Source organism: Mus musculus, chromosome 2, assembly GCF_000001635.26.
Source record: "Mus musculus strain C57BL/6J chromosome 2, GRCm38.p6 C57BL/6J".
Lineage (NCBI taxonomy): Eukaryota > Metazoa > Chordata > Mammalia > Rodentia > Muridae > Mus > Mus musculus.
In genome coordinates this window covers 61,285,421-61,429,599 of record NC_000068.7, presented here as the reverse complement: position 1 = coordinate 61,429,599, position 144,179 = coordinate 61,285,421, and the positions used below count along the sequence as shown (strand labels likewise).

The following is a 144,179-nucleotide window of genomic DNA, read 5'->3' as shown; positions in this document are numbered from 1 at the left end:
GCATTTGGTGTTTTGCTTATTATGTGATGGGAAGAATTTCTTTTCTGGTTCAATCTATTTGAGGTCCTGTAGGCTTCTTGTATGTTTATGGGCACTTCTTTTTTTAGCTTAGGGAAGTTTTCTTCTATAATTTTGTTGAAGATATTTACTGGCCCCTTGAGTTGGGAATCTTTGCTCTCTTCTATACCTATTATCCTTAGGTTTGGTCTTTTCATTGTGTTCTGGATTTCCTGGATGTTTTAGGTTAGGACCTTTTTGCATTTTGCATTTTGTTTGTCTGTTGTGTCGATGTTTTCTATGGTATCTCCTACACCTGAGATTCTCTCTTCTAACTTTTGTTTTCTGTTGGTGATGTATCTATGACTCCTTATCTCTTTCTTTGGTTTTCTATCTCCAGGGTTTTCTCCCTTTGTGATTTTTTTTATTGTTTTTATTTCCATTTTTAGATCCTGGGTGGTTTTGTTCAATTCTTTCTCCTATTTGGTTGTTTTCCAGTATTTCCTTAAGAGATTTATGTGTTTCCTCTTTAAGGGCTTCTACCCATTTACCTGTGTTCTTCTGTATTTCTTTAAGGGAATTATTTATGTCCTTCTTAAATTCCTCTATCATCATCATGAGATATGATTTTAAATCAGTATCTTGATTTTCCAGAGTGTTGTGCTATCCAGTGCTTGCTGTGGTGAGAGAACTAGGTTCTGATGGTGCCAAGTAGTCTTGGTTTCTGTTGCTTATGTTCTTGCACTTGCCTCTTGCCATTTGGTTATCTCTGCTGTTAGCTGGTTTTGCTGTCTCTGACTGTATCTTGTCCCTCCTGTGTGCCCTTGAACCTGTGATCTTAGGTGTGTCAGCATTCTTTTGAGACCAGCTTTCTTGGGTAAGATTGGGTTGTGGAGAGCTGTGGCACAGGTTTAGCTCTAGGGTACAGACAGTAATGAGAAGGATTCTGTCCCAGGCTGCTCCACAGTGCCTGTGTCCTGTGGGCTCTGGGCGGGTCCCACTTGGGCCATGTATTGGATCTGTAGTGGTGGTCTTTCCTTTGATCTTATGTGTGTCAGCACTTCTGGGAGACCAGTTCTCTCTGGGCAGGATTAGGTTACACAGAGCTGTGGCACAGGGTTAGCTCCAGTGCAAAGATGGAAACTGGAAGAATAAGATGGAAATTGGAAGTCTACATTTTTCTAATAAAGTAGATGTTAATCTAAAAGCAGTCACAAGAAGTAAAGTAAGTTACTACGATTTAATAAAGATAATAATCAAGAGCAAGGTATGACTCTTGGTAGGCTGACCATATTCCAAGGGATGGCTCCACACCTAAGAGCATTTGAACAGCCCAAATTGGACTTGATGGGATTTAAAAATGGAGGAGGAATAAACTTGGGTGGATACGGAGGTGGATGTGAATCTGGGAGGAACTGGGGGAGGTGTGAATTTGATCAAAATGCAGTGTATAAAATTCTCAAGGAAGACTAAAAATATTTTTTAGAGAACATGAAATAATTGCAAACATATGTACCAAAAGTTGCACTTAATTTCATAAAACAATCACTATTGGATATAATGGAACAGATGGTCCCATGAATAAATATAACAATAGTGGTTGACTTCAAAATCTTATTCTCATCAGTAAATAAATCATCTAACTCTGTACCAATCAACAAATAAACTTTAGAGTTAAAGTTTACCACAGAGCAAATGAAAACATCTACAGAATGATCTTAATACTTGCTTTATACACACTGTTCTCAGAGTCTCATGGAACTCTCTTTAAAATAAGTTACATTAGAGGCCAGAAAGCAAGATTTGACAAAGAGGAGGAGGAAATGGAAGAGGAGGAGGAGGACAGGGAGGAGGAGAAAGAGGAGGAAGAGGAAGAGGAAGAGGAGGAAGAGGAAGAGGAAGAGGAGGAAGAGGAAGAAGGAGAAATATTTTCTCATATTCTACTTGATCAGAGTGGAATAAACTAACAATAAATAGAAAGAAAAAACTAGACAAAACACCTTCAAACAATAAATGGGTTACTAGAAAATCAGAGAAAATTAAAAACTTCCTCAAAACAAATGAAAACAAAAGAATAAATTATCTTGGAGACACAGAAAAGATAGTTCTAAAGAGAAAGTTTATATCTGTGAATGTTTGCATTAGAAAAGTAGTCGTATTTCAAATAAAGTTTAAGATCTTAGGCAACTAAGAACAAGACAAAAATAAAACACAAAAGATAAAAAGAATAAAGATCATGATAGAAATTAATGAGATGGAGACTAAAAGAATAATATGAGCAATTAGTCAAATGTATCATTGGTTCTTTTGAAAAGAAAAATAGACAAATACTTAGCCAAATTAACCAAAGAATAACCTAACCAAAGAAATGACCTAGTTAGTAAAAGTGGAGATGGGGACAGGGAATAGTGCAACCAAGATCAGCAGAATTCAGAGAATCATCAGGGGAAACTTTGAAAATCTGTATCCCCACAAAAAACAAAAACAAAAACAAAACAAAACAAAACAAAAAAACCCAAAACTGTAGAAGATCAGTAATTCCTAGACAAGTATGACCTACCAAAAGTAAATCAAGAAGATATAAACAACTCTCATAATGAATAATGATATTGAAGGAATGATAGTTTTTCAAAAAGGAAATTTCTGGCCAGAGGGATCTACTCTCAATTCCATTATATCTTTAAAAAAGAAATAACATCTCTTCTCCCCAAATTGTTTCATAAAACAGAAAAGGAAGGAGACCAATGAAACTGATTCTATAAAAGCAGTACTACCTCCAGAAAAAAGCAAGCAGGAGAAAACGGAAACTGCAGAGAGCAGCCTGGTCTACAATTAGTTCCAGGACAGCCAGGGCTACATAGAAAAACCCTGTCTTGAAAGAACCCAAAAACAAACAAACAAACAAACAAAAAATCCCAACCAAACAACAAAACATTACACATGGAAAGATCAAACATCAAATCCAAGTTGGCTTTTGTGTTAGACAGGGTTTCTCTTCCTGCACAAACACCATGACCAAGAAGCAAGTTGGGGAGGAAAGGGTTTATTCAGCTTACACTTCCAAATTGATGTTCATCACCAAGGAAGTCAGGACTGGAACTCAAGCAGGTTAGAAAGCAGTAGCTGATGCAGAAGCCATGGAGGGATGTTTCTTACTGGCTAGCTTCCCCTGGCTTGCTCAGCCTGCTCTCTTATAGAACCCAAGACTACCAGCCCAGGGATGGTCCCACTCACAAAGGGCCTTTTCCCCTTGATCACTAATTGAGAAAATGCCTTACAGTTGGATCTCATGGAGGCATTTCCTCAACTGAAGCTCCTTTCCCTGTGATAACTCCAGCTATGTCAAGTTGACACAAAACTACCCAATACAGCTTTATTGCAAGAATGCTAAGATGGCTAATATACACAAATCAATGAATGTCAGACGTGGGTATAAAAGTCCCATGGTCACTTCAACATTTGCAGAAAAGGCCTTTGCCAACATTCATCATCATTTCCTGGTAGAGACCCTGAAGAAAATAGAAATAAAGGGAGCAAGCTCCATCATAATAAAGGCTATATTCAACAAACTAAATGGGGGAAACCTGAAATTATTTCTTTTAAAATAAGGGATAAGAAAGGAGTGTCACACATTTCTTTCTTCTTCAGTATAGTTTTTGTAGTCTCGGAGCCAAAAATTAAGAGAAGAAAATTAAAGAGATATAAATAGAAAAGGCAGAGATCAAACTGTCCCTTTTCATAGATGAGATGATTGTCTGATTGAAAGAACCTAAGGAATTTATCAGAAAAACTCTTAGATCTGAGAGATGCTTTCAGCTAAATAGCAGGCTATAAAATCAACATAAAAAATTAATAGCTCGCCGGGCAGTGGTGGCGCACGCCTTTAATCCCAGCACTCGGGAGGCAGAGGCAGGCGGATTTCTGAGTTCAAGGCCAGCCTGGTCTACAAAGTGAGTTCCAGGACAGCCAGGACTGCACAGAGAAACCCTGTCTCGAAAAACCAAAAAAAAAAAAAAATAATAATAATAATAATAATAGCTTTATTATATAGAACTAACAAATCCTCTGAGAAAGAAATCAAGATAACAAATACAGTTAGAATACCATAAATAAAAAATAAAATGCCAACGAGTAAACAGAAATAATGAAAGACCTCTACAATGAGAACTTTAAAGAACCTGAAGACACTGAAGGACAGCAAGGTCTCCTATGCTAATGGATTGGCAAGGTCAATACTGTAGAAATGGCCATCCTACCGAAATTAACCTATTGATGAGATACAATTTCCACTAGTAATCCAGTGAAAATTTACAAAGTGATAGAAAAGCAATCCTAAAATTTATAAGGCTTGGCTAAGGTCATTCTGAGCGTAGCAACGTTGGAGGTAGCACAATGCTTGACTGCAAATCGCACCAGAGACCCATAGTGCAAAACTTGAGCTTCCTCAAAACAGAAACAGACACATACACCAACAGAATGGAGCAGAGGACCAAGGAATAAACCTCATAGCTGCAGCCACTTGGTTTCATTTTTACAAAGGTTCACATACCATACATTTCAGAAAATACAGCCTCTTCAGGTCATGTCGCTGGAGTAATGGCGGTCCGCGTGCAGAAGAATATAACTGGATCCTCATCTCTTTCTCCATACAAAGATCGACTCGGCATAGTAACGCAAAGGACCAACAGAGTGACCAACAGTCGCAACCTAGGAACAAACTTTGTCGGACTGTAAATCTGATTTGGATAAATTCTTAGAATCTACATATTTTAAAAACCTGAAAAAATTAAATACCTTGACAACAAATGAATTGAACAGTTTTTCGAAAGAACATTAAAAAATGATGAACTTCCTTAGTCATGAAGGAAAAGCATATTAAAACTACACAGGGATCCCGTCTCACCCCAGTCAGAAGGTTGTCATCAGTGAAACAAATGACTGTGAGAGTTGGGTGTAAGCAGGAAACACGCACTTCTCAGGGAAGGTACCCAGCACAGCCTCCATGGAGACCAGCATGCCGCCTTTTGAACAGACCCAAATTGTCTATCATATGGTCTTATTGTATATACCCCAAAGGATCTGAGCTAGAACATTACAGAGAGAAGAGTATTAGGGGGAAAGAAAGGCAAATATTGTTTCCCCCATGTGAGCAGGAAGGTAGTTATGAGGAGGCTGGGTATGTGTAAAGTACAACGTATGTACCAAGAAGCCATAGTAACCTCATTATTTTATAAGTTAACAAAAACATTATTAATAAAATGAAACTCCGTAAAAAAATTGACATCTTATAAAATGAACCACCTAAGATGTACATATAATACAGTGCTATTTTGTATATTCACAATGTGCAAACATCACTTTGGTTCAGTTCTGAACTGTTTCACCATATGAAGAGAAAACAGTTAATGGTCTCTGCTCACTCTCCTTTTAGCTGCTAGTAGCTGCTAACCCATCTTCTCACTCCAGGATATGTCAGATAACAGGAATACAACATGTGACTGTACATATCTGTTGTAGTATGTTTCAGTGTTTTATTGCTACTTGTGGCTGGGTAATAGTCTATTGTGTGGATATACAGCATTTGTGTACTCAGTAGTTTGTGGACATTTGGGTTGTTTCTACCATTTGGCTATCATGAGTAGTGTTGTTATGAGGACTTATGTACATGATTTTGATTGAATATCTGCTTTCAGTTCTTTAGATAGATAAGCAGGGGGAGAATTACTGGATTATATGGTAATTCTGTGTTTAGCTTTTTCTTTTTTCTCTTTTCCTTTTCTTTCTTCTTCCTATTTATTTATTTATTTATTTATTTATTTATTTTTGTCATTTTGTCTTGTTTTGTTTTTCGAGACAGGGTTTCTCTTTGTAGCCCTGGCTGTCCTAGAACTTACTCTGTAGTTCTGTCCTAGAACTCTGTAGTTCTGCAGTCCAGGCTGGCCTTCAACTCATCGAAATACACCTGCCTCTGCCTCTCCAGTGCCAGGATTAAAGGCAAATGCTAAATGTCTAACTTTTAAAGGAGATGTCTTCCTATTTTCTAAAAATGGTAGGATTAGTTTGCATTTATATCAGCATTATTTGTTGCAATTGATCTTCAATCTTGCTGACGTTTACTCTCTACTTCAAAAAAAAAACCATAAATAACAGTCATTCTGAGGGGCTATGAAACTTTGTTTTGTTTTGTTTTGTTTTGAGACTAGATCTCACTACATAGCCTGGCTGGCCTGGACCTTGTTATATTCCAAGCTTGAATGCAAAGAGGCCCACCTGCCTCTGCCTCCTGAGTGCTGATTAATTATGTATGGTATCACACCTGATTGTCATTTCAATTGCCCTTTCCAAATGAGTACCAATGTCCTTACTAGATATTGGAATAGGATCTATTCAAGCCCACTATTGAATCTTTTTTTCTTTTCTTTTTATTGGATATTTTCTTTATTTACATTTCAAATGTTTTCCCCTTTCCAGATCTCTCCTTCAGAAACCTTCTATCCTATCCCTACTCCCATTGCCTCTATGAGGGTGCTCCCCAACCACTCACCCACTCCTGCCTTCCCGCCCTGGCATTCCCCTACACTGGGGCATTGAACACCCTCAGGCCTAAGAACTGCTCCTCCCACTGATATCCAACAAGGCCATCCTCTGCCACATATACAGCCGGAGCCATGGGTCCCTCCATGTGTGTTCTTTGGTTGGTGGTCCAATCCCTGGGAGCTCTAGGAGGTCTGGCCTGTTGATACTGTTGCTCCTCCCGTGGGGCTGCAAATCCCCTCAGCTCCTTCAGTCCCTTCTCCATCTCCTCCATCGGAGACCCCACGCTCAGTCCAATGGTTGGCTGAGAGCATCCATATCTGTATTTGTCAGGTTCTGGCAGAACCTCTCAGGAGACAGCCATATCAGGCTACCATCAGCAGCAAACACTTCCCCGCATCCAAAATAGCGTCTGGGTTTGGAGACTTTATATGGGATGGATCCCCAGGTGGGACAGTCTCTGGAACGCCTTTTTTCAGTCTCTGCTCCACACTTTGTCTCCATATTTCCTCCTGTGAGTATTTTGTTCACCCTTCTAAGAAGCACTGAAGCATCCACATTTTGGGTTTCCTTCTTCTTGGGCTTCATATGGTCTGTGAATTGAATCTTGGGTATTCTGAACTTTTGGGCTAATATCTACTTACCAGCAAGTGCATACATTGTATGCTATTTTGTGATTGAGTTACCTCACTCAGGGTGATATTTTCAAGTTCCAACCATTTGCCTGCAAATTTCATGAAGTCATTGTTTTTAATTGATGAGTAGTACTCCATTGTGTAAATGTACCACATTTTCTGTATCCATTCCTCTGTTGAGGAACATCTGGGTTTTTTTCAACTTCTGGCTTTTTATAAATATGGCTACTGTGAACATAGTGGAGCATGTGTCCTTATTACATGTTGGAGCATCTTCTGAGTATATGCCCAGGAGTGGTATAGCTGGGACCCCAGGTACAATTTTCTGAGCAACCAACCCCCAGACTGATTTCCACAGTGGTTGTACCAGCTTGCAATCCCATCAACAATGAAGGAGTGTTTCTCTTTCTCTACATCCTCACCAACATCTGCTGTCACCTGAGTTTTTGACCTTAGCCATTCTGATTGGTATGACATCACCATTTATGACCTCAAGCTGTACTACAGAATAGTGATTAAAATCTGGATGGTATTGGTACAGAGACAGGCAGTTAGATTAATGGAATAGAATTGAAGACCCAGAAATGAACCCACACACCTGTCATCACTTGATCTTTGACAAAGAAGCTAAAACCATCCGGTGGAAAAAAAAAGACAGCATTTTCAACTGGTGTTCAGCATGTAAAAGAATGCAAATCAACCCATTCTTATCTCTCTGCACAAAGCTCAAGTCCAAGTAGATCAAGGACCACCATCTAAAACCAGATACACTGAATCTAATAGAAGAGTCTCAAACACATGGGCACAGGGGAAAAATTCCTGAACAGAACACCAATGGCTTATGCTCTAAGATCAAGAATTGACATAGCTGTCTCCTGTGAGGTTATGCCAGTGCCTGGCAAATACAGAAGTGGATGCTCACAGTCAACTATTGGATGGAACACAGGGCCCCCAATGGAGGAGCTAGAGAAAGTACCCAAGGAGCTAAAAGGGTCTGCAATCCTATAGGTGGAACAACAATATGAACTAACCAGTACCCCCAGAGCTCGTGTCTCTAGCTGCATATGTAGCAGAAGATGGCCTAGTTGGCCATCATTGGGAAGAGAGCCCCCTTGGTCTTGCAAACTTTATATACCCCAGTACAGGGAAATGCCAGGGCCAAGAAAAGGAAGTAAGTGGGTTGGGGAGCAGGGCGGGGTGGGGGGGTATAGGGGTCTTTTAGGATAGCATTTGAAATATAAAAGAAGAAAATATCTAATAAAATTTTTTTTTTTTTTTAAAAAAAAGGATCGACAAATGGAACCTCATAAAATTGCAAAGCTCTGTAAGGCAAAGGACACTGTCAATAGGACAAAACAGCAACCAACAAATTGGGAAAAGATCTTTACCAAACCTACATCCAATAGAAGGCTAATATCCAATATATACAAAGAACAAAGTTAGACTCCAGAGGACCAAATAACAGTATTTAAAAATGGGGAACAGAGCTATACAGAGAATTCTCAAGTGAGGAAACTCAAATGGTTGAGTAGCACCTAAAAAAATGTTCAACATCCTTAGTTACCAGAGAAATGCAAATAAAAACAACCCTGAGATTCCATTATCGAATCTTAATTCTAATTATATTTTTGTTGCTGAATTGTAGAATCTATAAATGCTGCATCCTAGAGTCTTATCAGGTGTTTATTTTTTTCCCCATTCTGAGAATTCTATGTTGTCCACAATATTTTTAGCATTGAGAATATCTAATTCATATATTCCTAGGTTGATTGTGTGTGACACTGTCGTATTCATCATCCATCTCCAATCACAACCTCTAATATCCAACACTGTTTTCTTTTTCTGCTTTATAAAGAATATATTGAGTACTTATTTAGGTATACTCTTTTGGAGTTCTTTATGAAAATTTTTACTCCTACATTTTCTTTTTGTCACAATCTCATAGGTTCATTTCTTGTATGAGTGTCTTTCATCCATTTTGAATTGATACTTGCATACAGTATGAAGGATGGCTCAAAGTTTAGTGTTTTTGCCTATGGAGATCCAACATCACAAATTGCCGCTCCTATCAAAAAGGAATTGGAAATCCATGTGTAGATTTTTACCTTCTTAATTCTGTGCAGTTGATAGGGACGCCTACCTTCATGTGGGTACCACACCAATACCAAAACTTGTGGTTTTCAAATACAACATGGGAACTGTGAGTCACCATTTTTCTATGTCAAAATTATCCTGGCTATTGGAACTTCATGTGAATTCTAGAGCTGGCTTTCCATGCCTATAGAAAAGGCTGTTGAGGGTTTGGTGAGCATTATTTTGAATTTTAAGACCACTTTAGTGGGCAAGTGTTTTGTTTTTTTTGTTTTTTTTGTTTTTTTTGTTGTTGTTGTTTTTTTTCTCCTGATACATCTTTTCCCCAGCTTTGTCTGCTGGTCTACTGCTTATCTTGACTTCTGCTAGTCTGATGGTTCCTGCTTTGTCTTTAAATACTGTGTGGCAAATGCTGACCCAGGAAGATTTCCAGGCCTTGGAAATGCCATGGGTTGAGCAAAAGAGGCAAACTGTTTTATCTGCAGCAAGCAATCGAAGGCAGAAAATGCATAGGCAAGATTCTTCCAGAATAATATCCATGTCTCTCCTCTGTCATTATCAGCCTTGCCTGGGATACAGGAAAACCTGCTGTCTTCATGACCACTGATGCCTGGGATACAGGAAAACCTGCTATCTTCATGACCACTGATGCCTGGGATACAGGAAAACATGCTATCTTCATGACCACTGATGCCTGGGATACAGGAAAACCTGCTATCTTCATGACCACTGATGCCTGGGATACAGGAAAACATTCTATCTTCATGACCACTGATGCCTGGGATACAGGAAAACATGCTATCTTCATGACCACTGATGCCTGGGATACAGGAAAACATGCTATCTTCATGACCACTGATGCCTGGGATACAGGAAAACATGCTATCTTCATGACCACTGATGCCTGGGATACAGGAAAACATGCTATCTTCATGACCACTGATGCCTGGGATACAGGAAAACATGCTGTCTTCATGACCACTGATGCCTGGGATACAGGAAAACATGCTATCTTCATGACCACTGATAGTCTTAGGAATAAGGTGTCATGAAAAAACTTTTCAAAAGATTTCTGTGTGACACAGGTGCACCATTCAGCCTGGCCTTAATATTGTACTTCTTTTTTTAAATGTTTTAAAAAATTTCAGAATTCTTTAATCTCATTCAAACATTTTGCCAGGTTATCAGATGCTCTTTATCCCCCTCCTATCCTTGATTTCTAGTGACATAAAGCAATATAGTATAAAATTTGCTATAGCAATTATTTTCAGGTACACATATATTGGAATAAACTAAATTCATATTATTATACAATTTAAAAAGCTATCCATTAGTTCCATTTATGGAGCTTTGTGCTGTGACCCTGTCAGATGATGCTAAATTTTAATTTAGGTTTTTGAAGAAGGAAGTTACAATAGTATGAGGTGTGCTGGAAATTATTAGAGGAAAATTATTAGTCAGCAGCTAAAACGTTGTTGATAGTAAAAAGTATTTGAGAAAATGCCAGGCACACTTATGATGAATCTATAATCTTCTCAAAGTAAAAAGTTCAACAACATAATGGCCTACCTCAGAATTTCTTCTGTATTAATTCATATTTTTTTTATAAAAGAAAAGAAGAAAAAGAAGAAAAAGAGAAGAAAATAAAAGAAGAACATATACCCCAAATAACAAATGAAACAAACCAAAATGTAGAGCTATTACACTTTCCAAAGCAAGTTCAAAGCGTGTCACGGCACAAAGGACCATGGTTGCGAGGAACCCGGGTAAGCCTCGGCTTTATTGGAAGGGAAAATAACATTGAGTTAGAACAGATATTATGAGAATCTCTCAAAGGACACCACATTATTCATACTTCCACTTTTCAAACAAGTTTGCAAACATTTAAAGTAAATATATTTGGATACTTATCAAGAACTGAAAAGGAAGCTAGAAACTGAAAGCAAATATAAGCTGGAGGGAAATGATCCAAAATCCTGTGGGCTGGTATAGACGAGGCATATTTTTTTTCTTCCTCCATTATTTTAAATTTAGCCACTGGGATACAGAAATTGAACTGGCTAAAGACAGACTAACAGGTAAAAAGGCACACAGGCTTTAGTTAATATTAAAATTTAATATCTTATGTGGTCTCACAGAAAAGGAAGTAAAAACCCAAAGAAGCCATTAGGCCAGAGAAACGATACCATTTTACCAAAGAGCGATGGTTTTTGGAGAGGCAAAAAGACAGCTGCAACAGGTTTGGCTGGGGCTTCTACAGTCAGGAAATGGTGGCAAGGTAAATATGTGGAGGGAACCTGGTGGAGCATGAGTTATTTCAGTAATGTTTGTTTATGCAGACTTGAGTAGGTGCCATCTGTAGCAATGAGTAATTTCTTCTTACTGTACGGGGAAGAGGGAGAAATTACTCTCATAAAGGGAAATTCATATCAAGTCTTTAGGCAGAAAAAGAATGTAGTTTATATGCCATTTATTGCCTCCAGCTCAAAATCCTTCTATTCTAAAGTGACATATACAGAGTAGTTAGTTACTCTGGGCTCGACTATCACAACACCATAATGAAGCATAGCCGCTGTAACAACCTGCAGGAGACCTTGGCCCACGATCAATGAAATAAGCTAAACAATAGAGTTGAAAGGCAAAGTCTATGAAGGAAAAGGGAGAGTGACCACGTGCCAGGGTTTCCCATCATCCCATGCTCATGCCCCAGCTGCATTTAATCCTGTCCCAGATGCATGGTCCCGTGGAGTGTGAGAGTATATGGACAGTTGACCCAGTTTGGAACTCTTTGATGGCACAGCTCTTTGTGAGTCAGTTATACTGAGGTGGGATTTCCCAGTGGTGCCTTTAAGTAACCTTTGTCCATGGAAGTGACTCCAGCAAATGCATTGGTTCATCACGGTAGATTGGGACAGAGTTCTTTTGATCATCTCTTGGTACCTATTCTGCTCTGTCGGAGGTGAATAGGCATGTCTCTCTGCTTCCTCAGGAAAAGTAGTGTAACACTTAATGATTGAGTGAGAACCTACAGAATTCAAGATGAGTGTAAGAAGAGCAATTGTTTGGCCCCAGCAATGAGGGGTAAAATGTGCAACTGCATGTGAGCTGTCTGGGTAGATCATCTGCACGGGAGATGGCCTTTCTCCATGCACGGTGTGGTGGAATGGCTCCTTGCTGTGGAAGCAGTAAGTGAGCTCAGCTTTGTGTGATGACTGCTCAAAAATGATACTTACCCATGTAGGAGAGAAATTACATTATGAAATGGACACGGGAGAAGCAGCTCTCATGTTAGCCTCTGATTAAGAAGGAAAATTAAATAAGACAGAGAAGGAGATGGAGGTACGCGCTCGCAGAGAGGAGCATGATAAGAGAAAGCAGGAAAAGAGTTACGGTCCCTGTAACTCACACACCGAAGTTTCTGCTGAATTCTAGGGGAATAGGGGAGAGAGACAAAAGTCTTGATTCCATCTTAGGAAGCACTGAAAGATTCCAGCCTAAACCTCAGTTCGCTGAGGAATTCAGGTGATCCTCATTGTATGGTTGTGTGCTGTAGACGAAAGAACTCTTCCTGGATGGGAACCACCTGAGTCCTGCTTTTGCTAAAGATACCATTTTCTCAGGATGCAAGGATGAAGAAATCAGTCTAGGACCAAGCTGGAAGCTTCCTCCCCATTAGCTGGCAGTTGTAGTACCTAAGGCTGATGGAGAACTGTTGTAAATGGTACTGCTCTGAGGTGCCCTTTACACATGATGTTATTTGCATGCAAGGTGAGTTCCCTGGTGCAATAAGTAGCATAACTGCTGTGGGTGCAATCAACTTTCTGATTTTATTTAAAGCCCATCCTACAGAAGGAACTCACTTTAAGTACCATAAGCAAGGACAAAACCTGTGGGCAAAGAGATGGTGGGGGAGGCTACAGATATTGTTGTGATAAATGAATGAGATGTGCTTGTAGAATTGACCTTGGAACATTTATATTATTGCATGGGTTACTGTTGCTGTCTGTCTTGGTTAAAGGAAGGTGTTTTCTACTAGCCTACTAGCCAGTTAAATTGCTGAAAATATGACAGGTGCTGTGTCTACACTTTATGTGGCATAATGGCCCAATGTTTAATCATAAATGGAACAAAATAACTATATACTCATATAACCCCCTTAAGGCCCAGAAAATATCAAGAAAATGTGGTATAGAAAGGATGTAAGAGCCTGAGGGAGAAGCAGAGTGTGGTATAGCTACTTCCTATGGGCATTATAGGATAATCAATATAATGAAACAGGTTTTATGATGAGCTGCAGAAGACCTTAGCCTACAGTTATAGCAATAAAACCAGGACTATACATTGGACAGCTATGTCTATAGTAATGGTAATCACATTGTTAACATTCCGTTAAGGATTTGGTTGGGAAGTTATAAAATGCTCATATGAGATTGTTGTCTCCTCTCCCTTGCCATCTTCATGGTCTTGGAAGAATGCCTGAGGATAGAGATGGTAGAAGCTTGACTGGAGATTAGGGATCTCAGATGGGTAGCTTTTCAGGAGTTGATCACATCGCTTGTGGGGCTTCATGGAAATGTCTCAAAGTGTCATTTATGTTGCCCATGTTTCTGATCTTAAGCCCAATAAACTCTTTAGTTCACCAAGTTGGACTTGTAGAGAATCTTTATTTTTTTAATTTTATTTTTAAAAGATCTATCAGTGCCCACTGTATCTGGAGTCTATAGGCATTCTTTATATCTCCTCTGAGGGGAAAATACAACAGCATATTTTCAGATACTGTATTCTAAGGTAAATTGGATTTAATACAGGAAGGTATAGGTTTATAAACATCATTACAAGAACTGAGTAGTATATCTAGTGGAAGTCAGCAATGACTTCCAGAACACCACAGATGCTGTTCTTTTCAAGTGCTGAACTTTTTTAATCACAAAAATACAAGGCGGATGTTAACAAAGATGAGTTTAGGAGCTACAAGCTCTGCTATAAGAAATACTCCTCAAAAATCCCCAATTAGGGCTGGTGAGATGGCTCAGTGGGTAAGAGCACCCGACTGCTCTTCCAAAGGTCTGGAGTTCAAATCCCAGCAACCACATGGTGGCTCACAACCATCCGTAACGAGATCTGACTCCCTCTTCTGGAGTGTCTGAAGACAGCTATAGTGTACTTACATATAATAATAAATAAATCTTAAAAGAAAATCCCCAATTAGTCCTTTGAGTGGAGCCTGGCATTTGCTACTCTTACAGACACTTTCTACAGTGTGAAGTTGGGGACTAGACCTACATATTCCTACCTCGTGTTTCACAACAACAGGCATTTTGAGTAAAAAAGAAAAAAGTCGTGGTTCCCTCTACCTTGGCCATCTCTTGAAGCTATAGATCTCATTTGTATCTGGGAATGTTATAGAAACACATGAAATGCAGAGTAGATTGTGAGTGTGCATTGACCACACTCTTCTGCAGTTGAGTTATTTCCACTGCTATTATCAATCCCTTTGGCTATTTTATTACTCCAGAGTATAAAAAGGAAGAGAGGGGCTGGTTTAGTGGATAAAGCACTTGCCATGCAAGCATGAGAACCAACACTGGGATCTAGCATCCATATAAAAAAACAGCTGTGGCAGAATCTGCCTATAATCCTAGCACCAGGAGGCAGACACAAGGGGATCATGGGATCTACTATCCAGCCAATCTTGATAAGTGGTGAGCTCCATGTTCAGTGAGAGATGCTGTCTCAAAACAGAAGGTGGAGAGTGATAGAGGAAGAAGACACCTGACTTTGATTGAACTCCATTCATGCATGCACATGTACACACATATAAACAAATACCACAAACAAGCACATGTACAATTGTTATTTAAAAATAAATGAGGATAAATTTATAGATTATTTTATGCCAGTCTTATAATCCTATAGATGAAAAACCAATATGCAGAAATTTTTGTGACCAGTTCTCGGTCTTATAGATAATCAAACATATTTTCAAATTTAAATTTAGCTGACAAACAAAAGCATAAAACTATACATATTTATGGAACATGGTGTGATATTTTATGCATGTATATATTATGTAATGTCTATGACAAACTCATATCTATCTTTTACAACACATCACTTATTTATGTTGAAAATTGTCTATCTTTGGTCCCAAGAAGAACATGACCAACTCATAATGAAAAATGTACTTAGTTTATCTACAAAAGAGCCCAGAAGTAAAGAATTCTAACACTGTACAAAAGCCAAAGTTCAAAGTCTCCTTTGAGATGTAAAGCAACTGTTAGCTGTCAGTCCCATAAAAATGAAAATTCAGCTATCTACTTCCAGTGTGCAATGGCATGGAGTAAGCATTTCTATTCCAAAAGACAGTAAGAAGGGATTGGACCTCCTCTGTCTCCATGTCTGGTTTCCAGGGTTAGGACTACTGTAATGAGTAAGAGGGTGGTCCCCTTGCCTTGATTGACATTCCCTCGAATACAGCTTCTCTCTTTGGATGGCTTCACTTGTTGCTTGTAGCTCTCTTCAGCAGGTCTTCCACACCTCTGGCAACTTTTGTCATCCTGGGGTTCTCCACTACATCTTGACTTTTGCCCTTGTAACCTCATATTCTCTCATGTTTTATACCTTCCTTCAGGAAGCCCAACCCTGATACACACGCTGTCTTTTGAAATCTGAATGGAAGCCTTCTGTATTTCTGCCCAAACCAGATACCATGTGGATGATGTCAGTGTGGGCTACTACTGAGTGCTAGCTGAGGCCCCTGGAATAACTGAAGTGGCCTCTGAGTGCCTGGGTTGTTAAAACTGGGAAAACACTTTCCTAGGTGTCCCCGTGAGACTGCAAGCATAGTATCACAGCAGCAAAAGTCTTTTAAATGAATTTATAATTGTATACTCTGGAGCCTGCACGGGGTGGTGTCTGGCCAATTCCTTCGATGCCCTAAAGCTATTTTCTAATTGTATTAGTACAAACTACTTGGCTCATTTTGAATGGCATTAACCTATTTAATAATTAGACGTTCCTTGTCTACAGCTTTTCTCTTGCACCTTTTCTGGTCAAACCATACATTAAAAAACCCTTCGGCTCTGCCTTTTGCTCCCATTTCTCACTGTAAGTCTAACTCAAAACAGTCGTCAATAACTATGCCGTAGCCTGAATCTTGTAATTTTATCCACTAAATTAATTAGTTCATTGCTTGTCAATTTAGCCTTACGGAGCATCTAAGAAAATGGATAAAATGTAAACAGGTTCTTTGACAGAATGTAATGTAAATAGCGTCTTGTCCAATTCTCAGTACATTCCTCATTTCCACCTAAACCTTCTATGCACAGTCTTTTCCATCTCCATTTCTATTAGTACCCTGGTCTCTGAGCTGCCGTCATCTTTGCTCATTACCCTCCCCATCTGTTATTCTAGAACATGTCTATCTCACGTCTCCAAGCCCTTTGAAGGTCTTCCCCAAATCAGTTCCAAAAGCCTAAGAACAATATGGTCACTGTTAGCTCCAACAATGACCTCACTTTTTTTGGTACAAATTTTCTATATTGATCAGATTCTTATGATGGAATGACTAAAATATATGATATTAAAAAACTTCAAGGAGTAAAAGTTTCCACTCTTTTGGTGGTAGGAGCGTGCAAGGGCAGTGTATATCATTGTGGGCAGAAATCAGAAAAATGGGAATGCCTACAATAGATTCTCTTTACTATCTCCCTCTCATCCCATCCTGCCCACCAGCTTAAGGGGTGGTGCTATCTGCATTCATGGCGAATCTTCCCTCTTCATTTGATCCTCTATGAAAATACCACAGACTCAACTGGAGGTGCACTTTATTAGTTGGCAAAGACAATGTTTCACAATTACAGCCCATATGAACCGTCACATTGGTCTAGAATCTCTTTCAGATATTTTATTTAGTTTGTATCTTTTTTTGTTCCAAAAGCAAACTTAAATGACTTGCTAGTGTCAAAAGCAACATAAAAGAATGAAATGCAATATGAAAAAGAATTAGGATATACACATGGAATAAGGGAACCATTGTACTAAGAAATGCGACCCTGGCATATACTGGTAGATATGGTAGATGCCTGAAGCATAGTCAGTCATTGGCTCAATCTGTGATGGAATCTAATTTTAACATGCTTGATTAGTGAGCGTGACCTCAATTTTGCTATATTAGACAGCTCTTTCACCATTCCACAACAAGTTCTTTGTAAAAAGTGCCTTTAAAAAGAATTCTGACATCTTAAAAATGATTCTTTCCAAGCAAAGAGCCCAACAGGCTCACGGGCCCCAAGAGCAAGGCTAGCTGGCTGAGGAAACCATGACTGGTGTGTGGGCACCATGACACAGTCCTTAAAAGAGTGGAGAGAGGGACATCTGCACATGTCAGAACTGTCCGCTGGAGTCTCCAGAGGTGATTGGTGGAGGGAGTGGACATGCGGTGTGACTTGGTGATTAATTTAGAAAGTGATAAATAAAGTTGGTTGACAAGAGGCAAATGATAAAAATAGATGTAAATCAAGGATACGCTGTTGGCTCCGTGTTTCTGTAAAGCGTATTTTGAAAATTCATAACGTTCTCTGCTTGTACCTAGTTTACTTCCTCCACATTTCTTTTTTCTTGGCACGATTTGATGCTCTCTCCAATCTGCTCTTCTAATTGCAATTACACCCCGGGGAAGTTATCTTTTCAAATGGCAGAAAGTAAGTCAGTGCTCAAGGGAAAAGGCTGGAAATGTGTGGTGAGGAGTCGCTAGACTGGCTTTTGCGTCGCCGGAACAAAGGGAAGTCTGGGAAGATGGGGTCAGCACGAAGTCTCACAGGAAGCTCTGTTCTCCTTTTTCTAAGAACACGCAACTGCTCCGCATGCTTTGGATCCGCTGGCAAACTGCTTTCTGCTGTATTGATTTGCTGCCATGCTGGAAATCAATAATTAGCTTTGTTTAGAAAGCAGGGAAAGTAGCCTTAGCTTCAGGAACCTCCTAAGATGTTAAAGAATTAGCTTTTAAAATGAAAGAAAAAGGAAGTATCTTGAAGGACTCAAAGAGAAGGCCAGATACAGAATGGCGAGACACATATTCAGTCCCATTTGGCAATGGTTGGTGTTTCAAGCAAGCAAGCAAGCAGCTAAGAGTCCACACCTGCTGGAGCAGTAGCTCACAAAACAGATATGACCGTAAGACAGACATCGGGACACGCATTTCAGGTTGACATCACCGTCAGTTCTACATCCCAGCCTTGTTACCTCCTGTGTGCATGGGAAAGTTCCTAACTCTCTGAGTTTCTTCTTTAAAAAGTACATTTCTAAGTTCAAATATAATTATCTCACTTTCTCCCATAGTTTTCTATTCTTATATCCTTTATATCCCCTCCCTACAACTCCTTCCATGTTTCTGCCTCACTCCCCTCAAATTTGTTGTGTCTTTTTCTTTGATTATAACACACACACACACACACACACACACACACACACACACACACGCACGCACACACAGACTGCTGAATCTACTTTTATTGTTTATATGTATATGATTTTAGAACTGATCACACTTGTACCAGGTAACCAATATGGGAGCTCGCCCCTGGGAGAGACTCTCAATAGTCCTCAGTCTCCTGTAGTTCTTGCCTTGTGGGAACCCTTGAGAGATTTCCCTTAGCACATTAGCATGTCCATCCACATTATCATCATTCAGAACTTGTTTAGGCAGCCATTTCCAAGAGACACAGTCTGGTAGTCAACTTCCTGGTCCTCGGCTCTTCAAATCTTCCCGTTACTTTTCTGAGATGTTCTCTTAGCTTTCAGTACAGAGGGTATGCTGAAGGTGTATACATTGTGGCAAGCTTCCTCATGATCTGTTAATTTCTGCACTGTGTCTAGAAGTAGTTTTCTGTAATAATCACCACCTGTTGCAAAGTGAAGCTTCTTAGGGGAGAGCTACACTTATCTGTGGGTATAAGGATGGGGTGGTTTGAAAGAAAATGGCCTCCATAGGCCCATAGGAAGTATCACTATTAGGAGGCATGGCCTTGTTGGAGCAGAAGTGTATCTGATTCACTTCCTGATGCCTGCGATCCAGATATAGAACTCTCAGCTCCTTCAACACCATGTCTGCCTATATGCCACCGTGAAAACAATGGACTAAACCTCTGAAAATGTATGCCAGCCCCAATGAAATGCTTTCCTTTGTAAGAGTTGCCAGGGTCATGGTGTTTCTTCACAACACTAAAACCCTAACTAAGACAACTGATACGTTTTAGAATGCATTAGGAATTGTGGTGCTCTGGTAAAGTGGCAATAGTAGGATCATTAGACTCTCTAGATCTAGGTCGTTGGCTAGTATCAGGCATGATTTCCCTCCTTTTGAGTGGGCCGTAGGTCCAATTAGACACTGCTGATTACTGCTAACACATAAGTGACTATTGCACCTTTAGGGATATCTTGCCTTGTTGGTTGTTGTTGTGGGTCATAGATATCACAGCTGGGTGGGCTTCCTGATTGGTTCCCTTGCTTGGGTAGGACTTTGGGTACTATGGAAGACAGACGTCAAGAAGGAGGCTTTCAGATTAGATTCAGATGGAATCATCTGAGCTCTTAAGTGTATGGTGTCTAGCAATAAGGAATTATCTTTAACCAACCAGTGAGAGGAACAATAGTCTATATTGTTTTATGAGTCACTTGGATTACTCTGACTAACTTGAAAGGAGGTTTCTCATATCTAGTACTGGAGATCTTGTTAGGTAGTCTAAGGACCAAGTAATAGTACTTTGTTTCATAGATATAACATATATTAATGTTAATGTATTTTATAATTATAATATTGTATATTAATATATATGCAATTTTAGGTAAATATAAAATAATTCCTTGTGGCTTTACCAAATAACTTTAGTGGTTTTTTTTTTGTCCATCTCTCTCTCCTTCTGTATTGATTCCCTCCCCAACTCTTAAATTAGCACTCTCTTCCCATCTTTTCTATTTCTTCCTTCATATCACTTGTATCTTTTTGTTTCCCTCTCAAGCCCCCACTCCCAACCACACCTTCCCTTTCTATTGTGTGGTTTCTGTTTTTGTTCCACATCACATGCATTTTCTTTCAAACCACGGACATCTAAAGATTTGGATCTCAGGGCTGTAGGTGTGAGAGAACATGTGGCTTCTGTCTTTTGGGACTGTATCACCTTGCTTAATATAGTCTTTTCTGTATCCATACACTTGCTTGTAAATTTCATGTTTTTTTAAACAACAGAATAGTATTCCAATGTGTATCTATATATTGAATTTTCATTATCAATTTATCTATTGAAGGATATTTAGGTTTTTCCATTTCCTAACTATGGTGAAGAGAGCAGCAAGTGAATGTTGCTGAGTAGGTATCTGTTGGAGGAATGGTATAGCTGGGTCATGTGGTAGATTTATTTTAGCCTTTTGAGCATTATCTACACTGATTTACAGTGAGTGCCTTCTACTGCTGCGCTAGTTTGCATTCATGCTAACAGTGAATGAACCTGGTTTCCCGTCTATCTCACTAGACTAAAGCATTCCTGCTCAGCCGGCTTACCAAGATGACACAAAGTCTCAAAATGGTAGTTGATACAAAGTTGCTATTAAAGAATAACTATGAAGCCATGGGAACTAGATAGGGAGCAGTGAGACCTGGAAGCTGATTTTATTTTATTTTACTCTTTGAAGTATATAGAGTAATTTCTAGGGCTTAGCGGAAGCCCTTTGTTAAAGGAAGCACATGCTAAGTTGCTATAGTCATTGAAATGAATTTGATAGCAAGTCATTGGAGCGAAGTCCATGATTTATTTCAGGAAAATGTTGTCCAATTTATCAGCAGAGAGATATTTGACATTTGTGGGAAACAGGAGAAAGTCAGGTCAAAATGGAAAAAAACACAGACGCCATTAACTGGATGAAATGGGAACAGTGGTAGTGAGCAAGGGAGGGGCAGTCTGGGATGAACGGCTGGGATACCATTGGAGAGACTGGAGTTCAGGGTCTTGTATCATTCTTTGTGAAGTTTTAAGTACTGTTGGGAGTGACAACAAACTTTTCTTTCTAAGCGAGTATTTTTTTAAAAATATCTGTTGGCAAAAACTCCATAAATATGAACAAAATTTAAAATAATAGTGAAAAAAAAGGTGTCTAGCCAGGGTCCTAATGATCTGCTTCCAAGCATAACTGCATTGCTGAACCATTAGGACAGCTAAGGAGTGAGGAGCCTCAGCTGCTTCCTGTCAGCTGCCAGCTCCTAGTTCTGGATGAGCTAGAACAATAACTACTGCGCCAGCACAGGGTGTTAGCCGCAGGGACACCAACTGCTCTAGCCAGGTCCTCGCTAGCCATCTTTCAGTAACCAGAACAAAATCAACCCCAACATTTTATCAGGGCTAGGACATCACTCTACACAAAGTCCAAGCACTGACCAAGAAAACTTGGTTGCTCTTGCGCGTGCCAGCGCTGCAACAGGATCCTTCTGCACACGTTTATTGGGAGAGCTTGATTGCAGAGGCGAAGAGACCCCGAGCCCAGAACTGGTGCTGCTTATATAGGCCTAGGAGAGGCGTGTCTCACACCCGGATTGGTTATGCACTAAGCCTCATTTGCATGTTCCTCATCTGATTGGCTACTCTTTCTCTGTACCTCACAGAGCCTCATTATCATACCTCATTTGCATGTCTCACATCTGATTGGTTATACTCCCAAAGCCTCATTATCATGCCTGGGCCAGGCAGTGTCTTTGCAAAAAACTTTACTGCATATGTACACATTGGTTGTTTGTCCAAACTTATGCGTGGTGGCCAACAGTAGTCAGTGCCACTCTGCAACGGCACATGCGGCTTCCCACAGGTTGCAATAGATTTTAGAATAATTTTAAATCAAAGTCAAAGCTGTGGCAGAAGATGCTAATGCAGATATAAAAAAAAAAAAACTTGCTTGCTGCAGGTACTAAGTGAGCGATTAGAGGGTTCTACAGCAGCATACCATGGTTTTTGGGAATGAGTAATGAGATTCTTTTTAAATATGTCAATCATCAAACTGTGAAACTGAGGTAAGTTCTATGTGTGGATTGAAAGGAAAGAATTAGATTAGTGAATTTATCCCACTTCTCCCCGAATTTCAGTGGGAACAACATACACATATGTACATTCTGAAATGACAGATTTTTCTCATTTTTGCCTGACCTTTTATACCTAAAACAAAACAAACCAATCTCAAACGAAACAAAGCAAAAACATCAAAAAAAAAAAAAAAAAAAAAAAAAAACAAAAACAAAAACAAAAAAAACCAAAAGCACTCCTTGTTTTTACTGATACCCAGTTTTAAGAAAAACTGCCTGGAGAAGTTTTGTGATTGCTTTTTTCAGGAAGATGTGGATGCTGAATCCCGTTTCCCTTTAACATGGCAGCAGAGTTGTGATGAAGGAGAAAGTCAGACTGCAGCGGGTGAACGGCCATGGCTAAAGTCCACTCATTTAGATGGCAACAGTAGTCATGACACATAAGCATTCACTGGACACTGGGCCTCGGTGTCAGTGACTCAGGCTTTAGGGTCCTGGTTAGAAGCCCCAGATAAGTCTGAGAAGGCTGTGATGAAGGCAGGATTGCAAATAGCTAAGACAGTGGCTCTCATCCTTCCTAATGCTGCGACCCTTTAATACAGTTCTTCCAGCTGTGGTGACCCCCAAACATAAAATGATTTTCCTTGCTACTTTGTAACTGTAATTTTGCTACTGTTATGAATCAATATGCAAATATGCGACATGCAGCATATCTGATATGCTGCCCCTGTGAAAGAGATGGTTCAATCTCTAAAAGGGTCGCAACTGCAACCCACAGCTTGAGAAGCACTGGGCTAAGACATCTGTTCTTTCAGCACAGAAAGGCAGCAAATGTTAACATAAAGAACATGCGTCTGACTCGTCTCCTAATTATTTCTAGAAACAGTTTGGTTGGGTATACTTCATGGGAAAACACCTAGAAGTACAAAAATGTGTGAGGAAGACAGGAAGACCCAATTTCTGTCCTGTTACCCCGAAATGACTATTTATAGCATCACGAAGTTTCCTTTTACAAATTTCCTCCCTCAAAAAAATTTTTTTGTCACTAAGAGAATTGCACACACAAAAAAAATGAAGATAGTATTAATTGCTATCTTCTGCATTTTTCCTTTGCAAATGAACTGCCATCTTTCTGATTCAGCTATGGCCACATTGCATTGTTCTATTTTCAGCGTCACCTGTGGCTTATGTCATTCCCCTTCTATCTTTTAATATGCGGGTTATGTTAACTCACACAACTAAAACGAGCCATTTGTTGATATTGTTTACATTAGTTCCATATTTCCTCCTCGGGGTGCTCACTCTTAGCCTGCACTAATTCATGTGTACTTCTGAGGCATACACTCAGGTCAGAGAAGACGATGGTGTCTTATCCACTCTCTGGAAGGGGTGATGGAGCCTCAACACTCAGAGTTTCCCTGTTTAGCAGCAGGAAGGCAAACACCTTTGCTTGATTATTTCTTGCAAGAAATTTCTAGGAGTTGAATTACTCGTCCTAAGAAGATATACCTTTTAAAGGCATTTGCTAAACACTGCCAGGCTGAACAGTTTGCTAAACACTGAACAGTCAATTCATTGATTCCCCCCACACCCTATCACCGCTATACACCATTACTCTATATGTTGTTTACCAAACTGATAGGATGAAACATGATATATTATCTCAATTTGCAAGTTTTTAATACTAAAGAGGTTGACTATTCTTACAGTGCCCCCCCCCCCCTCTCTCTCTCTCTCTCTCTCTCTCTCTCTCGGGAATGATTGGTATGTGGTCTTTCTGTGAAATTCCCGGAGGAGTATTTTACAGTGCAAGCCTTGGGAGAATCAATTGACTTGGTTTATTTTTATAAGAATATTAAGTTTCTCGAAGGTCAAGGCCTTGTCAGGGATGAGCTGGTATCCTCCACTTACCACAGAGTGTGCTGAGGAAAGTAGGGAAAGACTCACTTGACAATTACAGATTGATCAGAAAAAGAAAGGATGCCACAGGCTTAAAATAAGCTGCTAGGACCGGAGTGGGCTGGAAGGATACTACAGCCATGTCTGGGAAATATTACTTTATTGATCATGATTTCAAACACATCTACCAAAACGGTGATCTTTTCAGTGTTTTACAATCTTCTCTTTAAGGGACAGGGAGAGGGCCTGTGTTGTATGAGCATGAGGACCTGTGTTCAAATCCCCGTTACTCACATATATGTCAGGCATGGCCCCTCCCCCTGCTTAGCCCCAGTGCTGAAGTGAGCAGAGACAGGTAATGCCTCGGAGGCTGTCAGCCCCACAGCTGCGCTAAAGTAAAATTGTTGGTGTATCCATAAGGTGGAGAATGATAAAGCAGGGTACCTGATGTCCTCTGCACACTCAAATGGGTGTGTGCACTGACACACGCACACACAGGCGCACACACACACAGAGACACTCATACAGACACACAGACACACGCACACACAGAGACACTAATACAGACACACGCATACACAGAGACACTAATACAGACACACAGACACACACACACAGACACACACACACAGACACACAGACACACACACACAGAGACACTCATATAGACACACAGACACACACACACATGAGAATCTATTATAATAACTAACATGAAGTAAATTGGTATATTAAGCACATAAGTCTATGCAGATTTGAATGGTGTACATTTAGATGTGACGTAGTCACCTCGCTATTTCTTTGCCACGTGTCACATCTTCTCTCACCTCTGCTTTGTCTTGTCAAGAGATGTGCAGGTGAGTGATCTTGTTTCTCCTCATTCGTATCACCACTTGATATTGTCAATAGTTCTAAACTTAGTTCTTGTGATAGGTGCCTCGTGATGGGTTCAGTATGAATTTCATAGCGGCCAATGATGCTGAACTTATCCGTTACCATTTGTATTTCCCATTTGCAAAAGCATCTACTCTAAGTCTTTGCCCCCTTTAAAATGGAAATATTTTGTGTAAAAAAATCACATGTATTTATGGATTATGTGTTTGTGGGTTGGTGGGTGCGCATGCCACAGTGGGTGAGTGAGGCACTCTAAGGACGGTTTGCAGGAATTAATTCTCAAGGATCAATTTGCATCCTGAGGACTGAACTCTGGTTGTCTGTCAGTTAGGCTGGTGACAAGTACCCCTGCCCACAGACTGTCTCACTGGTCTAGGCTGGTTTCATACTATTGGGGTTTGAAAATTCTTCATGTTTTCTGGATATGAGCCTGATATGCATTTTATAGATATTTTCCCCCAAGACGTTCTATTCTGATTCCAGTGCCTTTCCTAAAGTGACATTTTAAAATCCCCCGCAGTCTTGGGATTGATGTTGACTATGCAGATGCTGTCTGATGCTCCATCTCAGACTCTTGATCATCTCATCCCCATAATATATAATATAATGTATGGGCTGTGGCTGTGGTTTGGGGTCCCTTCCAGATTAATTCTCTAGCAGATTAAAAGAAAACAGACAACCTAAGTGATTTACTTTTAAAACCCATGCAAGAGGGATGGCTCAGCAGGGTGTTCTGACCTTGCTGAGGAGAGGACCTGAGTTCAGTTCATAGCACCCACTATGACAGCTCATGACTACTATATATAACTCCACCTCGTGTGTACTCTTCTGGTCCTTGCACACTCTACTCACGCGAAATACCTTCCCATAGAAAAATACTTAAAAAAAAAAGGTCTTTAAAAAAATCAGTGCAACGTGTGATATATTTATTAGGTATTTTTATCCACAAGTAGTTCTGAGTCGGGCTTAGGAAGGCAGACTCTGCCTCTTATCAGCTAGCTTTGCATCACCTATTATGGGATGCTAGAGCACCACCACTGGAAGGCTCTTAGAGGCCAGGTGGTAAACGCAGGCCATGGATCAGCAGCATCAGCATTACCTAGGAGTCTGTAAGAATTTCAAAGCCTGGACCTTACCTTACCCCAGGTTAGAATTTGCATCTTAATGAGATCCCCAGGTGCACATTAAAGTTTCTGAAACACAGCTGTTCAGTTGGTCTGGTTTTCCTTCAGATTTTCAAACAAAAGAAACCGCAGTCCAGAGAGAGCAAGGACAAGAGCCGGGAAGAGAATCTGACCTTTTTATTTTATGGCTTGTGTGTAGGACCATGCACCACCCACCTCCAGCATCCCGATGACAGCCGCAGCCCAGACTACCCCCATCTCAGCTCTGTGAGAGCTTCGGCATTCTTCATCAGGAAGAGAATAGTCTTTCTGAGTCTTCCTCCAGAAACTCCTCCCTCCCTTCTTATTCCCAGTATCCTCTAAGGATACTCAGCTTTCAAAATGCAGACTTCCAAATTTTCGTAATAAAATGAACTAAAAACTCTTTGGGGAGGAAAGTGATTTTCCCGTTGCATTTGTTTACTCTCGGTGAGCTCCTGAGACGGCTAACACACTAGTTGTTAATCACACCATCTGTTCAAACGGCACTGTGGAACCATTACATTCATCCTTTCTTCTTTTTACGGAAAAAAAAATTTCAGAACACTATGTTTGCGTCTGTTTTGCTCCATCACCTGGCAGTGTAGTGTAAGCTAGTTAATCTTTCCAGTTGAAAATAACTTTCAATTGGCAAATACGTATTTTTAATGTTCATATATCACATACACAGACTCCTCCCCCCCCCAAAATGTGTCCTTTGACATTCCAAACATGGAAAACGCTAAAAGAAAAAGAAAATCTGTTACAGACTGTATGCTTGTCAAAGTTTTAAGCATTTGATTATATTTAAATGAAGCATTCAGGACGATGATTTGTCTGACTGACCCGGAAAATATTTTCCCCGTTGGCCCTGAAGATGGCAGTGCTGTGCAGTTTAGAACAGCTCTTCGTTTCCCCCCCCCCCCCCCACCCCCCCGCCTCACCTCCCCCCCTAAGGAATTTCTGGAATGGCAGAAAGTGGGGGAGGATCCACCAGATCTGAACCTTCTAACACTTAGCACAAACCTCTCCTGAACCCTGGGACAATCTGGTTTGTCTTTCAGTCTCTTTGTTTTTGTTTAAGACTGTACCTTATTCGTTTCCTGTTTCCAGTCGCAATAGAAATGGGACTAGTTGAACGATTATTCCCATGTCGCGGGTAGCCAAGGAAGCGACTATAGCTTACCGAGAAGCTGGTTTGCAACAGCCTGCCTTTTTTTTTTTTTTTTCTTTAATTCTAACAAAGGCTTTACCCAAGATAAACTGAATACTAGAGGTTTTGAGAGCCCACTGGGACCACATCTCTGGCAGCCTCCCTCCGTCTCCTAACTCGGGACGCCTGTTGTATCACATTCTTTACATTTTATTAGCAGGGACTAGAAGAGTCGGTTTGGGGCAGCATATACCAAAGGCGGTCTCTTGACCCTGTCATTGTGAGGTGTTGGCGGGGAGAGAGAGGGAAGAGGCGTGTATATGCCTAACTTTGGGGACTCTTAAAATAGGGTTGTTTAACTAGCCAGAAAAGACTTATTGAAAACAAGCACACGAGGGCTCTTATGTGACATTCTGTCACCAATAAACCAGTAGTGCTTATGTCCTCTGAGCCAACTTCCCCCACCCCCACCGTGGCAAATGCCTCAGCAGTATCTAATTTAACCTTCACCACCACTGTCTGAGGCAGACACAACATCCCTTTGCTGGAGGTTTTTGCCTTTATACGTGGAAACTAAGGTCATGAGACTAGATAAAATTGTTGGGCTTTACATTTTGAACTCTAGAATATGCTGAAGCATTCATCGCCTTGAATTTTGGTTCAATGGAGAGATAACAAAATATTAAGCCCTTATCAATGAAGCATATTTGGTACCCACTTAATGATAAAGAAAAGGAGAGGCCAAGGCTCTAGTACGTCATTCTACCAAGGGCTACACAATTGCAGAGAAGCCAAGCCCCCAGGAAACATACCATTTGTTTTGAAAAAAAAAGGGGGGGGGTGGTTCTAGATAGAAGACTGTATGATGTTAGGCATCTTAATCTAGTGCAACATCTTTAAAGATGAGGGCAACTTAAGAATCGTTCCCTATCTTTTTTCAAAATTTCCACTTGGAGTTTTCAAAGTCAAAGTTTCCCCTCCCCCATCCATCTTGTACTACAAAACAACCATCTCTCTCCCCTTGTGGCGCCTCTCCTACCCCCCCTTCCCCACTTCTCTCCTCTCTCCTCCTCTTCTTCTTCTCTCTCTCCCCCCTTCTTTCCCCTTCCCTTCTCCCTCTCTCTGGCTAAGAGTGCAAAGCAGCTGGGGTGGAAGGTGAAAGATAAAAGCACAAGGATAATCTATCTGTTAGTATTTCAAAATTGTTACTGCGACCAGAAAGAAGGCAGTGTTTACCCTTCTCCCCCAAATGCCTTGGGCGGAGATCACGTCCTACAGAGATTAGACTAATTGGAGGCTGCTGAGGATAACTGGAGAAGCCCCAATCTAAGTCCTCTCAGTGGGAAATGGCTCCTTTGTTAAGGATCTAAGTTCACTTAAACTTCTTCTTAGAAGTTTGTTTTGAATAAAGATTAGATCAATCTGGGCATTTATGACCTCAAAATGAAATTTCTTCTTGGCAAGTATGCCATGGTTTACCAGATACTTGCTGGGAATGTCGTTTCTTTTCTTTTAAGTCCTTCCTTCAGAGTCTATCTTAAATCAACCTTGTATTTCCAGATCTCCTCTTGATCATTCCAGCCAGTGTTGCTCACCGCCCCTTCCCATTATCTACAGACCTTCCATTTTAGCAATTGGTTCACTTTCAGTTTAGAGACCTCTTTAATACTGCTAAGTTTTATTTCCTCTTCCAAGTCAATACAGTGTAGAGTTTGCGTTTGTTTTTTTAATTTTTTAATTTTTTTTTTATTTTTATCTTTGTGTCCTCTAAAACGTCATCTTGCAATGGATGAGCATCAGTTAATTTTGCGAGGAGACCGTTTCTTCTCTGGCACTCTATCACTATTGCATGCTTAACGCAATTATTTCTTCAAACAGTGCTGTACCACAGTTTTGTATTTGAGACCAAACCTCACACAATTACAGCGGAAAGTGTTAAATCTAGCCTCTTCACAAAGGAAAGGAACACCCGTATTAGACCTGTCCTGATGCTTCATGAGAGAAATGAAATATTGTCTTAGCCATGGCTTTGAAGGAAAGGTTGGGATACCTAGGCCTTTTTGGGGACCAGAGATTGAGAACTGTAGACACTAAATGTGTTAAAACAAAACAAACAACAGTATCTATTATATGGTGTTCTCTACTAAATGTTGTCTCTAAGTGTTGCCTAGAGATTCCCAAGGGGTTTCAACACAGCTCTATTAGAGAGCCTCTGAGTCTTTCTGGTGTGTGGGTCAGCAGGAGAATAGAGTTTCTTTTCTCTGTACTTTCTAAAGTGGCTACAGGATTTACAGTTTTTCTGCTAATCCTTTGTGTAAGACTCTATTTGAAATGAAGATTGTTTTGTTTTGTTGTTTTTCTTGCCAAGAGGCTATGGGGGCAGAGAGACACATGGTTCTGATATCTGTATTTTCAGTGGTCATTTCCCTTTATCAATTGTTTTGAAATTTGAAAATCTCTCACCTAAGCTGTTGGAAAAACATTTATCCACAAGGAAATGACTCCCAGAGATGTCCTCTGGGTGATGAGAAAAAAAAACAAAAAACAAAAAACAAAAAACAAAACAAAACAAAACAAAAACAGTGAGGCAAGCTCCAAGATGAAGAGGGGGCAGAATTTAGGTCTTGGAGGGCCTCTCCATGTGCCACAGCCTGGCTTCTTCTTATAAAGCTAAATGAAGATTCTATTTATGTGTGTGTACATCCCCTTCTATCTATACACATTTTTATATAGCTCTTATAGTTCTTTCTATATATGTTTCTCATCTCCAAATATAACTTTTTCTTGAACTGAATTAAATTATGAACCCTGGTACTTTCAAATTTTAGATGCTGAGTGTGGCGGGGGTGGGGTGAATGTGGCAAAGAGGGGGAGGAGAATACTAAAGAAAAGATGAGGTAATACCAAGGGCAGCATCTCCTTCTGCTACGCCCTGTCCTCACAGCTGCCACGCCCCAGAGCTGGACGTAGCTTTGCCCTATTTTATTAGGGATGATATTTCCAAGACTCACAACACAACCTTTGATAGTGTCTCAAAAGTCTGCTATAGCACCCCTATAATGTCAAACCAGGCTACAGAATTCTGATATTTAGATTATTTTCAGAAATTCAGTGTGTGGGGGGAGGGTGTTGTGCAATTTCATTTCAGATTCTGAACGTCTCCCACACTACTCCAAAAAATGACCTTTGGGCTATACTTGAATTTTTAAAATGCTCTGGGAAAGATCTCCCTGGCTCTTCTCGGGAAATAAAGACAGAATGGAGAGAGGTATTTTGCATCTATCGCCACAGTGGCGATGGCGGTGGATCAGTCACCACTGCCCCAGCTGCTGCCATGCTTCATAAAACCATCCCAAATGGGGCGAGCACACTTACCAGCGTGATCAATTCTCCGCTGCCACGCCACTTCTATTTATAATCTTGGCAGAGCTACAGATTTCAAGGGTTTTTAAAGATGGAGGAACTGTGCAACATGAAGTGATTTCAGCTCTCATCGTCTCAGAGTTTGAATTCAAGGGAGTAGGAATTTGCAGCCTCTGGATGACTTTTGAAGGAACACAGCTCACACCCGCTCACAGGGTAATGCCTTTAAATACAGGAAGGAAGAGAACCAGGAAGCCTACCCCTCTTTAAGGAAGCTTTCTGTCTATCAGTTTATAAGACAAGGATATATTTCCTATGTTTTAAAGTTTATCCGCTGAGAATATCTTTAAATCACAGAGTGTTTATCTCACACATCTTTCTATGTCTTGCCTCAAATTATTCATTTGCAATACTGGCCTCTTTGTTAATTAAATGGTATGTCTATGGGGGCATTTCCACTTGAATGATAATTAATGTGTTTTTTTCCCAGTCCAGCTGCCCATGAACTCTAGTAGATAAATTTGTTTTGTGTATAGCACATACTCAAAATTTAGGCTTGGGCAATGATTTCCTGTTGAAATAAAAACAAAACAAAAACAAAAAACAAAAAATCCAACCCTGTATTATCTAAAGCGTGTGTCCTCTTTCTATAGTTTCGACATGTATATGAGGACACAAAGAAAAAATATTCCTTAATTCAAAAATAAGAAGAATGAACCATTGTAGTAACCATAGTAGAGGCCCCATTGACCTTATGGTTAATTTTCATGATATTTTTGCCTGTGTCCCCTCGTAGTTTATAAGACATGTACCTCCTGAGGCATGTATAAATTAAGATTAGGTTGTTTAAACTATTTCTGCTTCCAGAGACATGCTAAAATGTGACAAATTTACTTGCTAATACATAAATAAGATCTTCTTTTTAACTAATATATTACTAATATTTTTGAGAGGCTAAAGTGCCTTAAGACTTGGGCTCTGGAATAAGACGTGAGTTCAAATCCTGACTTATAGTTAGGCAACTGTGAGACCTTAGGTGAACTTTTAACCTCTTTGGGGCTGACTTTTCTCATTTACAAAGTGGGTTAATAACATTATTGATGCTGGTTGTGTTGGCTTGTGTGGTTGATTGGGTTTAATCCCAGTACCAGAGGCAGGTAGATCTCTGTAAGTTCAAGTCCAGCCTGGTTGACATAGTGAATTCTAAGTTAGGTAGGGCTAACAGGGCTAACAAAACAAAACAAAACATTGGTGTGAATGAATATATGACAGATACCAGTCTGGATATTAATTATTACTAGTCTTTTCAAAAGAAAATATTTTACCATTACACCAAAAGCTTGTGTAGCCTTACCTCATTTTTCTAATTAATTGACAAGTACGGCTCAGGCTCCAGAACACTCTAATATCAGCAGATGGATAATGTGGGCAGCATATTTATAGCTTTAATGAACAGAATATCAAAGTGAGGAGCTTTAAATCTAAATGACAAGGCAGGAGAGAGAGAGACAGGAGAGAGAGAGAGAGAGAGAGAGAGAGAGAGAGAGAGAGAGAGAGAGAGGGAGGGAGGGAGGGAGGAGGGGGAGGGGGAGGGGGAGGGGGAGGGGGAGAGAGAGAGAGAGAGAGAGAGATCCCTATGGCTCAGGGTAGAGGAAGCCTTGCTTGGGCTGACACTTCCATTTAGAATGTCTTCTCTATAGAAACCTTACCATTCCATTTTTCAGTTTAATTGATACTCCCCACCCCCATCCTGAGCAAAAATGATATGAAGTCTATATAGCGAGGGAAAGAAAGTTGGTGTTTTGATACCCACTCCTGACTGAGAATGATGAGATTAAGTCCAAACTGGGTCACTCCACTATCTTTGTGTTTACACATCTTTAGCCTGGCTTGGTGTGAGTGATAGGAATGGAGTGGGAGAGTTTCCAAATGGAAACTTTAGCATATTTGCATGGTAAGTGTCAATAAAGGAAGTCAACTGTCAGATAAAAGTTTGAGTGAGGAGCCGGTCACCTGGTGAAAATTCTTTAGGAAAGAATTCTCTTAGAGCTTTAGAAATGCTGTCACATGGTCAAGATTTCAAAGCTTACAAGGTTTAAGAACCTACAGGGACTTAATGTGCCTGGAATACTTCTGCATTTTAAACACTGTTGTGTATCTTATGTTATCAACTCCTCTTTAATAATTTCCATTCTCAGTTCCCATCAAGTCTGGGGAGCTGAGACTCAGACTCATATCTTTTGAGCAGCAAAGCTGAAGCCCAGCTAGGCCCACAGACCCACAAATCAAGTCTTACCCAGTACATTTTCTTCTGTGGCATCATATACCAAAGCATGAGCATCAGTAGGTCTCTAGGTAGACTCTCGAAGTCATTTCTAAGAAATAAAAACCAAAGTCACCCTGTGAGGATTACCATCTGTATTAACAACAACACTGACCATTGGAATTTCAAATAGCCAATATTGCAACATTGGGGAGTAATAGTTTCCTCCCACGATGACTGAAATGATCTGTCTTTATTGAAAAAGTGAACTAGTTTTTGTGTTGATGGTAGACTCTGGGAGCACTGGGAAAAACATGATGGTAAAACCACTGTGGATGCTGGACAAGGCAGCATTGATGTGATATACTTCAGTGAAGAATTCCATGGTCTACTTAATAATTAAAGCAATTCATCTTCAGGTACATCTGATCCATTTTGCCATTGCAACACGAAATTCTAGGGGGATAGAAATGCCTGTAGAGAATATCTGTTGCATAAACACCAATATGCAGAGTAATCTGGTGACCTTTTGAGATGTATCAACTACGTGGTTATTAAAAATCTGATGCTGGGGGCTAGAGAGATGGATCAGCAGTTAAGAGCACTGAGTGCTGCTCTTCCAGAGGTCCTGAGTTCAATTCCCAACAACCACATAGTGGCTCTCAACCATTTGTAATATTTGAAGAGAGCATCAGTGGACTAACATACATAAAATAAATAAATAAATCTTAAAACAAAAGAACTGATGCTAATCTGATGATGGGAAACCTGTCTGGAAAAGACTCGGTCACCAGTGCAGTGTCCCATGGAGACAGGCTTCTACTCTGCAGGACACTAATGACTGTGGCTGTGCAAGTCTTTGTTTTGCCCAGAAGGGCAAATTAAAAAAAAATTAAAATGATAAGTTAGTCACAGAGAAGGCTAAAGAATTCTGAAATAATACAGTATGTCGTTTGATCACAGGTTTGTTCTGTCCAGTTTGGTAGCCAGACGGCATGTGCTACCTGGTAACTTAAATGAAGTGAGTCTCCCTGAGAGGTACTCAAAGAGTGAAATCTAAGCATGATTCTGAGACTCGGTATAGAAGAGGAATGGAAAATAGTCTTACATTGATTATATGTTTAAGTGGTCATATTTTACACATATTGGTTAATATACCATTATTCATTTTTTTCCGAGTATTTTGTTACTTTCAGTGTGACTACCATAACATTTAAATAACATATATGTCTTTTATGGTACTTTTACTGAGCAGTGCTGTATGTGGGACGTGGAGTCAGATTTGTCCTTCCTTGCAGTGTGAGAGACTCTTTTATTTTGATGGGCTTGTTAAATATCTCAGTCTTGATTTGTTTTTCACTTATTAATATTTCTATTATCTGTCTTACGTCTTCTCTCTCATGTTCACCGGGTTTGTCCCATCCTCACTCCTCTATGGAAGGCTCTGGTATTTACTGCATTTTATATCTATTTAGTGACATTAAGTCCTGAGACATTTCTATCCTCATTTTCATGAGCTTCTTCTTTGGTATTTTAAATTATCCTAACATTTCCCCCCATTTAAAAGTAAAAATTTATATCTGTGGTTACTCATGGAAGTTAAAACAAGAACAAAAACAACAACAACAACAACAAGCCCCTACAAATGCTCATGGACACACACACACATACACACAACACACAACTGAATAGAGATTCTTATAGAAATATATAACATTTTTTTGTAATGTTATCTATTGTATGTATATGTGTCAATCATGTCTGAGAGAGTATTTTTTCCATGGTAGGCATGGAAAAGATATTGTTAAAAAAAAAAGTGAGAAAGAAACAAAACTTTGACATTTGTTTGTGAACTACAGGACGACTAAAAAGCCCTATAGGGATTGTTACCATTCAGATTTCTAAAAGTAACAATAGCTTTTTGACATGTCTTTCCTAAATTTCAATACATAAAATATTTTATCTATGGTTGCCATGGTTGTTGTAGTGGCCATCAGGCTGTCTGAGTTTGTGATAACTCTCACTGGAACATACTTCTCAGGGATGCTTACAGGTTACTTCAATGTGGAGGGACTCAATAAAATATTACATGTCCCCAAACCTACAGATTCTATGATGTCTGCCTCCCTCAGAATGTTGGAATTATTTATGCTCTCCACTCTTCTGTTTCATCAGACGTGAAAACCAGAGCTTGGGAAGGCTGACGAGTGATTACTTTCTTAAAAGTCCTCCCTGGCAACAGCACACTGTCTTTCTACTAAGTATAGTATGTAGATGTCACAAATCCTTTGTCTCCAAGATTTCACAGCTTCAATAAGCCAAAGAACTTACTTTGGGACCACTATACATTTCATGATGAAAGGTAGATTTTGATCCATATGTATCTTAAAAAGTATGAGATCAGGCAAGATGGCTCACCAGGTCAAGGTTCTTGCTTCCAAGCTTGATGGCCTAAGTTTGACCCCTGGGACTTACACAATGAAAGGAGAGAGTTGACTTCCACAAGTTGGTCTCTGACCTCCGCATGCATCCCATGGCATGTGCATGTACAAGAGCATACACACATGCATACAAACAAATATATTTAATTTAAAAGTTTAAAAAATTAAAAAAGAGATGTATATTTAGAACAAAGTAGATAGATGCCCATGGAGAAACATTTCACTTTTAATCACTAAGCACAGTGGCAAATTTAAGGAGACGACTAAATGCAGTTTTGTAGTTAAAAGGTTGCTCTCCTAGAGCTTGGACTTGTCACTCAAGTTCATGCAGTCTGTATATGGGAAACAAATGAAATCTCTGTACAGGATTTTGAGTTCCTCTGCTATCATTTCAATGATTCTGGAACAACATCTTGAGATTTTTCACTCATTTTCTCTATGGTCAAGAAGGTGCCTTCTGCTTCACATAACTCTAAGCACTATGTGACGATAAAGTCATTCTTGTAGAGTTTTAGGAAGGTAATATGTCTTACCTTTCTTTTAATCTCTAAATGTATTTAAATTCATGCAGTAGAAATCATTAAATGGGAAAGTCCTACTAGAAACATTCTAGTAGTGAGCACTGCAAGTACTTTCCATACAGTTGCCTCTTCAAGTCATAATTCATATTTTTGGAAGAATCGGCTAGCTAGTTGTCTTAGATTTTTTTTTTATTTCTGCAAAGAGATACCATAACCATGGCAACTCTTATAAAAGAAAACATTTAACTGGGGCTAGCTTATATTTTCAGAAGTTTAGTCCATTATCATCATGGCAGGAAGCATGGCTAATTGCAGGCAGACTTGGTGTTAGGAAAGGAGTCGATTGTGTTCTACATCTTGATTCACAGACAGCAGGAGACTGTACCACACTGGGCCTAACTTGAACACAGGAGACCTTAAAAGCCCACCCCCCACAATGACACACTTTCTCCAACAAGGTCATATCTTCCATAATGCCACTCCTCATGGGTCAAGAATTCAAACACATGAGTGTGTGGGGACCATACCTATTTAAACCACCACATCAGTCAAAAAAAAGACAGCAGGAAATGGCATTTGCCAGCAGGAAAATAGGAAAAGTGAATAGAGTGAAATAAATAAGAAACACCATCTCAATTTCCCCACTCTGAGTTTTTTTCTCCTTTATGGTGGAGTATTATCTATTGGAAAAAAATAAGCCCATGAAGTAACGGTATGTGCATGTTTAATATCTAAAAAACTAAAGACTGGCAGTAGATGATGGGGCAATGGCCAAAGAACTGAACCAAGATTTTCTCCCCTTCCTAGACTTCCACCTTTAAGATTCCCAAGAGGGAAGAGAGCAGATGTGAAACAGAGCTGGAAGATGGAGTTTTTGAAAGCTATGTTCCAGCTCCCAGAGCTGAATCCCAGGAGGATGCTGGGCAGCCTCACTATGGCCTGATAGCTATGATTCTGGGAGTTATCCAGAAACTGCCATGACCAGCAAATCTCTTTCTAAACCAAGAAATTTCACTGGCAAAAATCCTGACAAGAAATTCCACCTTAGCCTCAGGTAAGAATGGATACCAGAGATGAACTGTCTGAAGGAGCCTGGTGTATCTGCCTGTCCCTATAGCTTCCTGAGAAAGGCCATAGTCCTGGTTACCATCATGGGCCATGAAGTCTCCTTAAAGACCTGCCTGTTCACTCTTAAAGGAGGCACTGTACTGTACCGTGCCCTATTGTGGTTTGAGTGATAAATATTTCCCATCCCTAATGTGTTTGAACACTTGGTCCCCTGCCAGTGGCACTGTTTAGGGAGGTTAAGGAAATGTTTTTTAATGGTTCAGCCTTGCTAGAGGAAGCATATCACTGAGTTGAGATTTGCAAATTGATAACCTTGCCCATTTCCAATCACACTCTCTGCTTTCCTTTGTGAGGTTGAATTATGATCTTGAAGCTTTCTGCTCCCTGCTGCTGTGCCTTCCTTGCCATTTCGAACATCTAGCTCTGGAACCCTAAGTGAAAATAAACTCTTCCTTAAGTTGCCTTTGGCCATGGGACTTCATTACAGCAACAAAAAAGTAACACAAACTGCTATTATCTACAGATCTGGTCTGCTTTGGAAATGGTGTTCAAGGAAGGGAGAAGTCCAAGAGAAACAAGTGTGGTACTACTTCTTGACCCAGCCCAGGCCTTCCAAATAGCAACAGAGATGCTCTCAACAGCCCTTCCTCATCAAACCCCTTGTTGAAAATTAAATCACCTGGGATTCAGCCATGTTGGTTATGCAAGTATTAACAATGTTACCTCACCTACATCAAAACCTAGCAATTGAAACTGGCAAATTATTACTCCTCCTAATTTGAGGTCTGAGGTGTGTATCTATAGTGAGGAAAGGAACAGGTTTCATTTCTGAGAGTGAAGATAAGAAGACAACAAGGCAAGCAGTTCCAGCCTTGGAGACTGACTATTCTGGGTGTGAGGCCTGAGCTGACTACATCCACATTTCTACTTAGCTTACAAGTTACATTCTGGCTAGACTTCTGGAAATTCCATCTCTTCCTTTGAAACATAGAACTAGTCCTATGTTGTAGGGTAAATTTTGACTAAATGCATCACCTTGGACAGGGCAAGTACACAATAACTGGTTGAGAAATGGTGTTCACATTTGTATTATTACAGTTGGAAGAGATAAAGTTAGGGATTAAAAGTGTGAAGATGAAAATATCAACAAGACCTTTTGGGACTATGAGAGTATGGGACCATTGTATATGTTTCTCATTCCCTGAATTACATATAAGATCAATGAAGCTTATGGTATTGATTCTCAAGACCTAAGTAGGACCCCAACAATGACACTCTAGCCTGGATCAAGATTCTTATCAGGGGCTTCAGAGATTTATTTGGGAAACTTTCAAGTTAGTCCCTTTGCTCCTTCCTATGGGCTATAGCCACTGGACATAATTATGAATATCTTTTTTGTGCTCTAAATTACTGTGAGTCTAGGGTAACCACAGAGGGCAGATATATACTTCCATACTTCCTCCCCAGACCTTGTTCAAGAAAGAATGTGTAATTTGGTTTTAACATGGGGAAAATGATTCCCTGAGAATTTTCTGTCTCCAAGTTGATGGAAAGGGTGGCAGCATTCCTCTGAAGTTCCCAGTTTTTAGGGTCATTTATAGCCATACAGCCGACGCTGCAAGCATTTGGTTGGTGACTAGCTTCCAGTCTGGTCTCAATCTGGTTAAGGCTGGTTCTGCCTGCTCTGCCAATTGGGTGCCTGCTCTTCCGTTTCACTGGACTGATAAATCATGAATATTTTCCTTGGCCATTTAATAGTCATTTCCTCTCATTTCCCCAGGCACCAGAGGCAATCTTATACATGAAGATGTGAGTGTGTGTGTGTGTGTGTGTGTGTTTTCTATCTTCAAACACAGCATATGATAGCAAATAGTACTCAGAGATTTTCAAGCTGAAATTTATCAATAACCTAAATTCTAGCACCCTGCTCATCAAAAAGCAAAGATGTATACCTTGTATTACTTAACCTTTCCAGACACCTGCTTCTTATTATATTTTTTAATTTCATACTCAACTCCCTATTTGAAATTAAAACATCTTATTATAATCATGTGTATGCCTTTTGAGCTTAAGTAGAACACTCTAAAATCTGATGTTCCCCGTATAAAAATTGCTTTTAGGATAATTCATTTATTCAACAAATATGGAATGCCAGATGTAATCCAGGTCTTTCAACATTAGGGATAGGTCAGAAAGCACAAGAGAGGATGTCTGCTTTCATGGATCTTAGAATTCTGGGAGCAATGCCTGGGGACAATGAGGGAGAAACCAGGCAATATTTTATTAATATTATATATATATATCATAATTGTATATTATAATATACAATTGCTGTATGTTAGATGCAGCAAATGCTACAGAGAAATAGCAGGGTACAGGCATGCCAGGTTCCAAGTGTGTACATGTTCTATGGGAAGAAGTGGGCTTCAAATTTGAATAGGGGTATCATGAAAGATTCCATTGATAGGGTGGATTTTAGCACAGATCTGGAGCACATGAGAGGGTTGGCTATGAAAGTGACCTGTGGACAACCTTCCTACCAATAAGGAATGTCCTGAGACCAGAGCTGCCTGAGATGTCTGGAAACAATGCTAGGCTGGAATGCAGGGAGAGAGGGACACTGTAACATGAGATCAGGTAGAAATGAAAGATTGTAGGACCACCAAATGCAGAGTGGTTCAAAGAGTAAGAATTGAGCAATGAGTCCAACTATAAATGGGGACATCAAGGGACAAAACAGGAAACCCTCATTTCCTGATAGTGACAGACCATCAGCTGTAAGGCTGAGCTTACTACTGATATTAAGCTAAATGGTTCTGTAGCCAAACTGCCTTCTGTATAGTAATATATATTAATTAACATTTACATTTGGAATCTTTGACTAGTGCCACTATACACATTAGGCAGAGAAAGCTTCTTTTTGGAGTGACAGTTAGTACAGAGACTCACAACTAGTCAAAATGCTGTGGGGGTAAAATGACAGGTACTCAGATTTTAACAAGACATCTATGTCATCCCCTTCCAGAGACAGGGAGCATGGCATGAAATGGCCTGGGAAGACTGTACGAGCTGGAGGGTAGGGAGTAGTCCCTTGAAGCTCTGTCTTTCAGATAAGACATGGCCATTGTAATCACAAGCACACAGTAGTTATGGCTATCTGAATAAAAAGTAAGACATGAAGTCAGGAAAGGAAGTAGTGGAAGGGGGAGGGGATAACAGAGGGCAATGAGGTGAAGATATTCACACTACATTACACATATGTATGAAGTTGTCAGAAATTAAATTTAAAAACCCAGAAAAAAGAAAAGGAGAGGGAGAGAGGGGGGGGGAGGGAGGGAGGAAGGAAGAAAGAAAGAAAGAAGGAAGGAAGGAAGGAAGGAAAGAAAGAAAGAAAGAAAGAAAGAAAGAAAGAAAGAAAGAAAGAAAGAAAGAAAGAAAGAAAGAAGGAAAGAAAGGCGGGCTGGAGAGATGGCTCAGCAATTAAGAGCACTGACTGCTCTTCTGAAGGTCCTGAGTTCAGGTTCCAGCAATCACATGGTGGCTCACAACCATCTGTAATGAGATCTGACACCCTCTTCTGGGGTGTCTGAAGAAGCTACAGTGTACTTATAATAATAAATGAATGAATCTTTGAAAAAAAAAGAAAAGAAAAGAAGGAAGAAAGAGAGACAGAAAGATAGAAAGAAAGGAAGAAAGAAAAGAAGAAAAAAATAACCCGCCTCCTGGAGTTGATGTCCCAGCGAGAGCTGAGAGAATAATAAACTAATGCTAATAAAAACATAAACTCTCTAATATGCTGGAAGTGATTCAAGCAATGGAAAAGAGATGGATACAGATTGCAGGAGGTAATTGCTTAATAGTATATCATTACCTAGAACAATCTTAGGGTGCAGAACTCTTTGTTCCTGATTATATTATTCAGTTCTCAGCGCATTAGGAGTCACTAATACAAAATCATTGATAACAGGCTTGATGGCATATTCTATGCACAGGGGATGGTGCTAGTGATCAAAGGAGATGCCTGGCTTCATGGGGTTTATAGGCTGGGGCACAGACGACATTGATCCAATAATCACCCTGATGGATTTAAAACTGCAGAGCACCACAGTGAGAAGTGCTTGATAGTAAGGAAGAACATAATTTTAAAGGAGCGTATGGAAAAAAATATCAATCTCTCTTTAACATTTCAGTACTAATATTGACTTTCCCAAGCAAAATGGCTGTGTGTCTTGAGGTGAAATAGGAGCTGGGAACACTGCAAATGTGCCCCATGTTTTCTGAAACACACTGCAAGCTGCTCTTTGGAGCATCCATGCCTATAGATCTAGAGATGCCCTGAAGGATGGGTTCCATCAGAATCTGGCTAAGGAGCAACTGCCTCTTATTGGTATCACGGGGACTGTACAAAGCAACCGGTATTCTATTCTGAACCTGGACAAATTTGACTCAAGGTCTGGAAGAGGCCATAGTACATTGGGGGTTCTTAGGACAAAGCTTTTCTCAGATTCTAGGATAGACATAAGATACACATGTTTATTCCTTTTATGAGGCTAGCAAGTCTGCCTCTAACTCAATAACTCACTTTAAAGATAAACCCATTCCAACCTTATTTGGAGCATGTAACTTGGGTCATTCTTCACTGTCCATTGTTTTCGCTGACTGGTGACATGATCCAACAATTGGACCAGAAATATATTCATTCACCAGCAGCAGTGACGTATTTCTTTGCATTAGGCTTGTCCTTGGCAAAGGAGGCCTCAGCTGCTCCACTGCGGTCTCGCTGTCTTGCTTGATAAACACACAGGCTTCCTTCCCAGCAGGGCTGGTGGGAATCCAGGCTGCAGTTATTGTCCCTGAGCCCACTGGCGTGCACAAGGGGGCATTCCAGAAGGTGATGGCAGCCTCAGACTAGCTCAAGGAGAAAATACAGCTTTGCTCCATACTGTTAAGTACTAGACTTTATAGAGACACAATGCCAGAAGAGTAAAATGAAGTTAACTTTGTCCATTGCACTGAGCTATTTTGTAAATTTACTTCCAGGCTCTTGCAAGGGATACACTGGTATGTTTTAGCTCTTTTTTCGAGCAGTGTTTCTAACTCCTTGGTGATTCATTCATAGATGGATTTTTAAGAAGGCAGGAAGAAAGCCATACAAGTGTATTAATATGAATAGTTTTTTAATTGTATAGAGAGTGAAATGGGATTGTGGTAGAACAGAGAGACTGATAAAAATTTATGTACAGAAAGCCTGGCCTGCCTGAACTTTTCAGCACAGAGTTCGTAGCATTAGCAGCGAGTTAGCCTCAGCAAGGTAGCAGCTGCTTCCCCTGTGTGCGTGCTACGGCTCAGATAAAGGTACCTTCAACCCCACGTGTTAAAGAGTCAATCTGTGCCCAGGGTCTAATGGGGAAGTAGTAGAAGCCTAGATGGAAATCTGACTGACAGGTTATGGCCTTGAGAGAGTTGTTGAGTCCCTTGTCCCTTCTCTCCCCTGCTTGTTTTCTGTTTGTTTTTTGGATTTAAAAATCTATCTATCTATCTATCTATCTATCTATCTATCTATCTATCTATCTATCTATCTATCTATCTATCTACCCATATATCTATCTACTTGTCTGTCTGTCTGTCTGTCTGTCTATTTAATTGAAAGTAGATTTTCTTCCTCTCAGATCCTTCTCACTTCCTCTCTCACCCAAATCTCTCTCTCTCTCTCTCCCTCTCTCTGAATATAAACAATTATTTTTAAAATAAAGAACAAACAAACTAGAATAAGTCAAAACAAACAAACAGAAGAAAAAGAGCCAAAGAGAAAGTACAAGAAACACATATGAATGTAGACACATGTACAAGATTCCCCCCCAAACACAAAAGCAGAGACCATATTTTATATACTTTAGTAACATGGTCATGATGTGTGATGACTTGCTCATTGTGCTGAGCACCAGAACAAACTGAAACTCAAACCTTTGCATCAGTAGAAGAAAGCTTACTAACCATCGTACAGTCTTTTTGTCTAAACAAGGTGTTCTGTTTACCATGCCTTCCCCGGGTTATTATCTTCCTATTCTTTTCACAGGGGCTCCTGTGGGGAAGATGAGGAGTTTTTGTGATTATCTGACAGTAGAGGAAACTGAGGACCAATGAGATTTGGCTCTGGGTTGCCAAGGTCATCTAGCAAGCAGTGATGACTTGTGTTTGTTCCCTTGCTACATTTCCTTAAAAGTAAATTAAAATGTAAGGAGGTATACTTAGTTTTACACTGTAAAGAGGCCTGATTTTCTGCATGAAAATTAAATATTAAAAGATAGATCCATTAACCTCAAACTAGGTGGAAGATACCTAGATTCTTTTTTTCTGGCATTTTGTTTCTAACCTATATCTATACACCATATAGTACTCATAATTTTTGTATATGTGGTGCATTTCATGACCACAGCAAGAGATAACGGTTAGGGAAAGCAACAAATTGGTTATATCCCTGGCACTGTGGTGGCTGCATTAAATATGCAATCTCATGTTTTTAGTATTAGGTGGCTTGTATTTTGACTCTTCTTAACCATTTTAAGAGTTAACGTCAAGCATCATTAATGAGAGCCCATTTCATCCACCAGTATGAGAAACCTCAAGTGTAGCATTCCCGGTTTTCTTGTCCTTGGCTGAGCTGTTATGGGAAGGTCAACCTTCTCCCATGGTTGCCAGGCCCACATATTCTCATTATGCTTCCTCATAGATTGTGTGCAAGACTCAGGCGGGCTGCACATACATGATTGGATATGGCCCTCAAGCTGGTGCCTTAGCTAGGCCCTAACATTTGATTCTTTGACACAAGACACAGAACAGCCCCACTCAAAGAGCAGAAGAATAAAGAAAGCTTTCGCAGTGGATAAAAGTTTGAGAAATATGCTTGATCATACCGCAGGGAGAAACTGTAAAGCAGAGATAGACACCAGCTTCTGGGCTGTCAAAGTTGCTGCTATTTGCTTCCTGCAGAATAACATGTTCCAAGATAGGAGCTTGGATTCTCCAATCATGCACTTCCCGTGTTATCTTCTCTATAAAATGTATTCCTTGGCCTCGGGAAATTTTATTGTGATTCTGGGTTTGTAATTTAGATACAAGCTCAGAGGATGATAACAAAGGTACTGTGCTTAGGAAAGGAAAAATGCACAAAGTCTGTGTGAATTCTTGTTGAGAATATATTGTTCTCTTTCTTCGAAAGAAAGTAACCTGTGTAGTCAAAGAGTGATTCCCTGTTGATATCACTAGATAGGTCTCTGTTGCCAGCTCAGCAATTTACCAGTGCTGGATAGATGAGCAGTAATGGGAGAGAGCCTTGGCTTTGGTGTCTCTGCACAGCTCCTAGACCTGTTACCAGGTATACTTCCTAAAACTTTCCAGTGAATCCTGGGGTGGCTGAGATTAAAGGCTGACATCCACTGGACAAGTCATTCAAGCTACCTGGTTATCAGTGCCTTTCTGAATGTTCTAGAATTCTTTTTTTTTGGAGGGGGCGCTGGGTTTTAGAGAAGACATAAACATTCATACATGCCGTAGGACTTTGCTCAAAGGCTCATTCATAAACTCACATCTCAAACTTACCTTCAAGCTCCTCTCAGGATCCCAGGTAACCAGGAAAGCTTCTTCTCAGCTCCAGAGTTACTGCACGTCTCTGCTTTATGCAATCTCTCCCTGGAGTATAGCCAAGTATTGTTCAGAGTTTTGTCTACTGGGAAAATTCCCCTTTCATCACTTCTAAGAGCCACCGTTGAGTGAGCCTGTACCGCAGTGATAGTCTGTTTCAGGTCACTCTAACTGTGTTGAACTAATCTATCGGGAAGCCTGGCTCAAGGAGTTCCCACACGTGGGCTTGTTATGGTAAAACGTCCATGAGATCATAGGCATGCTCCTAAAGTAAGCAATCAGTGCACAAGTTACTCAGGACTCAGGCCCATCTATGTGTGCAATTATTGTACGTTTTGGACCTGCTCAGCCAAGTTCTAACTGTAGGATTTACATCTGTCTTAATTTCTTTGTGTTGGAAAAGCAAAGTAAGTTATGAAACAGGCTTTTATTTATCCCAGTTCCAGGAGCTGGAAAGCCCAAGGACAAGGCAGTGTCAGGCTCAGCTGCGGTAAGGGCTGTTCTCTGTTTACAAGATGGCACCTTACTGCTTCTTCCACCAGAAGGGAGGCAAGCTATGTTACCTTGTAGTGAAAGGGATAGGAGGGTGATTAAAGATCAGAATTCCCCATCAAGTTCCAATCCTACCAGGTACCTAATCCTATTTATGTAGAGGGAGCCACATTCCAACACAATGCTTCCCAATAGTGTTACCCTGGGGGGAAATGTGATTGTGAAATTAGAAGACAGAAACATTTAGTCAGTAGTAGCATCACCCAATGGATTGCTGTTATGCCTAAAGGATCGCATGTCTTTATTTGTCTCATAATCCCAACCTCCACAGGTAGCTTCAGCATAGTCATCCTTGATGTCCTAGATTATGCTAGAGTATAAAAGAAATCTTAGGAGCTACTTTTACAAGGACCCTGGAAGGTTTGTTCTTGCTTCAGAATACAAGCAACTGTGCTGCAACTCTGATGTTGCAATGTAACAGAGTTACCACATAGAATCTCAACTCATTAAGAATCTTTCTAGTCTTTGGGTCTTGTAAGTCACAGTACTTTAGTATCAGGTCAGCTTGTATTGTAGTCTGGACCTGTTGTAGGATTCTTTCTTGTTGAAGACAACACATATTGTACCCAAACAGTATAATCTTCCAAGTTAGTCAATGAGTGTCTTACAGCACATTGTATACTCACAGTTGTAGCCAACTAAGATGGCCAAGTATAGTGCCCCTTTCTTAGTAGTTGGAGGCATGGATGCAGAAGTCTGTCACTTATGTTAAACATGACTTTTCCATGCATTTCTGCTCTTCAGATATTTTAGAAACAAATGCGCGGATAGGGCTTTGAAATGCTGAAGTATTTCATCTTCTCTAGGATGCCCTGAGTACTCTCTCTTTTCTTCACCAGGTCCAGTTACAGTGATGTCATTAGTGTCAATTGATAGATCTGTGGAATATCAAGGAAAGGAGGTCTCTTGGGCCTATAATGCTACAATAAGAAGAGATGCTGTCCTGGTCCTAGGAATAACAGTAAATATAAAGTTCTATCTTTTTTACATGGTAGCAAACAATCCTTATTACTTATAAAGACTGAGAACAATGTGTTCGTCTGAGCAAAAGCTACAAATAAAATCTTGAAATAAATTTATCTTAGCACAGTACTGTATTTGGTATATCAGTTCTATTTGTGGTTGTCAGTTATTGTTAACTTTGGCCACTGTGATCAATAAAGATCTTTCTAGTTTTTTTTCAAGGGGTAAATAGGGAGAATTGAATGGGGGTATCCTTTCACCCTTGAGTTTTTAATGAAGAAGCTAGTTTCTGCACTCCCTCTCAAAATGAGGCATTGTGGTTTCAAAGATGTCCCTTTGTCCTTTACAAACACTTGGTGGCTCTTTTCCACCACGAAAACAATGAATCTTGATTTCACTGGGGACTGAGTCTTCATCACACCTGGTAACATGTAGATCCAATGGACTAGTATGAAACAGTTATGAGCTACTACTGACTACATGTTTGTCTTCTCCAAATGGAATGGTATTCCTTTCACTGCAGGCTTCTGTAAGCTTCTCTGTAAGAAAAGGTTACTATTGTGTCTTGGGTTCCATACTGTTAGAGTAAGCTCTGACTCTACCTAATAGATGCAGAGCTAGGAATGGGCTAGGAATTCTTTCCCACAGTGTGAGCCTGCTATTCTGATAAGCAGCTTTAGATCCTTGGCAGAAAGTCTGGGGGACATATTGGAGCGATGCTTTTGTACACCATGTGAAGATGTGTCTCTGTCCTTCCTTGCTTGCATAAGGCACCTTCTGATTGGCGAAAATAAAAATACTATGACCTGTAGCAAAAGGCAGAATAGTAAAGCGGGACTTCCGGACATAGAAAGAGGAACTCTGGGAAAGAGAAGACAGGTGGGAGATTCAGCCAGCCACACATGGAGAAAGAAGCAAACTGGGAAGGAAGAAGAGATAACTAACCAGCCATATGGCAGTACTTAAATTAGTATAAATGGTATAATATGAGTTAAGAACTAGATGGGGAGCAAATCTAAGCTAAGGCCAAGAGCACTGTAAATAAATATTTTCCATATCATTATTTAGGAGCAAAAGTAGGCATAGAAAGGTCCAGTTATAGGGATATTTATTATGCACATGTGTAGTGATCTTGCAGGACATTGCCTCAGACAAATCTGCTCTCTTGATTTGTCAGTGAGCAACAGATTACTGTTACAGAGCTAGCTGAGTGATAATGCTTTTCCATTGTGGGAGTTAATTCCAGACCTTTGATAACCAAATCACAACTTCTAGTTATACACTTAAGCAAGATCCTAGATGGCTGCCCCTCATCTTATGCCCATAATTTAGTCACATTTGCTACAGATTCTTATGGGTGGACTCTAGCCTTTATGTGTGTTTCAACAGATATGATATCCTTTTTCTATGAAGACAAATTAGTCTCCCCTACTCTTGAATTCTCTAAATTCTGATATTGTTGGAGCACCTCCCAGCACTGAGTGCAATACCTAACTTCTCCACAATCCTCCTGCTTCTCTCTCCATGCATCCTTCACGATGGAGTAAAGAGTGCCGCTGAACTCATCAGAGTCTTTTGATCTGACATAACAAATTCATCACCACTTTCTTACCTGTCTGAGGATTTTGATCATGTCTCCAATACCATGCTCACGCTTCTGTTATCTGAGTACTTTGATAAGGTTTAAGCTTCAGTGACATATTAGCATGAGCTCTATATGTGTTATTAAGGTATCAAGCCTTTTGTCATGGGACAGCAGTCTTTTTTCTCTCTTCTTGTCTTATATTCTTAACTTTGTATATGAGTATCCTCAAGGTCTATTTTCATATTGCTTCCTGGCTTCTGTTGGGTCCATATTAATTGAATATTATAATTCCTTGGCTATGCTATTTCTTGCCATGTCAGAGGACCGTATATCATGCCTAGCAGTGTTATAACCTAGGTAGTCCTTTCCATGTAGCACTTATTTCATAGGATATAAACCAATAGAGTGTTCTGTTAGCTAGCTAGAATGTGTACTAGAGATCAAGAAAACCACCTTTTAGGTGGGTTGAGTCTGAAGACAGTAAACAGAGCTCTGGCTAAAACAAAAGGGCTAGTCTTAGTGCTTTAGTTAGGGTTTCCATTGCTGTGATGAAACTTCATGGACAAAAGCAACTTGGGGAACAAAGGGTTTATTTCACTTACTCTTCCATATCACTGTTCATCATTGAAGGCACTCAGGGCAGGAACTCTAGCATGGCAGGAATCTGGAGGCAGGAGCTGATGCAGGGGCCACGGAGAAATGATGCTTCCTGGCTTACTATTCATGGGTTGCTCAGCCTGCTTTCTTATAGAACCCAGGATTGCCAGCTCAGAGGTGTTACTACCCACCATGGTCTAGGCTCTCACACATCAATCACTAATTAAGAACATGCCCTACAGGCTTGCTTACAGACATATCTTATGGAGACATTGTCTCAAATGAGGTTCCCTCAGATGACCCTAGCTTCTATCAAGTTGACATTAAAAAAACAAAACAAAACAAAAAAAAAAAAAAACAAAAACTAGCCAGCACATTTGGGACAGACCAATCTTTTATTTTGAGAAGCTATCTTGCACACCATAGGATGTTAAAAATGTCCCACAATGGCGTCTCCCTATTAGATGCCACTGCCCAGCTGCGATCAGCAAATATTTCCCCTGAGAGCTATTGCTTAGGAGATGGTTGTCTGCTCTCCTGAAACCAGGCTCTTGTAGACGTCCCTTAGGAGATGCCAGTATTCTGTAAGGTACAATGGAGGTGAAATGTCGTCAGATTTTCCCTGAGCACATCTGGTATCTGCAGTGATGGCTAAAATTCAAAATGGACAAAGAAGGTGTGAGCCATGGCAGAAACTGTGTCTGACTCAGTTTGTCTGAATAGTTTCACTGCCTTTCATAGGTGACACCACTGAGACTGGAGGAGTAGGGTCAACTTAAGTGTGACTCGTTAGGACTAGAGATGCACAAGACCAAATACTGCCTTCCCTCAGGAAATGTTCATTCATGTAAACCATGAAATATTATGTAATGCGTGTGTTGATAAGATCATACACACAGCATGTGATAAGGCTGCAAATGCAAGGTATTTATTTGGATTCAAAATCTTTATTCATATGGTGGACAGATATACTGCCTGCTTTTATTACATTGGGGCACACTGGAATAGTCACTAAATTATTTGCATACCCAATATCACTTAACACACCTAGAACTTTAATAAAGTGTATATTCTCACTTCTCATTTTTCAGAAAATAAAGTGGCCGTTTCTTGTATACTTTCACATAACCTAGACACAGTATGCTTAAAGAGTCGTTGCTTGGTGGAAGAAGATGACCTAAGACTGATAAAATCAATGCAGACAAGCAGAGATGCAGGCACAGGCTAATGCAGCACATTGCTAGAAACAGGAGAACCCAGTGGCTGATTCCATTAACTCCAGCTTCATCCTGTAGCAGTGTGAATAATTAAGATACGGGCTGGTACTAAGACTCTCAGCTCCTTTTTAGAGGGGCTTACAGAATTGTGGAAAGTATCTAAAAATATAGAACCAATGTGAAAGAAATAATATTGTTACAAGGGAATGGATAACTAGGGATAATGGGAAAGAGGAGAAATAGCAAGATGCAGCTAATTACCAGGGAAAACCCCTTGACACCCAGGATGGGGAGCCAGGATAATGGTCTCCTGAGTGAAGTGGCAGAATCACCATCAGTTAGTACATTTAAAAATAGGCAACAGAGAGCTAGAAACAGGGCTTTAGGGAATAGTCTTGCATTAGGCAGGAAAAGCGGTAATTGACTAAGTGACCTAATATTAAGAGCTTTCTTTCTCATAAATTTCTTGAATTCTGAAAAAAAAAAGATAAAAATCTTCAAGCTGTATACAGAAATGTAGGTACCTAATGACTGGAAATACCTAAATATAGTCTCAAATTATTCATAAATGCAAAATGAAAGCAGCTGTGCCCCAAATGCCACATAACGTGAGGGCCGGAGGAAATGTAGGAAGTAGACAGTTGGTGTGGGGGTGCTCTCAGTCTGATTTTTTTTGAGGCACTCAGGTGACCTGTGCCCAAGTGCACCTAGGCTGTACAAAGGCCAGCTTGGTTGCTTACGGAAATCTCTCTTTCTGTTTTTCTTTTCCAGCCCCCTGCTGGTAACCTGCTAGAGCTGTTGATGCTCATCTTCTGTAGACTCCTGCGTTGTCCATATCTAAGTCAGTTGTCTCTTCGTTGAAACTGGGGAGTGGTGAGATCATCAAGCTGTTCCCTAATGTGCAACTCTGAAGCTGCAGGTTGCAGAATCGTACTGCAGACCCACAGAAGCCGCAGAGGAGCTCGTGACTGTGAATCTTACCTTGGGGCAAGACAAGCTAACTCCAAGAAAACTACAAGAAGGGAGATCCTTCCTCCTTCTCTTTTCTAATTACTTCCCTTTATTTTCCTTTACTACCAACCAAAGGAGACATCGTCTAAACATGCTACACACATATACTCTGAGTACAGACACATACACATTTTACTGACTTGCAAAAGGCTTTAACACAATTTTCTTGTCTCTGTCATATGCTAGCTATTATTGCTGTTTTGTATTTATCATGTCCTTTGATTCCATTTGAGGGCAGAAATTACATCCCAGGCATCTTTCTATACTTCATAATGCTGTAGTAAAGACATTGATTTTTATCAAATGTGACTAAGTCAAATCTGTAAAAAGTCATAATAAAAACCCCAAGGTGTGTAGAGAAACCCAGGGAGTGCCAGCTTCGCCAACATGGCAAGTCCTCGTTCCGAGGCCGAACACTTAGCTGGGTTTCTACTTCTACCTCTACCAATAATCTCATTTGAGACATTAAGCAAGTCATGTGGTTTCAGCTTCCCTTCCTGTAAGCAGATAACAATCACTTTTTCTTTTTATTTCTTTCACAAAGCATCTGAGAGAGTAAGCATGATAATATCGCTGTTTAATATCACTTTTCACTTAGCAAAGCTAAAAATGATATCAACATTATCTACATCATCATTTTTACCCTCCCCAAACAGATGAACAGGAGTGCAGCCTGGCCTCCCCAGAGATAATTACTTTCCCGCACATTGAGACATACAAGAGAAGATAAAACAGGAAGGAAAACAAAGATTCCAGGAATTACATCTAGTTACAAGGCAGATCAGTAATCTGTCTTCTAATATAATTCTCCAGATAATGCTAGATATCAGGACAAGAAAAAAAGAATTGGCGTTGTTTAATTTTTGACGGGCTACCTAATGAACGGCTAAACCATTTTTGCAGAAGGCAGAATTACAGTGGTTTCTTCTCCGATGCAGCTACTGTATCTAGAGCTAATTGGATTTCCCATTATGATGAGGTTTGTTTTTCAGAATTGAATCTCTGAGTCTCTTCCAATTGCTCTGAGTTGATGGTGAGACAAAAGATGTGCAGGGCGTGTGGAGTGAGTCATGGGTTTGGGAGCAACTCCATGAGGTCAGAGAATCCTTAGGAAAATCGGTGCGTTCTAACTCACGGTGCAAAGAGGAGCCAGGCTTGAGCAGACCATGTCTTCCCAACATGGACATTCTCAGGAGGGGAAACTGACTCTCTGTCATTATCCCTGCCACCACCCTCCTTTCAGACAGTAATGTGTTTTCATTCCATTAAGAGCTTGAATGTTATCTGTGTGGCTGGAACGAAACGGCAGTACCAGCTTCCTTTCTAGTCTGAGGGGTTGCTGTACAGATTACCTCTTTAGCATCGGTTTGTCTGCTCTGGTGTTTTGAAAAGTGAAAAGAATCAAAGTGAAGTGTGTGTGTGTGTGTGTGTGTGTGTGTGTGTGTGTGTGTGTGTGTGTGTGTATGTGTGTGTGTGTACTCATATGTAGCGAGCCCATTGGTTCCTTACACGTAAGCACTCAAAACACATCAATTTTGCTCATCGTACTGAGAGACACCATCATTTTGTAAGATCCTAAGAATCTAAAGATAAAGCGACCATCAATGTTGTAAACTTCTAGATGGGCTAACCACATGTGGGGCCTACTAGAGGCCCTTGAACCATCAGGCTGTGGTTGTAATCAGGCTCCTTCAGATGTGGAGAGAGGTTCAAAGAGGTAATCTAGCGGTCAGCTGGGAGAAGCACAAACTCGGACCAGTTTTTTTTTCTTTTAAATTGAATAATAAAGACTATATATATATTTTTTAATTAGGTATTTTCCTCGTTTACATTTTCAATGCTATCCCAAAGGTCCCCCATACCCACCCCCCCCCAATCCCCTACCCACCCACTCCCCCTTTTTGGCCCTGGCGTTCCCCCGTACTGGGGCATATAAAGTTTGCAAGTCCAATGGGCCTCTCTTTGCAGTGATGGCCAACTAGGCCATCTTTTGATACATATGCAGCTAAAGACAAGAGCTCCCGGGTACTGGTTAGTTCATATTGTTGTTCCACCTATAGGGTTGCAGTTCCCTTTAACTCCTTGGGTAATTTCTCTAGCTCCTCCATTAGGGGCCGTGTGACCCATCCAATAGCTGACTGTGATCATCCACTTCTGTGTTTGCTAGGCCCCGGCATAGTCTCACAAGAGAGAGCTATATCTGGGTCCTTTCAGCAAAATCTTGCTAGTGTATGCAATGGTGTCAGCATTTGGAAGCTGATTATGGGATGGATCCCTGCATATGGCAATCACTAGATGGTCCATCCTTTCATCACAGCTCCAAATTTTGTCTCTGTAACTCCTTCTATGGGTGTTTTGTTCCCATTTCTAAGAAAGGGTAAAGTGTTCACACTTTGGTCTTCATTCTTCTTGAATTTCATGCGTTTGGCAAGTTGTATCTTATATCTTGGGTATCCTAAGTTTCTGGGCTAATATCCACTTATCAGTGAGTACATATTGTGTGAGTTCCTTTGTGATTGGGTTACTTCACTCAGGATGATACCCTCCAGGTCCATCCATTTGCCTAGGAATTTCATAAATTCATTTTTTTAATAGCTGAGTAGTATTCCATTGTGTAAATGTACCACATTTTCTGTATCCATTCCTCTGTTGAGGGGCATCTGGGTTCTTTCCAGCTTCTGGCTATTATAAAAAAGGCTGCTATGAACATAGTGGAGCATGTGTTCTTCTTACCGGTTGGGACATCTTCTGGATATATGCCCAGGAGAGGTATTGCGGGATCCTCCTGTAGTACTATGTCCAATTTTCTGAGGAACCACCAGACTGATTTCCAGAGGGGACCAGTTTTATATTTTTACTCAGGACTTAATCTCTGAGTGTCTTCCATTCTCTGTGTCTGATAATGACGCAAAATGTCCTTGAATTTCAGGCACACCCTTAAATATCTCCTACTATTAATGCCCGCCCCCAAGTTTAACTTCTGGCTATGTTGATTTTTACATTAAACCTATATGAGTCTTTGTTCTGATATAACATTGAAGAAGGAAAACGAAAGAACAGTATGGCCTTTGAATAATTAATAAGTGGCAAATTAATAAATCTCAAATCTGAAATCAGAAGTGAGCTCCGGAGCCCCAAACTGTGGTTCAATCACAAGTCTTCTTTCTTGACCAACGTCATCCCAACCATGCAATGGCAACAAAGCATACTGAAGGAGCACTTTACAGCTTTGAAACCATGTTCATATATGTTATCTCAAATTCGCCCAAGAGAAAAACATCGAATATACCTGCTGTGAGATAACGGCAGACTTTTTTTTTTCCTCCTCAGATTGTTTCAGTGCTATCTTTGGTTACCATAATTTCATGTGACAGATGAGTATCTTGCAGGTAGAGACTAAAGTGCTATGGGATATAGAAAAAAAGCAGGCTGACTTTACAGATGCCAAGGTATCCTTGCAATCTAGCAAACACAGCACCCTGTTCTTTCAGCAGAGCACTGCCATCCCTGCTTCCTAACCCAATCTTAAATCAAAACACAGAGTTCAAAGCAAAATCCCAAACAGAAGACTTCTCCAACTCATCCCGCTCAGCACACTTGTAGGAAGATCATGAAAAAGAGATTTGGAAGAGTCTCATGCGTCTGTAACCATACAACAGGATTTTGTTTTTGTTTGTTTGTTTTTTTAAACAAAATATTTATTTTCATTGGGTGTGTGTGAGTGGTTAGGCTACGTGCATGCATTTGTACCACATGTGAGCCTGGTGCTCATGGAGACCAGAGGAGGATGTTGAATTCCTTGGTCCTAGACTTACAGATGGCTGTTAGCTGCAGTGTATATAGGGAACCTAACAGAGGTACTCTGGATGAGCACCAAGTCCTCTCAGCCATTGAGCCATCTCTCTAGCCCCTAAAGGCATATTCTTGAAAAATACTTGCATCAGCACCTTAATTAATATGGCATGTATATTTCACTACTTCATCCATCAATCATGAACTAATGAAGGAAAAGATGTCATAGTTCTTCCCTAAGGCACTATACCCTCATGAAAAACAAAAACAAAAAACAAAACAAAAACCAAAACCAACCAAACAAAAAACAAAACAAACAAAAACATTGGAAACAAGTCTATATCATTTGAGCAAACTATTCTTTTTGTCTTTAGTGGATATAAATTGCTTGTGTCTAAGGAATGGTCAAGGACTATAGAAGTCTAACAAATGTTAGCCATTTGGCCACACAGAAGGGATGTGTGTTCCAATGTTCTTAAGAGAGAAGGTTTAGCCTAGGACTTCCTTGTCCACCCAAGCTATTCGTAAGTTTCCCACAATACTTGTAATATATAAGGTTGTATTCCAGCAAGACCTTAGGAACATAATCATCCCTCGCTGATTAGATAAAAGGCTTTTTCCCCCCCACTTGAAAATTTAAAGTGAAAAGACAATAGTCCACGTCTGAACTATAATGGTGGTGTAACTTAGTGAATGTAAGCTTGCTGCCCGTGGAAATGTGTAGATGAAGCCTGTTTGTGGGTTTGTATTTACTTTTAACACCTTTCCATTCTGTTCTAGTATCACACAAATGAACTCAGACTCTTGACCAAAACAAGCTCTAATGAATACCAGCAGATGCTACACAGAAAACTTTTGTTTTGTTTTGTTTTCCACCACATCTTGATTCTTCCTGGAGCAACTCATGGTCCCCAGTTGAGGCTTTCTATCTTCTTGGGAGGTCTGTCTACACTGCAGTCTTCTTTATCAAAACAACAGTGTCTTAAAGTGTATTCTAGAATTAGGAATTCAACAATATCCATAGGCAAACCTCACACTTAATATACTCAAAGAAATAGTTTATACATTGAGAATAACATCAGCTGCGCCTCTGTTTTAGAGTTCACAGTGAACATTGGCTTAGTGTTTCTGAATCACCAGCCTTTGTGGTCTGTGTCAAAGATTTGACTAAGGATTTTAAGCAAACAAAAGGCATACTTCATGCATACAACATGCCCACTGACGTCCTGGCTCAATAGGGTCTACAGTTGCCAGAAATCACCAGAATTCATTATACGCAGAGCCATTCATTTATTGATCTATTTTGTCACTGAAATATTTATTGAGTTCTTGCTACATACTCAATACTGCTTTTGCTTAGTCAACAACTTTACTCCTCTTCCTTGCACATAGCTAAAACCCAACTGGTTTAAATCAAGCTTGATTGATCTTACCATTCTTATAAGGCATTGATTTCTAAGGGGCAGAAATCCCAGCACTAGCTGGTGAAAACTGAGAGAAAGTTTGTCTGTCAGGGACATCTGGGAAAGGTTTACTTGCTTTCGAGAGAGCTGTGCCTGGGGTAGACTGCTAAAGTTGGCTAGGTTTAAGTGTCAACTTGCTTAGTCTATTGTACCTAGGTATCTCAGTTTAGATGTTGCTGTGAAGACATTTTATACATGAGGTGATGCCTACAGTCAGTTGAGATGAAGTGGAGTGGTTATCACTGGCAATCCAGGTAGATGCATCTGGTCAATTTGGAAGGCTTGCACCGAAAAACTAATGTTTCTTGGGAAAGAAGAAATTCTGTCTTAAACTGTAGCATCAGCTTCTTCTCAGAGTTCCTTGGCTGCCAGCTGACAGGATGGACCTTGGACTTACCACTTCCTGTGACACAAAAGCCAATCACTTGAAATTACATGGATCTCCTTTTGGTTCTGTTTCTCAGAGAACCTTAACGGGCACTCCGTCCTTTACTCAGTCTCTAGAAATTCAGATGAAGAGGTATGTGCATCGGAAAGACCTGCACTGGAATGATCAGTTCCAGAGCCTGGCTTATTTGGGACTTCTCGAAATGAGAGGACAATCCTTTTTCTCTGTTAAGTTATCTTGAATTGCCCGAAACAACCATACTAACAAGGGCTGCCAAGATGGAGTACTACTCAGCTATTAAAAAGAATGAATTTATGAAATTCCTAGCCAAATGGATGGACCTGGAGGGCATCATCCTGAGTGAGGTAACACATTCACAAAGGAACTCACACAATATGTACTCACTGATAAGTGGATACTAGCCCCAAACCTAGGATACCCAAGATATAAGATACAATTTGCTAAACACATGAAACTCAAGAAGAATGAAGACTGAAGTGTGGACACTATGCCCCTCCTTAGAATTGGGAACAAAACACCCATGGAAGGAGTTACAGAGACAAAGTTTGAAGCTGAGATGAAAGGATGGACCATGTAGAGACTGCCATATCCAGGGATCCACCCCATATTCAGCATCCAAACGCTGACACCATTGCATACACTAGCAAGATTTTATCGAAAGGACCCAGATGTAGCTGTCTCTTGTGAGACTATGCCCGGGCCTAGCAAACACAGAAGTGGATGCTCACAGTCAGCTAACGGATGGATCATAGGGCTCCCAATGGAGGAGCTAGAGAAAGTACCCAAGGAGCTAAAGGGATCTGCAACCCTATAGGTGGAACAACATTATGAACTAACCAGTACCCCGGAGCTCCTGACTCTAGCTGCATATGTATCAAAAGATGGCCTAGTCGGCCATCACTGGAAAGAGAGGCCCATTGGACATGCAAACTTTATATGCCCCAGTACAGGGGAACCCCAGGGCCAAAAAGGGGGAGTGGGTGGGTAGGGGAGTGGGGGTGGGTGGGTATGGGGGACTTTTGGTATAGCATTGGAAATGTAAATGAGCTAAATACCTAGTAAAAATGGAAAAAAAATTAAAAAAGAAAAGAAAATGCTTGTGCTGCATAAATTATGATGAACTAATCACAAAGAACTAAAGGTAAGGACGTATTAGTATTTGGGTCATTTGCTTGCTTCCCCTGCCCCCTTGACAAATATTGCACTTTTCCTGGCTTGAAGGTCATTGTAAATGAATGTATTATAAAGTTTAGGAACTGAATATTATTTCTTTATAAAACTGATATGAAAATTGTAAGAGAGCCCCAGTTAGATGGCACAGTGGGTAAAGACAACTGCTATCTAGCTTGATGGCCTGACTTCTAACTCTGGTATCCACAGACAGAAAGAAGAGAACCACCTATGTGTATGAACTGTGAGACACACACACACACACACACACACACACACACACACACATGGGGGGGGGGCGGGGAAAGAGAGAGAGAGAGGTGCATACACATATAGAGGAAATAAATAAATGTAAATGAATTTTTATAAGTAGGAAAAGACACAATAGATGTATCTTTTTCTATGGCCAAGGCTGAGTCAGATTTTGGAAAGAAACCTTAAAAACAAAATTAATAGTAAAAAAGAAACAAAAACAAATGAACAAACAAAACAAGACTATGAATCCTGTTTTTGATAATTTTCCAATAACTAGTGTATTTGATTTTGCCTTTCTTGGCCTTCCATAATAGATTGTCTGGTTGATGTTTTTGTAATATTAACACTGATAATTCTAATTCTATTCTATACTTGGGGTACCGTTACAGTAAAATTACAAACATCTGCCGTTCTTGTGCCAACAATATGTGTAGGTGTGTGCAAAAATGATTAATGTCTTCGGCAGGAAACAGGTGTTCCATGGGCAGTCCATGCTGGAATGAAATAAACCACCCTCAGGATGAAGCTGTGTAACCTAGTTGCTGAGGTTTGGCTTTGTGACTTATGTAAAGAGGCAAGCGATGGTCACACTGAAATACTCCCACCAAGACAAGCCTGCATGGTTCGGTTGCATCTTCTTCACAAGCTAATCCTTTCTGAAAAAATTCTCTTACTTTGAATCCCAATGACACAGATTGCAGAACTGTAGGTGGGAGCCTGAGAAGAGTAAAAGACCCCAGTGTGCTGGCTTTCCTTGCCTGGGCCCCCTCAGCGTGCTTAACGCTTGCATGCAGTCTTCAAATTTTGTTTGAACTTTGTGCTGGGTTTGATTTATTTTTTAAGAGAGTCGTTTGTTCCTTAAGTACAGACTAGTCTTTGTAACATGTATTTACATGGAGTAGATGTAAACGTAGTGGAACGAGATGAGTGTTGCTCATTCCCATTTCCTCAGTGTCTCGGTACTAGGGTCGCAAAGATGGAGAGAAGGAAGTGATTTCCAGTGCAGCAACAGTGTTAGAGTAGAAGAGACTTCCAGTTAAGGGGAAAGAATTTCCAGGTCAATCACTTTGGCTAAGGGACTATGCCAGGGAAGTTGAACTCACCTTAAGAGAGGCTGAAGAGACAGGCAGAATAATAAGTAGTTTAATGAGAAATTCTATTTTTCCTCCCCAGAACCCCCACACCTAGTGAAGAAGCTAAAGAGAGGTAGCTATGTAAGGGTCATAAATCTACCAGCTTTTCTGAATTAATCAAACTCCTCCGGTTCATGGCAAGTCTCTAGGACATTGTTGCTTGAGATGAGAACCAAATATCCTCTCCCTTGATGGGTTAGGTGTGAACTTCCTCCTGAGATCTGCCTCCTGTAAGGGAAAACAATTCAGGTAAGTGTCGTTGATAGAATCAAGTTCCTTGAAATAACTTAGTAGCTAGAAATTTAATATCTATTTTGATGTTTTCAATATGTGGCACACTCACCATGTAGTATAGGATTCTGTGGATGTTCAGTAAAAACAGTATGTTGTGGGTTTCTGGCTATTCAAGTCACAGAACCAGAACTGTGGGAGTTAGGCCTGGGACTTTAGTGTCTAATGAGCTAGGGGAGTTCTGTAGTCATTGAGGCTGCTCATCACTGGTCCTGGGCTAGACAGCTTCTCCACCTCCCTCAGGGACCCAGAGGGCTCGCACACATAGACATCGGTGTCAGGGATGCCACTTTCACATTTCCAGTGTTTTGTGGACAATGGATGCTGCGGTAGTTGATTGGATGAAAGGGAAAAGTTAAGAGACATACACATTTCCTAGGTATTCCTTTGTCCTATTCTCTAAGACATGGAACTTTTTCTTTCCCAATTCCTAGAACTGTCACCACTAGTCCCTTAGGGTCCTTATATGGTAATTGCTCCCCCAGTGTTATTGTCCTGAAGTTCTACATTATTGTCCCAACCTGCAATATTTTGTATTCTGTGAACAAACTCTCATCTGAAGGAAATAGCCATTGGCTTTCTGTAGAAACCTGGGTGAAAGTGAGACAGATATAATTAGTAGTATTTATGGCTATATCCTATGCTTTGCAAATTGGCTTTTAAATTTCTACAACTGAGTGTGATATAATGAAATTATAAATTAATATTTATTTATTATGATGATTATAAGTGTCGGTGTGTGAGAGAGAGGGAGATGTGTGTGCATGCGTGATATACTACAGTGTACATGTGGGAGTCAGAGGTCAATTTTATAAGGTATTCCTATCCTTCTACCTTGTTACATGGGAACATTATATTAGCTGAGCAATCTTGCTGGCCTGACTGAAGTAGATTTTAAATATGCCCTTTTGTGAATAAGAAAACTGAAGCTGGAAACACCTAGGAAAGTTCTGTCAGCTGGTCAACTGAAAATCAGATGCAAAGTCTGGCTTAACAACTAAGTTTCTAGCTCTGCTCTTGAGAAATCTGTTAACACTCTTTCTTCCTCACCACAGATATCATAATATCACACCCGGATGCTATTATTACCTGACCTAAATACAACAGAAATTCTATCTATCTATCTATCTATCTATCTATCTATCTATCTATCTATCTATCTATCTATCTATCTATCTTTGTGTGTGTCTATAGACAGAATGTCGACATTTAGATGCTTCTTTTTTCAATCAGAAAATGTTGACTGAGTGCCTACTGTGTTCAACATAGTCTAGGAATCAATTATATATATATATACACACACACACACACATATATATGTGTGTGTGTATGTATATGAATATATATGAATATATGTATATATGAATATACATACACACATATGTGTATATACACATATATATATAGTTAACCATGGAGAGTGAAAAGGTTCAGCAATCTCCAGACTTGCTTCACTTGAGGCTAAGACCAAGGCTGCCAAGGAGCAGGAGAGGAAAGTCTTCAGACTTAATGAGCTTTGCACTGGTTCCCATGTCCATTGCTTTTGTGCAGCCTGGGTTCTTAGGACATTCACCCCTTGGGGTCTCTGTCTTCTGGGATACTACTGTGTCTCTAATGCTTCATCTATGTAATTAGCTCTCAATTCCAATTGGCAGGCAGCTTCCTGACTGCAGAGGTCTGTTCTTTCATTTGATAGTCTATCTCTGATTCCTGAACACACAGTAGGCACTCATTTAATATTTTCTGATTGTGTAAAGAGCATAGAAGTGTCTATAATTTGTCCGTATACCAGCACAGTGTGAACACTAGGAGTGACTTTCGCTCTATGACAGCCAGTTGCTAATTTAATTCTTCTGTTGGCGTCCCTCCGGTGTTCCTCCTTCTGATTTCCCTGCCTGCTCCTCTGGTCCTCAAGTCTACTTTCCTCAAAGTTGTGATATTTCCTAATATCGGAGATATCTGTCATTGTCTGGTCCATTTTTCCACAAGGGTATGTTAAAAAACCACTTTTTCCATAAAATATTTACTGATATTATTCTTGCTCATATTTTTGAAGAAAGCTTTCCTGATTTTGAACTCTCTTATCACTTAGATGCTTCATTTTAGAGACACTGAGTACTTTCTATTTATCATTTAATGAGCTTTATGCTACATTTTTATGTCTTAACCTGTCTCTAAGATGACAACACATTTTTCTTTGTAGTCCTATGGATTGAATCCAAGGTATTGCCCATGCCCTATCACTGAGCTACACTGCTTAAAACAAAGTCTCTGGGTCTGGGGGGCATACTCATTGGGCAAAGCTAACTGGGTTACCAGTGACTCCTAGGGATCTGCCTGTGTCTAGCTCCCGAGTTCTGAGACTGCAAGCACATGCCTAGTTTTGAAATGGGTCCTGGGAATAAACCCAGGTCCTCATGTTTAACCAGCAAGCACTTCGCTGACTGAGCCATCACCCAGCCCTAGAGTTAAAACAAAGAAAAGAAAAGTGAATTTTCTTTGAAACAGTATCTCACTAAGTTGCCCAAGCTGGCCTTCAACTTGTGATCATTCAACCGTAGTCTTCCAGGTCTCTGGGATTATAGGCATGCACCCATTAACAGGCATAACCTGGTTAACATTTTTATAACTTTCTAACTATATAGTCTTTTGTACCTAAGATATATCAATAAGTATTTTTAAAAATAGTGTGTATAGTTTCATGAAGAAAGCACATAGAAAAAATGGAGTATTACCAGGTGGTGACAGCACTTGTCTTTAATCCCTGCACTTGGGAGGCAGAGGAAGGTGAATCTCTGAGTTTGAGGCCAGGCTGGTTTACAGAGTGAGAAAACCTGCCTCAAAAAGAAGAAGAAAGGGGAAGAGGAAGAGGAGGAGGGGGAGGAAGAGGAGAAGGAGGAAGAAGAAGAGGAAGAGGAGAAGGAGGAGGGAGGAGGAAGAGAAGAACAAAGAAGAAATGGAGTGTCAAGACCACTGAAGAAGTTAGTGAATGAGATTATACTTTCAGTATGAAAAAAAGCCAGAGCGCAAAGACACAAGCTAAAGACAGTGCCCATGTATTACAATTAGCAGATGGCCGGAAAAACCTTGTTTGGCTGAGTGAGAAGGGAGAAGAGGGGATGCTAAGTATCTGGGAAGAAAACCCTGAAGGTTGCAGGGATGAGTCTTATAGGCTCTGTGTATCAACCACGCACTTCATGATGAAATGATAGAGCTCTTTCAGTGGGTGGAAGGACAGACTGGAAGGAAAAGGAGTGTTGAAAACAAGGGATTCAGGCTGGAGAGATGGCTCAGTGGTTAAGAGCACTGACTGCTCTTCCAAAGGTGCTGAGTTCAATTCCCAGCAACCACATGGTGGTTCATAACCATCTGAAATGGGATCTGATGCCCTCTTCTGGTGTGTCTGTAGACAGAAACAGTGTACTCACATACAATAAGTAAATAAGTAAATAAATCTTAAAAAAAAGAAAAGAAGGGATTCAAAATTCTATAACTAAGGTCTAAAAGAGGTAAACCAAAGATGTGTGAACAAAGCAAATTGCTAGGCTTAGGGACCAACAGTGAACTGATGTGTGCTGATACTGTCTGGGAAAGAAGAACCAAAGGCAGGTAAAGTTACATTAAAGTTGGCTCCGATGACCTGGGGAAAAGCCTTTGAAAACCAAGATGCTTTCAAATCAACAATCTAAGAAACGTTCAGAAGCAGCCCTGACTTGCAGGTGGAAGTTGCCTTAGCACTGAAGGTCCATGGACAGACGTTCAGCTCCAAGAAAGGAGAGCAAGGAAAGACATCCTGTATGCCTCTTCTTCCAGGTGTGACATGCACTGGACATCTACTTCAAATGGGGATTCTAATGCTTCCAAAAGTTTGTTCAGCCTGTTCTTATTTCTATCTGGGTCAGAGCAGAGTGCTCTTTCTCTGAAATGAAATACTGGGCATCTGACTAAGCTTATGAGTAGCCCATCATCATGAAGAATGAGGCCCTAGGAACTCCTTCCCCAACAGTATTCTTAAATGCTCTACTGAACAAATCTAATTGCTCAATTTCTCTGCCAGCAACTCATCACTGGTTAAATGATTTCAATAGTATTCTCTTCAAAGTGATATTATGAAGTTTAATTAATGAATCGCTTATTTATAAATCTTCGCAAAGAATTGTTTTCCTCCAAACCATCAAGATGAAATCAAATTGAACTTCAGTCTTATTTTTTATTAAAAGAAACAGACTCTCTCTCTCTCTCTCTCTCTCTCTCTCTCTCTCTCTCTCTCTCTCTCTCTCTCTCTCTCTCTTTGTGTGTGTGTGTCTAGAAATCAGCGTAAACATGTTTGGAATTTATCTAAATCAGGGCACTGGGCATTTTCGTCATTCCACAAGGAAATGGGATTTTTTTCTTATAAAGGAGGTGCTTTTTTGTTCACCATTTAATTTCTTCTTGATTTTGCCTCCTCCCACTGCCTGTCGCTTATATAGGAGTAGGGAACACTCAGACTTAAGTGGTGAACAGAGTTTATCCAAGGAGACAGAATCAGGGCAAAGTTGCATATTACATTCATCTTTAAATTTCTGCTCCTTGGCTGTCTGTGGTCTGTAAGAATAGCTACATGATCAAAAAAATTTTTCCTGTCTACCTCTCTTGGGGTATGTGGGTAAATGCCGAAGAACAAGATAGCTGGGATAATACTCCTGAGAAACCTTTCCATGTTTTGAAAACCCGTTCATTGGATGGGAGAGAGGACGAACCTATGTAGCAATCTTTGGGTTCCATACAATAACAACCCCATGGTTCTCTGTGCTATTTGGACACCTCCTACTTTTTTTTCCTTTTTCTAAGGGTAAGCAAAGTTAGATAAACCACAAGCAGAGTTCTAGTGGGGTCAAGGTTACAGCAACAACAGAGAGTCTGTGAAAGCCCAGGGCAGTACTGTGGGAAACAAAGAACTGGGAGTTTTGAAAATGGCCTAGCTGTGAAGCAGGTAAAGGCTACCTATGATCTGCACCCCACACCCCACACCCCAAACCCCAAACCCCACACCCCGAACCCCACATCCAAACCCCACATCCCAACCCCACACCCAAGCCCCATACCCAAACCCCATACCCCATACCCCATACCTTTCTACTGAAGCCCAGTCTCCACATTGCCTTCTAGACTTCTATGCCCTCGGAGTTCACCAGAACCAGAAAGCTGTTGCAAAGTACTGGCTGCTATGCTTGAGAAGCGCGGGGCAATTATCTCATAGGGCTCTTCGGAGGTGGCTGTCGGCCTCCTCATACAATAGCGAATAAGGTCGGGCATGCACAGAGATCTTGACTGGAAATTCAGAGAGAAGTGACTTTAAGGCTCAAATGGTAAATTTTTAGACTCTGGACAATCTGAGCACCAAGTTCTATTTGAGCCATTAAGTCACAGAGTGCAGGGGTTGTTCATCCTGCTTCCCTGAAGCCTTAGTACAGAGGAGACGGAAGCAGAGCCTTCCGTGCTCTGCCACCTCATCCACATGTACCACTGACTTGCAGAATTAAAAAAAAGTTTCAGAGATTCAAAATAAGCCTGATATATATTTTTTTAAGTTTCAGCTGGAACCCAATCCTAAAGTGCTATAATTCCCACGAGAAAGCCACATTTTGCAAGCATCCAACCCAATTCTGAAGACTCAGGTGGTCTAGAAGGCCATTAGTTGCTGCCATCTAAATAAAAAAAAATGACAACTTTGGCTTTTTATCCTGGTGAGGTTATAGCTTCTTTTGATTTTCCAGCTCTAGAATTTTTAAAAAGAACAATAGAGTGAAAAATGCTTTAAAATTATACTGTTTACATACCAGAAACTTATTTTCCATGAAACTTATTGGCCTGTTTTGTAAGGAAAAAAATTTTTGGCAGAGAATACATGTGGCTATATTATTATCACACTGTGTAGAACCACAGATTAGGAAAAGCTAAAAAGAAAATAAGAAAAATAAATTTCTGTTTTTATCTTCCAGAGCAAATAAATATTGGATTTCTCACAAGAGGCCTATAAAGTATTTTATAAGCAATAAATTCTTAATATCTTCAGAAGGCAGCATGCTATGTTGTAATAGGAATCAGAGAACAGTTTTTTTTTCTTCTCAATAGCTCTACAGTATTGAGTAAGTGTGGCAAGCATGCTTGGTTGTCTACTCAAAAGCCATTATTCCAGGCTAATATTTCCTCTCATCAATCAACTCTCCCACAGGTTGACAAACTCCAGTTCACAGGGGCAAGGTTCTCCAGACCTCCAGGGATTAAATCATAGCCAGTCACAGGACACCCATTCCCTTCCTCAGTGAATGGATTGGGAGTGACTGTCATCTGTTCTGGCCAGAGATGACAGGGGAAGTCATTGAGACAATTCTCTTGGGGTGGGGGTGGGGGATTGCTTTTAAAGAAGAATATAAGAGATACTGGGGATTCATTGGGGAGTAGGGGCAGTGTATAAATGGCAACCTGAAACTCCTGCTGTGTTGTCATGTGGCTGACAACTACAAAATGCTCTTGACAAAAATATAAAACTTACAGCTGTTCATGAGAGCACAACCATATCTCATCTGTAGGAATTGTATGTGAGGTGCATATATAGATTTTTTCAGAATATCTTCTTATAAAAGACATGTCAACAAAAGGTAGAAGAACAACTTATATTGTAGTTTATCAAGGTTGCTTGGTCCTTGATTTAACTTTAGGTGGGGTGTGGAGGGAGGCCTTTTGAGATGTATGAGGAATTTCAAGTGTGGATTATATGTTAGATTATGCCTTAAAATACAAGTTTCTTTCATTCCTATTTGTATCCTGGTTATATGAAATCTATCTTGTGAAAGTGTTATGCTGAAGGAGCTATGCTGATGAACCCTGAGGTTTGTGATTGTTTTCAGATGGTTTGAGGTAGGTAGATAGGTAGGTAGTGCATGACTTCATAGGCTCAGATATTCAAATATTTCCTCCCCAGTTGGTGGAAATGTTTGGAAAGGATTAGGAGGTGTGGCCTTATGGGGGAGGTGTGTCACTGTGGGTGGGCTTGAGGAAAAGCCTAGGCCTTTCCACTTGACACCCTCTCTGCCTCATGGTTGTTGTCTTGACACATAAGCTCTTAGCTAAGAAATTTCTTGAGTCTTCTGATTCATACATGTAAAAGCCTTTGGGGAATAAATGGATTTAAAGGACACAGGAAAAACTATAAAACTAGATTAGTCTGGATTGGTTCATGTGAGTCTACTGAGCAGTGGTTCTGTATTTTCACAGTTAGAGAAAGGTGCCAGCCATTGATTTGTTGGTTGGGTGAAGTATGGGTCAAAAGATGGCTTGCTGCGAATGAGCTGGAGATGCTTGGTGTTCCTTGGCTTTGAGTATTGACGAAGGACTTCAAAGGCTCAAGGAAATTGGAAGGCAGGAGTAGATTTACTGGGTAAAGCCGACTCTTTCACAGTGTGTGTGTGTGTGGGGGGGGGGGGGGTCAGAGATGTGTCCTTCACTAGTTCTATGAGAACCAGATTGGTAAAGGAAGCACTTCTCTGTGTGCCGGACCTTGCAGTGAGAGCTACAGTGGCTGCTCAGTTGGGAAACTTAACTGCAATGGGTCTGATTAGATCCGGAAGTAGCGGGGGCCAAGTGGCAGCACTGAATTGCCAAAGGCAAGGTGAGTGCACTTACCATAATGAACAGCCCAGGCAGGACAATGTGCATAATGGTCTGACTTGTGTAGACCTTTGGCACTGGCTAATTAATCATGGTGTTCCCAGAAATGAAGTACGTAGGAAGCCTGCAAGTTTTTGCTCCTTCTCTATGAACAGAAAAATACTTCCAAAGTCAATGAACCAAAAGTTACTGTCTGTTAATTGATGTCCTGATTTGAGCCAGTTCAAACTCAGAACACCTCAAATGAAGGGGGGGGGGGGTCAATTCCCCTGAGGAAATACTTTGCTACAATATTTAAAGGAAAAAAAAAACACTGTTAATCTTTCTTTTCTTCCCTCCCTCAAACAGACATATGGCCTTTTACCAGGAAAGCTATACATTGCTATAAAAGAATTGATCAGACACTTTGGCATCTACAAGATGGCTTAGAGGTGATCTGTTCTGGAGATCCCAAACTGCGTGGTGACCCTTCAGGTAAAGTAAGGGTCAGTGAAATCAGGTAATCAATGATACTCTACCCAAAATCTGACTAATAATAGGTATGGTGGGGGAGGGGGGCCTCCAAACATACTCTGAGTTATTTCCTACAGTCTCAGAATACATTCATTGGGATAGATATACTTAGGTCTTGCCAGAATGTCCACACTGATTCCTTTAGAGTATGGGCTGTTATTACTCATTAGGCCAAATGGAAACAATTGGAGCTTTCCAGTGGGGACAATAGTGCTGCAAAACCAAAGGCACCTCCCTGCCATGATTAATTCCACTCCCTAGGACTCGAGAGAGGAAGAGGTGTTGGTTCCTACTACACTTCTCTTTAGCTTTTTGTGTGGCCTCTGCACAACCTGGATGGATGGATCATGGAGAAGGACAGATGATTGACATTAGCCTTCCCCTACCCCACCCCCGAGAACATATCAACAGTACTAGTTGCTGCAGAGACCAGAGGCTCTGACCTGTGTTGCCTGCAAGCTGTGCAAGGTGCTCCAGGATGCAGCTTTCCAAGTGATCACCTGTGAAAGACAGGGCTTTGCAGTGAGGTAGCTACTTTGAGACACCCATGCTCTTTTAAGTCATTCCAATAAATGGATTGGCTCAGACTTGTGTGGCATTGTTACTTTAATCTGTCATTCGTTCCCCATCTGAGCTGAGGAGCCATTTCCTCACTCCTATCCAGGAAAAGTTACATAATAGAGCTTATTTGGACTTTGGAGGGAGCACATTTTGTTCGCTGGAGTGTTGTTGTGGCCCATGAACCAAGTGATTTAAGAAGCTGCTAGTATTGAGTGGGGCATAGACTAGGAGGGGACTCTACAACAGGCTCAAGTTGCTGAGCCCCTTGGTCTATAAGATCAAGCAGATCAAAAGACACTTGAGGTCTCAATGGCACATAAAGACAATGCTTGGATCCCTTGTCAGGCCCTCATAGGTAAATCATAGTGGGATATTGGAGCAAGGTCTGCTGTTATCTTCAGACAACTATTCTTCTTTTGAGAGATAGCTCTTGGAGCCTTTGGGACTCCATGTAAAGTGAACTCTTGACAATAAGCCACCAAGTTACCAATTGACATGAACTTCCCATAATCAGCAGAGTATTGCTCAACCCAATAGGTCATAAAGTTGGATGTGCACAGCAGAGCAGAAACCCACCACCAAATGGAAGTGGTACATACATGATATATCCGAGAAGATCTTGAAGACACAGCTAATTTACACAGAGAAATCACCCAAATGTGTGCATTTTTAGTTGTACATAGGTAGAATTGTGACTTTGCTATTGTCATTTTTTTGGAAATTAAGCATGACATAATAGGATGTAGTTGGGCTAAAGGAGATGGCTCAGCAGTTAAGGGAGCTGGCTGTTCTTCCAGAGGTCCTGAGTTCAACTCCCAGCAATATCCATTATGAGATCTGATGTCTTCTTCTCGCATTCAGGCATTCATGTAGACAGAGCACTCATACAGAATATATATAAATAAAATAATAAAATAAAATAAAACAAAATAAAATAAAATAAAATAAAATAAAATAAAATGTTTAAAGGGTTGGGTCTTGTTCAGGAATTCCTTTTCTGTTCAAACCCAGAGTCAGAGGCAGATGGATCTTTGTGAGTTTGAGGCTAGTCTTGTTTATAGAATGAGTTCTAGGACAGTCAAGGCTACACAGATTCTTTGATTCTTGTAGGTAAGTGTCTGTATCCTTTGGTGACATCAGCTTTAGTCCTTTCTGCCTCCTAAAATGGACTGCAGGCCAGAAACTCACCAGGAATCTTCCAGTCCTTCAGTGCCTGATTGGGACTACTGAAAGTTCTGAATACATTGAGCATTGTGCAGCTCTGGCATTCTCAGATTCTACTCTGTGCAGAGGCTTGTTGCTCACAACACAGACCCTGTTTGGTTTTATCTAAGAAATCTCCTTTTACACTATGTACACATTCAGTTGGTTCTGTTCTTCTAGAGCTATGGTTCTCAACCTTCTTAATGCTGTAACCCTTTAATACAGATCTTCATGTTGTGGCCCCCCACAACCATAAAATCATTTCGTTGGTACTTCCTAACTGTAATTTTGCTACCGTTATGAATCATCGTGTAAGTATCTGGTTTGCAGCATGTCTGATGTATGATCCCCAAAGGAGTTGTGACCCATAGGTTGAGAACCACTGCTCTAGAGAATCCTGTCTAATACTTTAAAAAAATTATTTCATATGTATGAGCATTTTTTTCTGCATGCATATCTGCTGATCCTGTGTGTGCCTGTAACCTGTGAAGGCCAAAAAAGAGCATGGGATACCCTGGAACTGGAGTTAGAAGCCTTTGTGAGCTGCCATGTAAGTGCTACAAATTGAACCTGGGTCAAAAGCAGCAAGTGTTCTTAACCACTGAGCCATCTCTCCACCCCACTAATATGATTTTTAAAATAAAATTCAGTTCAGCAGCAATTTTTAAAACAAGCATTCTAACAGTATAATCCAAAGATACAATAATTTGATACATGCTGACGAATGACAGTAGTAAAACATTTTTAAAGTCTTTGTTCTTTGTAATCAGACCAGTATGTTTCTATAAGAACAGAAACCTTTGTATCATTTGTGCTCATGTGCGCGCACACGCACACGCGCACACACACACTACAATTAATAACATCCTGTAGTCTTCAATCCAATCTGTGGTGTTTTAGGCAGCGTTGTCGTTATGTGGACTGACAAGGGAGCACACACATAGTGCAGTGTTTTCAGGTCAAGGCTGCAGCAAAGTCACACAATGCAACAGACGAGTGCTGCCAGCAATGCCTCAGGTTCGTTACACGTTGCATTTTGGATTAAGTTTTAATTGTTGCATGTTCAGAAACCTTGTGCTATTGCTGTTGCGCCTAGCCTTTTTCAATTCCCATATTCGGTTACGCAGCCCTATATGGAATTAAGCCTCACAGTTCAAGAAATTGGACTTTGCACACTGTTTATCCTCATAGGCAGCACCATTAATCACTTACTATTGGCTCCTGATGATCTGAAGTTTGGAAAGCTGAATCTCTTTGGGGGTCTCTTGTGAGAAAAGGTGGGTCTTTCTGCAGGGGAACGGGGATCTCATGCGATTATTACTTAATTCTAGCTATAGACACATCAATGGCCTTCTTCAGTGTTTGCCTCCTGGGTTGGGAAGTCTGAAAATAGCTGAGGGCCAGTACATGAAGGCTTCCTGTAGCTCTCTGTCTTCTGTGTGGTCTCTCCAGGCTGGACGCTTCACCATAGCCGCACTTCCACAGAAGCTAGAGATTCTAAAGGGCAAATTCCAAAAGCGCCATCACCTCTTGAGACCTGCCCGTGGTAGCCACCCAGCACTTTTTCAGCACAGTCCTCTGTTCACAAAGGCATAAAGGCTAGCACAGTTCCAAGAGAAGATGACATAAACTCTTCCCCTTGGTATGAAATTTAGGTTTAGGAATAGCATAGGGTAGGTAATATACTGTCGTGGCCTACTGAGAAAACAGAGGCTGCTACAGAGAATCACATAAATGTTGGACCACTTAGAGATGATTTGTCCTCTGTTCTCTTGAATGTTGTCAGGTGCCTTATACCTCCCCATAGAACTCACCTTTCCATTGTGCTTCAGAGAGTTAGTGTCTCTTACTTTTCAATAAAAGTCTTGACTAACGGGTATAAATCATGATTTTAGACACTCTTCCCCATGTTTGACATCCGTCTTTAAAAATGAGCTCATTTCATTCCTGATTTTATCCTAACAGGTCATGGCTAGATGGGTATCATTAGGAAGCACACACAGTCCTTAACTGAGACCTAGGAAAAACAAGTACAAGCGACTGCCTGGTTGGTGGGACTCTTGTTCCAGTGAGACAACTGGAAAGGTCAGCCAGACCCAATGGTGCATGCCTAGTAACAACCTCAATGCGGATTCTGTGCCTAACAAGTGTCTGTGCAGAGTCTGTAGAGCACTGTGTTCCCAGTGTGGTTTAGGAAGAGCATGGGCTTGAATGGTTATGAAGAGGCGTGGTCTTGGGCAGAATCTCTGGCACGGAGCCCCCAGGAGTCCTCATTGAAAGGCTCCTTGTGTGAAGCTCCTTAAGTGTCACTGTGCATCTAGCACAGGGTGTGACATTATGCATTTCTAAGGTCCCCTCACACCCCACAGTGATGCTGAGGCTCCTTCTAAGGGACAAGTTTGGTAGGCAGACCTGGTGGTCTAGAGGTAGGTGGCCTCTTTGTGATCTTTTTGTGTGTGTTCCCTGAGCTAATAGTGCCTATCGCCTGGCACTACTTCACATGCTCAGACTGGGGAAACTCTGGGGGTGTGGCCACGAATCTTTGTTTTAACTGTGTGTGTATGTGTGTGTGTGTGTGCGCGCGAGCGCATGTGTGCGTGCACATGCGAGAGGGGGGAGCAAGGGGGGACACCCTCATCTGAACAATGTTTAAGTGATGGACAACAGTGTCTGTTGCGGCAGCTGGACTTTTTACAGGGTCACGGTTGCAAAGGGCTAATTTCAGGAGCCAGAGAGACAGATGGAAGCCATATCATCTTAAATGAATATCTTCGGAAGTCACTAGCACTTCCATAGTGAATTAAAAATCAGCATCCTCTGGGGTAAAACGGAAGGACCTTCATGGTTTTAGTCCCTGTAGTACATTCTAAGGGGCATTGTAATCTTGAAATCAGCCATGGGATGCAGGTACTAAGGATGAAGCCAGGAGAACTGGCCCCACCACTTATCTGATTTCCAATGACATGAGCAAAAGAGAGATGACCACTTCCCCCTCTCGCCCCTGCATCCCCACCCCCACCCCTTGACACCTATGGCTGGCAGGAGAGCCGGCCTCGAGGTCATCAGAGCTGGCCTCCGAATTTTATACAATGCAATTTAATTTTCCAAAGCACCATAAATAGCAAGTAGGATGATCTCCACTTGATAAAGACTGAAGAAGGGAAAATCAATAATCTGTCTAAAGGAACATAAAAGTAATGGAATAGAAAACTAAACCAGATCTCATTTATTTTGAATATTTTTCCACTTGACTCTGTAACTAGAAGGGCTCTGTCAGGCTGTTGAAAGCAAGTCTAGGGATGATGAGGACAGAGTGGAGGAGGGCTGCCATGGGAAGTCCAGTATTGAATTAATGTGTCAATTTCCCGCTGTACTATGCTTTTATAAAGAGTAAGGTCCATGTGGCCAGTTCTTTATTCGCTCAATAAACACTCATTAAAAATCTACACTGTAAATAGGTGTTATTTCAGGTGCTGAGGATCCATTAGGAGGAAAAAAAATCACAGGGAGGTGGTGATGGTATCCTGCCTTGTTTTCTCAGCACCAAGCGCAGCAGGCACCACACAATAGCCAGTCTGTGATCACCATGGATGGATGATCTAGAATTAACCATAGACTTAGAGCTGAGCTATAAGCCAATGTATCAACTAGTGTCTAATTTGTAAACTGCTGATTTCATTTTTCTGTTCTGTCTTATGTGGTTTTTGTTTTGGTGGGCGGGGCTCGATGGCACTACCATGAACAGCAAGCACACCAGTAGATGGAATGTGTTGCTTAGCAGCCCTGAGTAGCATAATCTGGGGTTAAGTTTGGAGTAATGTCAACTGAATTTCTGTCAACAAATCTTGGAAATGAACTAAGCTTGTGTTTTCCTTTTTGCCTCTAGGTCTGTGTTTTATAGAGAGACAGCTGAATGCCTTTCACTTGTTTTCTTTGAATGTATGGATGCTTGTTAAAAGTAAGTCTTTAATTGTCCCTGGGATGAAATGAGACATAATAACAGTCTAGGACATTTTAAAATAAATATATAGAGTCTTGTGAAACAAGTTTATTTAATGTATTTAATTGAACAATAATCTATGAAAGATATAATTTGCCTAATCAATATTATAAACCAACAACATAAAGAATAACAGTAGTGATAAAATTTTTTTTACTACCAGTTGACATTTGTTCTGTTTTTGGTTTAGGGTTTTTTGTTTGTTTGCTTTGCTTTTTGTTTTGTTTTTGTTTTTGAAGCAGCGTTTTATTCTTTAGCCCAGGCTGGTCTCAGACTCCTGGCAATCCTTTTATCTCAACCTCCCAAGTGCTGGGGATATGGAAAGAATCACAGGTGGTTAACATTCATTGACATGATTATTTATGGTGTTGAAACTCCATTTGAATAGGACAATGGTAGAGCACCAGTAGTTCAGCTTGATATCTTTGAGTCTCAGCCCATGCTTCCTATCTATACCTTTCCTTCAGGAAGATGATGAAAGAGAGCCAGAATCACCCCTTTTCAGGCTCGGGAAGGTTACAAGGCAAATTTAAGAAATTTAAGAAATTGCCAGACCTGCTTATGTGCAATGATCACCAACCACTGGCCAAGGTGAGTAGGCTATTTATAAAAAGCTCAGCATGGCCGTTATAGTTGTTACCTGATACATGTCGCTCCATTTTACGGGGAAGGCAATGTTCTCAAGGCCATGGGGCTGGAGGAAGCCTGACTTTCCAGCCTGAGGTCCTTCTACACCACGTGAAGAGATGATTTCTTAGAAAGGGAACTTGTAAAACCATTATATTCTAGTGATAAATATAACAAGGTTATTATGGATTGTTATTCAAAATGAGAATAGAATCTAAGGTATTTAGCATAATCTTTGTACCCAGTTGTTTACCTCTCCCCCTAAAATTTACAAAATGATAAAATTAGATCTGTCTCTGTTATTCTGTTTTGGTGTCTCTCTCTCTGCGTGCTTCTCTCTGTGTCTCTCTGTCTGTTTCTCTGTCTTTCTTTCTGTCTCTTTGTCTCTGTCTCTCTCTGTCTCTCTTATTCAGCACTGCAGAATGCATTTCTTACTTTCCTTCTGTGTTCCCAGCATCCTCTGTTCACTTGGCTCCTGCGCATGTGTTTTTCTCATCAGACCATAGCTTCCTAGGAACAGGACGGTGCTTTCTTTGTCCCCGTCTCGCTGGCTGTTGGGGAGATGAATCAACAGTTAAAGAGAAGTTCTTTGATAATTAACAGGCTGGATTTTTTGAATGCACATTTATTGATCACTTAATCAGTGTTCTAGGCACTTAGGATAAAATGTCCATGATAAGTATAGTATATGTGTTCCCAGCTGCCTTGGTTTAACGCTCCACGGCTATTAGTCACATGCTATAACATGCATGTACACTGGAGAGGTGAGTTGTGCCAAGCAACCTACGAGGCCATCAGTGTGGACCATGATATGCCTCTTACCTCAGACAACAAAAAATCACATCCTTTTATGGAAAAAGAAAAAAGAAAACAAAAAAAGAAAGAAAAAACCAGGCTGTGTCCATGCATGGAAGTTGTGTGGTGAGCATGTGTTTGGTGTTACCTCACATCTTAAATTCAGGACATCTGACCTCATACAACACAGAGGAAAGTTCATCGAAGCATAGAGGAAGAACAGGAGAATGTATTTTAAAGAGATTATAATTCTTGACCTTCCCTAGATGGAATGGCGCCATTTTAGACAGGATAACTTTTTCATATTCTGAACTTGAGACTGCCCATGAAGTTTAGCTCCCTTCTCTACACTTCCAGAACAGATGGCGGGGCACACGCCTGTCCTTAGAATGAGACTCTTAAATGCTGGCCACCTGCATGTCTACTGTTTCCTTCTCCTTTCTCAGTTGTTTGCTAACCCTCCCCTGCCAATTATCTTTTATAAATGTCTAGAACAACATCGTAGGAGGTTTCTAGTGGATCCATATACTTCTGCTTTCAAAATAACATTTTATCTCCCTGACTCAAAGGCAGAGAGGGGAAAAAAAAACCTCACACCACAACAAACCCCTACACACTCAAAAGAACCCACAAGGGAAGACAGCATTGGGAATCATATTGACATATAATTATCCTGTTTACAATCTCTCCGACGTCTTTTCTCACAGAAAAATGCAGATTTGGAAACAGAGCAAGAAAAAGATGCCAGAAAAGCGCTGGCAAGGCTCTGACCATTGCCTGCTTAGGAGGGTGCAGAAGGAGAGAAATGTGTTTGCAATTAGGACTGACCAGAGCAGGCCGGATTACATCTGCACAGAGCCAGGCTGAAGAGCTTTCCAGGCTGAGCTTGTCCTGTGGGCCTAAGTGGATAAAAAAGCAACTTAGACTACAGCCATTACAAGGAAATAAATGCCCTTCCCGCTCGCGTCTACTCTCAGGCTGCCCTTTTCTGGCTCGTTCTTTCCCCTTGAATGAAGAGGAATAAAATCACTATCATTTCAGACCTTCTTGTGCTATACAGCTCATGGGGGCTTTTATGCATTCTTCTTTCCCGGGCACGGACTAGGAAAAGGGAAATAAAATGATTGTTGTGTAGTGGTTTCAAACTGGTTGCGGATGACAGGGCGACCAGTGGATATTTTAATAAGGTCCCATCAAGACCTGGAAGGAGCCAGTGTCCTGTTGTCCCTCCCTGCAGCATCTGCATTTGCTCTGCTCACCCAGCACTCACCACAGCTCAGCCATTCTCTTTGATCTGGTTGTTCTGGGCATAACACATAGTTGTTTTCTGCAAAGAATCCAAAGCTGTTCAGGTTTTCCCCATCTCCACAATTTCCTATCACGGAGGCTGCTGCCTCTCCCGCACCCGCAGTTAAGGAACAAAAGCCTAAAACAAACTTTGAGACTCCCAAGATGCCTGGATTTTCAAGTTAGGTGAGGCTTGTATATGTCTTGTTCAGTGCAGTGAAGATAACACTGCATTCTCCCTCAGATGAAAAGACAGAGGAGTGACAGCCAGTCAGACATGCATTCTCTCCACCTGACTCCTTGATTATCCCTGGTTCACATCTTCCACATCAGTCTTGTCTTACTGCATTTTATATTTCTTGGATTAAATACATACAGTTGAAGTGTTGTTACTTTGCAGGGTATCTCTATGGGATGGACTTAGAGGATTTTTTTTGTGGTTGCAAACACACACAAATGCATACAGGACCACACATGTACAATGCATACACACCACACACCGCATACACTATTTTCCCTGCTACTATCGTTATTGCCTAGGCAATGATGAAAACATCAACTCAACCAATTTTTAAAGAGCTAACAATGCTCTCACACTCTTGTTTTAACTTAAGATGTACCAGGGCTGATACTCCACTGAGAAGAATCTGTTTTAGCTACCTATGTTAGGTTTCTACACATAAGCAAGTCTTAAAATGTATAAATATCCCAGGCAGGTAGTTAAAACTTGGTACTGATCTTCTTCTTAGGTGACTTGTCGAAAGTTATGGAAGAGTGGCCAGCAGGGCTCTTTGCATTGAAAAACTCTGTATTTGTGCTATGATGCGTTCTCTTTCCTTCTTTGACTGGAGTCCAGTCTTTCTAGAGTTAGAGTCCATGTCCAAGCCTGCATGATGGGTAAAACAAGTGAATCTGCGCCCTGGGACCTAACCCTGTGCACGTGTTTGGCATGTTCCCATAGATCCCACAGTCTTTCGAAAGTGTCATAGACAGTTGGGAAAGAGTATTGATACGGGATGTTAGCAATCCATCCCTGTCTTGTTAATATCAGAAAATGGGGATGATCTTGATGGCCCTTACGGAGCCATTCCAGAGGTCAACCTTAGATGAGACAACAATTTATCTCAGGTTTATATGCACTGTGTGTGTATGTATATATGCCGTGTATTCAAGGCTGGTAGCTTCCTGATTAGTTATGGATGGACTTTCATTTCTGGTGATCTACTCTTAAAGAGTCACTCTGGGGAAACACTATCTTCTTGGCTAACTGGCTCGAATGATGTGACTTTGTGTCCCCTGGATCGGTCCTTTGCACATGCCAGTGTTGCTCTTCTCTCTTGACTGGCCAACTTTCCCTCTCAAAATGTTTCATTTTGAGAATTACCTTTGAAAAGAGTTTCATTCCTATGTAAATTCAGTATTGTACCAGTGTAACTTTTGCTATATTTGAGACTATCTTTCCCCTTTAAAGTTGTAATTTACATATTGTGATCTTAAACCTTGTCTCCCCTGGAAACGAACTCATTTTGGATCAGTCTTTTTTCCCTCCTTGAATAATGAGTAGCAACCTTTGGTTTCACCATCTCTTGTGCTCATGACTTACCCTCCTTTCACACCCTGTCAAATGAGGTGACCTTCTGTCTTGATTTTGGTGGATGCATACTAGTAGATATGGATTTTTGTTGTCTGGTTGAAGGACAGAGGATGAGTGGGGCCCTGGGTCTTTCTTGAGCACTGTTAAGAGCAAATGAAGAATGCTAGCTCTGTCTCTTGCTGACAAGTTTCAGGGGCTGATTGAATACTTGCATGATGTGGCCGTAGTCCTGGATAATGGTTAGGTGGCAGAGGAAGAGCAACCCAGCCTCCTTTCTTTCAAGGAGCTCACAGAAGAGACACAACATTAAGCTCAGCAACACTCTAATGCAGGATACAGGAGCTTTCCTCCCATGACTCATTACTCTCTATTCTAAAATGTAACTACATTTGTATAAAGTGATCATGTCCCGGTGTGCTTGTGCTTGTCACACGGATGCTGCCTTTGCCTTGCCAGGCAGCCATGCATTATTTTCAAGGGAGATTCACAAATCAAATTGCTCTCAGTTCGGTTGTTAGGGACAGCTCTGGGTATTTGATTGTGCTCTTGCAAGGATGGAGAAGAAAGCAGAACAAGGGGACCTTTTGGAATGCCAGCAGAAGTGCAGTGCCCTGTGGAGGGCCGAGTTCTCTTTGATGTGATACAGCATTGCCCCTCACAGTGACATGGCTGGGCCATGGAGTGTTGCACACAGAAACACAGTTTCCAGATAACTGGAGCTTTCACCTACCAGCACATCTTAAGAATAGCAAGGAAAAACCTTTCCAAACTATGTAACAATTTCTTGCTTTCTTGGGTAGAGCAGAGAAAGTTCAGTGTATAGTTGTTTCCTTTTTGATCCAGGGATATTGTCTTAGGACTTCTATTGCTGTGCTAAAGTACAACCCAAAGCAGCTAGGACAGGAAAGGGTTTATTTAGCTTGCAGTTCCACACCATGGTCGGTCACTGGAGGAAGTCAGGGCAAGAACTCAAACAAGGCAGGAACCTGGGGGCAGGAGCTGAATGAAGCAGAGCCCATGGATGAGCACTGCTTACTGACTTTACTGACATGGCTTTGCTCATCTATTCTCTTACACACTCCAGAATCAGCTGCACAGAGGCTGTACTGTCCACAGTGGGCTGGGCCCTCCCACATCAACCATCAATCACAACAATATCATATAAACTTCAGGTCAACTTTATAAAGCATAAAGCATTTTCTTAATAAAGATTCCCACTTCCCAGATATGTATAGGTTTATGGTAAGTTGACAAAAGCAAATCAGTATAGATACCTAACAATGTTACCAATCTTAGAGCTTCTGTTGTGTGTTACTTATAATTTATATTCCAAGTACTCCTTAAATGACTTTGAAGTACAAATACAATAAAATTATGTACAATGGATGAGGTTTTGCTATCTGGCAAGTGTCAAGGGTGAAGATACATTTTATATTGAAGCAGGACACACACATTTTCAGTATGAGCTGGGTGGTGGTGGCATACACCTTTAATCCCAGCACTTGGGAGGCAGAGGCAGGTGGATTTCTGGGTTCGAGGCCAGCCTGGTCTACAAAGTGAGTTCCAGGACAGCCAGGGCTATACAGAGAAACCCTGTCTCAAAAACAATAAGAACAAAAACAAAAACATTTTCAGTATGAGAGAGCAAGCTGGATATCTTGTGTTGAAAATAAGAGAAGTTGTTCCATATATTCTCCTTTATTTGGAGCTCTGTAATCCACTGATGTGCAGGGGTCCTAGGAGAGACATTTGCTGATGTAGCTACAGAAGCACCCATGGGCTCATTCCATTTGAAACCAAATGTCACATTCCCAGAATCCTGTCTCTCATTACCAGCTCTGCCTGTGGAGGACCTCCTCACTCTCTCCTTCACTCAGTGAGTGTCTTCATCACTGTCTCCAAGTCATCCTCCCCATCTCCTCCATCTCGACTGCTTCCCTCTTCTGTTTTGTTCTATAATCAACTCAAGCTTCGTCTACACCTAGAAACCCTGAGATTAAACCCATCCTTACTTCTTCTGGAAAGAGGTCTTGGAGAAAGTTCTTTGAAAAACAAAACAAAACAAAACAAAACATGATTTAGTTTAACAGGTTAGGGGATTAGCTTAATGGATTTAATGGAGTTAATGGGCCAGAATGCATACTTTAAAAAAAGAAGAAATATTGGTGTTGTTAAGGGTAGGCTAATAGTGTTTTGTCAAGAAAAAATGAGTTGCTGATTTATATAATTATTTTGAAGAGTGTGAGCATCTTGGTTAGGGATAATGACAAAGGCACTTAACCATAGACCTTATTACTAGAAATTATGCAAAGCTGAAAATCAACAGGAATCACACGACAAAATGGAAGACAGAGAGTCACCCAAGGATAAACAAAAAAGGGCAATGCTGTTTAGAACTGCTCACAGATATCTTTGAATTTTACAGTCTGTGCTGGTTTGTGATCTTCATGTGGTCCACTGACTTATTGGCCTTTGCGTGACTCGAGAACTAAGTTTTCTAGTTAGGCTGTGATGATATAATGCTTATTACCAGAACTCATTTGCTTGAACTGCTTCATCTATACTTGTGGAGTTTCTACTTAGCATGACTTAGATTTTGTGTCAAGAGGATTTTCCAGCTCAAGTGTAAACCATGAGGAAAATCCATCTGGGTTGTTTTGACCTTTAGACATCCACATTGTCCTACTTCTCGGGCCTTCCTGCATCCTTCTGTGAACACAGAGGTAGGGAAATATCACCCAGCTCAGAGCTTGGCTCCTAAAAACATAGGATCACTTTAGGGAAAAACTAGACTTTTATTTCTCAGGAAAGGGCCATGTATTCCTGATAAACACGATTTGTACATTTGATCCTTTAGTCAGTCTTGACCATGGCTACTTGACAGTGAGGCAGTCCTTAAGAGATGAATGTGTGTGTGTGGTGTGTGTGTGTGTGTGTGTGTGTGTGTGTGTGTGTGTGTGTGTGTGTGTGTGATGGGGAACTGGGTAGTAGAGGGAGCAGCAGGAGCCCATTGCTATGAACCAAATGTCTGTTCCCCCTTGGGGATTCATATGTGTAAACCCTTGCTCCCCATGAAGTGGTATCAGGAGATAGGACCTCTGAGTGATAATGAGATCATGAGGGTGGACCTTATGTATGGCTCCCCTAGAGTCCTTTTATGTCACATGAGGGTGACTTGAAGATAACCTTCACCAGAGCCATGGCCTAGACTCCCAATACTCAGACCTATGAGAAGTAAATTCCTCTATTTACAAACTTCACAGACTATGGTGTTAAAGCAATTCAAATGGACTAGCACAGAGGTTAACTCAGTAATTAATATTCAAGAGATCACATCAATATGACATTCTTTCCCCCATGGTGATTTTATAGCTATTAATGGCACTCATGAAATTTCTGGAGTAAAGTTTTCATACTATGCTTCTTTATTATCAGTGGTATGATTTTATGATAAAAGCAACCAGCATGTAGTATTGCCCTGTATGTTAGTTGGGGTTTATGACTATCCAGCAGGCGGAGCTTGGTATTATTGGCTGTAGTCTAGTAAGCAGGTATGTGGTCATGTGAATACTAAGACTCAGTAAGATGACTGCCTTAAAGATTTAAGTAGTGATTGAAAGAGTCCAAATCACATTATATATTCTCTCTAAATCCTGAATAGTAGGTGACTAGTTCAAAGAGGTATATAGGAATCAAAAGTAGGTTTTGTTTATTTGTTTGTTTTTGTTAATGGCTTAGAGGATGTAATATGGATTGAAAGCTAATAGGCTTTAAGTGTAGGACTCGACCCAGTCCAGGAATGAGGAGAGCAGTGGTTCTGGTTTGTTCAGAGAAGGTATAGAAAGAGGAGACTGGATTAACTATGAGTAAACCCATACTGACAGAATCAGAGAGGGCAGTCTCTGAGTAGAAGAATGGACTTGAATTCCAGTCACACCAATGAAGTATGCCACCCTTCAGTCCCTGGGAGTAATGAGCAAATGAAGTAGTATGACTCTAGTGATTGCTCCTCCAGTGTTTTAAACTTTTACTTGAGTTGAAAAGTGCTTCTTGCGGGTATAAGTAGAGTGCTTTACTTGTTTAAAGGGAAGCAAGGACTAAGAAACACACAGGCAGTGGTGACGCAGGAGTTCTTGCAAGTGATTTCCAGTAGATATTCTGGAAGACAGTCTTAGGAAGGAAGTTGTTGGTGAGATAAGTAGGAACTTAATTCATTCTCTAAACCTCAGTTGTCTGGGCAGCAGGAGGCATCTGTATCCTTAATGGGTACGTTCTGGGTCTATGCCCTAAAATAAGGAAAACAGGCATGCTGTGACTATACCAGTGACAATGGTGACTGATCATGCATTTATGCACATGCAACATGATGCCTAGCATCCTTGTGGGGAGAACCTACATGATCCTCTGGCAATGATAATTTTGTAAACAATTTTCTTCTAAAGAATGGAATCCTTTGTGTGCGATTTTAGATTAAAATGCAGTAATTTATCAGTGAGAGACTTTTGCATATGTGATTGCTGCCACTCCGAAATAAATAACAGATGTATTACTCCACTGAAACACAAATATGTAGGAGACATTCTTCACATATGAACAGTTTCCATTTTGAGAGATGCAGCAGGAATTTAGCCTTTTGTGTCTGCCTACTTTTATTTATTCTCCAGCTGAATATAATAGAGAAAGCCCTCACCACTGTCCCGGCTCAAGTTGGGAAGGCAGAAATCCAGACTCTTGTGGAAAATGCCAAATGTGAACTCTGAAGAAATGCAGGCTAGAGATGAATAACCATCCTGGAATAGTCAACTAAGTGCCCCCAAATGCTGGCACCTAAGTGTTTCTCCTGGATGCTGGTACCCAAGTGCTTCCCCTGGTTGATGGTACCCAAGTGCTTCCCCAGTTGCCGGTACTCCACTCACCCTGCTCATTGATAGCTGACATTGTTCAGCCATGCTACAGGTCTGAACTGTCTCAGTGCTGCAACCATTGGTGTAGATTCACAGACTTAGCTCACTAGCTGATCGGCAAGAATAAACATTATATGAGAATTAGTTTTTAGACATTCCTTAGACTTAGAACTATAAGACAGGGTCAGTACAGACCTATTCAAAATCAAAATCCTCAAAGTAAAAAACTTGAGCGCCCTCTGCCCTTATAAACTCGTTTTAAACTTACCTCTTAGAAAATTATGAAATGTGCTAGCAGATCCTCTCTTAATATTGGCATATTTAAGGCATATGAAAACCGAAAAGACAGATCAATTTGGGCAGATGTACACGTGAATCAGTAATTTTTCAAGTGAAACAAGAAAGCATAATATTTGGAAGAACGTTAACCTAGCTTTATTTGCTCAGGATACCCGTAGCAGGCTCTGTACTTCTTCATTAGACTGTTTCGTACTTTAGTCCTCTTTGGAGGCATGGCCTTTCCTATTGCCTGGCCTAAACAACCAAATAATAAACAGATAGGTTAGGATTTCCTCATTGTTTATGTGAGAAGGAAACATCTGGTTCACCTCCACTAACAAATCACCCAGAAAGTTAGAGGAAGATGAGGTGCTGCGGCTGGGAATTGGTTGTGAAGTCCTTTCCTTACCATCTCTGCTCAGCCCAGCCCAGCCCAGCCCAGCCCAGCCCAGCCCAGCCCAGCCCAGCCCAGCCCAGCCCAGCCCAGCCTAGCTCCAGAGGGAAGCGCTGCAGCAGGCCAAGGTTCACGGGGATTATTTTTCAGTGACCTATTTTCTTTCACCGTCCAACGATCTTAAGGTGCCTTCTCTTTTTATTACTTGTAATGTACCCATCCCTTCTATTCTTTCTGACGTTACCTTGCTCAACCAAGGATAACTTCAAAACAACTTGCTGTGTGACGCCAGGTTTGCATGATGCCAGGTTTCCTTGTGAGACTTTCATTCCGCCTCATAAAACACTTTTTGCTTATAAACACCACTCCTCCCCAAATTTGTGTGCAGGGGGTAATTAAAACTGTTCCATGTTTTCTTTAATGGGAAAGTGTTGGGGAGAGGAGAAGTGTGGCTTCTTCCACACAGTGGCATGGTTTCTGTGAGATATATAGAGTCCACTGTTCTCCCCCTTGTACTTGAGGTGAAAGTCTCCTTTCAAAACAGTCCATAACTCTTTTTTTTTAATTTATTTTATTTATTTACATTCCCAGTCTGTAACTCTTAAAACTGAAATCAATAGGCAGAAATCCATGCAAATAAATTGAGACAGACATTCATTCCTCCTTTAAAAAAAGAATTCTCTACAGGGACATTTTTATTTTAATTGGTGCTCTGGGATACTTTTTCTAAATCTTTCATTTTTCCAAAGCTTAGTATTTTAACAATATAAACACATCCACTTTAAAAGTAATGTTAACCCACACAGGAGCTACATTGAGATGGTACGAATAGGCTCTAAGAACACATTTAATAGTAACTTTAAATTGGATAATAACATACAGTCAAGTATACCAGATAGTAAATGAGTATATTAATAAATGGAGTAGTTCTAAACACCAAAAAAGAAAGAAAGAAAAAACACAACGCTGTATCCACACTCCATTTTGGACATGGATAATCACAACAGTCTGTAGCCGTCTGCGGCTAATAGGATGTTTCTCCCAGCTTTGTCACCATGGCAAATACTTTATAATACACAAACATTTGTAGTGCTAAAAATCCACCCACTCTTGTTGAAAGATGGCCAGGTTTTGTAAAATTACATTTCAGTTAGTGCTTCCCTGCTGATTTTGAAGATACAACGTTCTGTTTGCTATTCATGTACTTAACAAAGGACCAAAACGAAAAAAAAATATATATTTAGCTTGTAAACATATCGTGACTTTCATGGTCCAGTACTTTGTAAGGAAGTAGCTGTCAGTAGGTTTTTGGAATGGCTAGATTTGTGGGAGACGGTCACTCTGCAGTAGCCACATAGGAAAGGTTAATGTACGGGTTTGTAATCCTCCCTTCAAATTCCATCATCGTTCCAAACAAACATTCACTCAAAGTGAAATCACACATTTGAGGGACAAACGTGCCCCGTAGTCCCCTTGAAAATCAAATGGCTGCCTTGAAGTGCAGATGGAGAATTCTGGGTATCTGTCCTTCCGATGAGGGACCTCGAGGTTAGTGTTCAGGAAGCGGTAACTCACCCCCACTTCCTGTTCCGCCTCTGGAAGGGAGCATCACAGAACAAGCAAGAACTGTTCCCTCTGTGTTCCTTTTATGCTCTCCGCCTCCTTAGCGAAGACAGCAGAGTAACACATCCTCCAACTCATTTCTTTACTTTACAGGATCGGGGGAGAAAATCCTGGTAACTAACACTTCCTGGCAGAGCCAAGAGGCAATGCCAAAAAAATGCAGAATACGTGTGACTGGGGGAAAAAATGTCAAAAACAGTGTTTCCCGCAAGTGGGTGGAAGAGGACGAGTCACAGTCTCAGAAGCATAACATAGGTGTACGGTGCCAGGAAAGGCCAGTCTAAATATTTACACGCAATAGCAATATATGAGGAAACGCGTAACAGAATGCTTGGGGGAGAAAGAGAGAATGCAAATGTTACTGGAAGCTCTAGGCACAACACCGGGTTTGTTGAAGACCTGTCTGAGTTTTACAAGCCGGTTTACTCTGTCTGCTACCCCAGTATCATTCTGCTACCTCATATGGTCTGTCTCAGAGTCTCCAGCATCAAGCAGGAAGGCAAGAGCCAAGGGCAGAGATTCATCGCAATCATGGAGGCCTCTTCCAGGAACGGAGGCTTCCTAACAGTTGTTCATTTTCATGATTATTAACTGCCAGCAAATTCTCTGCGTTTGTTTCTACAAACCCGCCTTAGTGGAACTAAAGGGTGCCCTGTGGGGTGGCAGTTCCAAATAGAAGAGCTTGCTTGAGCTCCATGTTAGAAAGCAGTCATATGCCAGTTCCAAAAATATCTTTCCATCAGGGCTACTGCTTAGGGTACCAGGAACTTAAAGGCATTAATTAACATAGAGCTTAAGTCATTGGGTATGTAAGACATTGACCAATGAAGTCGTCCCTCTTGTATATGCCTCAAGTGAACCACCAAGCCTAAATGACTTTGACTGGCAGCAGAAAACAGAAATTTTAAAGAAGTAACTTATCTTATTTGACCTTATGCTTATCGGTCAAGTTTTTAGATTAATGCCTACTAGTTTTAATAAAGTCATCTTAGGAGAGAAAATGTGGGAGTTCTATCCCCCTTCCCTCCCAATAGTGGTTAGGTCTGTCAACTTGACACAGACTTAGCATCACCTGGGAGAAAGCTTCAATGAGGGATCACCTACATCTCATTGACCTATGCTCAAGTCTGTGAGGGATTGTCTTGATTGTCTCAAGTGGTAGGCCGGGCCACCTTGAGTATGGGTGGCTCCAAGTCATGGGCCAGCCCTTACTGTGTAAGAATGGAGAAGAGCTGAGCAGCAGCTAGCCAAGGTCCACCCATTTGCTCTCTTTCTGCTTCTGACTGTGGACGTGCTGCAGTAAGTCTCTGCCATGTCTTCCCCACAATAATGGACAATGTATTCTAGAATTATAGTCCAAACAAATTTCCCATTCCTCTGTGTTGTGTTTTGTCAGGATGTTTGTCTCAGCTGCAGAAATTAATTGAGAGCATGCCCCCCCCCCCCTTTCAAGAAATTACCCTAAATAGGAAGTAAGTCTTGGTAAATATTAATTGTTATGAACTTGAGTATTTTATCATCTCATATAAAGCACCTACATTCTTGATATTTCTCATAAGTTACATATTTGCGTGTGCCCACAGCAGGGCTATGTAAGCGGCACCTGATTTAAAGCTGCCTTTACGAGCTGCAAGGCTAACTCTCACACAGACAGACTGCCGCCTTCTGCCCTGCTCCAGTTCCTTCCCTGTCTCTAGGATGCTCACTGACTTTTCTAGGGTGACGACTTTCTCTTTTCCCCTAGGACTTTCTTTGCATTTCTCACCAACTTTCTCTAATGTTGGCCTCTGTGCCCTCCAAAGAAAATTAAAACCATCCCCAAAACATGTTGAGCCCCAATTAGTTTCATCATTAGTTTTTCTTAACTGTACTTACACCCCTCTTGATTTATTTGCTACAAGTCAGCAGATCTATACACCACCCACAGAAACACCCTACATTCACATACAGGATAAACCCTTTTCTACAAGTGACTTTCTCACAAGTTCTAGGCACAAAAATCACAACTTCCCATAAGCCCGTATAAGAATTATATTGGTGCCTTTTAATTACATTAGTTTTTACTCAATATCATTCATCACTCGGAGGCAATATTTGTTCCTATAGATATTTTCTATCATGTTTTTATTAAAACTCACAATAGGCCCATTTTTATCTCTTCCTTAGATGCACACATTAAAGAAGAATGATGCAAATAAATGTAATTTTTCAGTGGGGCATATGCTGGATCATATTTGAGTGACTATAAATAAGCTCAATATGATTCTTTTTCACCTCGAGTGCAGAAGATGGCAGATAATTCTTATCTGTGTGATAGGATAATTTGCAATCTTTTCTTTTTCCTTTGGGCAATGAAACACATGTGTAAGCTTGTTTGTGCTTCTAGAAATGTATTTTTAAAAAAATATTTCCCTGAAATGCACTGCAACATTTTCAGTGAAAAATGGTTCTGCAGTTTGTTTCTTTGTGCTAATTGAAATGAATTATTATACCATCCAGAGAAAAGCCTTCTTCTATTCTAAATTAGACTCTGCGGATCTCTCTGATTTACCCGCTATTGGATTACAAGAGGAAAAAATGCTCCACAATTACCTAGCTAGAGAGGAAAGCGCATCTCAGCACAGTGAAGTGGATGACAAGAGGGGACTTAAGGAAAACAGTGTACGTCTGTTCTTACAGTTAGGCAGATCAGCGAGGTGCTAGCTGGGAACGATTGTGCTATGATGCACATTTCTAGCAGACCGTGATGTTGATCATGATATCTTCCCTCGCCTCATTCTGCATCACAAGCTTCTAGCTAATGGTGCTTCTTCCTCCTTTATATTCTTCTTGTGATCTGTACAGCTGAGTGAAAGGGGCCCTACAATTATGCTTTGCATAAAGCAGTTGCTCTGTCCTAATGCCTCACAAAAAAAATGGTGAACAGTTGTATTCTGGGTTTCCTAGTCTAAGTTAAAGGCTAAAGTTTAAGGCCATTTAAAGCTTTCAGGTCTTTGCAGGCTCACCGCTCTCCAAATGTTTCTCTCATGGTCCAAAACTTCCTCCCACCCCCTCAGTCAAGCCATGCTCACTGTGCATAGAGTTGTCTCCTCAGATTCTAGAAGTAGATATAAGCAAAACCAAGACTCTAGAAGGCTCTGCTCTGGTAAAGTGGGAGTATCAGAAAGCATGCTTTTAAATTATTCTTTCAAGTTTTCATATAGTGATCACATATATTTATGCCCATACATGTATGATATTTCCATACATGTACACCATATATAACCAGACAAAGGTACTTGGCTTATTCAAGCCTTCAAAGCCACTCTTTCTTAGATGAAGTTTGTGGTAGTGGTAGGTGAGCACTTGCATGCTTTCTCTTTTCCTGGCGCATGTGGGATGATGCATGCTACACTTTGAGATTCGTAGTCTGTACTATACTCAGCTACATCAGCATCATTTGCTCAAACCCCTTCAGAATGTCTCCTCCCTCTTTCCACATTCTAATCTTAGCAACACCCTTTTGGCATTCAGATGAAGACACGTCTCAACCACACCTAATTCTAGAGTCTGATCTGAGACCAAGCCTAGAGGAATGTTGTCTACATTCCTATGCGCCATGCCTTAGTGGTCTTGAAACCAGTTTCACGGGTCCAGTGTGTTTTTTTCTTTTCCTTTTGCAATACGTTCACAAGGTAATTTCCAGGTAAGTGTACAGGGGAATTGTACACACCATCTAGTCTACCTCCCTCAGCACCAACATTTGCATAGCTCCCACAGTGGGTATTAAAACCAGGAATTTGGCATTGGAAAATTCTATGCAGCCTTATTTCAAGTGCAAATTCATGCAACCATCAGCAAAATCAAGATAACAGATGAAATAAGGTCAGTCTAGATAGTCTCACATGCAGAAAAATAAGAATTGTTACATGAAAATGACCAGATTTGTGGTCGTTTTATCCACATACACACAAATATGCATGCACATGGATTTTTAAACATTAACATATCTGTACTTGTATATGTGAAACATGTAAATATATACTATATAAATACATAATATTTATATATAAATATAAATGTTAAAAATATATAATTATATAAATATAAGTATATATACAAATTATATCCATATGCAAATGATATACATATATAATATAAAAATGAATGTATTGCTATAGATGATAATACAGAAATTTGAAAGAGGTCTTTTGTACTTAAGATGTGATTTATCTAGCTCCCAGAAACATTCACTGCAAAGGGAACTTCTTATAGATAAAGAATCTCAGGACCCACACTTCAAGTCCACTGGCATCTGCGACAGGATCCTGGGATGATTTTCACATACAGTGTGGACTGAGAAGAAGCAGACAGTTCACTGAACCTGCAAGGTCTGAAATATCATCTTTGCATGTCTTTCAGCGTTGGGATATTAGGATGCCATCTAGACATCACTGGTATTTTCCCTGCCTGCTTTAACAGGGGGTGGGGCGAGAGGTTATCATGCAGGTTGCTGCAGAGATGATGTTAATATTCATATAAATTCTTAAGTTCAGTTGTTGATGTCTCAGGGTGGAGCTTGGTTCATATCAAGAAAATAAAAATGGTTGAAAGTTCACTGTGTTGTACACTACTGAATATTATTTCTACTTCTCTATCCTAAATAGGTTGATGAATGAGTACATATGTAGATAAAAATGGGTAGGAACTTGGCCAATCTTATTAATATTAGAGTCACAGGAGCAGAGAGGCCAAGTAGAAGTTAGGAACACTTGTTGCTTTTGCAGAAGACCTGAGTATGGTTCCTAGTATTCACCTCACATAGCTCATAACTCTGCACTTCTAGTTCCAGGGGGATCTGACATCTTCTCCCAACCTTCTTGGGAACCAGACATTCACATAATATACTTACATACACATAGGTAAAACATGTATACATAAAACAAATTAAAAAAATAATAATAAAAGAAAGATTAGACTCGGAGGTATTTACTGAGCTTCAGTCTTCTTTATGAAATCAATAAATTACTAGATATTATTTTTATGGAATAGACACTTCCATATAAAAGATGACACAATGTTAATGAAAGAAATTGGAGAGAAGCAGTCCAAAGAGTGAGGATTTAAACCTCAGTGTCTTTCTGTCACCCAGGAGGCCAGGGAGGCACCAGGAAATTGAGCGGAACGGAGGTTTTGGAATGTCAGTGATCTAGCTGGGATTCATTCTACCAGCTTCAGCTAATTAATATAATTAACCCACCCAAATAGTAACACAATGTCTTTCATAGAGAAACAAAAAATGTGGTATCATCATTTTATTTCTGCCTGAGAAGGGAATATTGTGAAGGAATGTGAAATCCTTTAATTGGGCAACAATTTAGAAGCCAGACAGAAAATTGAGATGCTGAGAATTCTACCTAGAGAAGCAATATCTATACTCCAGAATACCAGACAATGTGCCACACACAGACAGATGTTTTATGGCAAATTAAAATTATTTTATCACACCAGACTATTATGTTGTTATAATCATGCTCAGATACATGTTGGGCATAAGTTATAGCTCATATCATTTAAAGTCTACTTTCTAGATGCCTACACTTAAATTTAAAGACAGAAAATCTGATTTTTAAAATTTCGTTTTGTTTTAGATATTATCTTGTATGGATATAAAGAAATTTTACAGGTGAGAAAGAGAGTAGGTGGAGAGAGAGAGAGAGAGAGAGAGAGAGAGAGAGAGAGAGAGAGAGAGAGAGAGAGAGAGAGAGAGAGAGAAGCTTTTGCTTTTGGGTGTGTTTAATGGATTATATTTGTGGTGATCTGGGAATTACCACACAAGGATTGCCTGATTGTTTGCAGTGATGTAAAGATTGAAAGATTTAAAGATCACAGACCTACCTGTAGGATGGAAAGATATTTGAGGGGTTTGAAACATTCAGCCTTCTTTATGTCAAATGACTTTGTAATCTGTCCCAAAGATCCCCCGCATCTTGATTGCTGCCCCATTAATAAAATTAATTTCAGATCCTGCAAAGCTCTATCCTATGAAGACCAACATTTTGATGCCTGGACCCCCAATCAGGTATTCAACTGACCTCAAATAGCCTTGTTAATGAAATAAACAACACCCTGAGTCCTTCTAACTTTCCCACTGGGCACGGAGAGCTGACTACCTGGGAGGTTTTAAAACTTTGGCCTTAGATTTCATCCCCTACTTCAGATAAACTTATTAAATGAAGTAGCTTTAGGGTTTTAAACCTTTAACTGCTGGAAGAATTAACTAATTTCCAACTCTCACAAGAGGTTTTAATGACCCTTTAAAAAGGAAAAATGGTGGGCCTGAATTCTATTCTCGCCTATGTTGATGTTTTCTTCTGCTGACTCCTTCATCCTGTTCTCTTCTAGGTCTCTTCCAACCCCTCGACATGTAAACTAGCCTACAAATTAAGATGAAATTCACGAGGGCACAAATTAATGATATGATAACACATTAATTATGATGATACACAGGACAGTTGCTGTGGACTAATTTGGAGAAAAAATATTTTAGTTTTCTACCTTTTCCTGATAGATGGACATCTGTGAGTCACTGTTTTGGGCTAACAGGATTACAAATAACCTTTGCTCCATAGTGCATGGTTCTATTGCACAGTCTTATGAACTCTAGATATTCAGAAAAAGCTGACAAGGATGAATGAATGTGAGCCTGTGAAACACTCAGAGACATCTTGAAGCATTGCTGTTTGTCGATGGTTAAACCTTAACTCAGAAGAATGCCTCTGATTAGATTTCTTCAGCCCATTTTAAGATGCAAAGTTGGTTTCCCTAAGGCAATTATATGGTGACCCAAAATACTCACAGGAAGGCCTAACACCACGTGCTGCTGTGCTTCAGAAAATAGCACCCTAAAATATGGCATGTTGATATCTGAGAACTTTGAACTAAAGGACACTTGAAGATCTCTAAAGCCAAGTATTCTTCTAAGCTACTCTCACCCTACCTTCCCTTATGTGCCCTTCTATCTACTTCTGTCAAGTAAAATTCTTCTTACTCAAGGTGGATCAGAGAAATTAAAATCTTGTCCTCAAAAACCATCCATCAAGACTGGAAACACTAGGCTTCCTTTCCTCTGCCTTCCTGGGTAAGAATCTGCAATGAAGGGATTCTCTGATATTTTTGTCTCCTAGGAGAGCATATAGCTTCATTCTAGAAAGGGTGCTGCCTCATACCACAGAAAGGCAAGAGAGATCGAGACTGAGAAATCCTAGCTGATATACTGGGATACTTCTTGCCCGAGCTAGTATCTCACCAGCAAGAATTCACTCAGACAACCGGATCCTTCTACGGCAAAGCTTTTTATTGCTTCAACATAAGGAAGACCCCGAACCCGGAAAATGGTGTTGCTTATATAGCCCACAGTGTGACATTTCAGCACCTGATGTGGCGTGACAGCACCTGATTAGTTGCTCGCCCATCACCCCATTACTACACCCCAAGATGGGCAGTGACTGGGCGTGAATTTACTCTTGCACTTGCGCATAAGGCTTGTTTACTAGTTAGGCGCAGTGGAAGCCAGCGCCATCTTATAATGGCGATTGCTCACGGCACGGCTCTCCACAGATACTTATGTGACATCCTTCCCCCCATGCCTATTACTCTTGGGTTACATCCTTTTGGTTTAATTACTATCACATGGGTGGCCAGCGTTGTTCAGGTCTAAGCATAAGATGGACAATTTTCCCTCTGTGTTTGGGTGTCTACTCTAAAGGCCCCCAACTACTTTGATCAGATAAATGCAAGTGTTTTTTCTTCTGTTGACTGGTTTTGTTGTGTGAGCAGCAGCTGGGATCCTCATGAGGTAAGAGCAGCGTCACGCTTTCTCACCCCTACACAATGTACTTGCTGTGTAATTTATGGCCAGTGAAAAGGATGACAAATAAAATCTGATTTCTATTATACTGAGCTGGAAAAGAAAAACAACAAAAGTCAATGTTCGGGCAATACAGGGAGTTGTGAAAAATAAATATGAAAATATTTCCCATCTTCCTGTAGTAAACAGAGCTCCTTCAGCACCACAGCATTGGCCAAGACAAAAGAAAGGGATGCTAGCAAGGAGAGAGGAATAACAAAATGGAAAGAAAGAAAGCAGATGGTATAGGAGGGGCAGAAGTTTTACTATTCAAGAGCAGAAGCCATAGTTTGTGTCTAAATGAGAGGACACAGTGTTCTCTTCCCCCAAGTATGGTGTTCTTTCCCAGCCCAGTGCAGACAGAGCCTGCCCTGCTCAGGGAAATGTCAGGCATCTGTGGGGATAGAGATGCCAATGGTGTGAGACCTGAGTTGAAAACAATTATTCTCACTTTTTTATGTACCCAGTTCTTACACACATGCACACGGGGTGGGGTGGGGGTTGGGGAAACAGAGAGAGAGAGAGAGAGAGAGAGAGAGAGAGAGAGAGAGAGAGAGAGAGAAAGAGAGAGAAAGTATGAAAACTGGGAAAATTTTTCTTTACAATAGTTGTGATATTAATTATAAAAACAGTTCATTGGGCAGACCCCGTTTCTGGCAGCAGACATCCGGGCACCTTCCCTGCCAGAGGAGAGGTGTCTGCCCCGCCTGGGAGAGCCATCTCTGGACCAGGATCTCTCAGAGACTAGACTGTGTAGGTAAGAGTGCCAACTACAGAAGCTGCACAGCTTCTGGGACAGGGAGAAGCTACATAGCTTCTGGGGCAGACCCCATTTAGGGCTTCAGATAACCAGGCACCTCCCCTGAAAGAGTGGCGGTGTCTGCCCCAGTGGCGGTGTCTGCCTGGGAGAACTTTGCCAGAACACCTGGGGGAGCCATCTTGGTTCCCGGATCCCACGGAGACTGGTCTGTGCAGGTGAGAGTGTGGACTGCAGAAGCTAACAGCTTCTGGGACAGGCGGAGGCCACACAGCTTCTGGGGCAGACCCCGTTTCAGGCTCCAGACATCCTGGCACCTTCCCTGCCAGAGGGGGGCTGTCCACCAGGCCTGGGAAGGCTTTGCCTGAGCACTTGGGGGAGCCATCTCTGGACTGGGATCTCTCAGAGACTAGACTGTGTAGGTGAGAGTGCTGACTAGAGAAGCTTCACAGCTTCTCTGTCAGGCGGAAGTGGCATGGCTTCTGGGACAGGCCCTGTTTCAGGCCTTCATCTTCTGCCAGGAGGCAGATCCAAAGGCCAGATATCTGTGTACATTTCCTGCAAGTGGAGAGCTTGCCTGCTGAGAGTACTCTGACCACTGAAACTCAGGAGAGAGCTAGGCTCCCAGGTCTGCTGATAGAGGCTAACAGAATCACAGGAGGAACAAGCTCTAATCAGAGACAACTATAACAACTAACTCCAGAAATTACCAGATGGATAAAGGCAAATGTAAGAATCTTACTAACAGAAACCAAGACCAATCACCATCATCAGAACCCAGCACTCCCACCTCAGCCAGTCCTGGAAACCCCAATACACCTGAAAAGCAAGACCCAGATTTAAAAGCATATCTCATGATGATGGTAGAGAACATCAAGAAGGACTTTAATAACTCACTTAAAGAAATACAGGAGAACACTGCTAAAGAGGTATAAGTCCTTAAAGAAAAACAGGAAAACACAACCAAACAGGTGATAGGATTGAACAAAACCATACAAGACCTAAAAAGGGAAGTAGACACAATAAAGAAAACCCAAAGTGAGGCAATGCTAGAGATAGAAACCCTAAGAAAGAAATCTGGAACCATAGATGCTCACACCAGCAACAGAATACAAGAGATGGAAGAGAGAATCTCAGGTGCAGAAGATTCCATAGAGAACATTGGCACAACAATCAAAAAAAAATGCAAAATGCAAAAAGATCCTAACTCAAAACATCCAGGAAATCCAGGACACAATGAGAAGACCAAACCTACAGATAATAGGAGTTGATGAGAAGATTTTCAACTTAAAGGGCCAGCAAATATCTTCAACAAAATTATAGAAGAAAACTTCCCAAACCTGAAGAAAGAGATGCCCATGAACATACAAGAAGCCTACAGAACTCCAAATAGACTAGACCAGAAAGGAAATTCCTCCTGACACATAATAATCAGAACAACAAATGCACTAGATAAAGATAGAATATTAAAAGCAGTAAGGGAAAAAGGTCAAGTAACATATAATGACAGGCCTATTAGAATTACACCAGACTTTTCACCAGAGACTATGAAAGCCAGAAGAGCCCGGACAGATGTTATATAGACACTAAGAGAACACAAATGCCAGCCTAGGATACTATACCCAGACAAACTTTCAATTACCATAGATGGAGAAACCAAAGTATTCCATGACAAAACTAAACTCACACAATATCTTCCCACAAATCCAGCCCTTCAAAGAATAACAACAACAATAACAATAACAACAACAACAACAACAACACAACAAAAACAAAAATAAAACCTAACTATACAGGGATGGAAACTATACCCTAGAAAAAGCAAGAAAGTAATCCTTCAACAAACCTAAAAGAAGACAGCCACAAGAACAGAATGCCAACTCTAACAACAAAAATAATAGGAAGCTACAATTACTTTTCCTTAATATCTCTTAATATCAATGGACTCAATTCCCCAATAAAAAGATATAGACTAACAGACTGGCTACACAAACAGGACCCAACATTTTGCTGCTTAAAGGAAACCCATCTCAGGGAAAAAGACAGACAGTACCTCAGAGTAAAAGGCTTGAAAACAATTTTCCAAGCAAATGGTCTGAAAAAACAAGCTGGAGTAGCCATTCTAATATCGAATAAAATTGACTTCCAACCCAAAGTTATCAAAAAAGACAAGGAAGGACACTTCATACTCATCAAAGGTAAAATCTTCCAAGAGGAACTCTCAATTCTGAATATCTATGCTCCAAATGCAAAGGCAGCCACATTCATTTAAAAAACTTTAGTAAAGCTCAAAGCACACATTGTACCTCACACAATTATAGTGGGAGACTTCAACACACCACTTTCATCAATGGACAGATCATGGAAACTGAAACTAAACAGGGACACAGTGAAACTAACAGAAGTTATGAAACAAATGGATTTAACAGATATCTATAGAATATTTTATCCTAAAACAAAAGGATATACCTTCATCTCAGTACCTCATGGTACCTTCTAAATATTGACCATATAATTGATCACAAAACAGGCCTCAACAGATACAAAAACATTGAAATTATACCATGGATCCTATCAGATCACCATGGACTAAGGCTGATCTTCAATAACAACATAAATAATAGAAAGCCAACATTCACGTGGAAACTGAACAACACTCTCCTCAATAATACCTTGGTCAAGGAAGGAATAAAGAAAGAAATTAAAGACTTTTTAGAGTTTAATGAAAATAAAGCCACAATATACCCAAATTTATAGGACACAATGAAAGCATTTCTAAGAGGAAAACTCATAGCTCTGAGTGCCTCCAAAAAGAAACTAGAGAAAGCACACACTAGCAGCTTGACAACACATCTAAAAGCTCTAGAACAAAAGGAAGCAAATTAACCCAAGAGGAGTAGACTGCAGGATATAATCAAACTCAGGGGCAAAATCAACCAAGTGGAAACAAGAAGAACTATTCAAAGAATCAACCAAGTGAGGAGCTGGTTCTTTGAGAAAATCAACAAGATAGATAAACCTTTAGCCAGACTCACTGGAGGGCACAGGGACAGCATCCTAATTAACAAAATCAGAAATGAAATGGGAGACATAACAACAGATCCTGAAGAAATCCAAAACACCATCAGATCCTTCTAAAAAAGGCCATACTCAACAAAACTGGAAAACCTGGATGAAATGAACAAATTTCTAGACAGATACCAGGTACCAAAGCTAAATCAGGATCAGATTAATGATGTAAACAGTCCTATATCCCCTAAAGAAATAGAAGCAGTCATTAATAGTCTCCCAACCAAAAAAAGCCCAGGACCAGATGGGTTTAGTGCAGAGTTCTATCAGACCTTCAAAGAAGATCTAATTCCAGTTCTTCACAAACTGTTCCACAAAATAGAAGCAGAAGGTACTCTACCAAATTCATTCTATGAAGCCACAATTACTCTGATACCTAAACCACAGAAAGACCCAAAAAAGATAGAGAACTTCAGACCAATTTCCCTTATGAATATCGATGGAAAAATACTCAATAAAATTCTCGCTAACCAAATCTAAGAACACATCAAAACAATCATCCATCCTGACCAAGTAGGTTTCATTCCAGGGATGCAGGGATGGTTTAATATACTAAAATCCATCAATGTAATCCACTATATAAATAAACTCAAAGACAAAAACCACATGATCTTCTTGTTAGATGCAGAGAAAGCATTTGACAAAATCCAACACCCATTCATGATAAAAGTCTTAGAAACATCAAGAATGTGAGGCCCATACCTAAACATGATAAAAGCAATCTACAGCAAACCAGTAGCCAACATCAAAGTAAATGGTAAGAAGTTGGAAGCAATCCCACTAAAATCAGGGATTAGGCAAGGCTGCCCACTTTCTCCCTACCTATTCAACATAGTACTTGAAGTCCTAGCCAGAGCAATTCAACAACAAAAGGAGACCAAGGGGATACAAATTGGAAAGGAAGAAGTCAAAATATCACTTTTTGCAGATGCTATGATAGAATATATATATATGACCCTAAAAATTCCACCAGAGAACTCCTATACCTGATAAACAGCTTCAGTGTAGTACCTGGATATAAAATTAACTCAAACAAGTCAATGGCCTTTCTCTACACAAAGGATAAACAGGCTGAGAAAGAAATTATGGAAACAACACCCTTCACAATAGTCACAAATAGTATAAAATATCTTGGCATGACTCTATCTAAGGAAGTGAAAGATCTGTATGATAAGAACTTCAAGTCTCTGAAGAAAGAAATTAAAGAATATCTCAGATGATGGAAAGATCTCCCATGCTCATGGATTGGTAGGATCAATATAGTAAAAATAGCTATCTTGCCAAAAGCAATCTACAGAGTCAATGCAACCCCTATCAAAATTCCAACTCAATACTTGAACGAATTAGAAAGGGCAATTTGCAAATTCACCTGGAATAACAAAAAACCTAGGCTACCAAAAACTCTTCTCAAGGATAAAAGAACCTCTGGTGGAATACCATCCCTGACCTAAAGTTGTATTGCAGAGCAATTGTGATAAAAACTGCATGGTACTGGTATAGCAACAGAAAAGTAGACCAATGGAATAGAATTGAAGACCCAGAAATGAACCCACACACCTATGGCCACTTGATCTTTGACAAGGGAGCTAAAACCATCCAGTGGAAAAAAGACAGCATTTTCAACAAATGGTGCTGGCACAACTGGCAGTTATCATATAGAATAATGTGAATTGATCCGTCCTATCTCCTTGTACTAAGGTCTAATCTAAGTGAATCAAGGAACTCCACATAAATCCAGAGACAGTGAAACTTATAGAGAAGAAAGTGGAGAAAAGCCTCGAAGATATGGGCACAGGGGAATATTCCTGAATAGAACAGCAATGGCTTGTGCTGTAAGATCGAGAATTGACAAATTGGACCTCATAAAATTACAAAGCTTCTGTAAGGCAAAAGAAACCATCAATAAGACAAAAAGGCCACCAAGGGATTGGGAAAGGATCTTTACCAATCCTAAATCAGATAGGGACTAATATCCAATATATATAAAGAACTCAAGAAGGTGGACTCCAGAAAATCAAATAACCCCATTAAAAATAGGGTTCAGAGCTAAACAAAGAATTCTCACCTGAAGAATACCGAATGGCTGAGAAGCACCTGAAAAAATGTTCAGCATCCTTATTCATCAGGGAAATACAAATCGAAACAACCCTGAGATTCTACCTCACACCAGCCAGAATGGCTAAATCCAAAAATTCAGGTGACAGCAGATGCTGGCGAGGATGTGGAGAAAGAGGAACACTCCTCCATTGTTGGTGGGTTTGCAAACTTATACAACTACTCTTGAAATCAGTCTGGTGGTTCCTCAGGAAATTGGACATAGTACTACCAGAGGATCCCACAATACCTCTCCTGGGCATATATCCAGAAGATGTTCCAACAGGTAAGAAGGACACATGCTCTACTATGTTCATAGCAGCCCTATTTATAATAGCAGACGTTGGAAAGAACCCAGATGTCCCTCAACAGAGGAATGGATACAGAAAATGTGGTACATTTACACAATTGAGTACTACTCAGTTATTAAAAAGAATGAATTTATGAAATTCCTAGGCAAATGGATGGACTTGGAGGGCATCATCCTGAGTGAGGTAACCCAATCACAAAAGAACTTACATGATATGTACTCACTGATAAGTGGATATTAGCCCAGAAACTTAGAATACCCAAGATATGAGCTACAATATGCAAAACACATGAAACTTAAAAAGAACAAAGACCAAAGTGTGGACACTTTGGCCCTTCTTAGAATTGGGAACAAAACACCCATGGAAGGAGTTACAAAGTTTAGAGCTGAGACAAAAGGATGGACCATCTAGAGACTGCCATACCCGGAGATCCATCCCATAATCAGCCTCCAAACGCTGATACCTTTGTATACACCAGCAAGATTTTGCTGAAAGGACCCTGATATAGCTGTCTCTTGTGAGGCTATACCAGGGCCTGGCAAACATAGAAGTGGATGCTCACAGTCAGCTATTGTTGGAACACTGGGCCCCCAATGGAGGAGCTAGAGAAAGTACCCAAGGAGCTAAAGGGGTCTGCAATCCTATAGGTGGAACAACAATATGAACTAACCAGTACCCTGGAGCTCATGTCTCTAGCTACATATGTATCAGAAGATGGCCTAGTCTGCCATCATTGAAAAGAGAGGCCCCTTGGTCTTGCAAACTTTATATGCCTCACTACAGGGGAATGCCATGGCCAAGACGTGGGAGTGGGTGGGTGGGGGAGTGGGTGGGGGAAGGGTCTGGGGGACCTCTGGGATAGCATTTCAAATGTAAATGAAGAAAATACCTAATAAATCCAAAAAAAAAACTAAAAAAAAAAAAAAAAAAAAAAACCAGTTCATTTTGCTTATATTAGGAGGAGCTTGTACTTAGAAGTGTGATCAAAATGCATTTTACTACAGACTAAAGTCTTTTTGGGTCAGTAAATTTATTGTCTTTTATGAAAGGGCGGAGAAGAATAAAAGAGGAAGTGGTGGGGGTGGGGAGAACCAGTGTCCCACTCTACAGCCCAAGCAATACTATCCTGAAGATAGGCATCATGATACCCAATCTGGTGTGAAGCCCCAACCTACTGGCCCTTCAGAGGAAAAGACTTGTTCTCCTGCTGCTGATGTACTGGGGAAGATGAATCAGATGTTCGCACTCTTTGTGGTGATGGTATCAGGATGCAATCTGACCATAGAAGGTCTCCACAACTGAGTACATGCTCACAGTTTTTCCATTCTATCCAACACATCTGGCCATTTCTGTTAAAGGAGATTGATTTACTTGTTGAATTCACCTGGAAATAACATCTATTAGCAAAGAAAAAAAAAACTTGTATTTCTGCTTGAATATGGATCTCTTTTTGATCTGCATACTATTAGCTCTCCTACCCCATTGTCCATATAGAAGAAATGTTTCGCCCACATGTTTTAAGCATGAAAAGGGTTGACCAAGGCAAGAACAAAAGCAGATAATATTTTACCTCTCTCGAGTATAGAAGTGGAACTCAGTGGAAAATATCAAGCAAAGAGGAAACACGAATTAACTTTGCCCTCCTCCTTTCCAATCACTTTCTGGACCATGGGTATGAGATTGGGTGGCATGTTGAAATGACTTTGGGAGGTGTTAAATGCTGATATTTGGGCTACTTAAGATCACTTAAACTGTGTGGTGATGGTACATGCCTTTAATCTCAGCACTCAGGCGTGCAAGGCCAGCCCCATCTACAGAATGAGTTGCAGGGCAGCGAGGGCTACACAGAGAAACCTTGTCTCAAAAACCCAAACCAAATCAAACCAACCAACCAACCAAACAAACAAACAAAAAACCCCAAAAAACAAAAAACAAAAACCCCAAACCAAGAAAACCACTTAAAATCAAATCTGTACGGACGTCCTTGTCCATCCTTAGCAATTTGCATATAGACCACAGTTTTCCTGCAACAGTGATAATTGCAATATGCTCTTTAATGCAGTCAGTTGATAGAACATGGTAGCAAGGATAACTGAAAGAAGTCACACTAGAATCTCAGTGCCAGGACCACCCAGCAGGATACACAAGGATAAACTGGAATCTGAGAGACAGGGCTGACACAAAAGGCATCCTTCCCGATGATGGTGGCAGAGGGGAGAACTGTCTCTGTAGGGTGGTTGTGAAGTTCTTAGGTAAATACTGAGCAGTCTATGGTTTATTCTTCTACCTGTTAGCTAGAGTTACTTCCTCGTGGCAAGTGCCCCCAACATATTCTCACAAAGCTTTGCCATAGCAGTAGAGCTCAGTGAGGGTCCACAGTGTATCCCTGGACTCTCTGTGACTTTAGACGAATTCTAACCATTTAGTTCCACAGTACACTGTGATTCCTCCTAAAATGTATGTATTCAGGCCTCTTGTGCCCTCACTAGAATGGACTAGCTTTCCCTAGAACACCAGTGCATAGTGGCACTTACTCTATCATTATGTATGATGCTTCAAGGCTATATAGATAGCTAAAGAGAGAGGGGAATCCAAAATAATCTTTAATAAGGGGTCAGTGTTAGCAGAACTGGTTACCCTTGAGCTCAGTCAGGCTCAGTCCCCGAGGACTCAGTCATTCAACTGGTGCTTACTGAGCCTCGCCACGTGACTACTCTGCTGTGTGCTGGGCATCCAGCAGGAGTGCCTTTCTATCCTCCTTGTCCATAGCTGAAGCTTCTTCTCAGACAGACTATGTTTCAGTAACATCCATCCCTCTGGTCTGAGCTTTCCTTGGCCCTAGGAAGTTTCCTTAGCACTCTACAGTCAATCAGTCCCTTTCATTTGGCTGCTACCATGAAAATTTTTTTTTTAAAAAACTTCTTTCTTTGCTACAAATAAAAGGTAGCTAATGTTTGGGATCCAGGATGAAAAACAGTTCCTTCTCATTTCTACTGAGTAGACAGGATTATCATGATGCTGCTTGGGATGCTATCAAATGCCACCTGCTCCATGAGCACATTAGCATTTTAAGTCTATTTTCCATTGCAGAAGACTATTAAGGCTGATGTATGAGGCAAGGATTTGTGTTTCGGTTATCTATGGCCTCTTAGATGGCCAATAATTTTAATCATGAAGGAAAGAAACTTTATACTTAAAAAATCATATCCCATAAAACTAGACAATCAAAAAGATAAAAATCTCACTCACAGAACCTTCTAGAAACTGATGAAAGCTAAATGACAAAAGTATTTCAGTGAGGATATCAGCGAGAAGAGTAATTTCATTACATCCATTTAGGATAAGTGGAATGAGGCAGTTTTTAGCTTGCTGAGAATGAACACGGGCTGTCTGATTGCAACAAAGCTGTCTGCCTTTGGGAAAACGAATCAGGAAGCACAATTTTACAATGACTTAGCAATGACTTTAGAGAGATGCTAACCTGCACTCCTTATTGTCACATGGAGTGGTCATGGTTATATACTACTAGATGTAGGTACTCAGTTGTGTAGACTAGGGAGAAACACTTGAAAATAGAGAGGCACTAGAGCAGCACAATCCATCCATGCCTCAGTTATCCACTGCACATCCTTAGCATAAACATCCCTCATCCACCACAGAAAGTTCCCAGCAGAATGGACCCTTTATTAGCCAGCAGTCAGGCAGGCAGACGAACATCATGCACACCATGGTACCTACTTTGAGGTTAGCTTAGGAATGTTTGAGAATACCTGAGTTTCCTAAATTGCAAGTGTGCCAAGGCTCTTTGGACATCAAAGTGTACCTAAGTAGCATGCATAGTGGACCCTGGGAATAGCCTTGCTAGTTATGATATTGATGTTAATCAGAGACTTTGCCATCTCCCAACAGACAGTTAGCTTACCGACTCAGCTCTCCACAAGGTTGTTGAAAAGAATGAACAAAACTGTCAGAGTGCCTACATTCATTGTTTGTCAGAAATGCATGGAATTAGAACTGACTGGGGTGATCTTTACTTATTTTTATAAAGATCTTCTCCCACTTTGCACTTGGTTATCTTGGCCCAAGAAACAATCTCTCTGAGGAAATGATGAAAAGCATCATTATTCTATCCAATGTTCAAAAGGCAAATGGACCTGAAATTCAGAGGCTACTTATTGCTCTGGCAAGAGTTACAGATCTAGCACTTCTGGCTCCTATGTTTAAGCCCAGGGTGGTAAAGGGAAGGTGGACATGTTTCCCCCTATTCCCCAGAGAAGGTTTGTTTACATTGCTCTCTTCCTCTATAGGAGAGAAGATGAGCAGATGTGTGGACAACTTCTAAAAACTCTGTAAGATTTAAGAGACTCTATTTTCATGGAACAAGGAGGGTACACACGCAGGAAAGGCTTGGAAGGCTAAGGGCTGAGTGTACAATAAACAGCGTCGGATTCAAGCATCCTGTGCTTCTAGTCAAAAGCACACATGTGTATCTCACCCCCTAGCCCCACCCACTTCTCACCTCCCTGCACATCTCCATCAGTTCTGAGTTTAGGAAATACTATAATTCTCAGAGATAAAAAGCTCCAATGGGTTGAGATAAGCAGATGGCTTATTACCTGCCTTGACAGTTACTTTTATATATGAACTTGACTGTACCATGTGCAACCAGATATTTAGTTAAATATTGTTTTTCATATGACTGTGATGGCATTTGAGTTGGGAGAATACATAAAGCAAATTGTCCCTTTAATGTGGGTGGCTTTCATTCAAAAACCCTGAAAATAATAATAATGATAATAATAATAATAAAGATTAAACTGCAACTATATAGGACAGAAATCCTCATATCTGACTCCTTTTAACTCTGATATGGGTTTATTCCTGCCGTTGAAATTAATAATAAGCTGTCCTGTGTTTTTAGCTTGGTGACATTCCTTGTGAATCTGGGAGTTGCAGGCCTCCAAAGTGAAATAGAAAAACTCCCTTCACATTACTGAACACAGATTTATTACAAGGATCTTGTAGGCACATACTCCTTCGTTTTGTTTTCTGGAGAACCTTGACAACATGCTTGTTTTGAAATAAAAGAAATAGACTCAAGGGCAGGCTTTCTTGTTTTGTATGATTTATCCCCTAGTTTTCTTACATGTTATAGATTAAGGCCTACCTCAGGCCTCAGTGACAAATTAACTGCTGTTTTTTTAAATAGATATGTGGTCAAGTATCTCCTAAATATTATATTTATACCTACAGACTAGCACAGCTCTCAGCCTTGGTTGGAGAAGCTTTTTATAGTAGACCACAAGTTAATGCAGAGACTCCCAACTGCTCCACGTGCTAATAATAAATGACTGCTGAGTTCAAAGCTCGAAGCCAGGCATTCACAATACCCTTCTCCGGGCCAAGGAACGTTGAGGAGCAGCCTGAGGATGTGCAGAGATGCTCTGACTTGCTGTCTGCTGCTTATGGCATTGCCTCTGCAGACAGGGACAGATGGTAATGGTGGCCCCGTGCACCAGACTGAGACCAACATTATAGCATAGATACGGGAATAATCTTATTTGACTATGGTCCTGGAGTACATTTGGCAGTTGATGGATGGAGCAGAAGAGATATATGATGCTGTAGACTGCTTAATCGCCCATAGTTTCATAAATATCCCTTACGCATGCTTATACATGCACCCCTAGCAAATCTAAGTTCCCTACCCCACCCCTCCACCACCACACACACTCATACAAAGGTGTGAAAGTAGGAATCTGAGTGGGACTGGCTAGGAAGAGGAAAGGGGTCAGTGGAGTAGGGGGGAGATAAGGGAGAAGATGAGATGGATTGTGATCATAGTATATTGTATATATGTATGAAAATGTCAAAAATGTAGGATCAAGTGCAAATACTGGAATCTTTATGGAAGTCGCCTGTTCCTTTGAATCCATCTTCATTTCTGCAAATAATCCTCCACTAACGTATCTTTATTTGAACCAAACAGTTCGCATTTTACTTCAGAATTCAGTACCAGAGTTAAGAAAGGCAAGGCTTACACAGGTGTCATAACAGTATTAAGTTACCAAAAAAGTGTTGCTTCCATTAGAATGTGAGAAGTTTGCTCCTGTTGGCTTCTTTCATAATGAAAGCAAAACAACCCCCCAGATAACCTACCTATAAAACCATAGCTATACAGGAGTCAAGTTTTTAGAATCAGAACACAGGAATGATTTCCTCTTTCAAGGCCCAGGAGGGAGAGATAACCATGTCAGAGATGAAGAAGAACTTTGCTCAAATTTGTAATAAATTTCTAAAGATGAGGGAGGCCAGAGTAGCAATCTCGCATAGCTGGAAACCCCCAAACGAGATTATTAAGGAGTTCAGACTCAGGTTGCTTCTCTTCCCCAAAGACTTTGTCAGAAGCTCATGAGAAAAACATTGGGTAGAGGTGGAGCCAGGAGGAGGGAGTCCTTGGTTTATAAAACATGATTGGATGCCACTGAGAGGAGGCTATAACGTACAGCTCATTTTCCTGGACCTTTCTTACATGGGAAGTAAAGCCGCAAGTACTGGGATTGAGTGGGAACACACCTTGCCTTCAGCACCCCAGGGGGAAAGCAGAAGTCATGTCCACCTGCTGTGTGAAGTAGCCAGGCAGAGAGTGGCTGTTTCTAAGGATCCAGGTGCTGCTGATAGACCCCAAACGTTGACTTAGACCCTGGACTTAGGATTCTGAATACCCACAGTAGAAGTCTTCTGTTTGGGAAGAGACAGGGAAGTTCCTGCATCTCAAGACATGCTAGACACACAAAGCAGAATTTGGCATAGGATAGAGAGCCAGAGTAGGAACTCAGGAGAAGGGACCCAAAGTGTAGACTCACTGGCCTTAATCCTCAGGCTGAACCAAAAAAAGCCTAAATTTCCCTTCACTGTCCCCTGTGTGAACCTAGAAGTGAGCAAGAAGTGGCAATAGCCCACCAGGGAATAGGAATAGGGCCCCTCATCTATGGGGTGATGCCAAAACACACTTCTAAAAGCTAAGGGCAGAGCTGCAAAATTGAGAGAAATCCTTCAAGCACCTGAGGTCCCACTTTGAGGCCAGAGTAGGAAGTAGTCGAGACAGTGGTAAACTAAGAGTAACCAGGTCCCGGTGTCACCCCAATGTGCCCAGCTATTCACTTGATGGACTTAGTCCCCACATGACTGTCTGACAGAGGAGAAGTGACATTTTTAGATATATGCATTGTTTAAGGCAGTCCCTGCCTGCCAGCACACAACTTCTAGCAATTACAAAACCAATAACGACAACAGCATCAATAAATCAAAACCCTGATATTAGAACTATTTATTAGTTAGGAATCTTAAGATAATATAATTAATATTAAAAGGCCTAGTGAAAAATGCAAAGAACATACTTTCAAATTTAGTAAATGAAAATATCTAAATTCAATAAAATACAAAAGAATGAAGAATTCACCAATGAATGGCCAAGAAGATAGAGAAAAACTGAGGAAGACAACACAGAGCTGAAGATAAGTCCCTAAAATTCTCCCAAACTAAACACAAGTTATAAGAGTGACCGGAACAAGGATTGAGTTCAGAGACAATCAAATAAGTCAGTGACCATGCAATGTGAGTTCCAGAGGGAGGGAAAGAGAACCAGAAATAAAAGCAATGCAAAAGAAGATAAGGGCTGGTGAGATGCCTGGTGGGCAAGGGTGCTTGACTTGATGGCTTCAGTTTGTTCTATTGGACCCACATGGAAGGAAAGACTAACTCTCACAAGCTGTCCTCTGACCTCCACAGGTATGCCCCTCCCAATGTCCACCCATATACGAATGCTAAATAAATGTGAAAACATTCAAAAGAAACTTCTTTAAAAATGTAATGATGGAGAACTTGACAGAGTAAAAAGTAATATCACAAACTGGTAGAATTTCATCAACTCCATTCAATCTACAGTCACCTGGGAAGGGGGAAGCTCAGTTGAGAACTTGTCTCTGCCAGACTGGCTTGTGCGCAGGCCTGGACGCATATCATTGATTGGTGGCTGCTTGATGGGGGAGGGCTCTGCCCCCTGGGCAGCTGGGCCCAGGTTGTATAAGGAAGCTAGCTGACTGAGTCAAGGGTTAGTATGCAACATTTCTCTACGGTTTTTGCCTCTGCTCTTGTTTGGGCTCCTGTCCTGGCTTCCTTTGATGACAGACTGTAACTTCAAAAATGAGATAAACCCTCTCCTCCCCAGGCTACTTTTGGTCAGTGTTTCATTACAGCAGGGCAGTAAATGAAATCACAAAAATAGCACTTCAATATCTTGTTGGTGGTGGGTTTTTTTGTTTGTTTGTTTTTAAATAGGAAAAACAATTGTCAATATTTTAGATTTAGGAAGTGCCTCTGGCCTTTTTCTTTTGTGCTGTTGAGTATAGAATCCAGGCCATGAGCTTGTCAGGTTGAAATGTAAAATGTCCCTATAAAGCATTTGTGTTTGAAAACTTGGCTCTTAGTTGAGGGCTTTGTCTTGGGAAATTGTGGGCTATTAAGAACCATGTTTCTCAACCTGTGAGTTGTGACCCCCTTGGGCATCCACAGGGGGTCAAATGACCCTTCCCCAGGAGTTGCATAGCAGATATCCTGCATATCAGATATTTACATTACAATTCATAACAGCAGCAAAAGTACAATTACTAGGTAGCAATGGAAATAATATTATAGTTGGGGGTCACCACAACATGAGAAACTATCCTGAAAGATCACAGCATTGGGAAGGTTGAGAACACTGCTTTAGAAGGTGAGGTACAGCTAACATAAGCAAACTTCAAAGGTTATAGCCTAGATTACAGTTGACTCTCTGTCTCTTGTCTGCTACTACAATGTGACCAGCCATCTCTTCTTCCTATAGCTGTGGACAGAGTGTCACCACGCCTGTCCCACCACAACAGACTAAAAGAGTTAAAACAATAAGCCAAAATAAATATTTCCTCTAAGTTGTCTCTGTCAGGTGGTGTTTTGTTAGCGTGACAATAGAAAGCAATTAAAATGCTAGACAAGCACTCGACCATGGAGCTATATCTACAATCCACGTTCAGAGGTTTAAATTTAACCATGTCACTAATGGCACCACTTAACAAGTGACAGCGGTTGTCAGGTTAGATATTAAATCAATATCGAATACCCTGCTCTCTGGAAAATGAAACAAACAAAAACCTCAACTTTGCTGTACATATAAATGTACAGACTAAAAGTGAAATGGCATATCAAATTATATCATTTGAAACTAATTTGTATTGTAATATTTCTGTGGTGAAGAAATCCAACTCTACATCTACAAAAAACTTTTATTTCCTTAAATTTGTTTATTATATATTCTTTAAAAATGCAAAGGATCTGCATTAGAAGCAGTAATTACTATTATGGATGGATATACAGGTATGTTGGGCAATTTTACTGGTCAAATACAAACTCTTTAGTTCAATAAACAATATCTTATTATGCTTTTTTGACAAATGGAGCAAAGCTAGGTAATATTTTAATATTAAGGGAAAGCAGGTGAATTATCTATGAGTACTTCCTGTCCTACAGATCAAACGAGTGCTTTTCAGTAAGCACAGCATAAGTGCTCCAAAGAACTCTGGCTATAAAACCAAAGACAAAAGCCAGCAGACATTAATGAGAGTGATAAGCCAATTGAAATTTCTTTCACAACGTCTTGTCACCAAAAATCCCCAGCTTTTTAGGTCCAGGCTCTGTGAAACGCCAAGATAATAAAAGAAAGCACCAGTGAAGATAGTCTCTTCTTTATAGCAAGATTGGCTTCCAGGCCATCAGTAATAACACAACAGTCAAGAAAGACAAGTACTGAAAACAACTTAAAAACTAAGCATGCTGTGCGTCCACTTTCTTTACACAGGGAAAGAAAGGCCCTGGATGGCCAAGGTAATGTATCCTAGAATAATTACTTCGCTTATGCAGCAATGCTGAGGCCTCAAGCAGACTCAAGGCTTCTCACAAAGAGCTGTAGTGATAAGAAAGTGGGTTGACCTCAACTTGGTGTGAAGTAGTGGTCCATACTCTTTCCTCTATTCATCCAACATATTGCTTTACTTAACTCTTAACATGTACGAGTGTTTTCCTTCACAAAAGCCTGTGCCTGGTACTCATGCTCAGAGAGGTCAGAGGAGGTGTTGAATCCCCTAGAGCTGATGTTACAGACAATCCTGAGCCACCACATGATTGTTGGGAGTCAAACAGCTTATTGCTTTTCAAGAGTGACAAGTACCCCCTAACTGCCAAATCAACTCTCCAGCCATTCTGTCCAATATATTAAAAAAAAAGGCTTCTCACTGCAATGTTCAGAAACCCTCAAAGGAGTGGTTCTCAACCAGTGGGTCACAGCCCCTTTGGGGATCTAGGAACCCTTTCACAGGGGTAACACAGATATTATGTTCTGTTTCAGAACAGTAGCGACATCACAGGAAGATTGAGAACCACTGTTTTAAAGCACGCTAATGGTCATTCTTTACCTCAAAAGTTTAATGCAGTTGGTCAGAGGTAGACTCCTTTTCTGTATTTTTTTAACTTCCTACACCACCACAATGCTGGTCATATTTAGAAATAGCAATGTGAAGAGTTTGCAGCAGGGCTCATTTTGGTCAATACTGCTTCCATTTTGAGTGAAGTTTTCTTCAGTTGGAGCTTATGGATTCAGTTAATCAAAGAAGCTTTTACTTGTCAGTAACAATGAGGCAATAGCTTGCATAGAGACATTTCAGTCATTGGACTTGTCTTAGGTTCCTATTGTTGTGATAAAACACCATGGTCATAAGCAACTTGAAGAGGAAAAGGGTTTATTTCAGCTTACAATTCTCAGTTCACACTCCATCAGGAAGGAAGCCAGGGAAGACATTTAAACAGGGAAGAAACCTGGAGATAGGAAGCTGATGCAGAGACCCATGGAAGAGTGCTGCTTACCGATTTGCTCCTCAGGGCTTGCTCAGCCAGCTTTCTTACAGCACTCAAGACCACCATCCAGGGTGAGCAGGAACTTCTCACATCCATCCTTGTAGGGCTAGTGTGGGGTCCCACCAGACAGGCTTAAGGACTGGTAAGGCTGGGTGAACTCAGAGCCTGGGAATCTCAGATTTGAGAACGACAGGAGTTGAGCCACTTCCTACTTGTCTCTGTACCTGCTCTGGGACATGTATTTATGACATCTCACTGAGAGGACCTCAGGCATGAGTCATGTGATGTAGCACCTAGAGTCCTTCTCCATGCACATAGAGCATCATTAACATCTCAAACCCAGCCAATAGAAAATACCTACCCCCTAAAACCCACCCCACGCTCCAAGCTCCCTGTTCACATGGAGGAAAGTGTAACTGTTTCACTGAGAATCATCTGAGAGTGGCTGTCTTTATTGAGTTGTAACACTTGGGAAGTTTTCTCTCCTGAAACATTCACCGCTGGACCTTGGACCCCCCTGGCTAGCTAGGCAAACATCACTGCTACCTCTGCTGCCGCTGTTGGCTGAGTTACCTGCCCTGCACAGGCTGCCCAAACCACTTTGCTGACTCTAGTTCTACTTGTTGGATTCGTGTTTCTCTGGCACTGTCTAGATTTAGACTCTTTTAACTATGACAATCCCAGCCAACTGGTATTTTGCATAGATTTATACAAATTTCAGCATGAAAAGGCTTGGCAGATAAATAAAAGGTATTCAGTTAAACTTGAGATTCACATTTATAGGAATTATTATTATTATTATTATGATGATGATGATGCCCCTAGTTCTGATAGGAAAAAAATTTTTTGAGACTAAAATTTGTATATTTTCTTGAAATTCAAATTTCACTGTGTCCTGTATTTCTATTTGATGAGTCTGGCCACCATAGCATGGTTGCCCACCAAGATTATGCAAATCAGAACATTAATGTGAAGAAAAGGAGATAAAAATAATCCAAATTCTTGTCATAATGGAATATATACAAAAAGGTTACAATAAAAAAGTTAAAGTCTTCTTGTTTGGATATCAGACTTTTACATACATCTGTAAAAATTGACTTACCTTGACTTGATAAATTATGCCTCAATTCTTCTCTTTCCTTCACACTTTGGTGACCCCAATATTAACATCTTTTTCTATGCTAAAAACACTTCTCTTATGCTTGCTTCTCAGTCTGCAACCTCTGAGGAGTTTCTCATTTCTTAAAAAAAAAAAAAAAACAAAACCAAATCCTATTATACTCAGAATTATGACATAAAGAAGAAAGGCCACTGGCAATCCTACTATCAAAACAAAATACAATATTTATGATATTTCTAAACAGTTGCAGTAGAATTTGCTGTCTGATGTGCCAAGAGAGTTTCAGACATTGCACTAATTCTTGTAAGCCTCCCTTGAAGGGATTGGTATTGTCTTCCATTCTATAGGCAAAGAAGCGTGGGTACAGATCTTTAATTACCTTTTCTGTCAAAAGGAGATATTTGGGGTACTGCTAGCCTCAAGCTCATCACCACTTTCTTGTTCCAGACACCTAAATCATAGCACTTGGTTCTCAAAAATCCCGGTCTTTGAGTTACTGAACAGTTAAAAGAAACTGAAAATAAAAGAAACTGAAAATTAAAAACTGAAGAAAATTCTAGTAAGCAACTTTAGAAAAGTGTCAAGAAGTGTCATGCCTGTTTATTCTCTTGTCACGTTCCTGAGGGCTGGGGAGAAGGGGAGAGCATGTGTGTTCAGGATTCCTTCAAGCTTCCAGTAGCAAATGTGCCTTGCCCTCAAGTGACTCATAAAAAATAAAATTAACCTGATGTACATAAACAAGCTCTGGTTATTCAGGCTGGATAGATTGTGATTTCTTTCCCCTGATATTATATTTCTCCATCTATTATGGTGCAGCTAATGTCCATATATTCAATATGTGAGAGCCAGTTTCTAAATGTCATCCATACACACCCTTTTTGTCCTCTCAGTCTCATCTCTGCACTCGCTTGCAGCCTTCTCCAGACACAAGCATGGTGACAACTCTGTGTATGTCTGGGACCACCTTGAGAGAGCTAGTGGCTTTCACTTTGCTTGGCCAGGTGACAAATGGCTTGAACATGCATGCTGTGTTTAATAATGTGGCCAGGTGACTATTTTTACTGCTTCGAAGTGCAAATGTCCTTAAGAATGTAAGTGGCACATAACATCTCACAGGGAATTGAGCCCTTTTCACAGGAACGTGACCCAAATTGTTCAGATACATGCGAAAGCTTTGTAATGAAGGGGGTAGTTGGTTGTGCTGGTGGAGGGAGGTAGCAGAGCACACCACTGACAGTTTACTGTGCAGACACGTGTCTGTCCACAGGTTGGGCACAAGAGGTACCCTTTAGACTAAGTAAATCTAGAGATTAGTGTGGAGTCTCTTTTGTGCACTAAAACGCAGCCTGTTTTCCCCATGCCCTAAGCCCTTTCCTGAAATGGGTTTCTAATATTATGTCTGAATTCCTTGTTCACTGAACCTACAAGGAACTTATGGAGCAATGGAATTAAAAGATTAAACCGTCAGCCACTTGTGTTAAGTCTTTAAATGCCTTGAGAAGCAGTTTACATAGCAACGGAGTCTGCAGTTGGAGTCTGCAGCAGCCTCAATGGCTTTCAGAGAGTCTTAGTCAGGTGTTGTGAGAATTCTCCTTAACTGTTTCTTCCAGGGCAGCAGCAGACAGTGACATTCCTCTTGGTACACACCATTCAATTTTCACTTATGGGCGTACAGATTTCAGTTGGGCATTGACTTCACGGAAAATATTGAAAGTGACCTCAGGTAGACTGGCTTTGGAGATCACGGTCCTAGTCAGGTGTTGTTGCTTGAGTTGTCTAATCTAATGGCTTGTTAAATCTGGAAAGCATTTAGAAGTGTATGCCAGCTTTTAGAGGAACAACAAGGCCTAGTGAAGTGGAGTGTGATCATGAGCAAAGGCAGACATTTGCCTGGTACTTTCTACAGGATGCAAAGGCGTGTGTTCATACATTGCTTCCACTCCTGAGAGCAGAGGGCCCGTGGGTCCTATACCAATGTTTGTGCTATGTGCTTTTGTACCGCATCCCTCTCTCTTTCCAGAAGAACTCTCCTCTGCAATTTCTTCCCTCTCATTTCCATTAGGCAATCATTTAGTTAATCTAGTAGCACAGATTTGCCTTCAGAGAGCCATGAGATAGTTGCCTCTTACAAGACAAAGCCTAAACCCAACAGCAAAGCCTTCTTCCATCCTCTTCCAGAATAATTACCTCCCTTTGTAGAAAAGCCATTATTCAATTCCTCTTTTTTTTTTTTTTAAATTTGCCTCCTACTGGGTGTTTGATCTCAACTCCACTGAAACCCTTCCTTTCAGGCCCACGTGTCTACACTCACTGGTCTCCAGTCTTTAGCTTACTTCGTTTACCAGTAGCTCTTGACAAAACCACATCCTCCTCTTAGCATAGCTGTTTCCCCAGAAACAGTCTGGACTTCCCAATAATCTGGCCATGTCTATTCCTCAGCCAGTCTTTAAGCTGGAATGCCTCAGTTCCAGGTCTTAAGTTCCAGGTTCTCCAGACACATGCTCTCTTGATTCCTTCTAACCTCAGAACTCGGGGTAACCCTTAGTCTTCATCCCCTATATCTCTTTTCAGTCATTCCTCATCCGCTCCCATTCTGCAATCACAGAGTGCATAGAAATATGTCCCACCCCACCCCGACTCCACCCCACCACCCACCCGAACCTTAAATGGTTTGGTCCATGGGAGACAGTAGCAAAGTCAGATTGGAGCATTTATATTCTACTGGATTGTATTTGCCTATAGAAGGGCAGCTCCATGATGTTCTGTCCTCTTCATAGAAACACCATTTTCAGAGCCTGGGTATTCACTTCTCCATTTTTTCATGCTAGCCAGGCCAGCTTCTTGAAATCTGCTACCATCTTGTATAGATTTTTTCCTGCTCATTTCTTCCCCCTTCCTGTTTGTATTTCTCTTCCCAATATCTTGCTCTGAGTAAGCTCTGTTTTCTGCAGGCCCTTGATGGATGTTTGGTTCACGAATGACTTTTCCTAGGAAAATGTGGACCAACATGTATTTACCAAGATAGAGCAGAATGACAGACAAAAAAACAAAACAAAACAAAACAAAACCCCAAAACAAAAACAAAAAAAACAAAAAAATTTACAATTGAAGTCTTTCAGCCATCAATGAGTTAACTGAAGTATCCCTGGTTGCAGCTGAAGTAGTGGGTCTTTGAAGGCCAAGGCAATAACAGTGCATCTAAAGCAGAAATGGTGGTTAAGGAGCAGAAGCAAGGGAGCCAATGGGAGCCTCCCTGCTTATGTGGCGTCTAACATGGGTGTCTAGAGCCCTGGTAGGTGTCAGAAGTTTTTCTTCTCAAATGAGCATTTGGAAACCAAGTCCCCAGACAGGTATTAAACCCAGTAGATTATCAACGGAGCCTTCTGATCTCGTGTTGTTTCAGGGGCACCAAACACAGCCTGTTCCTGGCTCTGACTGTGAATTTTTAATCTATGTTACTTTTTTCTGTTGCTGTGATAAACATCATGACCAAAGGCAACTTGGTGAGGAAAGGATTTATTGCATTTTACAGATTAGAGGTTGTCATCAAGTAAAGTCAGAGCAGGAAGACATACGGGAACCTGAAGGCAGGAACTGAAGCTCACACTGTGTAGGAGGTGGCATATTAACTAACTCTCCATGGCGTACACAGCTACCTGCTTTTACAACTCTGTACTGCTTGCTCAGGGCTGAGGGCTGGGCTTTCTGCATCAATTAGCAACTAAGAAAATGTCCCACAGATCTGCTTACAGGCCAGCCTGACAGAGGCACTTCCTTAGTGGATGGTCCCTTTTTCCAGGTGTGTCAAGTTGACAACCATGACAGTTGGTTTTTGTGTTCTATTCCTAGCTGCTGCTTGAGTGACAGCTAGCGTCACTCCTACCCCTATCAATAATCCACAAAAGTTGCATCACTAGAACTCCCTGCCAGTTTGCAGGCAGCACCACCAAGAGTTGCCTCTCCCTCAGCAATTCTTCACTGTTTATAGGGAGGCCTTGTGAGTCTTGTAATTTATGGAGCTTTCTGAGCCTGGTACCATTACCTTCCTAAGCCTTATGAATCCCCTCTTTCTCCCAAGGAAGGAATGTTTCAGTTTGGGGGAAATGGGTACACAGCAATGATTGATACACCCAGGTGAGTATCTTCAGTCCAGAGCTCACTTTTCTGAACATATTATCACTATCTCTGACTGCTGCCTACATGTTGTCATTATGTTTCAGATAGACACCCCTCTCTAGACCTATTTCACACACAGCCTGCATCAGTTAACTGATGACAGTTCTATTCAAGTGATCAGATTGATTACCTTGCGCACTGCCCCCCAACCCCACTCCTTCACTGTCCTGACCACACTGGCCTGTTTGTTGGTCCTACAACATGCTAAGTATGAACTCATTTTTGGGGCATTGGTTTTCAACCTGTGAGTCACCACACCTCTGGGGGGTTTGAATGACTCTTTAACAGGGGTCACCTAAGGCCAATGAGAAAACTTAGATTTTTATATCACATTTTATAATAGTAGAAAAATTATAGTTATAAAGTATCAGTGAAAATAATTTTAGATTGGGGGGATGTCCCCACAACATGAGAAATTGTACTGAAGAGTTGAAAGCATTAGGAAGGTTGAGAACTATTGCTTTAAGTCTTAGATCTTCCAGCTCTTCTCAGTTTTAGAACGATCTTCCTTCTTTAAGTATTCATTTGTCAATTCCTCAAACTGTTGTTCAAAAGCTCTTTTAAAATGTGACTTTTGAGCCTCATTAGACTAGCTGGCTAATTAAATTGCATCCTTGCTCACTGTATCCCGCCTTTACTTCCTCTCTCTGTTCTACCTTCCCTTATTCAAAGCATGTGTAATATACTAGTATTTTTAACTGTATTAGTCAGGGTTCTCTAGAGTCAGAGAACTCATGGAATGTTTCTATATATAAAGGGAAGTTATTGTGATGACTTTCAGTCTATAGTCCAGCTAACACAACAATGGACAGCTATAGATGGGAAGTCAAAAATCTAGTAGTTGCTCAGTCCCAGAAGGCTAGTTGTTTCAACTGGTCATCTCTATAAGCTGGAATCTTGAAGGAGTAGGTTCCAACAGATGTGTTGGCAAGGAAGTGCAAGCAGGCAAAGAGTGAGCCTTCCTTCTTTCATCAACCAGCAGAAGGTATGGCCCAGATTAAAGGTGTGTACTACCACGCCTGGATTTGGAACTCGATTTGTCCCAGGCTGGCCTTAAACTCAGATCTGTTTGCCTCAGTCTCCTAGGATTAAAGGCATGTACTACCTTGCCTGGGCTTAAGATTTTCATGACCACTGTACCTCAAGATGTGGATCAAAATCATGTGTCATCCCATGTCAAGATCTGGGACAGAAGCCTGTGTCTTCCAGCCTCATGATCTGTATCACAGGTATGCCCTCCATTTCTGAATTGCAGTTCATTCCAGATGTAGTCAAGTTGACAACCAGGAATAACCATCACAATAACTATTTACTTAATGTGCTAATTGTTTATGGTCTTGACATCAACTGGAATATAAACTCCTAAGGAACAAGGATCTTTGTTCTTTAAAATCAATGTTTCATCAGTATCTATAACAGTGCTTTCCTTAATCCACCAACTCAAAATTATGTTAAATGATACCTTAAAAATCTTAGTAGGTTTCAACTTCAACTAAAATATTTTCTAATTTGCTAATTTGGTTTGTTTGTTCTTTTAATCCGTGAGTAATTAGCAGTATGTATGTTTAATTTGCAAGTATTTGGAGTTTCCAAGACTGATTTCTATTTAAGACCTATTGTAGACAGAAAATATGCTATATTTATGTGACTTTTAATTCCTTTCATTTTTTTTGAGACTTGTTTTATATTCTGTATCATGGTTAATCTTGTTAAATATTCCATGTGCTCTTGAAATGCATGGTAAACCTATTTTATTCCCATATTTTTTAACCTATCTGTGTCTTTATACTCAAAATGAATTTCTAAATGATAGAATACAGTAAATATTGATTTTTAATTCAAGTTGACAATCTCTTCCATTAACTGGTACATTTAGGCTATTTATATTTAATATAATTATTGTTATTTTTAGATTTAGATCTATCATCTTTCCAGTTATTTTCCATTAGGTTTTTTTCTTATAATTATTGCTGAATTACATTTTTCTCTCTCTCTCTCCTTTTTTTAAAATAAAAACCTATAGGGCTGGCCATATACAGCTTTAACTTATCCAATATTACTTGATAACCTCATTATATGATTTAAACAATGTAAGAACCCTGAAGCATTGTCTATTTTCTTCTGACTCTAGACTCCATTTTCCTTCTCTGCTGTCATTTTTATCAGGCATTTTAATCTGATATAACACCATTATAGATAGTTCCTCTTTTTACTTATATTGGGGGAGGGGGCAGAGAATACTACAGAAAGGTAAAAATATGCTTCTGGCTTGTCTTTAGGTATGCTTTGATTTAATTTTTTAATGTTTAGGAAGGGCTGTGAAAATAGGAAGAGCAATATCAGGAAGGAACAATAACATCACAGAGCTTAAAATATAATCCAACCATGTACAGGAAACATTTTGTAACCTCCATCTAAATTCTTGTCAATCATTTCAAACAAAGCTACTCTATATATGCTCATGTTGTTGCTGCTCATGATTCTCGTCATTTTTAAATATAACATTTTTCCTTTAGACATAAAAGAGGTTATTCTGGCTTTTTCCCTCTTTAACTTTTTCATTTGTACAACTTTATTCTATTCAGTATTGTGTTATATACGGATACTTTGTCACAAGTATACATTTCTAATACCCTCCTGCTTTTAGCATTTTATGCATTCTTATGTCAAATGCTTCATATATATATATATATATATATATATATATATATATATATATATATATATATATAAAGATATATACCTTACATCAATGCACCAGTGCATTCTCTCAGTCTTGTTCACCTGAAAATACAGCTTTAGCTCGTATTTATTGTTGAGAGCTGTTTGCAGTGGGCACAGCATACACGGATGAGTAATATTTTTCTATCAGTGCCTGAAGATACTGGGTTGTTGTTGTTGTTGTTGTTTCCTGACTTTCGAGGTTCCTGACGAACAGTCTGATGTAATTCTTTGTTCCTTGCTAATCTCCCATCTCAATTTTGTTGCCTGAGCACTTTCCTCTGTCTTTGGTCTGTAGTACATTGACTGTTGGTGTGTGTGTATGTCCTCCTGTCTGTCCTACTGCAGAGTCCCTAGGCCTCTCAGACATGATTTTCTTTTCTGCTGATTCTATACACTGAGCAGACATTATTTCTGCAAGTATTTCTTCTGCTTAATTATCTCTCCTTATTTTCAAAATTCTATTTTAATATTTGTTGGACTTTCAGTCTGGTTCATCAGCATCCGGATATGGTTTTTCTTTAATCATTCCTTTTCTCTTTTTTCTTCTTCATTCTTTCCTTTTTTAAAATGAATTATCTCATGGTTTCTAGAAGTCCACAGATTTGTTTCTTTGTTCTGTCTTCTGATGAGTCAGAGAGCCTTCCACGTATTATTACACTTGCTATGTAGCTCATGGTTTCAACGTTTGGGCCACTTCTGGATCTGAGCTCTATTGATTGTTTTCTTTTTCTCTTACCTCTAAAATTGTTCGTATGTATGTTCATTTTAAAATTTAAGTAGAAGACATTATGTATTTAGCAGGAGAGAATGATTTAAAACCAATCTGAGTCCACAAATTTGTAAGCCTTTTCTGTCAGGCCCTTAGGAGCTAAGCTGGAGTTGGATTTTGTTGTTTTGTGACTCTTGATACCCCACAGGCTCCCACGTCTCCAGTTTGCTCTTCCTTGGCCTTTGTGTGGCACCAGCATGAGGAGGGTTTTTCCTCTGTACTCATCCTTGTTTCAGGCTGCTGTGTTTTCTTACCTCTGAGAACCCCTTCCACTCAATAGATTTTGTTGCTTGCTCCTCTGTGTTGGTACCATACTGGAGATGGAGGGCTTCCTTTTCCTTCTCTGCATTTCAAGCTTACCTCTCTACTTTGTTCTGGAGAGGCAGTAGCTTTTCATCATCCTGGTCCCATGTCCCTGTAGCTGAGAAGCACTGCTGTGGATATGTGATCAGCCTCGGATAGACGAGCATTTTCAGGCTTTGCTTGCTAGCTTAGGCTTAGGCGCTGATGGTGGTCCTTTGTTCCTCCCCTAGGAGCAGGGGGCTGTTTTTCTCTACATCTTCTTCAAAGCTGTGGATCTGTGCCAGTCTTCTACCCTCTCAAGACAGGATTGGTTTCTTCCTCCATGGAAACAGTGGCATCTTGCCTAAGGCCTGAGCAGAAGAGGTTTTGCTATTTCCCCAGGCGACTTTAAGGCATTTCCTTCACAGGGCAAAAGAATCCCAAGAAGGAAAGAAACAGGGGTATTTAGTTACCAACTCCTGTCACTTGTTCATGCCTATTCCTGAGAATGTTAACTTCCTGGCACTTGTGGTCCACTGTAGATGTGGTCCAAGCATCTTCATTTAAGCTGGAAAACAGCTTCTGGGAGGTAATTTCAAATGTTTTCAGTTGGAGCTATCAATGTGGACATCAACAATCAGTTAAAGTGTAGACATTGACTACTTTATATGATCTCCCAGGTGGCAGAAAAACACACTCTGTTTGCTTCTCCATGCTCCCACCCAAGAGTATGTTAATAGCATGAAATTATGCTTTGCCCAAATGGTCCAAGTGAACTTAAAGAAGGTAAAGTGAAAAATTACAGGCAGAAGGCATGCTTAAAGCTGAAACATCAAACGCCAGTGACTTATGGACAAGCAGCATGGAGAAGTTGAGCTCTCCCTGAAACCAAAGCCAAGACAAAACACAAGATTAAGAAACAGTTTAAATTTTCCCAGAGAAGGGCTGGAGTCACTGATGATAACCATAAAAGCTCTTGTCGGGAAGGTATTGCTGGCTCACAGTACAGTTGTGAAGCCACATCTACATCAAATGGCGATTGCTGCTTAGCATGCCAGCTTCAGAAACTGTAAGTGAGCTAGGGATGAGAGGGGCAGGAGAAAATGTAGCTGCTGTGAAGGAGGATTTAACTCATAGAGTACAACAGCATGGATTCTTTTATGGCAGGGAAGTCCACCTGCCCTACACCCTGGGCTGCTAGAAGTACCATGAGTGAGGTTCAGGAAGACACGAGGATACTTTGGAGATAGTCTCTAGAGAGACGTGTTGGCTGTGAACCAGGACAGAAGCCTGGAGGAGGCCCTTTGTTATTCTATATCCACTTATTCAGGCCTGTCTCAAGAAGATAGGCTTCCCCTTTAAGGAACAACTATTAGTCAGTGAGCAACAAAAGCATTCCCTCCCCACCTTAACTCACACCTCAGGACCTAGGTGTTGCAATCCTGAGTCATAGGGGTTTGTGCCTGGGCACATGATTCAGTCAGAATCACCAAGATGCTCTGTTGAAAAAGAAGCCTATTCTCTTTTCTGATGAAGCTGAACTGAGAGGATATGAGTCAGAAGTACGCAGGGTCGTGATCAAAGTTTCAGGATGAAGCAAATGCAATGGAAGGTGGGGCAGCAGATGAGGGAGAGCTGATGACACCACCTCCCCCCCCCTTTTTATCTGGAGCCAGAATCACACCCACCAGAATTTCGGTCATATGAACCAGGGAAAATTGACTTTTTCTTATGTTGATCACATTCCTATTGTGGGTGCAGACGTATATGTGAGTGCATGCCACACATATACACACATGTATGTATAGGTCTGAGAACAACTTGCGAAGCTGGGTCATGAAGGTCCTGGGGCTCAGACTCAGGGTGATGAGGCTTGCTGGCAAGCACCTTAACCTATCAAATCAGCTTATCAGTTTACTTATTTTTCAGTTGAAATTTCTATCAGTTTCAACTAAGAGATCTCATCTTGACTAATATATTTATTCATAGTGCACAGTGTAGAGTCACAGAGTAATAAAAGACAGGTGTCCACCTGTTATTTCCTATATTGTCACTAAGTTGTTGAGAAGTCGAATTAGGGTGATTTTGTCTGTCTATCTATCTATCTATCTATCTATCTATCCATCTATCTATCCATCTATCTCTCTATCTACATGCTTTAAACAAAGTTTGTTTTTGAAATCACTACATATTTATGAGATGTTGTAAAGACATCATGAGGGGTTCTCACTGTGTGCTTTGCCAGTTTCCCCTCTTGTCAGCATCTCAGGTGACTATGACACGCTTGTCAGAGTGTGGCGCTCTTCAACTGACAAGACAACAGCTTTATCTTGGATTCCACAGCTCTCCCACCAAGGCCCCCCTTGTCTGGTCCAGGATCCCACCTTGCATTCAGTTGCCATATCTCCTTACTCTCCTCTGGCCTGTGCCAGTTTCTCCACTTGCCCTGTTTTACACAACCTTGGCAGCTTTGCAAGTATGGCTGTGATGGTAACTCTGGAGGCAGTCCTTGAGTTTGAGTCTGATGGATTTGTCATGAGTGAGGTGAGAACATTGAGTTCTGGAGAGGAACATCACAGAGCTGGATAGGGCGAGGCCGGACCAGCGTTGAGCAGGTGATTAGGACACTAACGCAGTGTGTGTTGAATGAAGGAGGCTCTCACTGTGCACATGGTCTTTCTATGGCTTAGTGCTGCTCTGAATCAGTGCACACAACATCAAGCAGGGGCACAAAGGTACATAGTGATCTTTATGAACTGTGAACATTTAAATGAGGTTTTACTTTGTGAAATTTCAAGCACAGAAGTATGAATTCATTATGGTAAATTAAAATCCCAGCCTTCCTGGAGGGGCCCTAGTGTGATTTGTTTCTACACAAGAACATCTTTATTCTGCCAGGGCTTCATCATTGCTATATAATTCCTTTAATTAGATTTATGCTTGTGTCTCCAAATGATACTCTTATAAAATGTTGTAATAGTAATGACAAAAGTTTTACACACACACACACATACACACACATACATATATAAACAAACACATGTATGCATGCACACATGTATACACACAAACACACAAGCACACACACATACATACCACCATCACATCACCAAAAAGTTATCAAGTTTCAGCAATACATAGCTAACTTGTCTTCATATGCTAACAAGAAACTATAACTAGATCATCTGCTCCCTTTTCTCTACTAATTCATCAATAATTGTGATAGTTATTGAATACTCAGTGTGCAGAGCTCTGGGGAAAGTCTATAGAAAAGATGCCAAATGATGCAACTCTTGCCCACAGGCCCCATATTCAAGCACATATATTTATAATTCATGTGCCCAAATCAGCTCATGTATGGCAAGTGCTGTAAGACATTATGTAACAAGGCTGGATGTTGTTAACTTGCTAGCCAGTCCTTGGTTATGAAGTATGGTGAATTGTCCTTACCTGTAGTTGGGAGGGATTAACATTGTTTAAATGGAAGGATTAGAAATTTAAAAATTAGAATTGGAAATTGTTTGTTTGTTTGTTTGTTTGTTTGTTTGAAACAGAGTGTCTCCACATGGTCCTGCTTGTATTTGAACAAGATTTTTCTGACTCAGACTCCCAAATACTGCGATTATAAGCCTGTGCTACCACACCAAGCATAAATGTTTATTTTTCCTTTCACATGTAAATTGAATGGAGACAGATAAACATTTTTAAATGGTATCCCATTTGTTATGGTCATATTTGTTTGATCTGGTCAGCTGTTTGAAATATTTATTCCCAGCATTTATATGTGGAGGAATTCTTCTGAACAGATGCACCCTTGACTGCTCATTGAATCAAAAGATTTGCTATTGTTGAGTAGTAGTGCTGCTCTGTAAACACAGAGAATGTAGCCCCTAACTTGGCTCAAGTCACTTATTTCCCTATCTGTGAACAGATAGGGTAGTCCACATTGAAGGTGGACTGTGCAAAAAGGTAGATGGAATGGAGGCTTTATACTGGGACATTTACTGAAGGAACAATTTAATCCCAAACCATTCTGTCTTACAGACATGGGGCAGTGACAGGGGAACATGGTAAAGAGATTTCTAGAAGGCAGTTGTGTAGGATGGCAAGATATGGGAGGAATAGGACCCCATGTGCCCTGACAATAAGCCACTTTGGTGAGAGTCTCTAGTAGTTGGGCAGGTCACAAGGCAGCTGACACCAGAGTTTTTAACTTCTCCCAGCCCTAGTAGCCTCTTCCAAGCACATGGAGGCTAACATCTGAAATCTGTGCCTGTTTGTTTCCATTTCCAGGATGTTACATGACCAAGAGAGAGAAGGTGTCTCAAAATCCAGTCATGAAAAAAAGGGGGGGGGCATGAATTTGAAGAAGGAGAAGTAAGAAGGGGTATATGGAGGGATTTAAAGGGAGGAAGCAGGAGGGGGAAATGATGTAATTATGTTATAATCTCAAAAAATAAAATAACTAAAAGACCATTAGTGTAGAAAATAGACTTCTTCCTAATTTTGGTGGACAGGAAAACAGAACTGCTATTTGATTAGTTTTAGAAAAACAAAACAGTTCAGCATTATTTTCACAGCAGGGCCGGGAAGAGGCTATTCTTAGGGTCACAGTATAGATGTTCCTTTTGCATTAAGAGACGGTCATTACTTAATTTAATGAGCATGGTTGTATGCATATAGTAATCTAATTGTTTAGGTTCAACTGCACACTCAATTAAGTTCATTCTTAAGACTATGTGGTTAAGCTAGGTGGTGTCTGAGTTCTCTCTTGGTTCTGAAGGGTAACAATAGCATAATTCAAGGGAACCATCATAGAGGAGCTGGCGAAGGAAGTTGAATTATTCAGGCTGGCAAGCAGAAGACTTTAGCAAACAGACATAAAAGAATACAGGTATAGATACCTGTCTTCATTGTGCAGCCACTGTCACTCAATAGAAAAATGTGTCACAGGGCAAAGATTGAAATTTAATGGTAATTGTGGTTCTTAAACCAAAATTGACAGCTTGCTAAGTTAAAATTTACTATTGGCTCTTTTACAACTGTGAATACTTTTATGCCGCTCTAACCTGATAAGTAGGTTTGATTTCTGAGCTCAGGACGCACATGTATAACTGCCGGATGGTATTTCACATTTGGAGAAACTAGATGAGGCATGTCAGATTCATGTGAGAGTCCTGAATCCACACCTCACCAAGTTACCCTCTTCTATATCCTCATTTATTACATTACCCAAATTAGATACCTGGGAGCCATGCCCAACATCAAAATCTCACATGATGTTGGCAGTCACATCCCCTGCCTGGATTCTATACTTTTAACTCTTCAAACAATGGAATGCCAGAAGGTTCTTAGCCTCTCCAGCTACCCCTGATTCCAAACATTTATCATCTCTGGCCAGAACTATTGATGCAGGATCGTCAACTAAAGTTGACCTTCAGCTTTTAAAATTCCAACCAGGAGCTTGCAGAATGACCTGAAAGAACATTGGTAATAATCCATTTGAAAATGCTTTGACACAGCCACTTCAGAAAACATTAGAATACAGTCTTAGCATACACGACCTAAGAGTCAGGCTCACAATATTTATACAGTGGTGATGAAAACATGTCTACAGAAAAACTCTACTTGAACAAAAGTGTTTTTAACAACTTTATTCATAATCACCACAAATGAAAGAAATCGAGATATCCCTCAATAGGTGACCAGAGAGACACACTGGTACTCATACAATAGATTACTATTCATAAGTTCAAAGAAATGTGCTCTTACACGATGCAAAGATATCTCAATCTTTGGTTAATGATTAATAATATTAATGTAATATTGTGATAAATTATAATCATATATCAACAACAAATAATAACAGTTGATTAATCTGAGATCAATTGATCTCTGATTAAATTGTTTCATTTTGTATGATTTTATTGCTATAACATCTTTAGAGATGGGAAAATCATGGCCATGGCAAACAATAGTGTTCGTTAGGGATCTAAGGTGTGGGAAAAGGGTAAATCATAAGGGTGAAGCACAGAGCTCACTGCAGGATGACAAAACCATACTTAGCTTTACTGAACAGTGAGCATGCAATGCTATGTAACAGTCAAAAGCCACAGGACTTAACAATGGGTGAATAATAGAATATGGATGTTTATAAATCGTATGAGATATGAGGTTTCAGAGTGGAATGCGATGTTATGAAATATAAAACAACCTCCCTGAGTAGGGAAGCAGAAGGGTGCTTACCCAAGTAATTTTGGAAGTGACTCAAGTATAGAAAACTAGAGGAAAGAGCTATGCATGAGCACCGTGATCTAGTTAATGAAGTGCCCTAGGAGCCCATGAGATAACTGCACAAGTAGATCGGAATTGAACCTGAGCTGACAGAGGGCTGCTGTTTTCTCATTTTGGCAGTAGGAAATGACAGATAACAAGGAAGCTAAAACGATCCTGTAGTGATGGAATACAATTGGAACTGTTAGCATGAGCTCATGTTTAGCTTAGTATTAGTACAGCCTTTCACATATAGAAATATAGAGAGATATGCATATGTCTATGGTTACTATACAATATCTACTTATTAGTGTGTACATATCATTCATGTCCTTTTGGTTCTGAGTTACCTCACTTAGGATGATATTTTCTAGTTCCATCCATTTGCCTGCAAAACTCAAGACGTCCTCGTTCTTAATAGCTGAATAGTATTCCATTGTGTAAATGAACCGCATTTTCTGTATCCATTCTTCCATTGTGGGACATCTGGGTTGTTTCCAGCTTCTGGCTATCACAAATAAGGCCGCTATGAACATAGTAGAGCACATGCTCCTGTGGAATGGTGGGGCATCAGGGACCGTCTAGAATGTACCAGAGACCTGGGAGGTGAGAGACACTCAGGACTCCAAGGAAGTGACCTTAGATGAAATGCCCTACAGTGGGGAGAATGAACTCGTAGAGTGAACCTCCAATAGAAAGACAGGGCATCAAGTGGAGGGGTGGGGTTTTCATTCCACAGTCAAAACTCTGACCTAAAATTGTTCTTGTCTAAAAGAACTGCAGGAACAAAAACTGAAGAAGAGATTAAGGGAAAGGAGGTCAAGTGACCAGCCCAAATTGGGATCAAGCTCAAGGGAAGGCTCAAAGTCCTGCCACTATTACTGATGCTATGGTGTGCTTACAGACAGGAGCCTAAAATGACTGCCCTCTGAGAGGCACAACAAGTCACTGGCAGAGACAGACTCAGATACTTAGACCCAACCAATGAACTGAAGTCGGAGACCACTGTGGTTTAATTAGGGAAAGGCTGTAAGAACTTGAGAAGTTCCCATAGGAAGGCCAGTCTCAATTAATCTGGATTCCAATCTCTCAGACACTTAGCCACCAACCAAGCAACATATACTAGCTGGTAGGAGGCTCCTGACTCATATGTAGCAGAGGACTGCCTGATCTGGCCTCAGTGAAAGAAGATGCACCTAACCCTTGAGAGACTTGAGGCCCCAGGGAGTGAAGAGGCCTGACAGGGTGGGAGAAGGTGGCAGGAATGGGTGGTGGTGGGGGGGGGAGACAATCTCTTAGATACATGGGGAAGGAGGAATGTGATGAGGAATTGTTGGAGGGTGAACCGGGAGGGGGATAACAACTGGACTGTAAAAGAAAGATTAAAGATAGTAGTAGTAGTAGTAGTAGTAAAATATTATTCTGAGAGTTCCAAGAGGTCTCAAAAGGCAATCAACATACTATCAGGCAAAGAACATTCAAGTTTATTGCAATGGCAATGATTATTGAGCTATTTTGAGCCACAATAAATCCTTCTTGGTTTGTCTTTGATATGAAGTCAACACCCTTGGCAGGTCTTTCAAGACAGTCCATGAAATGGTCACCACAGTGTTTCCATTTTGTTAGTGTTGCTCAATGTCTTCTCTCTCAGTGTTACATAAAACCAGCCAATCACTGTTTCCTTACTTATTCTCAGGCTGTTGGCTTCTTTGTTCCTATACAATCTTTCTTCTATCTACAGTGTTTCCAGACTGCATCAGCAATATCCTTCTCTATGTATAAACTGTTCACGCCTCCCTCGATTGTGGCTCATTACATACTAGATGTATTAGGCAGAATGCTGGCCCCTAAAAAGACGCATGCCTTCCTAAATCCTTGAATTCATGAATATGTTTTCACGGATGCTGAAAGGGTTTTCTAGAGTGATTAAGACAAAGAACCTGAGACAGGAAGATTGTGTGGAGCTCTATAATAACTCCAATGTAGACATGGGGTTCTTTAAAAAAAAAGAGAAGGTTAAAGTTAGATGGACAGTGGGAGCAGCAGAGGAGGGGCATGGCATGAGTGCCATGTTTTAAAGATGATGGAAGTGACTACAAGCAAATAATACAGGTGACCTCTAGAAGCTACAAAATAACAGAAACAAATAATCTCCTAGAATATTCAGAAAGTACAAGATTTGGGGACTTCTGACCTCAGTACTATAGAATGATAGACACTTTGTTTTTAAGCCATCAAACTTATAGTTGCCTATTTTAGCAAAAGAAACAATATTCTAAATATACATCTGTCCCTCTTTTCATCTGTGCTAAGATATTTATTCATGCACTTTAATTAGTTATTGCTATTCAATTACCTGTCCAAGAATAACAATTTTGTATTGCAACCCTTCCTGGACTTGGTACTGTTTATATTGTAGCAAACATAATAAGGTCCAAACCAAATCAAGACATGGATCATACAGAAATTACAACCAATGTCTGATGCATAGCAAGTATTTAAAGACGTGTGTTGAATGCCATTAACATAGCACAGTGATAGAGAGGGTTTGCCCAGCATGTACAAGGCCCCGTGTTACATCTCCAGCATTACAGAGGGGAAAGAAGTCTAGAAATACGCATTGAGTAAATTGATCATGGCAGCTTCATAAAGATGGACGTGAATAAGAGAGACACAAGGAGGATAGGGTGTAGCTTGATGGTAGAACATTGCACGGCCCTGTGTTCCATCTGTTGTACATTTAAAACTGTGACACAGGGACTTTTATTTAAATGGCATTTTTATAGGAAAAATGAGAGGCTCTAGCACACCAGAGATGCAAGAGCTTGATGCCACAGTAATCTTTAGGTCACTGTTTTAAACACGGAGAGCATCCCAGAAAGCTGGCACTATCGTTATGTTTTTAGTTCCTGCAAAACCCAAAGTACATTCTTTACATTTCATATAGGCAGTTGATTTTAGCTGATGGACAGGTAAGTGGAAACCACACTATTTGCTTTAGTTACTCTGAAGACTAATGGTGGGGACACAAGCCCAAGCAGGATCCCAAGAGGACTTCTTAGATTTCAAGAAGAAGATTTCATTGGCCAAGCCTGGTTGGCAACAACACTCAGCACAAATTCTTTTGTGGTAATAGGAGAGACGAAAGTGTGGTATTGGACTTGTAGAGACATTGTTTGCACCCACAGGAGAGAGGATTCTAATAAAGATAATTCCGTTCCATTCTAGTGTCTCTCTAAAACGATAAGGAGGATCAAGTAAAGCATGAGCACACAAAAACAAAGAGAAATTAATGAATGCCTTTAGCGAATATAAGCTTTGGTTATTGTGTTTTACAATGGGAATGGCTTTAACCTTTGGGAAGTTACACCACCAACTTTCCCGTAGGCAAATCTAAGCCAATCTGTGGTAATTATTTACAATAGAACTGAGGTGCTGACTCCAAGGACTTGGTTATATTCTTAAGACCATGGGTCCCACTAGAACAGCACATCTTTTCTAAGGCCAAGGATCCATCAGAAGCATGGTGACTGGGCAGGTGCAGGACGTTATGACTTCACTGAAGTGGAAACTTCTAGTTTCTTTGGGAAGTTAGTTATGTCAAATGATGGTTTGCTGGGGCACACAGGTGAAAAGGTTGTCTTGCTAAAGCAAACGTGTGAAAGAACATTTTCCTGAGGCAGACACAGGTGAAAGGATGTTTTGATATAGCAAACACATGAAAAGACCTGTGCTGAAGGAGTGTAAATATGACTGGACAGACAGGGGGAGAGGAACAATGAGCAGTGGCTTGGTTTTCTCTGCCTCACTATTCTCTAACAGCACGCATGCATTGGTTCACCTTACATAGAGTTGCTGAGATCAACTTGTGGTAATGCCACCATTGAGAGACGTTCACTCAAGAACTGTTTGTGAGGTTCCTGTGGCAGCTTGCTGCTTCCATGGCCTCACCTCAGAATGGTTGGCGAGCTTTGTGGTTCCTTCAGGATTGAACTACAGCTCCTGGTTCATGCCTGCTATCTGCTTGCCAAAAGGATGGGATTGCAGCTGCCAGTTCGTGCATGGTGTCTGCCTGCCTAGTGGACTGGTCTACAGCTGCTGAATCTTATTTAGTGTTTGCTATGGGACTGAACTGCTAAGAAGAAAGATCGAGCTCGCCCCCCAAAAGAACTATTGCTGAACAGGTCCACTTCCCCCATATCCACATAACTTTTCTTTTTCACTACCTCATCGAGCTCGCCCCCCAAAAGAACTATTGCTGAACAGGTCCACTTCCCCCATATCCACATAACTTTTCTTTTTCACTACCTCTGCTGGGTGGTGGGCTAGAGAAGAGGTTGAACCCTTATTAAAGGTAGACTGTGAAAGACTTATGCTTACACTTCACAGAGAGCAGGTCTGGAAGAGGACCAGCGGCTCCACATTCTGGTGGGAAGCTCAGTGCATGGAGGACTTGGAAGTGGAGGTGAGGAACCAGATAGGGACATGGAAGCTAAGTGAAAAACTATATTTGAACACAGCTTGCCCATCATCAACTCTGCCTTCTTTAATGAGTAGCAGTAGTTGCTCGTCTCCGGCACACACCCACCATCTCCAAGTTGGAAGAGGCTGAAACTTGATTCTCTAATTCATTATGTTTATTCCTAACAGAATAAAACACTGCAAAGATACATCTACCAGTAAGACAATTAAGCTTAAATACCAAAGTCCCTCCTCTGTATAGGTCGTTTCTAAGATGGAAGGCCTGGGAAGGGTCTCACAGTGTATTTGCACAGGTATATACTCTTGTAAATTTCATAAGATAAAACTATTTTAATCATGATGGAAATTTTTCCTTCCAGTTCAGATTCCTCTGTTATATCTCCTTCTTCACACCTTTTGAATGGTTATGAGTATTGTAGGATGTGTTTACCGGAAAGTTAAGTTGAAGATGTATTTAATTTGGATTTGTTATGTTAACATAATACACACTCATGTTTATACATAGTTATGTTCGTAGATAGTAGAGGGACTACTCATCATACCAACTGTCATGGCCCAAAGTACAGAGACAGAAGTTACACAGTAGTATGGAAGTATTCTATGATGAAAGGATAAACAAGCTAGTTCATGGAAAATACTTCCTGTCTCCAAATTTACAAACAGTAAGCAGATAATTTGTTTCATATCATGGCAGATCAAAAGGGAATTCTCTCCTGTCAGAAATATATTTGATAACAAAGTTTATACAGTTAGGAATGCACTGTGGGAATACAAGCATTTACAAAGAGTTCTTGTGTATGAAGTCACACTATTTATCCATCCAAATAGATCAGAATGTCTCAGAGGCCACAATGGCCTTCAACAATTCTTCCAATGCCAACAACACTCTGTGTGTGTGTATGTGTGTGTGTGTGTGTGTGTGTGTGTGTGTGTAAATTTTCCTTAGAAACCAAGAAAATTTCTATAAAAATTTAGAAGAAACTGAAATATAAATAATAACAAAGCTCTACTCTGAGGTAAAAAGCAACAGGAACTATTTTTTTGGATGTCCAAGAACAATAATTTATTAAGAGAAAATTTTAAGCTAGAAATAATGAATTTGGGACAAATGAGACAATTCAATATGTAAAAGATTGACCATCTCAATTAGATCCCTAGTACCTACACGGCAGAAGAACTGCACACTCCCCAAGCTACCATTTGACTTCCACATATGTGCCATGCCGTGCACACATTTCTACAAGCAAATACAATGAAAATAAAAACTGTTAAACAATAAACATGCTTTTGGATAATTTGATAATCCAATTAATGAGGAAATAAACACAAAGAGAAATTTAATTTCTTACTGTTTTATATGAAATATTGATGCTGGAAAGATAAAAACTCATCATGAGCTGCCATAATGAAGCCGTTTATGAGAAGCTCATTAATGAATGTCATCAATTTAAAAATTCTATAAGACTAGCAATTATCCACGACACCTTGAAATGTCCTGAAATTTTTGGTTTTATAATGGAAGAAGTGTAATAGAAGGATTTCTAATGGTCTTAATTTATATGACAGGACCAACGTGTTGTGCAGCAAAAAGAGATCTCTAATCTTACTGATATATTTTTTAAAAAATCCATCAAACTAGAATAAGCACATACATATTCTCTTAAGTGAAAAGGTGATAGAAAGTTGCAGAAAATGATGTGGCTGCATGCAACAGACATTACATATATCAACATTATTCTCTATTCTCTTCAGATACACCTTCAGATAAAATACAGTTGAAGAGTCTATGTCGGGTGGCTCAGTCAGTGAAGTATTGGTCACATAAGCCCAAGGATCTGAGCTCAGCACAAAGGAAAGCTGGTGTAGAACTGCAGTCCCAGGGCTGGGGAGGTGGAGAGAGGAGGATCCATAGAGCTTGCTTGATATCTAGTCTAGCTGAACCTGAACTTCAGGTTCACTGAGAATCTGCCTGGGGCGATGCAGGAAGTCCATGCACACCTGTGCACACACATACCACTGAGGAGAGAGAGAGAGAGAGAGAGAGAGGGGGGGGGGAAGGGGAAAGGAGAGGGGGAGAGGGGATGGAGTAGGGGAAGGGAAGGAGAGTGGGAGGAGGAGAATGAATGAGAAGTGACCTCCATATTTTATGAGAATCATTATGGGTTGAGCAGGACCAAACCTCCTCTGTGAACTCACCTTTCTGTGTCACAGTCTCTCAGTTCCTCAAGCATCTCTACCTGAAACACCTAAGCTGGTTCTGCCTCTGGAAATCCTCAAACTTAGTGTTTCCTCTGCTCTCAACTGTCTCCTAGGTCCCTCTGCTATTGTTTAGGTTTCAACTCAGTGGTACCTCCATAGTACAGCCTGTCCCAGCCACTGTCGCAAAGAAGTGTCTCTACTCTCCTCCTACTTTGTGGTCTTTTATTTATGTGGCCTTTTCCTTGGCAAAGTCTTCCTGTGTAGGCCTGGGTGGTGTGGAGTTTCCTATGTAGACTAGGCTAACCTCCACCTCACAGAGTTGCACCTGCCTCTGCTTCCTGAACACTGGGGTTAAAGGTGTGCACAGCCACACACACCTTTTGTGTTGGTTTCTCATTGATTTTCTACTTCATTTTCAGAACAGGAAAGGAAGCTCTCTGTAGGTGGGGCTTCTGTGTCATTATGACCTGTTGTATTCTGAGCAGAGCCTGGTCCTTTGTAAGCAATCAATACAGATTTGTGGGACAAATTCAAACGAGACTTTTCACCACCACTGGCTTTGGGCCAGTGATGGAGCAATGGCTTTTAAAAAAAAAGAAATCTGGGCGATTGTGATCTTAACCTTGGAATGGAACATCCAGCCCAGCGATTAATCAAATGTGAGAACAGGAAAGGACGTTTCCTGACATGCTGGAACCAGAACCTGTATTTCTCTTATCTCTTCCTTGAGAAGCTGAGATGTTTCCACTTAAAAGAAGGACTGAAAGGAGCGACAGAGAGATGCAGGGATCTAGAAAGCACTGCGGTACAGGAAGCAGACAGCTCAGCCAAAGGACTTGGGGAGTGGGCGCGGGGGTGTACGTCCATCGGGAAAAGGAGTGGCTGATAAGACAGGTCATTTGAAAACAAAACATCAACAAAAACAACAACAAAACCAAGGTAAACACGTGGAAGGTAGACTATTTAGAAGTGTTGATTTCAGAATCACAAAATGTGATTGAAAATGCATTGTGTGGAGAAAATGGGTTGCTGGGGTGAAATCTCCGCTTAGCATAAGAAGAAGTTAATGTCTAAAATCAACAGTTAGGGACTAGCAGTTTATGTCTATAATTTGAAAATAGAAAGGTCGGCTTGCGTAACTCCTGTGAACTAGCTGAGAGAATTATGGACAGTGAGCTCTGGTGGGTTGAGCCATAGAGTGGAGAGAATGGAGTTAGGCAGTTGGCTAGTTTTCTTCTCAGTCTTTCAGGGTCGTCCTGCCATATGACTGGTGAAAAGCCATTGGGCTTTCGCTGTCTCCATCCTCCCTCCAAATGGAGAAGCTGAATAGCTTTCCGTCTGCCTCACGGATGACACTAGGTCTGTGATAAGCCTTAAAGGTTTAAAAGACAAATGGTATAATGCACTTCACAGTGATGGCTTAGAAATTATATAGTTATACTGGGGGTGGGGACAGGGTAGGAGAGAGAGGGGACAGAGAGGGAGGGAGAGAGAGAGGAAAAAGCACAGTTAAGAGAGCCAGTGAAAAAGATGTGTCTGGGAATTATTGGTAGATTTGGACCACAAGAAGCTTAAATTCTTCTACTAGAATTCCCAATTGGCCTACAGCAGGGATGCTCATGGGAAGATAAAAATTATGCCTGAGGTGGAAGACTTCGGGAAAAGTCTTTTAAATATTAACCAGGCTCTTTGAAGTGAATTTGGAAATATTGAAAACTAACTAACAAAGAACGTACTTTTGAGAGCAGTGGTTTAGACAAGGGTAGAAATGACTTTTATTTTCATAATGGATTCTGAAAGCAAATAGACATTTTTTTAAATAAAATATGAAAAGATGATAGTTTAGTTTTGTGTTTCTGATGGCAGAGAGAAACACAATAAGAAAAATAACCCTACTAAACAACAACTTTCAACTTCCATCAGAGCCAAAGAGGACTTGAAATGTAAACGTTTTGACATTCGTAAAATGAAGCATCTTTTGTTATTTGATATCACCGTAAATAGTACCCCATTCCTAACTCAACAGTTGTTCTTAATACAATACAAAGTTGCTTCATTTTTGCTGTTATTGGGCAACTCGGACAGGGTGATTCAACAAGTCCTTGCTGACTAACTTTACCCACGGGAGTGGATTAAACTGACCTTATTCTCAGTGGGTGAGGAGCCTGTTCCCAAGGCATATAAAAGCAGGCGAGTGTCTGCCAAACCCTACTTCCTTCCTGAGTCATTTTAGATATAAACATCCTTGGCTGCAGCTAGAGAGGGGATGAGAAATGGATTTGAAAGATAAATGGGGCAAGAAGATAAAAAAGAAATTACAGCTGCTATTTTAGTGAGTGGTAAAAAGTGAATATTACCTTACTTTTCTGTTTTATGGTTGAGAAAGAGCAAATAGGAAATGCCTTCTAGATAGGCCGAGGGAGGGTCTCCTGGGGACTGTTACCAGTTATCTTCTGGATAAGGCAGTTCTGGGAAAGGAATGCAGGCCTGGTGCCACAGCCAGTCAAAACAGAATACAACTAAACAAACAAACACAGTGTCTGCATATTGCCAGAGTTTAGGATCCTGGATGTGATGGAAACTTTCTGGCTAACATGTCTCCATTTTGCTCACCTCTCCTCACTCCTGTCCCCCTGTCTGCACGGCAGGAACCAGTCCTCCAGACTCCACCTTTTGATTGCAAGCCCTGGATGTGAGATAGGGCCTTTTCTTCTTTTTCCTGTAAACTGTGGTTTCGTGGAGAATTAGTTCCCTTTGGCTGTGAGGCTCTAATAAAGGGAATTTGAAGCTGTATTGGAGCCTTTCTTCTGGCCTGTGAAAGACAGCTGATTTGAGACCATAAAAACCAAACAAGAATACTGAGAAATCTCAGAGTGGCTGCGTCTGTATCCCTGCGTTTGTATCCTTTCATAGGCTGTTGTGTTTTAGGTTTACCTCATTACCCCACAACCCCCTTTAACTTAAAATGGCTTCAATTAGGTCTCAGATTAGGATGCAAAGCTGCATCCTGCCTGAAGATAGGGTAATGAGAGGGAAGGAGTCAGTGGCCGCTTTTAAGATGCTCTGACACTTGTCAGGGGACATTATATAATGGGAGCCTTGGCTTTCTCTTGTGACTTGCTGCTAGCTGCTGAAAAATAAATGGTTACACCAGGAGACATAAAAAGAAATATTACACACACACACACACACACACACACACACACACACACACACACACACGTAGTTTATATATAGTGTAGATATTCCAAAGAAAACTGTATACTAAGATGCACAATTTGATGAGTTTGAAGGTATTAGGTCACCTATGAACTATCACCAAATTAAAATTAACAAGCATGTCTACCTCTCTCAGAAGACTTCTTGTAGCTTTCACAGTTTCTCCGCTTACCTCCTAACTCACCCCAGTCCCCAGCTAGACAATGAACTGCCTTCATATAAATAAAATTATCTTATTTGTTTTCCCTTACTACTTTTTAAAAAATATTTTATTAGGTATTTTCCTCATTTACATTTCCAATGCTATCCCAAAAGTCCCCCCCCCACTCCCCTACCCACCCACTCCTACTTTTTGGCCCTGTACTGGGGCATATAAAGTTTGCAAGTCCAATGGGCCTCTCTTTGCAGTGATGGCCGACTATGCCATCTTTTGATACATATGCAGCTAGAGTCAAGAGCTCCGGGGTACTGGTTAGTTCATAATGTTGTTCCACCTATAGGGTTGCAGACCCCTTTAGCTCCTTGGGTACTTTCTCTAGCTCCTCCATTGGGGCCCTGTGATCCATCCAATAGCTGACTGTGAGCATCCACTTCTGTGTTTGCTAGGCCTGGCATAGTCTCACAAGAGACAGCCATATCTGGGTCCTTTTAGCAAAATCTTGCTAGTATATGCAATGGTGTCAGCATTTTTTCCCTTACTACTTATTGATTTAGGGTATAGATTTTTTTTTAAGCAACAGAATTATATGATTCATTCATGACGGATATATCCACTGTCTCTGTCTCTTTGTCTGTCTCTGTGACCCTCTCTCTCTTTACCTCCACTCCATTGTCTGGTATTTTATGAAACACAATGATTTTTTTTTAATCTATTTACTACTTAAAAACATTCAGATTATTTACAATAAAGAGTGTTAACAAAAAGTTGCTGTGACATTTCTGCATGCTTTGGGGATGTGCTTTCATTTCTCCTGGATACATATGTAGCCATGGAGACAATGAGCCTTAGAGGTTAGGTTTGAAGTTGGTTTTGATTTTGCTTAGTTTTTTTTTTTTTCTAGCAGCAGAGTATTGAAGTCTCCTCCTCCCCAGCATTTGACATTGTCCACTTTTCTGTTCAGCATCTAGGATGACACCATGTGCCTCTGATTTTCGCTTTAAGTACTAATGATCTTGAACAGTGTCTCATGCTTGTCTGCTATTCTGACACCTTCTTTGAAGGTGACTTATCTGTTTAAACCTTCAAATGTGGATGGTTCTTTAAGAACTTAAAATAGTTTTCCTTAGATATAGCTTTCACACAATAAATTCACTCATCGTCAATCTACAGATCAACTGTTGTGACATTCTCACATAGCTGTAACTACAGCACCACAATTAATTTTAGCACAGCATCTCTATCAGGTCCAAAGGTTTTCTCTTATACATTTTTAGTCAGTTTCCATTCTTATCTCTATCCCATGCACACACACATTTTCTTTCTGTTTCTGCAGATTTGTCTACACAAGGCTATGGCTCTGATCCAGTGCTGTTTCAACCCCATTCCAGCCTCTCCATCTGAGATCCTTCACCCTGCTCTCTGGGGGTCATCATTATTCATGATCAGTAAGATTTTTCTCCATGCCCACTAACTCTTCTGCCTTCTTTAAAACCTTCCTCTGTCCTTAGGAGACACCTTATCCTATGGCCCTTTCTGATCAGCATTACACCCACCCACATATGTGCACAGGCACACCATACTAGTCCATTAAGGTTAGGAGGTAAACTTGGTGGTGTGTCATCTATGTCACTCTCTTTGCTTCACCTAGGCTTCCCCTACTTTGATAACAAACAAAATGAGATTTGGATCATTTGACCTTCCCAGTCTTCTACTGTGTACTGTAATACCCTTCATCTTCTGTATTAACTGAATGCCCACCTCATGCAACTTCTTTGCTCCTGATTCCACCCAACTCCCCAATGTCTGCCTTCTCCATCACTCTCTGGTCACTTCTTCCAAAACCACACTCTGTCACTTGTCGCCACCTCTGAAATTACCTTTTCGAACATTCCTCTTGCTGACAAGTTCCCAACCTTCCAGCTTGTTTGGTAAAGTACCTTTTCCTCAAGTGTTCTTTCCCCTCTTCAGGACTTCCCAAACATCACTCAGCAGACACTTGCTGAAGGATCAGTCACCTCCTGTTTACACACAGTCACTCCCTACAGCACGGTCCTTGCAGCATTATCTTACACCCTTTTGACAAGGTACTGTAACGGAATAACTGTGTACTTCCTCCTCACAAAGATTAATTTGCCTTTCATTTTCTAAAATGGAAGAAAAGAGACATAGAGAAAGAAAGAAAAAGAGAGAGAGAAAGAGAGAGAGAGAGAGAGAGAGAGAGAGAGAAAGAAAGAAAGAAAGAAAGAAAGAAAGAAAGAAAGAAAGAAAGAAAGAGAGAGGGAAGGAAGGAGGGAGGCAGGAAGGAAGAAGAAAGGGAGAGAGAGAGAAAAAGAAAGAAAGAAAGAAAGAAAGGAAGAAAGGAAGGAAGAAAGAAAGAAAGAAAGAAAGAAAGAAAGAAAGAAAGAAAGAGGGAAGGAGGGAGGGAGGCAGGAAGGAAGGAAGAAAGGGAGAGAGAGAGAAAAAGAAAGAAAGAAAGAAAGAAAGAAAGAAAGAAAGAAAGAAAGAAAGAAAGAAAGGAAGGAAGGAAGAAAGAAAGAAAGAAAGAGAGAGGGGGAAGGAGGGAGGGAGGGAGGAAGGAAGGAAGAAAGGGAGAGAGAGAAAAAGAAAGAAAGAAAGAAAGAAAGAAAGAAAGAAAGAAAGAAAGAAAGAAAGAGGAGGGGAGGGGGGGAGGGGAGGGGAGGGGAGGGGAAGGGAGGGGAGGGAGCTGGCTTCAGAATGCCACTACACACCCTTACCTTCTGTAAGCCCAGGCAAGAAAGGGTCCAGGTTTCATATACTCATGATCTCAAACATATATGTAGCCTTCAATCTCCTGATGACATTTGTCTATCATTCCTTCCCAAAGCCACTTTTGAACTCATCTCCCTTCCTCCAAGCTCATTCCTGAGTAGTGTGTGCCCCTTTTCTCAGTGCCTGGCTTGAGTCTGTTCTTCATATCACACATTAAAACCATTAGACACAGAGTTCCTAAATATCCTTATCCTATGACCCCATCTAAGGCTCTACCACAAAGGATTTACACCCCACCACAAACACACACACACACACACACACACACACACACACACACACACTTAGCACTCAGTTACAATGCAGAGGACATTTGTCCCTTAGTAGTTCCTTGTGTTCCCTGGACTTTATACGTAGCTACTTTCTTAGGAACTCTTAATTTATTCTGTCTCTCACATCTATCTTTAATTTTTTTTACCCAGTTCTTCCTAGTAGCATTTAAAAATATGGCAGCCACTTTCATCTTAGGAAAACACTCCCTTTTCACCCCTTAAAAACTGTATACAGCCGGGTATATATATACAGTGGGTGGCCCATGCCTTTAATCCCAGCACTTGGGAGGCAGAGGCAGGCGAATTTCTGAGTTTGAGGCCGGCCTGGTCTACAGAGTGAGTTCCAGGATAGCCAGGGCTACACAGAGAAACCCTGTCTTGAAAACAAAGCAAAGCAAAGCAAAGCCAAACCAAACCAAACCAAACCAAACCAAACCAAACCAAACCAAACCAAACCAAACCAAACCAAACCAAACCAAACCAAAAACCTGTCTACAAACCACCAAATCACTTTCAGAAGCTTGCCTGGACTTCACATTCTCTTTTAACTGCAGCCTTCTTCCTTCCTTTATCTTTAGAGCTGATGTTGTCTGTAGTCACCTACTCTGGCTTCTCCTTTCCCCTATATTGCTGAAACTGTATCCACCGAAGTCACTAAGACACCCTATAAGGCTAAATTTGCATAATCCAAGGTCTCAATCTTACTTGACAGTACATTAAAACTAGGGAACTAGGGGGCTGGAGAGATGGCTCAGTGGTCAAAAGCACTAGCTGCTCTTCCAGAGGTCCTGAGTTCAATTCCCAGCAACCATATGGTGGCTCACAACCATCTGTAATGGCTCCTATGCCCTCTTCTGGTTTGTCTGAAGACAGTAACAGTGCACTCATATACATAAAATAAATGAATAAATCTTTAAAAACAAACAAACAAAAAAAAAACAAATAGAAACTAGGAAACTAGGAACTGACAACTTGTTTGATCCCTAGAACCTACATGGTAGAAGGAGAGAACAACTTTCCCAAGTTGCCCTCTAACCTACATATGCATGGTACACACACACTCACATACAAAGATAATTAAAAACATCAAAGTAGACACGTGGATTCAGCGCATCTTTTAAGTAGTTTCTCTGCCCTGTCACTTAATACCTGTGGCTCTGCAGTTTTGATATGAAGATTTTGTGTATGGGAAGGTTAGAGTGGACCAGATGCGCTCTGTGGTTCTTTTAAGTCCTCAGACTCCATGGTTGCTGATTTTGAGTCACACACGAGTAAGTAGTCACATTTGTATGCATGGCTCAGCATTCCCATCCTTGAAGTGAGACATTTTCTCTCGCTGCCTAAATTACTTCTAGGTCATAAATTCTCCGTTGGAAGTAATATTAACACTTTCAGGTACCCTCCCTGCTCCATACTAGGAATTGGATTATCTGGAGAGGAATAGTCATTTAAAATATTGTTAGGGAGTGTGCTAAAAATCTTGACCTATATAAACTTATAGAAATGGAAGTCTCCTTCCTATTTAGAGCACACTTTCTGTCCCTAGACCCATCAAGAAGACATATCTAATGTTTACACTGTCCTTAACACAATGTTACTTCTTGGGTTTTTGTAGGAAAATAGTATAAAAATCCGTGGGGAAAAACAAACAGAATAAGTTTCAGAAAAACATTTTTTTTCCTTTGCATTTCTACATCCAATATGGTGTGGGAGAAAGAACAGATCTGGAATGACCTGGATTTTGATTTTGCCAGACACTTTCTCCCTGTGAGCAGAAGCAGGCTTCCCTGAGTTTCTGACCTGTAAGTAAAGACAAATGATGTACTTGGAGCCCCTCCTAAGATGAAGGGGAGCATCAAGTAAATCTCCTGCAGAGTGAATCTGCTAGATGGTTTCAGATGTCTACGTACCAACAGCAGTGGCCTTGTAAGGAAGAGCTGCTGGAACCTTTGAGTCCATAGATAGTGGCAGGGCATGAGGTCAGCACTCAGGCTACCTGGTCTATAGCAGAGTCAGAGAAACTGGCAGTAGAGGGACTTGCTGAGAGGTAGAGAGAGAGTCTGGTGGGAGTTGCTGGTTTCAATGCTCTCTGCACGTTGATCATTTAGATGGCAGGAGTCGGTCTATAAACGTGGAGGATTCAGTTCTATGACTTCTCAGTCAGAGTAATCACCATTTTGCAAAATATTCACGGGAACTACTGCTTAAAGAACTATCTAGAAGAATACTCGGGTGTTAATGGAGATAAGGGTTTTGTTTAAATAATGATTAAAAAAACACCCCATGTAAGGGAGTTAGAAGGTTTCTATGTCTATCTTACTAAAGTGCATCTTAATGGTATTAAAATAAAAATAAATATACTATAAAAGTCAACACAAACGCAGTGGAGTGTTTGAATTTAGATAATTACTCTTCATATTACCTCCCTCATACATAGTCTTGCAAATAAAATAGTTACTTTTTTCTGATAATACCTTCATAAGGACTCAACAGTTACATACATTATTTTATATATTGAAACATATCTTATCCCTCTTTTATTACCAATTTTCATTAGAGCCACCTGGATATTTATACATCTTTTTCTCCAGCCCTTTCCCATTGGCTTACTGCTTCACAGATATTTAAGAGCCTGGTTCTCGCCAGGAGTCTTTCAGAAGGGGGGTTGTTTGCTATTTGTTTATTTCCAAGATTGGGTTTCTCTGTGTAACCCTGGCTGTCCTGGAACTCACTCTGTAGACCAGGCTGGCCTTGAACTCATATATCTCCTTGCTTCTGCCTTACCAGTGCTGGTATTAAAGGCATGTGCTACCACACCTGGCTGAGTCTTAAAAAATTGGGCTGACTAGCTCACTACCACCCAGACCCAGATCCGTGTCTTTGAGTTAGCCCACCCCCACCCTCTATGAACTGCTAGACAACATAAAGGGGCAGGGCCTGCAGAATCAGAGCTATGGAATCTCCACGACACAGGGCTACAACAGGCTATCCAAGAAGACTCTCACTGAGGATCCAGTATTGATGGTGTATTAGAAGCCAGAGGCCTGGAACCAGTCCAATGACTCATTGCAATGAATATGTGCAAGTAAAACTGTTGGAGCAAAAGGGTGTACCATATGACACATTGTGACACACTGTGACACACTGCAGCTTCCACAACAAGATTTTTTTTGTTGTTTTTTTTATTTTTTTATTTTCTTTTGTGGGGGAGGTTGCAAGGGCAGGGGGCAGATACACTGGGATGGGGAGGATGAGTGGGATGGGGTGCATGATGGGAAATTCACAAAGAGTCAATGGAAAGTTTAAAAAAATTGGTAAGTATTTTGATAGGTCATCTTTCCCACCTAATTCAATTAAGGAAATAATATTTTTGTGTCAGAGATTTTAATATATTTTTGGTTAGGGTTTTTTTTTTTTGCATCTTAGAATCTAAAGAAAAACACAAAGCTATATATGGGTTATCCTATCCTGCTTACAAAATACTATGCTCTCTAAAGACATGGGCTATCCCATACTACCTGCTTGTGTCTGCAAGATTCTTCTGATTGTAGAACTCAATAAAGTTTGTTTAAACAGGATGACATCTATTAAAGAGTTTTCATTTTCACAAATCTTTGTGGCACATGTAGAGGGACACTTTTAGCAAAAGTACAATGGCAGGCAACGTCTCCGATTAGGCACTGTCAAGGCCACTGGGCACAGGGGAACCTGTGAGTCAGTAGAACCTGTATCTTTTCTTAGGAGGGTAGCATGTCTGGTTACATTCTTATATTGGCGAGAGAAATACAGAATGGTTTTCAGTCTGTGAGTAGGCATGAGAAACAGGGAGCTTGAAATTGCTGGGTTCAGAAACATTTAAACAATTTAAGAGTTTTGTTTCTCTTGTTCTGTTTATAGCAGCATCTTTCCACTTTGCCAAAACTTAAGATGATTTGGACAGTATAGAAATGGATGTGATATTGTATAACACTGTTTGAGAATGTGTTAGCTTTCTAATTGTTTTCATTCTTGATTATATTAGGGGAAAGTCTGATGCATTCTAGCTTTTCCCCTTTCTTGACAATTTTTGCATGCATACCCACATATGTGTGAGCAGATGGGTGTGTGTGTGTGTACGCAATGTGAGCATGTGCATAGAGGCCTAAGGTGGATGTTGGACATTTCCATCCTACATATTAAAGTGGGGTTCTTCACTTGAATGGAGAGCTCATCAATTCCGCTAGTCTAGTTAGCCAGCTTGTTCTGTGGATCCCTGTCTCCACATCCCATGCACTGAGATTATAGGCAACTTTCCACAGCCAGCCAGCATTTGAGTGTGAGAGATCCAACCTCTAGTCCTCATGTTTCAATGCCAAGGACTTTGTCCATAAACCATCTCCACAATCCATGTGATTGCGTTTTAAAAAAGAATTTTTTCAACTCTTACTGATACACTTTTTCTAATTAACAAACAAACAGGACACTTTCTGTGCAAGCTCAAAAACTTCAGTGACTAAGCAGCTGATCTTAAATTTCCATTAGCTTTCAGGATGGAGTGTTTTACACAGTGACATGTGTAATCTGCTTCAAGGTGACCAGCACAAAGGACAGTTCCCCAAAGAGGCAGATCTGAGAAGGTGGGCCTTAGACCTTATGTTACAGGTGAGAAGCTTAGAGTCCAAGAAGCCAAGTGACTAGCATTAAGTTATGTTTTACCTCCTTTGGGTGAAATCATTTCTTGATTATTGATTTAAATGCAAAAAGCCCAATTTCAACCTCTGCTCTGATTGGATAGTTAAAAAGCACACCTAGGCTCTGACTGACGATAAGTGACTAGATATGTTGATTAGCACATCAGAGGATGCTGTGTGTGTAAACTTGATACTTGACACAACTTTTTCAATGTCTTGTTCCATGGCTGAAGAGTACAGTAATCATGAGTCAAAATTCTGTGACAGAAAGGATTCATTGGGAGGGGACAATGATTAAAAAACAATCTTTGTTCCTAGAAAACAGAACAAAATGTGGGGTGATCTCACTTCTTAACGCTTTAGTAATAAGTCAGTCTAGCGAAGCACCAGGTTTTGAAGTGCTTACACACAGGATGTGAAGCAGATGTGCACATGTGGGAAGAGATCAGAGCGTAGTAAGAATCCTCATGCAGACCCATCAGGTCCTGAGGCTACCAAGCCCTATTAGGTCTATGGCCAGGCCAGACTGCTGTATGAAACCCAGCTCGTTTGCTCCTGACACAGTGCCAACAATCTGTAACTCACATTCTGTGACACATGTGTCATGCTTTTACATTAAAACCCAACCTCTCCCTAGTCAGAATGGCCATTGTCAAGAAAGTAGATGGCTAAAATGCTGGCGAGGATGTAGGGAAAGAGGAGTAAGGTGAACTAGGACAGCTATTATGGAAATCAATGTGGAGATTTCTCAAAAAACTAAACCCAGACAGGGCTGGATGGATGGCTCAGCACTTAAGAGCACTGGTTGCTCTTCCAGAGGACCTGGGTTCAATTCCCACCATCCATATGAGGCTGATCACAGGAAATCTGACATTACCTTCTGGTCTCTATAGTCACCTGCATAATATACACATCCACACACATCTATATGTGATTAAAATAAAATCTTTTTAAAAGTTAAACAGAGTGCTACTAAATGACTCAGCTATACCACTCCTAGGCATGCACCCAAAGGGCTCTATATTCTGCCACAGAGATCTCATACGTTGGCGCTTACAGCTGCATACCCACAGTGGTAGGGAAATGAAACACACATGGATGACCATTCAGCAGAAGAATGGATGATGAAAATGTGGTCCATGCACGGAATGGAATTTTATTCAGCTATAAGGCAAAATGGAAATTCAGGCAAGTGAGTGAAGCTGGAAAGGGTTATATTAAGAGAAGTGATCCAAACTCAGGAACAGAAACGGCACATGCTCTCTCACACATGGATCCTAGACTTTAATGTTTTTGTGCATGTATGTAAGTATGGATGTGGCTATAGGCCACCGAAACCAGAAACAAAGTGCTGGGGAGACAGGTGAGGACTCAGACACATGCGGTGAGAAAGCAGGAGGCTCC

General features: G+C 40.7%; 2 long non-coding RNA genes across 2 annotated transcripts; both read left to right on the top strand.

Moving 5' to 3' along the window:
* Window positions 1-59,071: 59,071 nt before the first annotated feature.
* Window positions 59,072-69,591, top strand: Gm39834. Its single transcript, XR_866362.2, has 3 exons — window positions 59,072-59,101; window positions 67,145-67,270; window positions 69,565-69,591. It is a non-coding gene; the product is annotated as a predicted gene, 39834 (long non-coding RNA).
* Window positions 69,592-71,049: 1,458 nt separating this feature from the next.
* Window positions 71,050-89,081, top strand: Gm33702. Its single transcript, XR_374564.2, has 4 exons — window positions 71,050-71,158; window positions 72,960-73,031; window positions 73,541-73,664; window positions 88,831-89,081. It is a non-coding gene; the product is annotated as a predicted gene, 33702 (long non-coding RNA).
* The last annotated feature ends 55,098 nt before the right edge of the window (window positions 89,082-144,179 follow it).